Source organism: Leptopilina heterotoma, unplaced genomic scaffold (genome assembly GCF_015476425.1).
Source record: "Leptopilina heterotoma isolate Lh14 unplaced genomic scaffold, ASM1547642v1 Lhet_190, whole genome shotgun sequence".
NCBI lineage: Eukaryota > Metazoa > Arthropoda > Insecta > Hymenoptera > Figitidae > Leptopilina > Leptopilina heterotoma.
The window spans coordinates 706,048-850,226 of record NW_025110909.1 but is presented as its reverse complement, the minus strand read 5'-3'; the positions used below and the strand labels follow the sequence as shown (position 1 = coordinate 850,226).

The window sequence follows — 144,179 nt, the reverse complement described above, 5'->3', positions numbered from 1 at the left end:
ATAATACTGACCGTCGTTAGGAGTGATCAGGTCAGTCTATCCTGTTCTACCTACCCTACTCTTAACACTATTGTGTCACCAATGTCTGCAAGGTTTAACACAAGTCCAGGATTCCAAGTTGCGCACAAAGATGAGAAAGTTGAAAAGTGATTTTTCAAAAATATTTATTATTTATAAAATATTAATATAAATTATCCAAATTAAATTCAATACATTTTCTGTGCTTTTCATTTCATTTTGTGCAGAAACCGCACAAGTCCAAAAGTTAATTTATTTTTTTTATACCTTATATTAATTAAAATATAAATCAATCGTATTGAATTTTTAAACTTATAGGTTAGTTGAATGTAGTCGTAATGTAGACGTTGATGCTTCTAACAAGGTATTATATGTGGAAAAAAATTAATTATTTTAACTGATAATTAGTAACTTTATTTCACTGATTAATTCAGTAAAAAAGGTTAGATTATCAGTTAAAATCTACTGGTCAATCAGTGATATACGACTGATTTATGAATAAGTGATGAAAATCTGCTTATGAATAAGTGGATTTACACTTATTCAAATTTAGAGAGTAGTTTAATTATTTTCAATATATATCATCTTAATAAAAATTATCGGATTTTTTCAGGATGCTTAAGAAATAAAATTGTGAAATAAGGAAAAGGTGAAAGTAAGATTAATAAGTAATTATTTTTCATTTTAATAAAAATTTTAATTGTAAATAATTATTCACTTTCAATCATTTTGGATTATGGATATTTTTGAAAATAAAAATTTAATACTTTACCGGAGATACAACGGGCATTTTATAGAATACCTAGGCAATGTATTAAAAAAGGTTTCATTATATACATTGCCTGAAATATCCAGGCATTCTATATAATGCCTAGGCGTTTTATAAAATGCCTGATTTCATACTTTGCCTGTAACATATATAATTCTTAGCGAGAATTTAGTTATTTTTCTAAATAAAGAAATTCTTTGAAGAAATTTTATTATTATCAAATTTTTTGTTAAAATTCTTTGCTACAATTCGAAGATTTTCAATAGATTAAATTTAAAATTAAAAATATTTTAAAAGAAAAATGATAAGAAAGTTAAAAAAACAAAAAAGCAAACATCAACTAACTTCAAACTGCGAATAGGTTACCGGAACATGTACTTTATTATTATTAATTTATAAATATTATTTTTAACTGAAATGTTTTGACATTTTTTTTAAATAATAAAAATATTAATTTATGAATATTAATGGGTTATTATTATATTATTAATATTGTTAATATTATTATTAAACAATTTATTTATTTACTGTAGTGTATTAGTGTCAATAAATGCTTTATTATTGAATCACCAAAACCAATAACTCAACAAGTCACTGAAAATAAAGCGTCTGTGTTCAGTTAGGTTCCGTATAGCATAGTGGTTAGGGGTGACAGTGTTAAGTACCTTGGAGTCCGTATCGACGACAGGCTAAAATATAGTGTAACGATCCAAATCTTTTTCTTACTTTTCTTTTGTTAGAAGGGTTTCATAAAAAATCAGGTCATTTTAAAAAGAATATAAGGCTGTATAATAATTCTTTTTCTTTTCCACCTTTAAACGCTAATGTAATTAATTTTAATGGCAGAAGAAGAGGACCATTCTGTTACAATATACAAGGTCAAATTTACTATCAAATTAATAGTGCTTTATATCCAGATAAAGGTGCACGGAGAGAAATCTGCTGCTAATATTACTCGAAAGAGCACATTACTTAAATTGCTTAACGTTTCTCTTATATTTTTAGCATCGATTCATATACTTATTGTAAAAATACTTTCAATGCAATAAGCATAAGAGACAGTAGCTAATTTTGCACGAAATCTTTATTATAAATACAAAGAGAACGTGCTATAAAAGTATTAGATTCTTCTTATAAGAATCGCTCGAACTCCGACTGATTTTCAGGCGGACTTTATACAACACAATCTTACTTGTGTATACGCACATATAACTCACACACACATATATTTCTCTGGACAGTTTTGTCGTCCTGTAAAACATTATATATTATATGTAGTATTTAATACTTGTTGCTGTTATAAAAAGATAATATTTATTTAATAGTAAGTATATTATTTATATTCAAAATTATTGCATTTTTATTCGTGTTTGAATATATAAGCAACATGTGAAAATTGTTAGGTTATGTTATTGCAAACGTCACCGCTTTGTACGCGTTCCGTTCCTCGAAACCATCCAGAGAAATATATGTGTGTGAGTTATATGTGCGTACACGCAAGTAAGATTGTGTTGTATAAAGTCCGCCTGAAAATCAGTCGGAGTTCGAGCGATTCTTATAAGAAGAATCTAATACTTTTATAGCACGTTCTCTTTATATTTATAATAAAGATTTCATGCAAAATTAGCAGCTGCTTTTTGTTTTTATTGCATCGAACTCTCCATTACATTAAATAGATGATTTCGTATATAAATTATTATAACCTCAAACTAAAATTCTATTCAGCAGTGACTAATAAAATTTGTAAAGATTCTGCAAGCAATAATAGCAACAGATTTCTCTCCGTGTGAGAATCCATGTTTTGGTCAATTATTTATTTATGACTTTGAGGAATCAATCAGATACAGATTAAAAAGTAACGAAAATTTGGATGAACACGTTTTAAAATCTATAGAAAATATTATGAGAAATTTTAATGCATATAAATATCTTACATGATGATGTCAGAGGTAATTCAAATAGAAGCTGAATTAGCAAGACAAAACAATGAAGAAATTCCTGAGTTAAAATTATTGTTCACGTTGAAAAAAGGCTTTAATAAAAATCGCTTACCCATACATTTGCCAAATGAACAGAATGTTATTAATCGAGAAGAAAAAGATAGTAACGGCATTTCTTTCGATTTAAATAAAAATAAAAAAAGGAGGGATCAAGCATGCAAACACATGTTTTTTCTTTCCTTTCTTCCGTTTGTAATTTTTATTATTAACAACATGTTCTATTTTAAATGTGTCTTTGTTAACAAATTAAGATGTGTTTTTTTAAATTATATATGTATATATATGTATGTTCTTCCGGATATTTTTCGATATATTTCTTTCACTAATAATTGTATGTAATTTTAGTTTAAAATTATCTGAGGATGCCTGTCGTCGACGGGCGAAAACTAATAAATAATTATAAAATTATATGAATGGATTTTTTCAAAAAACAAAATAAGATCTCACTAAAATTACAAATCTAAACAAAATAACATCGTAATAAAAAATAAAAAACTTCTGGATTATTGTAAACTTAACCAACAAGATAGTAATGCTTAAAAGTATTATTATTCAGAAATACCAGAGCATTATACATAAGTAACAAAATTTCTTGAATGGAAACAAAGAATTCGTAAAGAAAAAGTTTTGGAAGAATGTATTCAGTTAATCCACATCAATTGGAGTTATTTCACCTTAGATTATTGTTGCTTACAGTTAAAGGAGCAACTTCTTTTAAAAGTTTGAGAACAGTTAATGGAGTTGTTCATGAATCTTTCACAACTGCTTGATTGGCATTAGGACTTGTAGAAGATGATAGTGAGTGGATTAGGACAATGGAAGAAGCTGCATTATGGATGATGCCTCATTCACTTCGCCAATTATTCACAAGAATTTTAATTCATTGTCATCCTGTACATCCGGATAAACTATGGGAACAATTTAAGGGTCAAATGTCAAAAGATTATTAAAAAATTAACGACATTGAAGCTGAACAAAGGGCTTATAGAAATAATAAAACAATGTTATTTAACGAAGGATATAATTAAACTGACCTTCAGGGATTAATAGGGGACGCATGATTATTCCCCAAATGTCATTTTTCCGAAATGTCATTTTACCGAACTGCACTTTTGCGAATAGTCATTTTTGCGGAAAGCCAATTTTGCGAATTGTCATTTTTTCGAAAAGCTATTTTTGCGAATCGACATTTTTACGAATTGTCAATTTTCCGAATTGTAATTTTCGCGAATCGCCATTTTTACGAATTGTCGATTTGCCGAAAAGTCATTTTTGCGAATTGTCATTTTTACGAATAGCCATTTTTGCGAATTTTCGTTTTTGAGAAATGTCATTTTTGCGAATTGTCATTTTTGCGAATCGCCATTTTTACGAATCGCCATTTGTACGAATTGTCATTTTTGCGAATAGTCATTTTTGCGAAAAGCTATTTTTGCGAATTGTCATTTATGCGAATCGCCATTTTTATGAATTGTCAGGTTTCCGAAAAGTCATTTTTGCGAATTGTCATTTTTGCGAAAATTCCTATAGTAAACTTGTATGCATATATGGATTTACTATAGGAATTTTCGCAAAAATGACACTTCGCAAAAATGACAATTCGTAAAAATGACTTTTCGCAAAAATGACAATTCGCAAAAATGCCAATTCGTAAAAATGACTTTTCGCAAAAATGACATTTTACAAAAATGACATTTCACAAAAATGGCTTTTCGCAAAAATGACAATTCGTAAAAATGACTTTTCGCAAAAATGACTATTCGCAAAAATGACAATTCGCAAAAATGCCAATTCGTAAAAATGACTTTTCGCAAAAATGACATTTCACAAAAATGTCTTTTCGCAAAAATGACACTTCGCAAAAATGACAATTCGCAAAAATGACTTTTCGGAAAATTGACAATTCGTAAAAATGTCGATTCGCAAAAATGACTTTTCGGAAAATTGACAATTCGTAAAACTGGCGATTCGCAAAAATGACAATTCGCAAAAATAGCTTTTTGCAAAAATGACAATTCGCAAAAACGACTATTCGCAAAAGTGCAGTTCGGTAAAATGACATTTCGGAAAAATGACTTTTGGGGAATAAACATGCGTCCCGTTATTAGATATACAAGATGAAATTTTTACTGAACAAGTTAATGATATAAATATTGCAGAACATATTAACATAGGAGAACAGAATTATGCTAAATTAAATGTAAAACAAAAACTTGTAGTTCATTATGTACTTGATGCCCTAAAGGATTCTTCTTTTGATGGTTCTAAGTGCTTATATGTTGATGGTTGTAGAGAATCTGGAAAAACATTTTTATACATTACGCTATGGCATTTGTTAAGAAGTAAAGGAATAAATGTTTGCTACATGGCATTTACAGGTATAGCTGCGACTCTGCTTCCTAATGGAAAAACTGTTCTTAAAGTTTTATGCTTACCCGTTCTATTATACAGTGATTCATCTTCAAACATTAAAGTTCAATCTAAAGAAGGTTTCTTTTTAAAGAATATAGATGTTTTTATTTGGGATGAAGCACCAATGGCTCCGAAATATGCTTTAGAAATTATGGATTATCTATTCAGAGATATAATGAATTCCAACGAACCTTTTGGTGGTAAAATTGTAATTCTAGGCGGAGATTTTCGACAAACTTTACTAATTAAAGAACGGGGTACTAAATCAGAAATAGTAAATTTATCAATAAGAAATAGTAAACTATGGAAATATTTCAAAAAATACACATTAATAGATAATATGAGAGCTTTACCACAAGAAACGGAATTTGTAGATTTTTTACCTAAAGTTGGTAATGGTGAATTAAATGATGCAGATGATAATGTTATATTACCAGAACATATTATTCAAAAAGGGAATAGGTATACAAAATTTAAAACAAAATTTTATCTTTTAAAGACAAATTAGGTATACAAAATTTAAAACAAAATTTAATCCTTTAAAGATAAAATGTTTTTAATAACTATATGTGTATCTTTAGAGTAATATTAGAAACTTATCGGTGTAAAAGCATTTTCATTTTTAATAGCAGAAAGAATGGGGGCGTGCGTAGCGCGCAAAATTAGTGACTAGTTTCTGCAAAATGAGAAAAATAATTTCCACTTGTTCACACAGTTTTTCTGAAATTCACTCATTCATTCACATATTTGGATAATTAATCACACAAACAAAGAACAATTATTGTATCACTTTTCGACGTTTATCAATACTTATGAACTATCCTATAACACACACATATATTCGCGTATAACTTAAATATAAACACACACTTAACACTTAAAAGTACGTATCGAATTGTTCTTATATACCAAATGTCGAAATTTTTCACGACTTGTGAGACATGCTACTTCACTGAAAACTGAGACTTACATAACATTCTGTTTTGTGAGAAACACAAAATAAAAAATATTTTTTTGAAAGTCAATTCTTGAAGACAAATATAAATTACCCAGTAAAAAAAAGTATTGGAAGAGAGCGAATAGCATTGGCGGTGAGTTTCTGCCAATACGTTTTCGCGTGAAAACCGTATTGGGGGCCCAGTAAGAAGTAAGGAATTAATAAGAATTCGAAATTTTTAATTCTTTTGAATTTCGTTTCTGACCAATTCTTTTCATTTTTATTTGGAGAAGTATTTCTGAATTCACAAAAATTAAAAAATTAAAGAAATATTAAAACGGAATTGATTGGGATTCACTTTCAAGAAATCTTCGCCTCAAAAAGGAATACATAGGAATTGGACAGAAACGGAATTTAAAAAAATTGATAATTTAACATTTTCTGTAAAAAGTTAAAAATGTTTAATTCTTCTCAATTCATTACTTCTTACTGGGGGCATTCTTCCAATCCTGCTTTTTCATCGTCAATACTGTCCTCTTGAATCTTTCGATTTCACGTTCATTGACTCGACTTGAGTGTGTACTGTTGATCTATTACCACATGATTTAGGGAGCTTTCGACGTTCGCGCTAGGGGCGCTATGAGTATAAGTCACAGCGCTAATCTAGAAAATACCCTAAATCATATGGTAATAGACCAACAGTTTGTCACATTTCATTTATTTACATTTTTACAAAATTTTATATTTCCTGTTCGTTATCAGCATTTTTACACATTAAATCAATCAGTCTTTTTTATTAAAATGCCAAATCCCCTTTATCCCTTTAGACCCTGGGAGTGGGATTGGTAAGAAATTGAACGCAACTAAAAGGAGAGGGACATTTTAAATGTCTCGAAAGAGATTTTATTAAGTCCACCCGAAGTACATTGAATCTGGGACAGGCCCACAATATATGGTCTAGATCTTCTTCTATATTAGGACAATGTGGGCATAGCCCGACTGGATGTAATTCTTTCTAGCAAGACTCGCGTTCAGGTTGTAGTGGTTAGTTCTCGCGCGGCATATTGAAACGATCCATAATCTGCGAGCTGAAAAGTTCGCAAACCATGGTTTTTTACGCGGTGTGTAATAAAGTTGGGTATAATTAATTTCCTTGTTTTTATCTACATCTTTAAAGAAAGAGTTACAACTGTCGAATAATTGTTTTTTGGCGAGGCAAAAGAAGTCAGAAAAAGGGAGAGTTATGTTAACTAGATCTGGGTTGGCAGTTGCGTCTTTGGCCGCAACGTCCGCTTTTTCATTTCCTTCAATACCTGAATGACCTGGAACCCAAACAAGAGTTGTTGGACGATTCAGATTGTTGAGAATTCTTAATCTATTTCTAATTGCAAAGATTATGTAAGAATTTATTTTGTATGTATTTTTTAAAGCTAAATTGTTAAGGACACTAAGAGAGTCTGAAGAAATAACTGTGTTAGAGAGATGAGAACTTGTTTAAGAATGGTTTGTTTATAGAGAATTTCCAGGATTCGATTTGTGCAATGCACAAAATGCGTCATTAGAATTATAAAAAGGATGGGAAAATAGATAATCACACTGTTTCAAATAACTGATATATTTTGAACACACTTTCAAATATTTAATTAACTATAGTATTTAGAATATAATTATTGTTGGTATAAAAATACCTTTTAACAATAAAATCTGACGTTATGAGAGCGTTTTACACTTGTCGAGAGACATTTTTTATCTATCTGAAAAATGCACACACACGCATTCATCAGCGCCATCCGCCATAATACAATTTTTTATCGAACTATTTGGCGGGAATTTCAATTCAAATTAAAATAAATTATAATCTCAAACAGAACTAATTATATAATCTAAGCACAATAAAATTGCAAATGCTTCTAATGAAAAAATTGACGATTGATCTGAAATTTTAAATTTGGAAGTTAAATTTAGAGAAAGGCAGACAAAGGCGCAACCTGCCAAATGGTCCATATCAGATTTGAAGCCATCAGTGAAGAAAAGGGTGAGACTGGGAAAATTAAAGTTAATTAATTCTTTAATTACGATGGATGGATTACATGAATTTTGCAATGAGTGACCCCAGTTAAGGACAATCTGGGGAGTGAATGAGTAGTCCTCAAAGAGGAACTCAAAGTAAGGGTCGAGGTCCTTACTTCTAATTAATTGGCTGCAAATTTTTGATTTCTCATATGCGATTAAAACGGGGTTGTTAAATTTTACATTTGAATCATTAGTAACGCGAGAAAGCTCTGGAAGTTTATTACTTAATGGATGAGTTGAATTTGAGAAGACTCTGTACAGATATTTTTTAGCAAGAAAGTTAACAACATTCAGCTAACATTACATTAATAGAAGTGCTCTGTCTATAGCCTACGGCTAGTCTCAGAGCTTGATTACGTACTTTTTCTAAACGGGGGAAATTTTTATGAGATTTAAAATTGGAAGCTCGTGAACCATAATCAATAGGACTTCTAAGTAACGAATCATAAATACGGAGGAGCAGATGTGGGTACGCTCCCCACTAAGTGCCTCTAAGAACTTTTAATACATTTAGAATCTTTCTTCCTTTGTCACATAGATAGTTAAAATGAGTATCGGAGGAACCTGATTCATGAAAATATACACCAAATATTTAACTGTGGGAGATGGTTTAATAACTATTTCGTTTAAGGTTAGAAAAAGATTAGGGTCTTATGAATTAATCTTTTTGTTACTGAAGATGATATATTTAGTTTTAGCTGGGCAAACTTCCGGACCCTTATCGGACAAAAATTCGGAAATTATGTTAAGACAATTTTGAAGAGAAGTAACAATTTGATTGAGGTCAGGGGAGCGACAAGTAACGGATAAGTCATCCGCGAATTCGTACAGTTCACAGTCTGCAGTCTGCAGGAATAATGGTGTCGAGGTTTCTGGTGTAAATTAAATAATTAATTGGACTAAGTATGCTACCTTGTGTAAGGCCAACCGTACTGGTTCTCGGGCCTATAACTTCGACGTTAATCTTGACAAACTTGCATTTAATTGAATTATATATAAAACGAGCTATTGACTCAGGAATACCAATTTCTTTAAGATCTTTCATTAAATTGTTTGGAACCACACTAGGAAAAGCCCCCTTTATGTCTAGAAAAAGAGCACCCGTGAATTCGCGTTGTGCTAAACCCGTCCAAATCTCAGTGAAGATCAGAGAAAGGTTATTCTTGCAGGATTTACCTTTTCTGAAACCAAATTGATTTGGACGAGGATCTTATTACGTTCAAAAAGCCAGATAAGTTTGTTCCCTACTAAGAAGGAGTTTACACCGTAAGCCTTAAATATAAGCCTCCGCGAGCATAAACGGATATGCCTCCATGAGGATATACTTGCGTCTGCGCAAAGTGTTTGCCTGCAGCTGTGTTGTGAAAGAGTTTGCCTTGACCACGTGTTCGCGCAGGCGCAAATATATGCTCCTGGAGGTATATCCGTTTATGCGCGCGGAGGCTTATATTTAAGGCTTACGGTGTAAACTCCTTCTAAAAAAATAATGAGGAATCATGACAAAACATCAGAGTTCTGATTATTCGGCAGATTTTCTGATGCTTCTTCTTGACTCTGATGATTTGTCATTTTTCTGATTATTTCTGACAGAATTTTTAGTATGGATTTGATGATTTGTAAGAACTCTATCAGCTTCTCACTTCACTTCACAAACCAGGCTGACCATACTTAAAGCGTATCTTTTAATTTCTTCAAAATGAAGTTTCTTAGAATAAATTTTATATATTTGGAATCATGAAATATCACAGATTTTGAATTTTTAAATTATAAACTTCAATTCGTTAATAAATAGTGAAAATTAACGATCACTCCAAGTCAAGGAAAACAAAAATAAAAGAAATTCAATTCTTTTTACGTTTCCGCAGCACAGCTGTCCTCTTCAGAACAAAAAAAAGAAAATTAGAAAAATTAAAATTATAAATTAAGATAGGTACATCTTTGTCGCTACGATTACAATATGACACTCAATTCGTTAAATTAAACAAATTTCAAGTCATATAATATTTTGTTTAAAAAATCATAAACCTTCAGAACAATGCCTTTTTTGCCCACTCGACTCAACTCAGTCACAATGACCAATTTGATACGCACCTTTCTTTAACAATAGATTTTCCGAATCTATTGTGATGATTTTAAAATAAGAATTTTATAACTTTAAAATTCTGCATTTTAACTAATTCAACTTTGTAACATAAAAATTTAGAATCTATGGTATTTTACGATTCCAAATATCTAAAATTTATTTTAAAAAACAATTGTTAAAATAAATTATAAGGTTTGGGTGATAATTAAAAAAAAGATTTTTAAAATAAATTTTAGATATTTGGAATCGTAAAATACCATAGATTCTAAATTTTTATGTTACAAAGTTGCATTAGTTAAAATGCAGAAGTTTTAAGTTATAAAATTCTTGTTTTAAAATCATCACAATAGACTCGAAAATCTATTGTTAAAGAAAGGTGCGTAGCGAATTGGTCATTGTAACTGAATTGAGTCGAGTGGTCAAAAAAGGCATTGTTCTGAAGGTTTATTATTGTTTAAACAAAAATTTTATTACTTGAAACTTCATCAATTTAACTAATGGAAGTTTATAATTTAAAAATTTAGAATCTGTGATATTTCATGTTTCCAAATATTTAAAATTTATTCTCAAGACCTTCATTTTGAAGAAATTATAAGCTATCTCGTGAACTATAACTGATATGTAAAAACTGATATCATTTTTGAATTTCAAGCCAAGAGAGTATAAGGTATACGTAAAGCAGTCTTCAAAATAATCTGAGTTTATAAACATTACAGTGAGTTCTCGCGAGTCGTTCAACTCACGAGTCGTTCAAACTCGCCAGTCGTTCAACAGCTGATCAGTGTCCGATTCACGAGTCGTTCAATTTCTAGCATGCGCGCGCCGGTGCTCAGTGCTGTGTAATTTAAACGGACCAAAGTCATTGAAATTGTGTCTTTCGGGGCGATAAATATGTTTCACACATCCCTGAAATCGCCTTGGAGGCGTGGCTTATGCGTTGAACGACTCGTGAGTTTTATGATCTTGAAAATTTTCGAGAATTGAACGACTCGCGAGAACTCACTGTAAATATAATGTTGAAATTAACAAAAATGATTTTAAACATTAAAAAATGTATAATGGTTTTTCGATTTTATACCTAAGTTATAAAAGGGGTGACGACCTTTTTACATAAAGGAACAAAAATACATCCCCAAAAAAGATTTTTTGCTATGCTATAAAAAAATTCGGTGGCAGTCATAAAAGTTTTAATGATTCTTGGCAGTATTTTGAAGGGTTCTATGTCTTTTTCATGTTTTTGAGCTGCAATTGTAAGAAAAACTGCTCAAAAACACCAGAAATTCTGATTATTTTTCTGATGTTTTGTCATTATTTTTTTAGTAGGGTTGTATATTAATTTTTCTGAAATTTTAAAAAGGCAGGATGCTAGGGAAATTAGGAGAAATTTACCTGGTGAGGATTTTGGAAGGAAGAAAATGAGGTAATTATTCCAAAAAGAAGGGGAAACGCCATTTGAGATTATTCTGTTGATAATTGATAAAAGAGTTGATAAAGCTATGTCTGGAAAATGTTGGATAATATTGTAATCTATTTTATCAAGGCCCGGGGATGATTTAGTTTTACATGATTGGATAGCTTTTGACAATTCGAAAATAGTAAAAGGGGCTTCTATAAATGAATTTTTGTCAAAATCAACGGGAAAGTCGTCGTGGGAGACAGTAGGTGGATAAAGTTCGTCAATAAGTGAGTGTAGTTTATCTACAGTTACCCTGTCTGCCGAGCATGAAGCAGAGGAGGGCTGTGTGCATCGATTTTTTAAAGATTTAATGACAGACCAAACCTTTGTTAAAGGTGTGTGTCTGTCTAAGGAATCGCAAAATTTTTTAAAAGATTGGCGTCTGGCTTCGCTAAGGGTACGCTTAGCTACAGCTTCAGCCTTTTTATAAGTAAGAAAATTAGGGTAATTTTAGCATTTTTTATAATTTTCTAAGGCTAGTTTTCTGTTTTTTATTGCTTCGTCGCAATTGTCGTCCCACCAAGGTGCAGGAACAAACGGTTTTTTAGAAGAGGGGAAATTTTGTCTTGTGTTAGGTGAAGTTACGCGTTAGGGGCAAATTGTATTAATTGTCGTGTCTACAAGGTGTACAAACTGATCATAGTCAGAAATAGGGCTATCTGTATTTAGGGTGTTTAGATTTGAGTCTATGGATGAATGGAGTTCAGAAGAAAAGAGAGGCCAGTCTATACCTCTCAAATTATATTTATGTGATGTAAATTTGGAAATAGGTATTGTAATGCCTAAAGATGAGAATATAGGAAAATGATCACTGCCTAAAGTGTCAATGTGAAAGTTCCAAGAGGAAGGCGTGAATAAATTGGAGGAGACAAGAGTGAGGTCTAAGACTGAGCCAGGATTTGGTGGGCGTTCTACTAAAGTAGGTGTTTCATTGTTTAAAAGGATAAAATATGTAACATCCAATTCATCATACAGGTTGCGTGCATTCGGACAAACATAGGAGCTACCCCATAGAGTGCTGTGACAGTTAAAATCCCCCTCTATAAAAACCGTTTTGAAGCCCGAGTTTTTAATAGAGTTAAAAAATTTTTTCCAGCAGGAAGGAGGAGTTAATTTACCGGGCACTCTATAAACCAATACTATCAAAAGTTTACCTATGGAGGAGTCAGTTGAAACAACGAGTGTTTCAAGTTCATCCTCGCAAGTAAAAATTGATCCAATTTTTGAAAAAATTAAGTTTTTGCGAATTGCAAAAGCAAGGCCACCGCCTTTGTTTGTTGTTCTATCTGATCTAATAGTGTTAAATTGTTTAAGAATATTGAAATGAACGCGCTTTTCAGGCTTCAAGAAGGTTTCGCAGAGGAGGAGAATGTCGAATTCGTTTGAAAGTTTGTGAACTTCGGGTGTCTTGTTAGAGACACCACGACAGTTACACTGCAGAAGATTTAATTGGGAAAGACTAGCCATTTTTGTGGGCTGGAAGAGCTAACAAAGAATGGAGGCTAGTCGTAATGTTAAAGAGAGTTTCTAAATTTTAGTGAGATCTTATTTTGTTTTTTTGAAAAAATCCATTCATATAATTTTATAATTATTTATTAGCTTTCGCCCGTCGACGACAGGCATCCTCAGATAATTTTAAACAAGAAGGTTTCTTCCCGGAAATTTACTAAATATATAATTCAAAAAAACACATCTTAATTTGTCAACAAAGACACATTTAAAATAGAACATGTTGATAATGTTACACATTAAAAATTAAAATATGGCAACAACGCCTAATTGTTTTTCTAAATTCTTTCCAGCTTAAGACTTGCCACCAAGTAGCAAGCCTTGAAGCTGGATATATGACACCCCGATAAGCCAGACTTGTCAGAAAAAAAGTGCTCACGTTCTTAAGCGTGCACCAGCACTAAACAAAAATAAATATAATAAAATTCTCGATTTTGTCTCCAAAATTATTTTTCTTGCAGAATTGAATTGATGAAATAAAACATCAAAATCACGGAATGTTGCAGCAATGTTGCGAAGCCAAAATGGCGATAACCAGCATTGTAACAACATCAAAATTACACATGTGGTTGGATGGCTATAATGACGCACACGTGCATGAATTTCCCGGCATAGCACATACACTGATGCTCTCACGGACTCCGTTCGTTACAGGACTCACACCTACATACGAACTCTCAGTAGCATAAACCAACACATGCTCCTTGCTCGCCTCCACTCGCTGTTTCCCCCCCATAAAACCTTCCCCTTTTCCCTCAGGCCCACAAGCTACGCTGCAATATAATAACAAACTCACGTGCGTTTTGACAGTCTGACCCTACAACAAGGGTGCTCAACCACTACAATTGGTTGATTTTACGCATCACTAATCGATCAACTTGTGATCGGAAATCACATTCAGCTGAGCAACTCCACCAATTTAATTGGCAATTCACACAATTGTATGATTGTTAATTAATTTAAACAACCATCATAATTGGGAAATTGTTGTATTTAATAAAATGATAAAATTATTTTTTATTAATTATAAGGAGGGTACTTTCAGAAAAATATCAAATGACGGTCGTTACCGTTCACACGAAACTGTCTATGCATTTCAGAATCAGCGAAAATTGCAACGTCCAATGGGCCGCGAATTCTTTCCTACTCCTGAAAATTAAAATTCCCTCGTTTGCAAAATTGTCCCGCTCTGGAGGTAAAGCAAGGACTAGAGGCTAGTCAAAATCTTTTAATCGATGCAGTACAACTTCTAGTTTCTCTCGAGCAACATCTCTCCTGGCTCTAGCTTGGCAAGTGTTGTGAGAAATAAGAACGCCGCGACTTAGTCCGTCTGCGAGTCGGACCCCCGCGTAGAACTTACTAAGTATAATGCGAAAGGCGGACGAAAAATTTAAATTAAATTCTTCTAACCGACGGTTAGAAGACGGTCACGTTGTGTGCCAACAACAACGGAAGTTTGTTTCGCCCGACGGCAGCTGATTGTGACACCACTGTCGCCGGTAGAGTAAGTAATGTATCGTTCTTAATTTTACACCGCAAAAGAATAAACCTCTTTATTTTCTCAAGCTAATTTTCTCTCTTTTACTTACCTTTATTCCTCACACAAACATTCTAAAGAAGCAGTGCGTACCTTTTAAAAGTGGAAAAACGGACCTACAATTCAAACAAATTCCCAAAGGAATTTGGCAGCTTGGTGCCTCACCAAATTTAAAATAAAAGGGCCATCTCAAAAGCCCAAAATAAATATTTTATTTCCGGTTTGTAACAGTTAATAATAAAAAATTACAAACGGAAAAAAGAAGAGGAAAGAAAAACATGTGTTTGCATGCTTGATCTCTCTTGTTCAAATATAATGGTGAAATTTTTTCTAAATTTTGATTCGTAATTTCTGGTGAAGAGTTGGAAGAAATGTGAGTGATATGTATTTTTAGTAAAATCAACTTTTAATATGTGAAGATTTCGTTCATTTAATGAAGGGTTAATTTAACCCTTGTGTCGACTGTTCTGAGCCGAACCCTTATCCTCATTCATTAATTTTTAAAAATATTCAAGTCTCGCGAAGTTCGCCACAATAGAAAACATATATTAGAAGCAATTGAAAAAGCCAAAAAGGCCTTCTTTAATTTAAAAAGTTTATTTTACTCGCGGAAAGTGGACTCCAGGGTCCACATAATCCTTATCCGTCCAATATTGGTCTATGCGTGCCAAATCTGGTATGGAGTCTCTCCTCACACCATGAAAAAGATGTGGGCCTCAAAGGCCTCAAACTTAAAAGCAATTAAAAATACAGAAAATCCGTTTATTGCATTATCTTTTACTACAAATAATAATAATGTAATCTTCTTTATAAATAAGATCAGATATTTGTCTGTATTTTGCATAGAATTTGAAAATTCATGTTTAGTTTTTCTATTCGAGTAGTAAGAATTCCAAAAATGACAATAAAAAAATTATGTATGTATGTCTGTCCGCAATATTTTGTCCGGCCTACATGACCGATTAAAACGAAACTTTACGGTCTCTTAGGTATTAGTCTAACTTAAGGTACTACTATACTTTAGAATTTAAATTTTTTTTATTTTTTTATTGTATTTTTTAACTCTTTATGACTACAGAAAATACCTCCTAAAGTATTCATAACCAATTGTAAAAAATAAAAGTAAATTTTTCAAAAATTTGTCAATAAATATAAAGAGCCATTGACAAATTAAGTAAGTCTTTAATGGGATGGTGGGGTCCAGCTTTTTGTTACGACTAGTAAATAGTTAAGCTACACGGGTTCTGGCCCAGTTACTTACGGTCGGTAAGGTAGATTTCTTAATAGCTTACTTTCAGGTGGGTTAGAAGAGGGTGTTCTACTTTACCGACCGAGTTTTAGTACCGGCTGCCACTGAGAGATGGCGCCACCGGTGAATTCGAACCCCCTTGGCGGAAAATTTAAATTTTTTATTTTTATACTTTTAAGTGGGTTAGAGGGGATAATTTTAAATTTCGCGCCACTAAGTGAAAGTTGGTTGGTGTTCTACTTTACCGACCTTGATGATAATGCTCCTATAAAAATGCCGATAAATTACCGACTGCGGGCAAGTTACCGACCGATGATAAGTAATACCATCAGTCGGTAATGCAGATTTCTTCCACATTTTGGTCGGGTCGGTATGTCAGAGTTCTGCATTACCGACCGATGGCCCACTTGGGTTATGTTAACTTCAAGTTATCCCGGTAGTCGGCGTTTACTACATTGTGGTAGGAGAGTTGCGCGCGCCTGTGGAGTAGTGGAGAGTTGCGCAGTGGGGAGGTGAGTATAGTGAGGACTGGGGTATAAGTTACGGAGCGCGGGCCAACACACTCATTCTTGTTTTCAGCTTCCATCATTTTAGGTAAGTTTCTCTTCCAGGTTTTGTTCTCTCTTTCAGGTCTCTTTCTCCTTAACATTTCTTTTCAGCGTTTTTTCCTTTTCTAAGTTTTAATTTCAGGATTTGTCTAAGTTTTTTCAGCTTTATTTCCAGGTTTTTTTTTGTTTCATTTTTCAGATATATTTTTAAAGACTTTTTTACAGCTATATTTTCTAATTTTTTTTCAGATATATTTTCTAAGTTTTTTTACAGCTATATTTTTAAGTTTCTTTTTTCAGAAATATTTTCTAAGTTTCTTTTACAGCTATATTTTAAAGTTTCTTTTTCAGCTATATTTTCTATGTTACTTTTAAAAACTAATATTTTTTTTATTACAGTTCTTTGTCTTGTTTTTTTTGTTCAAGGTTTTCTTACAGCTTAAAAAAATGGATGTAGAAATAGTCAACTCTGTTGGACGTTTTGAAGGTTACCTGCCGACGAAGCCGCTCGCGGAATTGATGAAAGATGGACTGTACTACGTCTCAAAAATGAAGAAGGTCCAGACTAAATATGGACCTAGGATCATAGTTGAGATTGATGCTGATTTCGTCACATACTTTACCAACAAGATTCATCAAGCTCTTTGAAGATGAATCCACCACCTTGGACATGATGAAAGAAGCTGCGATATCGAAGAAACTTCAAATGAAGTATCTTGGAGGACCGTATAATGTTGTCGAATTTAAATTGTTACAATAAATTGTAAAAAGAAGATGTATATATATTTTAAAAAATTTTGATAAAATAAACACACAAAGTTTTACCTATAAATTGGTTTTAAATTTACTTTCCTTCTCTTAGTATAAGTTATTTTTCAGAATTAGAATAAGTTTTATTTTAAGGAATTATAAAAAAAATATATTTTAATGAAACTTTAAAAGATAGGTTGTTAAAAATAAGAAACATTGTTTTAAATTTTAAATTAATAATATTTATTTTTAAAACTTAATAACTATATTTACAAAAAAGATTCACAATTTTCATAGAAAGATTTTGAAGTAGAGTCAACTTCATCAATTCCATTAGAAATAGCACTTATATATTGGTTTGGAGGTTCCAAAAACCATTTTTGAAGAAGTTTAACATTTTTTGCGGCACAATTTTCGATATTAAGAGTATGATGTTCACAAGTCGTTAACAATAATTTAGTTTCCAGTTTTTCCAACGATAGACCTTTTCATTTAAGGAATCTGTACTGCGCAAGCGCGGAATATATATAGAACTTCCGACAAAGTTTCGAGCACTTTTTGTACAAAATGGACAGGTGCCAATAGTGAAAAGTAATTAACAAATATTACTATTGAATGTAGAAAAAAAATAGCGTGTATTAAAAATGAGCAGTATCCCTGAGAAAAATAATCCACTAAGGAAAAAAATTGATGCACAAAAGAAATGTTGTTTTGGGAATTACAAAAGTGATACTCGTTGCAAGTCTTATTTGACTGAAAATTATTACTTTATTTCTTTCCCAAAACCGTTTAACAGTTAAAAAATGAAATATTAGGAATGAAAATATTCGAAGTAATTGCAAAACTTGTCAAGTAAGTCGAAAATGAGACCTGTTGGTAAGGTTATGTTCATAACATAACATAACCTTATTTACATGTAAACAATATAGACTTTTTTACCCTTCAAACACTGACTTCGTCTTTATAACCATATTTTTAATTGACAGACAGTATTTTTCTCTACCTGTTGAAACATTAATTTTGCTTTGAGAATGTCATTTTCATCGAGTTTTTTATTTGAATTGTTATTAGCACAATATACATTCTGACACAAAGTTGCTTGAAAATTTTGAAATCGCGCCGTTTGTCATGGCGTAGCTCCAACTTCCGGTCTTAAATGAAAAGGTCTATGGACAATTAAAATCTTCTAAATTTTGTACATTTAGTAAGTATTTATCTAGCCAATTTTTCTTTTCTAATCCTTTGACGTAGATCGCACTAGCACCTCGCAGGATTCCTTGTAGAATAGATTGAAGTTCATCGTATGGTACGTCTCCTGCAGTCCAATCAATCCCATGGTAATTATGTGTTAGCCAAAGATATTCACTTTTGTAGCGTCCTCGTAGTGAATTCCAAGGACAAGGAGGTTCAAAAAGGTAGACGAGAGGCTGTGCATCTGGTTGAAGAGGAAGTATTGCCAACTCTTTAAAGACAAACTCGTTGTTGGCTCTTTTAAAACCTGGAACGTCTACGATAAACTCCATTTTTGAAGCAGAAATGAATTTCTATCCGAGAGCAGCTGCTTTTACAGTAATCATCCCCACCACCACCACATTATCCCCACTCCTTTACAATAGTTTCTTAACAACGCCGCTGATTTGCTTATATTGTATGACGCGGTCATGGATGATTTGGCAATAGGCGGTGGTCTCGGCTGGCATGTTGATTCCTGCTTCAAATTCTTACCTCACATCAACTGATGTTTGTTTTAAAAACTCGTTTTGTTTAGAACAATCAATAACAATTAGAGGAAATAAACTTTTAAAAATATCCTTTGTTAAAATAGGTTTTGAATCTTTACCATAATAAGATGATTGAAAATTAGCGTACATTTCATAAAGTAGAGAGTACTGATTTTGATCAAAGTTTAAATTTAAATTTCCGTAAGGATAATATTGTGAATTTAAAAAGAGTTTAACATTTGTAATATTGCAATGGTCAAACTGACAGGCATATTTTTTTCGTTTATCTTTCCTCGCTGTTTGAAATCCAATAATAACACAGTGCAACACATAAAATGTGCACTAAGTTTTGACTTCAGTTTCTGAAAGTACTTATTGAAACTAGCAAAAACCTATTTCAGTTTTGCTATATTAGCTCGGATTTAAATTTTATCGACATTTGAATTTTTTTTGAATTTTCACATTTTTCAGTTTTCTGATACGGGCTGATGGGAACACTGTCTATTAAAAGTTTATTAAAAAAATTCGCAATGGTCAAAATTTGAAAAGCAATAATCCCTCTTTAATTAGAGAAAAAGAAAAAAAATTGGTCGAAAATTGTTCCAGTTACGAATTTTTTTGGCTTTTTTACATTTTTTGGTTTCATGAAACGGGCGGGTGAGAAAGCTGGCTATTAAAGACTATAAAAAAAATTCGCAGTGGTAATCATTTGAAGAGCAATAATTCCTCTTTAATTTCTGACTTTGAAAAAAGAATTTGGTCAAAAATTGTTCGAGTTATGAATTTTTTTTGACTTTTTCACATTTTTCGGTCTTTTGATAAAGCGGGTGGAAACGCTGGCTATTAAAAGTTTATAAAAAAAATTTGCAATGGTCACCATTTGGAGAGCAGTAATTCCTCCCTAGTTTCTGTCATTGAAAAATAATTTGGTCAAAAATTGTTCGAGTTATGAATTTTTTTCGTACTTTTTCAAATTTTTTTTGTTTTTGATCTGGGCGGGTGAGAACGCTGGTTATTAAATTTTTCTTTTTTAAAAACGCAATGGTCACATTTTGCAGAGCAATAATTCCTCTTTAATTTCTGTCAAAGAAAAAAAATTTGGTCAAAAATTGTTCTAATTTTGGTTTTTTTTTACTTTTTCACATTTTTCGGTTTTTTGATACGGGCGGGTGGGAACGCTGGCTATTAGAAATAAATTAAAAAAATTCACAACGGTCAAATTTTAAAATGCAATAATCCTTTTTTAATTTCTGATAAAAGAAAAAAAATTGCTAGAAAATTATTCGTGTTATTCATTTATTTCTGTACATTTGTATACCCGCGGTCCTGTGCAACCGAGAGTTTTGATTTTTTTGACTTCTTTCGAAACCAAATATTTCGAATCAAATATTTTATCTTGGGCAGAAATTAAATAGGGATTATTGCTCTTTAAATTGTGCCCATTACAAATTCTTTTTATAAATTTTTAATATTCAGTATTCCCACTTCCGTTATCAGAAAACCGAAAATTAAAAAAAAGTAAAAAAAATTCATAACTTGAACAATTTTTGACCAAATTTTTTTTCTTGGGCAGAAATTAAAGACGGATTAATGCATTTCAAATTATAACAATTGGGAATTTTGTGTAATAAGCTTTTAATAGATAGCGTTCCCACCCTCTCGTATTAGAAAAACCAAAAAGTTTGAAAAATTACAAAAAAAATTCATAACTCAAATAATTTTCGACCAATTTTTTTTCAATGTCAGAAATTAAAGAGGAATTATTGCTCTTCAAATTGTGACCACTGCGAAATTTTTTTTAATAATCTTTTAATAGTTAGCTTTCTCACCCGCCCTTTTCATAAAACCAAAAAATGTAAAAAAGCCAAAAAAAATTCGTAACTGGAACAATATTCGACTAAATTGTTTTTCTTTCTCTGTAATTAAAGAGGGATTATTGCTTTTCAAATTGTGACCATTGCGAATTTTTTTAATAAACTTTTAATAGCCAGTGTTCCCATCCGCCCGTATCAGAAAACTGAAAAATGTGAAAATTCAAAAAAAATTCAAATGTCGATAAAATTTAAATCCGAGCTAATCTAGCAAAACTGAAATAGGTTTTTGCTAGTTTCGATAAGTACTTTCAGAAACTGAAGTCAAAATTTAGTGCACATTCGATGACCTCAAAAATGTTGCACTGTGTAACATAACGAGGTTTCTCTAATTGCGTTGATGTTTTAATTTGCCACAAAACTTTTGAACTTGTAGGAATTAAAGGATACTCATACATTTACCACGACCTAAAACTTATTGAAATTAATGGATCCTTTTCAATAAATTTTAACAATTTAACTTTGTTATTGTCAGAAGGTAAAACGTATGGAACCATCCATTCAAGTTTATTGATGAAAATTTTGAATTCCTTATCCCCTCCTTGTCCTATTTAAATTACGGCATTCACGTCAGAACATGCTCTTGTTAAAGTAAGTTCATGTTTAGCGTTCATAATGATTTTTTTATAATCTTCAGCAAAACCAAAAACCAGCGTCAGCTGCAATTTTTGAATACCCAGCATTTTCAATAAAATTTAACTGAGTTGGTGTTTTCGAGGTGTAATTTTTCATGATTGTAGTATGTCCAACTAGTGCGATTCGAATTTCATCGCTATTGTTAAAAGATGAAGATGCATACGGTTGATGAGCATGAATTTCATAATGAGCTGTGGACTCATCAAAATTTACTGCTGCTGGAATATTGAGAAGTTCGTCCATTTTTATTGCAACAGCAACCAAAAAATATGTAAATTAATTGTCTTGTTGTCTTATTTTCTTTCCTTGAACTTTTAGACCTAGTTCTTTCAGAAAGAGGCGATTCTGAGGTGTTAACATCTTGTGAGAAAAATTTAGACTGATTGGACTCTTGCATATTGGTTGACTTTTATAGTTTCCACCAACAACAGCTATTTGATTATAAACGATTCCCATTACAAAGACTTTATATGCAATCGAATTGTTATAGTTTCTCCTCTAAAATTTATTAAATCACCGTCCTGATCAAAAATTCGCAGCTGTATATTATGTATTGTCTTGGTGGCAATCGGAAGCTAAATGACGTGTGCAGGCACTTCCACAATCTTATATCCTGGTGGAACGCTGGGAAAGAATTCATGGATAGTGTGAACTTTTTGGTTATTTATATACGCTCCAGATGTTATGTTGCACTCAATTCTAACTGAATTGACCTTTAAAATGGCTACAGGTAAATCAGAAATAATATGTGCTCTATGAGATGAGACCAAGTACATAACTTTTATTTGAATTTAGTTCTATTGGAGGGAAATATTCAGCTTCAAGAACTGAAGAATTTCCTGCTAACGTTAAAGTAAACGAATCACTCATGTTGCTGTCAGATTTTATACTGAAAGCTTACAATAGTTACACACTTTTATAAAGGATAAAACAACTCTTAATATTTAGTTGATTACACAAAAATTTGAGACACAAGTGTCCACATACAAATGTATCAAAATTTTGATATCTTTTATGATTTTATTTTATTAAGCTCACCTAAGTAAATGACAAGATCTGTTGGTGGAGCAAGGTTGCCAAAACTATCAAAATACATTGTTTCATTATTAAATTTTTTTTATATGCTACCCAATTTGTTCCAGCACCTTCTTTACTATCAAGATTAATTATTCTTGATTCACACTTGTGAGGACAACTAACAGGTTTTTTTTTCTTCATGTTTGATTATTAATTCCTTTTCCTTGAATGTAGGGTTTCAAGTGGAGACCAAGTCCTTGTCGATAAGGTTTAAGGTGTAAACCTTTTCCAAGCGATATGGCTTCCATAGTTCTATTGTGACGTTAAGCTTCTGCAAGCTGTTCACTAGCTGTTTTAGCCTTATTAACAGCTCTTGCTATTCCTGAAGCTCCTCCAGCAAGAGCTCCTAAAGCACTAAGTCCAGCAAAAATTGGAACTAGCGGTAAAATTCCACCTACTTTAGTAGGTACAGGAAGAATTCTAGGTGATAAAATTTTGTATTTACCACCAACATTTTTTATTGCTTTTTGGGCACCAATCATAGCTGCTCTTATTGATTCTTCGGCATTATTACTGGGAAACATACTTTTTCGAGCAGCATCAACAATTTTCTTTAGCGCTATTTGCTTCTTCTTACACATTGTTTTACTCTTTTTTTTCTTTATAGCTGATTTCCTTTCCATTCCCATGCCTAATTTTAATTTAGCTTTCATGGTTCCGGATATAGCTAAAGCAGCTGCTCTTTCACTTACACCAAAATCTTTAGCTGTAACACGTTCCCACGCTTTCTTAGCTAATACTTTATCTGCTTCGTTTCTTGCTTCAATATTTTCACGATTTTGCGAATATGCAATGTCGTGTTGTTTACATGCAGCGTCCAGTGGATTAATTCCTTGGTCACCTCGAGACAAACGCTTTGCCAACTTTGTACCAGGTCCACAGAATTGATATCCTGGTAAATGTAACTCAATCTGTAAACTATTGATGATACGATTGATTAAACCTTTTCCTTGATAGCGACCTTTTTTTACCTCCTGATGCAGAATCATACTTCACTCTACAATGGTTGACGTGAAAGTGATAAAATTGACTATAAAAGCTGGGTATTTATAGATTTTAGGCAGTTACTGTCAAGATGCAGTTCACGAAACAACCTATCGCACTGCCAATCTCTAGTATTAATGTTGAAACTAATGAAAAAAAGATTAAACGTCACGGTAGTCTGTTTTCAGACAGCATTAGAGCAGTTTTCTGTGGCCCCTCAAATTGTGGTAAAACGAATGCTCTTCTTACCCTAATAATACATCCAAATGGTCTAAGTTTTGAAAATATTTACCTCTACTCTAAATCTCTACAGCAGCCGAAATATAGGTTTTTTTAGAAAATGTAATCAGTCAGGTAGATGGTGTTGAGTATTTTCCATTTAGTGAACATGAAGAAGTAGTATCTCTAAAAGATGCTAAAGCAAATTCAATATCCGTTTTTCATGACATTGCTTGTGAAAAGCAAGATAATGTTAGAGCATTCTTTTGTATGGGCAGAAATGTAAATGTTGACAGTTTCTATTTATGTCAAACGTATGCTCGTATTCCTAAACATCTAGTTCGAGATAATGTTAATTTATTGGTTCTATTTAGACAAGATAAAAAGAATCTGAAACATGTATATGGATATCATGTTAATACAGATATGAGTTATACTTAATTTCGTGATTTATGTTCAGAATGTTGGAAATTGGACAAATATGGATTTGTTGTTATTGATAAGGACCGTAACTTTAATGAAGGAAGAGGTTGCTTCATTTCACTATAAATACAAGAACAGTATTGAATTTTTCATTAGTATAGTTTATCTTGTTTCGAAAAAAACATGTATCGAAAAGAGCAAGAAACGCTTCGACAAATAGCAAAAGCAAGTGATGCTATTAGGCGGAAACATCGTTTACTCAAAATGGGTAAAGAGGCTGCAGAAATAACATTAAAAGAAACTTTTCAACCAATAGTAACACCCCTGGAAAAGTTGGTGAACATAACTGACATACCTTTCAAAAATATTAAGAAAGAAAAAGTTAAAAAGGAGGAAAATGATTTTTCTTTCTGAACTGCTGTTGATGAGAAAGAGAAATTTGATAAAACACTACACAATGTCACTCTACTTGATAAGAGCAACAACTTTGAAGAAAAAGAAGAAGAAGAACTTAATTATGAAAATTTGACAAATAAATTTATTCAATTATTGAATAAAAACAGGAAAAGTTTTTTTAGGCATGGTTTATGGAGTACATAAGCTTCCTAATGGTTCTTTTATTATTGGTGATACACCAGTTGATTTAGAAGGTCTACATATTCAACTTGCTGGAAAGAAAAAATATTTAAAAACTGCTGGGTTGATTGAACTTTTATTCGAACAAAGACCTAATCATGCATTAATAAGTCCAGATAATTTGGAAAATTATAAAAAAATTCTTGTAGCTACAAATGCACACCGAAAAAATTATAGTTCCAGTGGACTTGTCAACGTAACCAGGAATGCTAAATACACTGATGTCATTGCAAAACTTTTTTAAGGTTAAACCAAAGAAGGGAAGTGGTGTTTTAAAGAAGAATCTTGGAAGGAAATTACCTCAATTTATGATTTCAAAGAAACAATTTGAACCAGACTATATCTATTCGGATGATCCAAATGAACTAGTTGACCGATTACGCCTGCTAGTAGCATCACAGCAAGCTGGTAATCCAACCCATAATAATGAAATTATGTCAATCATCGAAGAACTACGTGAAGCTCGCATTATATATTAGGAGAGTACAAGCAAATAGAGCTTAGTATTAAAATGAGCATTGATGTGTTTGGACATCCCTTGTCACGGCCTCTTGCAAGTCGTGGACTTCCTGGACCTTCTGGAATTGATTTTAAAATTACTCCAAGTAAACAATACGACATTGATAAAAAAAGACTTTGCAACGTTCAAGACGCTGAAGAGCAACAAGACGCTGTAAATTTAAGACTTGCACAGAAAATTATTAAAAACGAGATAAAAACAGTTTTTCAAATTACATCTTCTTTAACATCAGCTATTGATGATTTGAATCTTTATATCCGAATTATCGAGGATAGAGTAAACGAAAAACTTAAAGAAACTGAATCACAGCAAAATTACATTATCCAAGAAGCTAACTTTATTCAACAGTGATGGCTGATCAAAAATTAACAGTTGTAACTGAACTGCATAAATAAGCTATAAGAAATTATCCTCGTCGAAAAGTTCAAATGCGTGGTATAGATGAAACCTGGCAAGCAGATTTGGTTGAAATGATACCTTATTCTTATTCTAATAAAGATTTCAAATACATGCTCACAGTTATAGAAATATTTTTCAAATATGCCTGGGCTGTAGCTGTAAAGAGGAAGAATGGAAAGGATATTTCTTTGGCCATGAAAAATATTCTTAAACAAGGCCGAATTCCAAAAAATTTGCATACTGATAGAGGCAAAGAATTTTACAATTCTGAATTTAAGAGTTTAATGCAAGAATTTAACATTGATCTCTATTCTACCTATAGTAATTTGAAAGCCTCAATTGTTGAAAGATATAACCGCACTCTAAAAAATATGATGTAATATTAATATTAATCTTTTACCAACTCTAATGTCAAAGTACAATAATAAAAAGCATCGTACTATTGGTATGAAACCCAAAGATGTCACCGTAGAAGATACAAGAGAACTGTTGAGACGTATCCGTAAACTACGTAGAATTCCGCTGAAAAGATCAAAATTTAAAGTTGAAGACAGAGTTTGAGTTAGTAAATTTAAAAATATCTTTGAGAAAGGATATACTCCCAACTGGACAACCGACAACGGAAATATTTACTGTGGAAAAAGTTAAATCGACAAAACCAGTTACATATAAGCTGAAAGATTATCAAAATCAACCCATTGAAGGTGGTTTCTATGAAGAAGAATTTCTGAAAATCCAATATACAGATGTTTACCTCGTAGAAAAAGTTCTCAAGACTCGTGGTAATGATGTATACGTGAAATGGCTTGGATTCGATAGCTCACACAATAGTCGGATAAAAAAATCTGATATGTAATATAGTTAAAGTCTAGTTAAAATAAGTTAAAATAAGTTAAAGCAGAGTTACAGAAACGTTTGTTAAAGTAACGTTAAATTAAGTTAAAGTAACGTTGAACTAACGTTAAAGTAAAGTTAAACTAACATTAAAGTAAAGCTAAAGTAACGTTAAAATAAGTTAAAGTATTGTTAAAATAAGTTAAAGTATTGTTAAAATAAGTTGAAGTAACGTTAAAGTAACGTTAAAATAAGTTAAATTAAGTTAAATTAATGTTGTTTGTCGTCATAAGGATTTAAAGCAATCTTTGTTTGCTTTAACGTTTGCACCTTGTGAAGATTCGATCTGATAGTATACTGAGTTCTAGATTGCATTTTAACATTTTGCAGACAATAAACATAATCATCAAAGTCGATATTTTTCTTGACAACTCCTGCTTTGACACCTTTAGCCTTTTTTATAAAATTCTTTATCTTCTACACGGACGCTGTACATGTTGCTCTGCAAGCCAACAAATTTTGTTACAATTTTTCCGCAGCATTCATCCTTTATGACACCTAATATCTTTTTGTTGGCTTGCGGAATATTGTACACGTTATTAACCGGATGATCAGAAGTGTCGAATTTCATAATGTCTTGTTTCATATCGGCGTAAATGTCTGAGCACTTGATTTCATAAATCAGGCTATCGGTGTCGGTGTACAATAATTTCAATGTATTTTCATCATACTTGTTTAACATGTAATCGTAGTGAAAATCATAAATAAGCGTTTTTGACACATCCAAAACAGTCAAGCCAACATACGCCGGCTTGTTCATTAGTACCTCAATTTTCCTAAGTTCCACAGCAACCAAATTCTAATTAAAGATGGCTCTGCTGTGGAAGTTAGGTTTGGAGATTAAGGCTTCAGCTCCATACCTACCCTCCAACTTTGTCACAAGTTTAATTTCAACATGTTTTCGCACGTTCTCCATTGTTTTGACAAATACCGCGTTGTTCATCAATTTAAACAAATTTTTCTCAAATTCATTACTAGCGTTTGTTCTTCGCATGATATTAAAGTCTATGTAACTTTTCAACCATGTGGATTGTTCGAATTTTAAGACGATTCTTCAATTCGAAGAAGATTGACGTGATTCATCTTCTTTTGAGATGAAAGATGAAGAGGTGAAACTGTAAACTTCTCATCTTTTTTAACAAGACCATACAAGTTGATTGAAATGTTGTTTAGGGTTTCAAATTTAGTAATGTCTTTAAGAGAAACAGGAAATTCGATACCACTAAAATTAAGTGTATCTTCATAGGGTCTGTATTTTGAAACTCGATCTGCGTGTTTGTCTGTTGGGTATAGGGCTGACAATATTGCCCATTTAAAACACTGATTATTATCAGCATTTTGGACATTAATGCAGGCATGCTTTCCATTGATAGATGTTGGCAAATGGATATAAGAACTTGCGCGCATAAGATTGTACTTGTTAATGTTAACCTCCAACCTTTCAATAGAATGAAGTCTCCAATTAGAATCTTTCTCTTGGAATTCCTCCATTCTTTCTAAGGTTACTTGTTTAACATAAACATTGTACCAGTCATCTAATGGGGTTGTAACTAAAATTTCACCGGTTTTCGCGATGAATGTCTTTAAATCTGATATTTCTTGGGTTTTACCGTCAATGGAATCTTTAACAAATTTCGCGAACAATACGGTGTAAACTTTTAGCGGACCAAACCTGTTTAAAGCTTTTTCAATGTTAACTTTAAATAAACTAAAGGCATCATCAAGGAATTCATTAATATCCTTGTAATCTAAATTCATTACAGCACTATTTTGTAAACGACCCTCAAACGCTTCTTCAAAACCCACCCACTTCATTCCTTCATTCACTACTTCAACACCTGTACCACGTTTCATTAGACCATTAAAATGGCAGCGCAAGTATTCCATTTTTTGTCTTAAATTTAAGCACCTAGATCTTTGAGATGAAGAAAAATCAGACTTACGTAAAAAGTTTCAGAAAATGTTTATATACCGTTGACACTTCGTCGCTTGGGGGCAGCAACATGCCGACTCAGCTAAACGGTGAAAAAGATGCCGTTTCAAAAAGCAAAGTGAAAAACATGCCATTTCACAAATCCTGTGGAAACTATGCCTCGCCGCGAAAGCGCTGAGAAACATACCTTCTCCAAACGAACGGTGAAGAACATGCCTTTTCAACCGTTAATATTATATTAAAAAGGCTGAAAAGGCATGTTCTTCACCGTTCGTTTGGAGAAGGTATGTTTCTCAGCGCTTTCGCGGCGAGGCATAGTTTCCACAGGATTTGTGAAATGGCATGTTTTTCACTTTGCTTTTTGAAACGGCATCTTTTTCACCGTTTAGCTGAGTCGGCATGTTGCTGCCCCCAAGCGACGACTTGTTCTGACATTCAAATACTGTACCATTTTCTCATCGCTAATCATAGCCATCGTTGAAATAAGCTGACGTTCCGCTATTGTAATGAAGTTGTCAGATTCTTGACACATTTCATTGTAGTCGTCCATGTAAATACGTTGACGAGACTTCTTTGAAGATTTGCACTTTGGCATTTTGATAGCTAAATCTGAAAAAAACTTTTAAAAATACGTCTAAAACTAAGAAAAACCTGAAAAAACTCAAACTAAAAAAAAATCCTGAAAATAAACAACTAAAACTAAAAAAAAACCTGAAATAGAAAAAACACCACCTTAAAACTAATACAAAATAGAACAAAAAAACCCTAAAATAGAAAAAAAAACACCACTAACTTAAAACTAATGCAAACTAGAACACAAAAATTTAAAAAAAAAACCTATAATAAAAAATCAATAACTCCTAAATTCAAAACGAAAAAAAAACTCTGACAATTATCTCTGAAAATTAACTCTGAAAACTCTGTAAAGAAACTCTGGAACCCTGAAAACCTGTAAGTAGACTGCTGCACCATTCAAGATGCAACTGATGTTTGTGCCCCGCGCTCCGTAACTTATACCCCAGTCCCCACTATACTCACCTCCCCACTGCGAAACTCCCCACTACTCCACAGGCGCGCGCAACTCTCATACCACAATGTAGTAAATGCCGACTACCGGCGACATTCACTTAGTGGCGCGAAATTTAAAATTATCCCTTCTAACCCACTTGAAAGTTTAAAAATAAAATATTTAAATTTCCCGTCAAGGGGGTTCGAATTCACAGGTGGCGCCATCTCTCGGTAGCAGCCGGTACTAAAACTCGGTCGGTTAAGTAGAACACCCCTTCTAACCCACCTAAAAGTGAGCTATTAAGAAATCGACCTTACCGACCGTCTATAACTGGGCTAGAACCCGTGTAGCTTAACTACTCCAGTAGAAACATTAGTGCTAATGTATGTAACAGTGTCTGACATAAAAAAGTGGAGGGGTTTCAATTTGCAAAAGAATTTTAGGTAATTTATGGATGACCTTTAACGATACATATAAGGTTTAAACGCGTTTTTCTCAAAATAACGTTTTTTCAAATTGCGGACACTTTATCTCTGAATCTACTAAACCGATTTTAATAAATAATAAGTCATTTTGTTTGTAGCATGTCCTGTGTGTGAATTCACCTGAAAATAGTAAAAAAAATTTAAAAAAAACATTTTTGCAGACTAGAAAAATACTGAAAAACATAGTGTATTTTTAAAAAAATTATTTAAACATCTGCTATTTTTTTATTTTAGTCGATTTTTCATTACCTTTAGTGGATTTCTATGCAAGAAACCTTCCTTTTTAAAAAGCAGTTTGGATTTTTTGTTTCCGATTTGTCAATCTTGAGATAAACTGTCCGCAATTGGACAATTAACTTTTTGGAGTTTCGATATGTATGCTGTCTGCAGATTATATTACATAAAAATTAAAAACAAACCATTATTTTTATTCTCCAAATATGTACTAATATAGGCAAAACAGTTTTTTTTCATATTTATAATAAAAGACCTAAGAAAAAAAAAATTTTAAATTTGGTCTTTTAAGAGCCTTCTAAAGTATAGTAGTACCTTAAATTTCTAGCCATATCCGATTGAAAAATATTGATGCATAGCGGCCACTTTAAAATAATTAAATTCATAATGAGTTCAGTAATTTTGGAGGTTTCATGAAAACCTATGTAGCTTTTTTTACACAGCCTTAAACACTGAAAAATGGATTCATTTTTGAGAAATAAATAACTTCAACAATTTTATTTGTGTCGTATACTCATCACTAGAGCGTATCATCGCTTTGAAAAATAGTTTAAAAGTTTTAGCATTCGTAAAAGATTACAGGAAAAATAAAGCAAACATGATTAGAGTTTATCTTCATAGAGTTTTTCGCGAAAAAATAAAGAATTTTTTGACAATTTTGTCAAAAATGCATGTACCCCCTGGCGCTAACAGTTTTCTTATTCAGAGAGCTAATTTTCCAACCTACATATTTTCGAGGGTAGATCACAAGAAAAATATGTCAAAAATGGGACGCATGAATAATCTCTAGAAATCATTAGTAGAAGTTTTAAATAATTGAATTTCATTTATTAGAATTTCATTTTTTCGAATTTTTGTTTAATCGATTTTAAATTGACCCGAATATTTCCATTAACAGAATTATAAATACTCGAATTTTTATTTATGAAAATTATCATTTAACACAATATTTCCATTAATGATACTTTCTATTAAAATGAATTCTTATATATACGAATTTCTATTTACAAGAACTCTTCTTTTACATTATTTCTACTTGGTCAAATTTTGAAAAGACAGAATTTCCATTTCGGCAAATCTTCATTTGTCCAAATGTTTATTTTCATGAATTATCATTTGACAGAATTCTTAAAAGAACGAATATTCATTTGTGCGAATGCTGCTAAAAGAAAATTCTAATAAATGAAATTCAATCATTTAAAACTTCTAACTAATGATTTCTAGAGATTATTCATGCGTCCCTCAAAAATAATTAGAGTTGATCTTCTTGTTACTTTCATCGAAAAATTCAGATTTTTTTGACAATTTAGTCAATAAAGTGTGTACCCCTCTCTAGCTCTCTTCGATCTAGTCAAGAATTAATTTAACGGGTTACACCACTGTAGACATTTCAAAAAATAAATTTTTTTGATAAGTTTATTTAGACAATTGTTATAAACAATTAAGGGTCGTTTTTGCTTGAGAAATGAGTTTTTTCTTCAAATGCTTACCAGCTATTCTCATCAAAAACGCATTTTAAAGGTTGAACAGGGCCATATAAAAGTTTTGAGGTATGGTCTACTTGCACTAATTTTCATAAGTTCCTTTATGTGCATGAGTTTTTATTTTAAGAAGTAAACATTTTCATTTAGACATTCCAAAAAAAAATTTTTTTTTCTTTTTCGGGCTTTTTCACATTATATTAACTTTTTTATCAGGGCACTTACGGAACACTACTTTCTTACGAATTCTCACGGTACTTCAACGCTCTCTACCCTTCCTTTTCTTTTCACCAAAATTTGTAAACAGTCACAGCAGAGGGATTGACATGAGCAGGACTTCAGTGTATAATGTAAATAATAAGAGTTCAGTACGTTTACGAAACCTTCGATTTTGGATAGAGTTCAACTCACACTTGTCCAATTTTTTAAAATTTTGTTTAGAAGTAGAGAATTCAGGGACTTTAAAAAAATCATCAATTTACACTTTCTGACAGTCATTTTGAATGATCAACTACATTTTCTGAATCATCGGACCTAAAAACATGCTACACGGTGGGCTTGAACCAACTTTAAATAAAAAGTCTTGCGAAATAGAATATTTTTGTGGATCCTAACACTGGAGACCTCCCTGAGTATTTTGCAACAAAAATTAAAATAATCCATCGGGCTGTTTTTGAAAAAAGTAGATTTTAGTATTTCCATCCTGAACTCTGTATACAAGCACTTTAAAAAAAGTACAAAATCAAATTTAATTTCAATTTCATGAGTGTAAAATAGTATTTTGGATCGCATAATCTGAATTTGATGTTGGATTTAAGAATTTCAAAATGTCGAATCCAATATTGCGACCAAAAAGTTTAAAAATTGTTTAGATCTACTTGAACCTCAATACTTGAGGGTTTTCGGGGTCATTAAACCTGAATTCAATGTTAGGTTATGAAAATTAGAAATGGCGGATCTAATATGTCGACCAAAAAGTTTAAAAATTGTTTAGATATACTTGAAACTCAATTCTTGGGGGTTTTTGGGGTCGCTTAATCTGAATGCAATGTCAATTTTTGGAAATTAGAAATGGTGGATCCAATATGGTAAACAAAATTTTTAAAATGGTATGTGGATTAAATGGTCTCCATTGTTGAAATATTTTTTAACCCTTGGGCGGGCAAGCTAAAAAAATTACGTAAGCGGGTAAGCGGGGTCCATTGGACCCCGCTTTAAAAGCGCTTACAAAAACGTAGATCTTTGTATATATTTTGTTTTCTTTTTATTATATTATGAATTTTAATGAATTAAATTTAAAATATAAAAATGATGATTAAGATTTTAAATTTAACGAACTGTTAGATTTGCGAAGTATCCTGGAAAATACACACACTGTTCTGAGTGCAAGGCAGGATTAATTTTTGTAGGCGCAAATTTCTTGAAAAAAACACTATTTTGTACCTTGTATATAGCACAATTAGTACAATTTTTATCATTATGACATTGCGGGGTCCTCTGGACCCCGATTGCCAGTTTGTGCTGGTAAAATGTTTTAATATCCACGTGACATTATTTACAGTTGGAATATGAAAACTGTAAAAATATTCAGATTATTCGGTGATACTTTTAGTCTATTTAAGAGAATTTCTAGGATGAATTCATTTTTTCACACGGATTTGGAGAAATTTGAAAAATAGATACTTGCGGGGTCTAATGAACCCCGCTTTCCCGTCCAAAGATTAATCAAAGCAGTTTTAATTGATTAATTATTACAGTGCTATAATGTGTAAATAAGTGTTAATTTTAATTGTAAGTGATGTCATTATTTATATAATCTTATTTGTCTATTTCCTTTTTTAATAAAAGTAATTCTTTCAAATACAGAATTCGGATTCAAATTCAGCGATACCAAAAGCTCCGAGTAATGAGTATCAAGCAAATCTAAACAATTTTTAAAATTTTTGGTCGCCATATGGGATTCGCCATTTCTAATTTTCAAAACCTAACATTGAATTCAGATTTATCAACCCCGAAACTCATCAAGTATTGAGGTTCAAGTAGATCCAAACAATTTTTAAACTTTTTGGTCGCCATATTGGATTCGCCATTTTAAAATTCTTAAATTCAACATCAAATTCAGATTATGCGATCCAAAATACTATTTTACACTCATGAAATTGAAATTAAATTTGATTTTGTACGTTTTTTTAAAGTGCTTGTATACAAAGTTCACGATAGAAATACTAAAAATTACTTTTTTCAAAAACAGCCCGATGGATTATTTTAATTTTTGTTGCAAAATACTCAGGGAGGTCTCCAGTGTTGGAATCCACAAAAAAATCGCATTTCGGAAGACTTTTTATTTAAAGTTGGTTCAAGCCCACCGTGGCTAAACAGATAAATTAAGAAATAGTATAAAAAGAGGAAGGTTTAGTATATGCGTTGTTTATTTTTTAATTCATTTCAAGACAAGATTGAAAAGGCTTTTTAAACATTTAAACATTCAGTGAATACAATGTTTCTGATCAGTTTTTATAAGTAATAGACTACTTAAGTTATTCTTCTTAAGGACATCTAATGCTTGCTGAACAATCAAAGAAGGCGGATCTGGTTTTCTCGTCAAAATCCAAACAATTTTGAAACTGAAAAAATAGTAATTGTGTATTGTTAAAATTAAATTTAAGAAAAGGAATTTATCATTCGATAGCAATTATATTAAAGGTGGCATGGTGCGCTTGAAAAAAATTAAATCAAAAGTCAAAACACTTAAAATTTTCTTGTGAATTTTAAAAGTGTTATGTTTATAGATTAAGAAAATCAAAGAATCAAAATATTTCATCGAGGGCTATTTGAGAAAAGCGAATTTGAAATTTTTTTTTAATTTGTTTTATTATTTATTTTTTCAGAAATTCGATTCTAATAAATAAAAAATAAGTACAAAAACTAAAGACATATACGGAAAGTTATAATTTATAAATAAATTACACGTTAACTATGTATAGATTAAATTTATTTAAACCTATTCTTAAAAAATTAAATTCAATAGTCAACCTGTGTAGAAATTTGTCGTGGCCTTCCTAGTGTCAGGCTACAGCTAGACAGTTTTTGTCGTGGAATTTTATTCTCAAATAGCTGTCCTTGTCCCGTAAAGTTAATGTACAGTTTTTATACAGTTTTCCGTTCATTTCTCTCGATATGGAGAATGCCTAGTATTTATCGTAATGTTTGTTTCTTTGTTTTGTAATTTATTTGTATTAATAAAGATTTTTTAAATATACATAATATGTATGTTCATTATTATTAACGTATATAAATATTCAACCTTTATAGGAACGGTATATTTTAATATCGTGGATTTGTCCAGAAACGTTCAATTTTAATAGAAAGAGACTAGACAGCCAGCCTGTATATATTCTAGATGTTTCTAGCGTCACATTCCTAGTTCGCTTCTGCCCAGATTTCCCTTCAAGTTCATAGACAGAATCTAGCGCAACTAGGCAGTTTCTCATATACTTCCACGATAAATTTCTACACGGGAAATTCTATTACAAATATCCGTGTAGAAATTTATCGTGGAAGTATATGAGAAACTGCCTAGTTGCGCTAGATTCTGTCTATGAACTTGAAGGGAAATCTGGGCAGAAGCGAACTAGGAATGTGACGCTAGAAACATCTAGAATATATACAGGCTGGCTGTCTAGTCTCTTTCTATTAAAATTGAACGTTTCTGGACAAATCCACGATATTAAAATATACCGTTCCTATAAAGGTTGAATATTTATATACGTTAATAATAATGAACATACATATTATGTATATTTAAAAAATCTTTATTAATACAAATAAATTACAAAACTATTTCTTACATATCCCAATTTTCCATTCCGGTTAGATTATTATATTTCACGTACATGTTATTCTTGTCTAGTTAGTTGATCATCTAAATTTTCAGAGTTGATATTTTTGATACATTTATCAAAAATAACTTTTTCCTCATCTTTCTATTACCCTTCCAATCTTTGGAATTTGTTAATATACTATTAGGCCAGTCGGTGAGTGCAAAAAGTGCACAAAAGTGCAACTTAAAAAGTCTCAATACACTAGAACCTCCAACGATTGTATCTCTATCTATTGCAGTTGCTTACGAAAGTTTGGTGGTCATCCGCTAGGGGGGTGAGAGGGAAGGACACCGCCATATTAATGCGAAGGCAGTATTGTACTAAGTTTAGTGTTCTTTTGCGCCCCGTTTTTTAAAGTTGTATTTTCATATTTCAACATGAGACTAAAAAAGGTCAAAAACGTAAAAGAACGCACTTAGGCATTGAAACTAAACATAATATTTTAAAAAAAATCAAAAATGGCGAGGATAAAAATGACATTTTACGCCAATACAAAATATGTGAGAGTGTACGGCCCTGAGTGTTGACACTTTTATGGAAAGATGGCGCCAAGGTGAAAACCTCCATCTATTGCACACAAGAAGGTCACGCTGCAATCGTTGGAGGTTCTAGTGTAGTTTCTTGTAGTTTGGGGGCCCCATATAAGAGCCCCATGGTTTGCTCTCGATTTCCGGTTGCAAAAAATAGTGTAAACAATCGTCAAAGTTCGAGAAACGTAGTTTTTCGATGACCCTTGCTTCTGGTTAAATTTTAGAGATAAAAGTTGTTATTGAAAGTTGTAGAGCCTAAAAATACCTTTCAAATGATTGGTCATACGTTGAAAAAGGTTAATTAGTTTAGTTGCAAATGAATTTAAACCATTAAAAATAGCACTTTTTTAATTGTTTAATAACTTTGTTAATAATTATTGAATTTGTTTACAACTCACCAGGAATATTCTCCTTGCGAAGCTGAATAAATTAAAAAAAAGTCAACTCGATCGGACAAATAGTTTATGTTTTAATCCATTTGTTAACTAAAAACATGAAATTTTTCAACAGAATTTCCCCACTTTTGGACCTGCGAATTTCGTTTTTTTTTCTTCGAGAGTACAGTTTAGGAGTCAAACTTTGATTCCATTTAAATGGGAAATTGATTTTTCTTATCTAAGTGCATAATAATAGACGTTAAAAAAGGGTATGTTTTTTTGACATAAACAAATGGAATAACTCAGTCAATTTTCACTTTATCGATTTGGTGTAAAGGGAATTAAATTTCATTCGTTTTCACAAAACTTTTCCAAAAAAAAATCCGACCTAGCTTCAAGGAGGGGGGAGTTAGTTTATTTTTTTCAAAAAATTCCTGACTAGTTAATTATCAATATTTTTTATTGCAATTCATACCACTTATAGTTCAATGTATGTATTTTATGAAAAAAATTTGGACATAAGGTTTTGTGCATTTATTTTTAATTTATATCAAGTAAAAGTAAATGTATCCTTTTTTCAACCTCTAAACGTCGGAGTGGGGTGGGGGTACTCGAAGGAGCGTGATTCTCGCCGCCACAACTCAATTCAGCCTTTCAAATTTGCAAAAATGGTCATAACTTCGTTAATTATTTACCGATTTTAATCATTCTTTTTTTAATTTGATGTATTTTTTTACGCTGAATCCAAAAATGATTTTATACTTTTTCAAAATACAATATTTTTAATAATAAAAACGAAAATTTTTTTAACAAAAAATTTTTAATTATTATTTATAACATTTGACAAAAAATTCTTTTTGTACATATAATTCCATTGAATTCAAAAAAATATTATAACAAAAAAAATTCAAATTAATTATATATAAGCTTGTAGCATCGTTGTATTGATAGTTGAACATGCGTGCATATGTCAACCTAATGCTACAAGCTTGTATATAATTAATTTTAATTTTTTTTGTTATAATATTTTTTTGAATTCAATGGAATTATATGTACGAAAAGAATTGTTTGTCAAATGTTATAAATAATAATTAAAAATTTTTCGTTAAAAAATTTTCTGTTTTTATTATTAAAAATATTGTATTGTAAAAAAATATAAAATCATTTTTGGATTCAGCGTAAAACAATACATCAAATAAAAAAAAGAATCATTAAAATCGGTAAATAATTAACGAAGTTATGACCATTTTTGCAAATTTGAAAGGCTGAATTGAGTTGTGGCGGCGAGAATCACGCTCCTTTGAGTACCCCCACTCCGACGTTCACAGGTTGAAAAAAGGATACATTTACTTTTACTTGATATAAATTAAAAATAAATGCACAAAACCTTATGTCCAATTTTTTTCATAAAATACATACATTGAACTATAAGTAGTATGAATTGCAATTAAAAATATTGATAATTGAGGCTCCGGATCTTAAAAGGGCACACGCGCGAACACACGGCAAATAAGTTGGCCCCTGGAGATAAAATTTTGAAGTTGTTCAAAATGAATTTTAAATTATTGTTTCTTGTACAGAATTTCAAGGCGAAACTTTTTTTTTAATAAAAATTTTTTATATAATTTCTCGTTTTCACGTAAATTGAAAAAACGTGATTTTTTGAGTTAAGAAATTTTAATGAATTTTTGACTTCAACTCGTGACTACTTCGTTAAATATTAATATTTTTCCACGAAATTTACACACAATATTCTTCAAACTATTCCAAGAGTGAAACAATATTTGGAAATTTAAAAAAAAATTGTATGTCAAAGTAAATAATTATTTAAATAATTTTGTCGGAAAAATGATTCTCCTATTTTCAATTGAAAAAGTTGAGTGACGAATTTTCGTTTTCGGAAAACTTTCAGCGACAAAAATGTTCATTAATATGTTAGGAAGTTGTTTGGAAAATATCTCGCTATTTGATAATAAATTAAAGACAATAGAGCAATTTTAACATCGTCGCGCTCTGCTGTAAACGTAAACAATGTCTAACTATATATACATTGGTCTTGTAATGGCGGCCATGCTACACGTGTGCCGCCACGCCGCAATTTTCCAGCAGAGCGCGACGATGTTAAAATTGCTCTATTGTCTTTAATTTATTATCAAATGGCGAGATATTTTCCAAACAACTTCCTAACATATTAATGAACATTTTTGTCGCTGAAAGTTTTCCGAAAACGAAAATTCGTCACTCAACTTTTTCAATTGAAAATAGGAGAATCATTTTTCCGACAAAATTATTTAAATAATTATTTACTTTGACATACAATTTTTTTTTAAATTTCCAAATATTGTTTCACTCTTGGAATAGTTTGAAGAATATTGTGTGTAAATTTCGTGGAAAAATATTAATATTTAACGAAGTAGTCACGAGTTGAAGTCAAAAATTCATTAAAATTTCTTAACTTAAAAAATCACGTTTTTTTCAATTTACGTGAAAACGAGAAATTATATAAAAAATTTTTATTAGAAAAAAAGTTTCGCCTTGAAATTCTGTATAAGGAACAATAATTTAAAATTCATTTTGAACAACTTCAAAATTTTATCTCCAGGGGCCAAATTATTTGCCGTGTGTTCGCGCGTGTGCCCTTTTAAGATCCGGAGCCTCAATTAACTAGTCAGGAATTTTTTGAAAAAAATAAACTAACTCCCCCCTCCTTGAAGCTAGGTCGGATTTTTTTTTGGAAAAGTTTTGTGAAAACGAATGAAATTTAATTCCCTTTACACCAAATCGATAAAGTGAAAATTGACTGAGTTATTCCATTTGTTTATGTCAAAAAAACATACCCTTTTTTAACGTCTATTATTATGCACTTAGATAAGAAAAATCAATTTCCCATTTAAATGGAATCAAAGTTTGACTCCTAAACTGTACTCTCGAAGAAAAAAAAACGAAATTCGCAGGTCCAAAAGTGGGGAAATTCTGTTGAAAAATTTCATGTTTTTAGTTAACAAATGGATTAAAACATAAACTATTTGTCCGATCGAGTTGACTTTTTTTTTAATTTATTCAGCTTCGCAAGGAGAATATTCCTGGTGAGTTGTAAACAAATTCAATAATTATTAACAAAGTTATTGAACAATTAAAAAAGTGCTATTTTTAATGGTTTAAATTCATTTGCAACTAAACTAATTAACCTTTTTCAACGTATGACCAATCATTTGAAAGGTATTTTTAGGCTCTACAACTTTCAATAACAACTTTTATCTCTAAAATTTAACCGGAAGCAAGGGTCATCGAAAAACTACGTTTCTCGAACTTTGACGATTGTTTACACTATTTTTTGCAACCGGAAATCGAGAGCAAACCATGGGGCTCTTATATGGGGCCCCCAAACTACAAGAAACTATTGAGACTTTTTAAGTTGCACTTTTGTGCACTTTTTGCACTCACCGACTCTGGCCTATTAGCTTAGTTAGTTAGAATGATTGGTTTATGCGCGTCGATCCCGGGTTCGAATCCCAGTCCCCCCAAATTTGTTTTCAAAATTTTCTGCTTCATGTCTGGTTTCCAAAATAGAGAAGAGCAACAAACTTAACTTTCTAATTTAATATTTATTTATTATATGTGACGCTCCACGAGAAAAGGAACCTTAGCTGCAAAAAAATTAATTTTGAGTTATTTATATCATTCCGTACTTTTTGAGTTGCTCTTTCATATACAAAAGGCAAAAATAATTTCTACTTACAGGTTTTTTTGTTATCAATGTTTAAAAATGAACCTTTTGAGTGTTTACACCCGGTTGTTTAGAAAATCAGCCCCTCTACTTTCTAAAGGCCAACGCAGAATAGATCTGTAACCGGAACCGCAATCGTAAGCGTAACCGTAAGAATAAGTTAAAGAAGGATAGGTATATTGTTTATCCTTCTCTAACTCATTCTTACGCTTACGGTTACGATTGCGGTTCCGGTTACAGATCTATTCTGCGTTGGCCTTAACACAACTACACAGGTTATGTACGTACAACTCTTGCGCTTCGTGTAACATGGATAACTATCAATGTGAAGTGAGTAGTGGGACTGACTTTCAATGAAACGTCTTGACCAATCAGAGTGGTTCCACTTTAAATGCCTGTCCTGCAAAATTCGTCTGTAAGTCATAAGGTCCCTTTTCTCGTGGAGCGTCACATATTATTAATTATTTTGTCAATATTTTCCATAACTGGTAAACTTATCACAACCTTACCTTAAACTTACAACTTATTAATTACCTTACCTGAACCTTGACATATAACCTTACCTCAACCTTAACATGTAACGTTACCTCAACCTTAACGTGTAACGTTACCTCAACCTTAACGTGTAAGGTTATCTCAACCTGAACGTGTAAGGTTACCATAACCTTATCATATATACTTACCACACCCTAACATGTAACCTTACCTCCATGGCGGAAGTTTTTAGTTCACCTTAGGTCTACCACAGCAATATCGTGTAACCTTATATAAGCCTTACGATTAGTATTCAACATAACCTGACCTCATACTATTGTGCTATATGGGCTACCACTGCTACCAACTTATAATATTGTTCAAAAATAGTCATGTTTGTAAGAAAATGTCAAAAATAATAAAATTAATAAAAGCTTAGATTCTTTTTCGAATCTAAAAACAGGTAATCCATATCAACAATTAAAATTTCTTTACTATTACTAGCGCAGTCGACGGCCGCAAGTGGCCGTCTCCTTTGCCGTTCTCTGCCATTTCTCAATTCAGTTCTCTGCCTAATTTTTAATTAATTACAATTTTTCTTTTTTTTGGTGAATTTGATATACAATTAAACTTACACAAACATATAAGCGTAAGGCATATGAAACTGGCGAACGTTAAGCATTAAATAGGGAATTATCTTTAACTGTTCTACGCCATTTCTAAATTTAGTTTGCTACCTAATTTTAATTAATTCTAATAACTTTAATTTCATTACATTTAAATATAAGATTTAAACTCCTACCCTATTATAATTATATTCTTTGTTACTATTATTAATAATTATTTATTATTTTCAATAATATTGATTTCAATTTATTTATTCTAATTTCTATTTAATAAACATAAATTGATAAATATATACCATTTGTCTAGTTTTAATTATCTGATGCTGAATTAGAATGTATGTTCATTGTTATTAATAATATTAAAAAAAGTTTTTTGTTTATTTAATTTTCTTAATTACTTTTAATTAAAAAATGAATAAAAATACAAAGTAAAAAAAGAAGTATTGAGTGGAGCGTTTAGGAATTGAGTGAAGCTCTAAGCCAATACGGATTCGAGTAAAAACCGTATTGGGACGTCTGACTCAATCTTTTTTTCATCCGCCGAATACGGTCTTATTTTAGCATTAAAATTAAAATCACAAGACCAGAGTACACATTATAAATTGAAAGCACAATTGCCCTGGAATGTAAAAATGCCGATTTCGATAAGAAGCAGTGAATATTTGTTAAAAATTGGTAAAAGCAAAGTTTGATAAGCGCGACTGAACTTATCATGTTAATAAATGAAGTGGTAAGTTTAAATGGACGAAATGGACTGAAAGAAATCTACTGTTACCGACAGAAAGTTCCTAGAGAATTGTGGTAAATTCAACAAAACAATGAAATTTCATTGTTTAACAATTCTCTAGGAACTTTCTGTCGGTAACAGTAGTACTTACCAATTCATTTATTCACATGGTAAATTCAGTCGCGCTTATCAAACTTTGCTTTTACCAATTTTTAACAAATATTCACTGTTTCTTATCGAAATCGGCATTTTTACATTCCAGGACAATTGTGCTTTCAATTTATAATGTGTACTCTGGTCATGTGATTTTAATTTTAGTGCTAAAATAAGACAGTATTCGGCGGATGAAAAAAAGATTGAGTCAAACGTCCCAATACGGTTTTTATTCGAATCCGTATTGGGTCAGAGCTTCACTCAATTCTTAAACGCTCTACTCAATACTTCTTTTTTTACTGGGTAAATATTTAATTTTTATCAATTTCAAAAAAAACTATCAACATTTTAAAAATTAGCTCCAACAATTGGACAACCGCAGCTCCATCTGCAACATGCACTTTGCTTATGAATATGCCTTTCTCCAATGCTTTTTTCTTAATCGCGCTGCGAGTTCTCTTCGATATTTTCGATATTCGATCTTGCCCATGCCTTCATGCTTTTTTTGGTAGGATCTCAAAGTCTTGATCTCAATGAGAAAAAATATAATTTTTATAACATTTTTATAACCTATAATCTTTCTCTAAATAAAAGAATAAATTATCCAAATATAGTTCTAAAACCTTTACATTAAATGCAACTTTAATTTTTACAATGATTTATATCCCTACTAAAAATAAAATCAGGAATGGTCAGACAAATGGTCAGGCCGCCTGACCACTTTAATCCAGTTTTCTTACGATTCTGGATGGATCTCGTCAGAAATCTATCACAACTGATCAGGAGGAAGTTTAAAGTGGTCACAAGTTTGCTACTATCCCCTCCTCTTTGTTGACCCCGCCCATAATTGGTGACTATTTGAGACCATTTGTATCTCATTTTTGACCATATTTTTAAGCCACTTCTGTTTTATTTATTTAAACAATATGCAAAAAGTTTACATACGGAACAACTTGAAACTAATTCCCGGAATTAAATTAAAATTTGGACCCTACGGGGATCGAACCCCGACGCATGACCTAACCTAGTGCCTAAACTAACTGCCCTAACGACTGCGACTACCGAACCGACTTACATATTTCTGGATTCAACTGTCTACTATATATAAAGAGCAACTGTAAAATAGTAAAATTCAATTACCAATATTATCAATAAATCAGAATAAACTGTTAAATAATTTTTATTAATTAATTATATTTCAATTTAGTCATAATAGGTTATGTGAATTAATAAAAATTAACATTATTAATTGAATCAATAATAAATTAAGTCTTAACTTTACAATTTGGAATGTTTCATAAACTATAATACGAATACAGATTAATAATAATTATTATTATATCTGCATTTAAAATGAATTTAGTATTTAATATTAATTTAATTTAACATTAATAATTTATAATAATAGTGAATTATTAATGCAATATTGAAATTTTTATAAATTTTAAATTTAAATTATTAATAATCATTATAGTAAGAAATTATTCTATTAATGATTAATAATAATTTAAATATAACTGTATTTCAATTATAATGCAAATACTTCTCATAATAAGTACTGACTGGTATAGTAAATTACTAATATTATGAAACAGAATTTATTATTAATTAACTATATTAAATAATTACAAGTAAATATACATATATCAAATTAATATATTATAAATATACATTAAATAAATATATTAAATAATGTTAAAAGAATGGTCCGAATGTTTTGATTCATTTACCTACTTTTGCTGTATAATTAATTCAATAATTATACCAATTTGAAAAATGAGAACTTTTGTTAAGTTAAAAGAACAATTTTTATAATAGAATAATGTATTCTGAAATGTAAAAAATAAATTTGAAAGATTTTATATGTATATATAAATTTTCATGAGACTTTACGATAAATACTAGGCAGTCTCCATATCGAGAGAAATGAAGGGAAAACTGTATAAAAACTGTACATTAACTTTACGGGACCAGGACAGCTATTTGAGAATAAAATTCCACGACAACAACTGTCTAGCTGTAGGCTAACACTAGGAAGGCCACGACAAATTTCTACACGGGTAGGTTTTATATTTAAAATTGTTTTTTATTTAGTCAAAATACTAACCCCTACCATTAAATAATAATTTAATCAAAATACAAATAACACAGGCCAACAAGTTTTACTTTCCAAGAATCAGACAATACCAAAGTAGCTGTTTGACGTGCGGAATCCGAATCCGGCCTCAGAATTGACCCTACACGTCAGGTTTTCGAGATAAATTTTAATCTAAAAGTGCAAAAACACCTTTTTTAGCTGCACCGAAAAAAATCTCGATGGTATTATTAACTATGACTCTATAGTTAATCTTAATCTAGTAAAAGTAATAAGGATTCCTAATCATTATGGTTAGGATCGCTAGGTTGATTCAACAAATTCAAGCCTGACAAAAACAACCCTGCAAATCCTAGTCAAATTGACTAGGATTTTTAGTAATTTTGACTATTTCCATAATGCGCACGCGTCTGCTTCTGTTCTGACAGTGTTTACCTCTATATCTTTCGCGTCATTTATCGTGATTTCGTAAAACGATTTTTTTTATCATTACTCGCGTCTATTCTTTGTACATAAAATGGAGTTCTTACATACATCAAAATTGCTGGTTTCTCGGAACCTCTGGAAATATAGATAGTCCATGTTTTAGAAAGTAAACTATTTAATTATATTAGTCAATTCTTTCAGACTTTTTTGGTTAGGTTTTAATATAAATCGTCGAAATTTTTACGCACGTGGACAAAATTTTTACTATTTTAATCGCGCAGTGTGTTTGAAAATTTACCTTTGCAATGATTTGTGTATTTAAATTTATTTTCATTTGAATGTCATAAATAATTAAAAATAAATAGTTTTTGACAAGTGTATAAAATTGTGTACTCGAAATGTATAAAACATCACCTGATTAAGTATTGTATTTTGACTCGAAAATGTAGTGTCTATTAAAAAATTAAAATACCAAGTCGTGTTTAGTGTAGTGGTTATACAGTCGGGTCCTCATACTGTTAGATTCCAAACTGTTATGTCCTCAGTAGTGTTATGTTTTTGCATAACCTCCAAATTCAGAAGTGTTAGGTGACGTCACGTTACGTCACTAATTTTCAGGGCCGTATTCTTAAGACAAAGGAAAAGGGTGTATATACTTCTAGGCCAAACTTGAGATGTATATATTTACGTTCCTGAAAGGTGCGCAGTAAAGTCCAACGCACAATAGGTTCGCGAAAGTCGTTCGCGAACGAGACACATGAGATAGACAAGGACACAAATATATCTCTGTCCTTTTCTAACTCATGCTTTGCGTTCGCGAACGACTTTCGCGAACCTATTGTGCTTAGGCCTTAAGCATAATTTGAGCACATAACAGAGCTGAGCCTGGAGAAGTGGGAAATTTCTGAAAATGTAACAGTATGGGGACCCGACTGTAGTTCCGGGTTTCAAAGTGCGTATTCGTTAGGTTCAGGTGTTCGCGTCCCCCCTGCGTCAAATACACAGCCCCACAAAAAAAAAGTGTCGTGCGCGGCAGACCAGAATAGTCATTTTCTATGTATTTTGACGCGCTGAACACGAATCCGAAGTCCGTTTTGCTCCATCACGTCAGGATTTTTTTCTAACCTCAAAAAATCTGTCGGATTTTGAGAGGTAGGCTATTTTTTCTTAAATTAATGGATTTACTTCAAACTTGGTAACTAGGGGTTTTTTGGGTCGCTGATGACAAATTTGAAGTTAGATTTTCAAAATTCAAAATGGCGGCTCCAATATGGCGGACGAATTTTTTAAAAGTTAATGGATTTACTTCAAACTTGGTAACTAGAGGTTTTTTGGGTCGCTGATGACGAATTTGAAGTTAGATTTTCAAAATTCAAAATGGCGGATCCAATATGGCGTACGAATTTTTTAAAAATTGATAGATTTGCTTCAAACTTGGTATCTAGGGGTTTTTTGGGTCGCTGATTACGAATTTGAAGTTAGATTTTCAAAATTTAAAATGTTGGCTCCAATTTTGGGGACGAATTTTTTAACTATTGATGGATTTACTTCGAAGTTGGTATCTAGGGGTTTTTTGGGTCACTCATTACGAATCTATAGTCAGACTTTCACATTTTGAACCCCCTGCACGGAAAAAATGTCCATGCACCGCTTGTCTCACTTCCAGTGCAGTTGATGCAGAGGTTGTTCGATGGAAGTGCGTTTGCTGTCTCTAAAAAGGGCCGTATATGATCCCTTTTCAAAGTGTAAGATTTGTACTGTAATTAAGGACCATTGGTGCACATACAGAGATAAACAGTGCACAGAAATTTTTTCCGTGTGGCTGCTCCGAAAGATTTTTTGGTAGAGTGTTGTGTAGCGGGAACTGTAATTTTTTGTTTTGTAATGAACTACTCTCAAGAACTGACAGTTGGGTCTCATTGCATCATAGAGATCAAGTCGGCAAATGCACAAAACTTTTTTCATTGAGGTAATAATGTGACAATAAGATGTAAAAGTTAAATAATAAATTTTTAAGCAACGAGATAAAAAGGAACTTTAATATCCTTTATCCTTCACTATCTTATTCCTTAAAAATACATTGTTTACCTTGTACGCTTTGCACTTTTATTGTGTTTCAGCACAATACTAATCCTGCTGCTTCGATAAATGTAGTAGGCGATGACAACTGCCCCGAAAGGGGATGTGTAGAATGATTTGCTTCCTGTTTATCGAAGTAACGAAGCCAGCGTAGGCGCGCTGCCCTGCAGGGGGACTTTAGAGTGTGAGGATGATGCCGTAGTGTGTCCGACGACGAGTTGTCTTTGTCCTCGTCAAAGTCGGAAAGCTCTCATACTTAGGCCTGGGGAGGTATGAGGGTTATCACCCCTAGGACGGCGGACTCACCTGCGATCGGTCCAGGATCCCTAACGTGCAGGTTTTTACATAAATCGTGGCTTCTCAAAATCAAAACAATAATAAAACTCCAAAGGCTTCAAAACTTAATTTTGCAGTAACAACGTCGGAACACTTATGCGACAGCAATGCAGATGCATTTTGTTACATATGTGGACAATTCGATGTCCCCAAAAATCGTAAATCAATAAATGAAATTATCAAACAGATCTACAAAGATTATTTTGATCTTGAGATAACCAATCAGGATAAAAATTTTGTTCCACACAAAATTTGCAGTTCCTGTTACACAATGTTAACTCGTTGGAATCATAAAAAAGAGGATAAACTAAAGTTTATAAAGCCAACTTTATGGGAAAAACCATTAAATCAAAAAGATTGTTATTTTTGCAACACCAATGTGCAAGGATATAATAACAAAAATAAAAAGAACATATTGTATGCTAATGTCCCCACTGTAAAAAAACCAGAAATTTCATGCAATCCACCTTCTTCTCCCAAAACCTTGGAAATTGACAGTTCAACTGAAGATGTTCTAGATTTTGAAAATAAAGACATGAGAACCGATGATGAGGACGACTATTACCTTCCGTATGATGAACAGGAGATAAAGATTCGACAAACGTTTAACCAAGAAAAACTTAGCAATCTCATTAGAGATTTAAAATTGCCGAAGGATTGTGCAGAACACCTAGCATCAGTGTTGAAGAAGAAAAACTTGTTATCAAAAGGCACAACAGCTAGCTTTTATCGAGACAGAGAAAAAGAATTCCGACAATATTTTACAAAAGATGAAAATCCGTCGTTGTTATATTGCTCAGATGTTGTCGGACTCATGAATAAATTAAAAACAAATATATACAAAGATGAAAATTGGAGACTATTTATTGACTCTTCGAAAAGAAGTTTAAAAGTAGTACTACTACATAATAGTAATATTTATGCTCCAATTCCAATAGCGCATTCAACGAAAATGAAAGAAAACTATGAATATATGAAACTAAATTTGGATAAAATTAGATACCGAGAACACAACTGGCAAATTTGTGGAGATTTTAAGATTTTAAGCATACTACTTGGACAACAATCAGGTTTTACAAAAACACCATGTTTCCTGTGTTTGTGGGACAGTAGAGATCGAGCAAATCACTACATTAAAAAACAATGGCCAAAAAGAAATTCTTTCGAACCAGGTTCAAAAAATATAATAGAAAATCCCCTAATCGACCCTTCAAAGGTGATAATTCCATCCTTACACACGAAACTAGGAGGAATGAAACAATTTGTCAAAGCCTTAGATAAAGAAGGAAACTGTTTTAAATACCTGGAACAAAAGTTTCCAGAAAAATCTGATGCGAAACTAAAAGAAGGGGTTTTCGACGGACCACAAATTCGCAAATTGTTAAAAGATGAGCAATTTATCACCAAGATAAATAAAAAGGAGAAAGCCGCATGGCTTAGTTTCAAAGCAGTTGTCGAAAATTTTCTGGGTAATCACAAGAGTGAAAATTGGGAGCAAATAGTTAGTGATATGATTAAAATTTTTTGTAAGTTAGGATGCTTAATGAACATAAAGATGCATTACTTAGACTCGCATCGGGATCGATTCCCTGAAAATTTGGGAGATTACAGTGAAGAACAAGGAGAACGATTCCATCAAGATCTTAAAGAATTTGAGCGTCGTTATCAAGGAAGATGGGATGTAAATATGATGTCCGATTACTGTTGGATGCTGAAAAGGGATATTGTACCTGGAGGCACCAATTTAAAACGAAAACCATTACACAGATCCTTTGAGGACAAAACAGTGCGCTACCATAAAAGGACGTGAATACCTTACTTATGTATATAAGAATTTCCATTTCGAGTTTTGAAAATCAAACTTCAAATTCGTCATCAGCGACCCAAAAAACCCCTAGTTACCAAGTTTGAAGTAAATCCATTAACTTTTAAAAAATTCGTCCGCCATATTGGATCCGCCATTTTGAATTTTGAAAATCTAACTTCAAATTCGTCATCAGCGACCCAAAAAACCCCTAGTTACCAAGTTTGAAGTAAATCCATTAATTTAAGAAAAAATAGCCTACCTCTCAAAATCCGACAGATTTTTTGAGGTTAGAAAAAAATCCTGACGTGATGGAGCAAAACGGACTTCGGATTCGTGTTCAGCGCGTCAAAATACATAGGAAATGACTAGTCTGGTCTGCCGCGCACGACACTTTTTTTGTGGGGCTGTGATATTTATTTCATAAGTTTAAATTAATTCTAAGGTATATAAATACAAAGTCAAATATAAATATGTTCAAATACAATAATTAATTTTTTTCTTTACCCCTTTTTTCTTTTAATTAGTTTTTCTCTTTTATTTGATAATAAGAATTTGATTAGCAATTTCAAATAATTATGATACACAGTGTAAATCTAATATTATTCTCCTAGTCAATTTGACTATTTTTTCCTGATTACATCGACTAATTTTCCTGGTTACTTTAACTATGCTTGAATCTTATTACTTTGACCAGGATTCTATAGTTGGCTCCTCTCGTAACTAGGAAACCTAGTCAATTCCTGGTATACGGGTCCTAGGCATTTTTTTCGGTGTGTATTTGACAAAATGCAACATGAAGAGATCATTTTTCGAAAACTGGAGTAGAAACAGACAATCTTCAATAATAAAGAAGAATATAACTTCAAACATCTAAATTTGTTGTCTAAATTTTAAATAGTTCTGCAGATTTTCGGTATAACTGAACAAGAATTCGATGTCAGATATCCAAAATTCACATTAGCGGACAGAATATGGCGGACGATTTAGTTTAGAATTGATTATATTTGCTAAAAGTACGCCACTTTAAATTTTAGAAAACTGACATCGAATTCTTATTCAGTACCCAGCTTAAAATCCCCGTACAGGATCCTTAAAGGATCCTGTAGGGGGATTTTAAGGCGTACTTGCGTTTGCGAAGGCAAAAAATAGGCCCCACTTTAATTAATGTTTTTTTCAGTCATTTTATTTAAAATATTAAAAACGATTTTTGCACCTTAAAGTAGGGGAGAGTGGGGTTGAAAGTACCGGGGTAGGTTGTGCCGTTGCTTATATCTCGAAAACGAAAAAAGATTTTTAAAAAATTGAAATGAGAGATGTATTATTTTACGCTTGCGCACCTTTGGCAGCCATTTCAATTTCATTTACCACGCGAAATAAACAGTTGTTAGTATTTTGGTGCTTCCCTACTAAAAAAATAATGACAAAACATCAGAAAAATAATCCGAATTTCTGGTGTTTTTGAGCAGTTTTTCTTACAATTGCAGCTCAAAAACATGAAAAAGAAATAGAACCCTTCAAAATACTGCCAAGAATCATGAAAACTTTTATGACTGCCACCGAATTTTTTTATAGCACAGCAAAAAATCTTTTTTGAGAATGTATTCTTGTTCCTTTATGTAAAAGGGTCGTCACGTCTTTTAAAACTTAGGTATACCATCGAGAAACCATTATACATTTTTTAATTCAACATTATATTTAATGTTTATAAACTCAGATTATTTTGAAGACTGTTTTACGTATACCTTATACTGTCTTGGATTAAAATTCAAAAATGATATCAGTTTTTACATATCAGTTATAGTTCACGAGATAGCTTATAATTTCTTCAAAATGAAGGTTTTGAGAATAAATTTTAGATATTTGGAAACATGAATTGTCACAGATTCTAAATTTTTAAATTATAAACTTCCATTAGTTAAATTGCTCAAGTTTCAAGTAATAAAATTTTTGTTTAAACAATCATAAACCTTCAGAACAATGCCTTTTTTTGCCCACTCGACACAACTCAGTCACAATGACCAATTCGCTACGCACCTTTCTGTAACAATAGATTTCCGAGTCTTTTGTGATGATTTTAAGACAAGAATTTTATAACTTAAAACTTTTGCATTTTAACTAATGCAACTTTGTAACATAAAAATTTAGAATCTATGGTATTTTACGATTCCAAATATCTAAAATTTATTTTAAAAATCATTTTTTTAATTATCACCCAAACCTTATAATTTATTTTAATAAATGTTTTTTAAAATAAATTTTAGATATTTGGTATCGTAAAATACCATAGATTCTAAATTTTTATGTTACAAAGTTGAATTAGTTAAAATGCAGAATTTTAAAGTTATAAAATTCTTGTTTTAAATCTTCACATTCACATTCGGAAAATCTATTGTTAAAGAAAGGTGCATAGCGAATTGGTCATTGGGACTGAGTTGAGTCGAGTGGGCAAAAAAAGGCATTGTTCTGAAGGTTTATGATTTTTTAAACAAAAATTTTATGACTTGAAATTTGTTTAATTTAACTAATTGAAGTTTATAATTTAAAAATTCAGAATCTGTGATATTTCATGATTCCAAATATCTAAAATTTATTCTAAGAAACTTTATTTTGAAGAAATTAAAAGATACGCTTCAAGTATGGTCAGCTTGGTTTGTGAAGTGAAGTGAGAAGCTGATAGAGTTCTCACAAAACGCATCAAATCCATTCTAAAAATTCTGTCAGAAATAATCTGAAAAATGACAAATCATCAGAGTCAAGAAGAAGCATCAGAAAATCTGACGAATAATCAGAACTCTGATGTTTTGTCATGATTCCTCATTATTTTTTAGTAGGGTTTGGCGCTATGTAAGTATAAATTTTCAGGTGTGCAACTTTTGGTCAATTTTTTAAATGGTTAAAGTTATCAATGCGCTTTTTTCATTAAAATGATTCATTATTTAATTGGGAATCAAATAGTACACTCAGAGAAATAGTTTATTTCACTTAACCAAACTGTTTAATTAACCTATTTTATTTGTCACGATAGAACGATTTTGTTGATTTAAATAAAAATTTGGTTCATTTTAATAAATAAGTAAAATTTGTTTGGTTATTGGAAAGAAATTTTTTATTTGAAGTTGTTTGTTTCATTTAACCAAATTTGTGTTTTGAATAGAGAATATTGTTTAGTTAAATATTGTTTAGTTAAATACAATTTGTTCGACACAACACACAAATTTGTTTGATTCAACCAAATCATTTCATTTGAGTCAAACAAAAATATTTGCTTGTCTCAAAAAGTACATGTGTGAATTTAAAAATGGCGATCTCACTTGTCTACAGTCCGCGTTCGCGTCAAATTTATTAGTTAAATCGGTGAATCAAAGAAACAAAAAATTATAAGTGTCGGTTAGTTAGTTTATTTTGTTTATATATGAAGAAATATACAATATTTTACTTAATTGTTATTTATTTTCCTCTAATAATGTTTGAGTTTTCTAATTTAATATTTTCAAGTATATATATATTATTGGTTAATTTATGATTTATTATATGTAAAATTTTAAAATATCAATAATTGGAAGAAATTATTTGGTTGAATCAAACAAACGTTTGGTTGACTGTATAGCAATGCATTTATTTGGTTGATTCAACCAAAATTTTGTTGTTTCGAACAAATTTTTTTCTGAGTGTATATTATACTTAACACTTAACAGTTTAATCAACTGGTTTTTTCATATTCGATAAAAAGTGAAAAACTGCGCAATGGGGCTGATTGTGCCTTTCGCTCGGGGCTAATTGTGCCGCAGTCAGTGGCAATTTTTTAGAATGAGAACATACAACATGTATGGGAAATTCCACGTGAAACATAGTTATTAGTTGTATCAAATGTAATAAATTAAAAAAAGTAAAAAATGGCATTTAATATCTGCTTTTTGACCTAGGTGCACAATATGCCGCGTGCGAGCGACCTGCACGTGGAGATTAACTATTTTTTAAAATCCATGAAACTTATCAGATTTACTCTAAAATTTTTTGCAAAAACTTCTTAGTATTTTAACCACTTCGGCGGCATGGCGTTCCAATTGGCGTTCCATGAGTAAGTGGCAGAAGCGGCACAAAATGCGAAAATGGCGTTCCTACTTGAACTCGATTTCAAAAGTCTGTAGTCAAGTTAAACTTGCCAAAATTGAATATTCTTATTATTTAAGATAAATGAAGATGAATAGACCAAAAAAAATTATTTTTTGGAGGTGTTAAATGGTTTTATAAAGGTTTTAATGTAGCCAATTTTTAACACTTTTTACGAATGGTGTTCCAATATTCACCCAAAATAGTTCACAATATTGGATCCGCCTATTTGAATTTTTGAAAATCAATTTAAGATTCATAATCTCAAATAATAAAAAACATTTCGACGGTTTAGAGTGCAAACCTGCTAACTCCACTTTTTATCAAATTTGAGATTCTTTTTGAATTTCATAGATAAAGAGGTGATACATCAGCCAAGTAAAACAGTTTGACGAAATTATGTCTCTAAATTGCTAAAAAAGTGTTGTGAGTAAAACAGCTAACTCCATACCTGTCAAATTGCACTGCTATAACTCCACATAATATATTGTATTGTATTGAAATGTGTCTATATTTTGAATGTAAGAGATATCAATTAAAATATATTTCAAAAAGAAGTACTTATTATTATTAAGTAGCATTGTGTTATTCTATTAATAAAACAAATATACTGAAAGTTTTCTTCCATAAGAATATAACCTAAAAATACGTTTGAAAAGTTTTTTGACTCTCCTGAAAAATTTCATAAATGTGAGTTAGCAGGTTTGCACTCTAAACCGTCGATTTGGTTTGGTAAACCTAATTTGTTTACAGAGTTTAGAAATCAAGTTTAAATTGGAACGCCATTTTCGCATTTTTTGCCGCTTCTGTCACCTACTCACGCGACTCCAATTGGAACGCCATGGCGCTGAAGTGGTTAAGGTACATTTTAAACAAAAAATTTTTTTTATCGAATATCTTAAGTTAAAAAAAACTTAATTTCTTTATAAAAAATTGTTATTTTTTTAGTATAAAATGAGAAAATTTTTTTGTTAACATATTATTTAATAGCAGAGAAGAAATCAAAACTATTCTTCTCTTGTCAAAAATTAGAAAGAAACAATATTTTTCGAGTTATCTGATATTAAAAAGTAGGTCAAAAAAACATTCAAAAAACGAAAAATTTTGAAAATTCGTAACTCAAAAATTTTGATTAAAACGTTGCAGATTATTTTAATCTATTCTGGTGTTGATTTACTGTGTATTTGAATGTTTATAATAAATAATATTATTTGCTGTAATTTAAACAAGGTAAAATTCTATGCGGCACAATCTGCCCCAGCGTCGGCACAACCGGCCCCGCAGCGAGAGTCGTTGGGACGCATCGCCGCGCTGCAAAAAATCACATTTTTATTGAAAACTATGAAAAATTGTTAAAAAGTATAAATAAATTTAAAAACTACATAAAATTCAACACCAAATAGTTCATAAATAAAAACAAATAGTTGTTATTTTACTATTGTTTTCTTTCATTTTGGCGAAATCGGCACTTTCAACCCCGCTCTCCCCTACATTATAAAAACTACAAAAAGAAAAAGTTGTTTTGTTTTTTAACCGTTATTTACGATTCGTAGAGGGCCCCAAAAATTGTCGATCTAAAATTTTTAAGAGTTTGCGGTGCCCCCTCTAGAGCCGCTCCTGACAGTCTAAAATCAAAAAAAACAAAATTTATTCTTTAGTATACATTAATATCTAGTGGACTAATGTGATGAAATTAAAAAAAACGAAAATGCGGTAATTTTAAAGTCAAAAATTCAAAAGATCAAAATCATCATTTCTTAAAAATTGACTTTAAAATGACGCCATTTTTGTTTTTTTACTTTTTTTTATTTCATCACATTAGTCCACTATATACAGTAGCGTAACAAGAGAGGCCGGGGCCCTGGGGCGAGTAAAGCCTTGGGGCCCACTAGTAGAAATGAAATTTGATTAACAGTGGGAAATACCAAATACCTTACAGCAATAATAAAATTACTCGTGATTCTCTTTCAAAACATTTATTAAGTTTTTCTAGTTAAGAAATATTTATGGAAGAATGTTGAGACAAAAAAAAAAAAAAAAAAGTAAAGTATAAAAAAAAAAGTAAAAAAAAAGTAAGTAAAAAAAAAAAAAAAAAAAAATTTAGTATAATTTATTATAACAATTTGACAATAGAATGATTACAATATTTATTAAAGTAAAAATTTTATCTTTAGAATTTATTTAAGGGGGCAGTCTGGGTCTTTTGCACGTATTTTGAAGAATTTTTTTTTTCATAGTGAAATTTATTTAAAAACATTTTAAAATTTTTACATATTATTACACATATATTAAACTAAATAAAAAATAATTTTTCTATTTTTTTTGTTCTTAATAGCGAAGAAATGTCGACTTGAAAAAAAAATCTCGAAAATCTGGTTGACATTATATCTTCAGTCAGAACAGACGGAATCAAAAAATTCAAACGGATTTATTAAAATATAGGCAAGTGGTTACAATTATTTTTTTTGTAGTTTTTATAATGTACTTTAAGGTGCAAACATCGTTTTTAATATTTCAAATAAAATGACTGTGAAAAAAAACATTAAAGTGGGGCCTATTTTTTGCCTTCGCAAACGCAAGTACGCCTTAAGCTGGGTAATACCGAAAATCTGCAGAACAATGTCAAATTTAGATGTTTGTAGATATATAATCTTTATTATTGAAGTTTTGTCAGTTTCTACTCATAGTCAGTTTTTTAAGAATTCACCAAACTCAACAAACTGAATAAACAATTACTCAGAGACAAATCAATATTTTTTTAATTTGCAAAATGGATTTCATAGAATAAGAATAACATTTTTAGATGCACGTGAAACACCTACTTTGGTATTGTCCGATTCTTGTAAAGTAAATCTTGTCGGCCTGTGTTATTTGTATTTTGATTAAATTGTTATTTAATAGTAGTAGTTAGTATTTTGACTAAATAAAAAACAATTTTAAACTTGTAGTAGAATTTGACTATTGAATAAAATTTCTTAAGAAAAAGGTTGAATAAATTTAATCTGTACATAGCTAACGTGTATTAAAAATTTATTTAAAAATTATAAACTTCCCGTATATATATGTCTTTGTACTTATTTTTATTTATTAGAATCGAATTTCTAAAAAAATTAATCATAAAACAAATTTAAAAAATTAAAAGAAAATTTTAAGTGTTTTGACTTTTGATTTAATTTTTCTCAAGCTCACCGTGGTGGAAGAAGTTAGCAATCTCTCCGAATCAATTTCTCACTTAAGTATCTTAAACATTTAGCGACAGTACAACTGTCCTTACACAGAAACCTGCTTTTTTGAAAAATATTTTTGAAAAATTAATAATATTTCAAAATTATCAACGAACTTAGAAAAATGTACATGAACTCATGTACTGTCGATATATGAAATTTAAGCAGCTTAAGTGAGAAATTGAATCGAAGGGATTGTTAACTTTTTCCACCTTTAATGAAATGTTTTAAACTTACAAGAATTCTTAAAAATATTAGTTAACACTATGTATTTCATGTTAACTACTTTACTGAAAATTCCTATATATAGGATCCTGTAAGTACATGGAGAGAAATGAAAATTCAGATTTCGGACTGAATATAAAATCATTTGAGTAATTTCCATTATAGTTGGGAGGAATATTAAATTTTAGATTTCAATCCCAAAAATGATTTTCAATTAAAATCAGTTCTAGATATTTTAGCAAACGCTAATATTTTTTTGTGAGAGTACTTTTAGATTCCTTGATTTATTTTAATTTGTAAAGGAATTATTATTAAATAACATTTTATGATGGTGTTCTACCCAATGGGAAATTGCCAATGCTAACCATTGGCTAAATAATGGATCAATATTGGCTGGCAACAGTTTTTTCTTGGTCAAACATTGGCAACTAATATCGGGCTATTATTGCCAGAGTCTTGGGATGATCACGACTTTGCCAAGCATTGGTAGCCAATATTGGATCACTATTGGTTGCCAAGGCAAATGCCGAACTTTCCAAGCCTTGGTTATTCATTGGCAACAAAGATTGGACCAATATTAATAACCAATTATTCACCAATGCTTTAAAATTAAATTAATGCTTGGTTATTTCTTGGTTAGGGAGCGTTCATAAACTACGTAGCATGCTAAGGGGGAGGGGGGGGGGGGGTTCGGCAAAAGTCTACGCTAATCTACGTGGGGGGAGGGGGGAGATCGACTCTTACTACGTAGTTAATACATATAAGCTAAAATTAAATTTGGAAACTTACTACCCGTCGCCATTGTTAAATGTGGCTATATGCCAAGAATAAAATATTTTATTCAGAATATTTGACATTGTTTTTAATTTAATTTTTAATTGTTTTTAATGCGAATATAGTTAAATATGCAGTTTGAAAAAAACTACGTAACACACGGGGGAGGGGGGGGGGTTCAGCAAAAGTCTACGTTAGTCTACGCAGGGGGAGGGAGGGGTCAAAAAATGACAAAAATAGGTCTACGTAGTTTATGAACGCTCCCTTACCAATATTGAACCAACGTTTGAAATCAATATTTTACAAATACCAACACATAGCAAAAATTTTTCAAAAGAAAAAAAATTGAATTACTAATCTAGATAAGGAAAAATAATTAATTTAATTAGAACACTCTGTTAAAAATAGAATGTGATAAAAATCAGACAAAGACAAAATTTGTCTAAGTTTGAGAATGCAAGCGTCTCTTCTTATATAGAACTGGTAACACAACTTGCTAGTGAGTGAAAGAAGCTCTGTCGCACCCTGGTGTTCGATTTTGAAATGTCGCGCGCTGCTTCAAAGTACATGCTCGAAATTACTTTGGATAAGTGCCACCAGGGTGCGCCAAAGTTTCTTCCTCTCGTTAGCAAGTTGTATTACCAGTTCTATATAAGAAAAGACGCTTATGCATTCTCAAACGTAGATAAATATTATCTTTGTCTGATTTTTATCACATTCTGTTTTTAACAGAGTGTTCTAATTTAATTTATTTTTTTTTCTCTTTAGATTAGTAATTTAATTTTTTTTTTTTAATTTCTGCTACATGTTGGTATTTGTAAAATATTGATTTCAAACGTTGGTTCCGTATTGGTAACCAAGAAATAACCAAGCATTCATTTAATGTTAAAGCATTGGTAATTAATTGGTCATTAATATTGGTCCAATCTTTGTTGCCAATGAATATCCAAGGCTTGTAAAGTCCGGCATTTGCCTTGACAGCCAATAGTAATCCAATATTGGCTGCCAATGCTTGGCAAAGTCGTGATCATCCCAAGACTCTGGCAATAGTGGCCCAATATTGGTTGCTATTATTGCACGATCATTGGTACTGCTGGCTCCCAATATAAGACCATTGTTGCGCCAATGGTTAATTTTCCAATGGGTATTGTTCAATGTGATTTTAACTATATTTCGTATTGCCTTATCCCTATTGAAAATACCCACATGGGATCCTACATGGGATCTTACGTGGGTTCTTATACAAAAACCTGTATAAAATCCCAGATCCCACGTAAGAATCCACATGGGATCCACATGGGATACCATGTAATAGCACATGTATATTTGGGACACGATTTGAAGTAGGAATTCATGTGGGAATTTGAGTTTGTGTATCTACATAAAAATCCACATGAATTCCTATGTGAGAATACATAAAGGATTCCATAAAGGATTTCATATGGGATTTCATATGGGTTCTCATGTTTCATATATAAGATTTCACAAAGGATTTCACAAAAGATTTAATATGTGTTTACATTAGGGATCCATTGAGAATTTTCAAAGGATTAAAAATTATTTAATTAAAAATTAAATAATAAATTGTATTATTATTTCAAATCATCAGTAAGGAAAAAAATTCGATAATTTGAAACACTTCTTCTGAGCTATAAACTCTCAGTTATATAGTGTTAAAAAATCATGTTAACAGGGAGAGAAGTCGCTTTCGCCACCTAGCGGTGGAAGTATATGAACTGTGGTATTCTGTTGTAGGGGGCTCGGGGTGGGTTCGGCACCTTCTGGTACCAACTGCATATACATTTGATTCCCTTTCTATATGCACGGAAAAGGGAACATAGCTGAGGCGGGCTGCGCCCGCCTCTGGTTTTTCAGCTTCCTGAGGCCATATTTCATGCTTTTTCCTTTCCTGTTGTAGGGGGCTCGGGGTGGGTTCGGTACCTTCTGGTACCAACTGCATATAAATTTGACTCCCTTTCTATATGCACGGAAAAGGGAACATAGCTGAGGCGGGCTGCGCCCGCCTCTAGTTTTTCAGCTTCCTGAGGCCATATCTTATGCTTTTTCCTTTCCTGTTGTAGGGGGCTCGGGGTGGGTTCAGTACCTTCTGGTACCAACTGCATATAAATTTGACTCCCTTTCTATATGCACGGAAAAGGGAACATAGCTGAGGCGGGCTGCGCCCGCCTCTGGTTTTTCAGCTTCCTGAGGCCACATCTCATGCTTTTTCCTTTCCTGTTGTAGGGGGCTCGGGGTGGGTTCGGTACCTTCTGGTACCAACTGCATATAAATTTTACTCCCTTTCTATATTAAAAGTGTACATAGAATCAATTCGACCCTATTTCTATATTTAAAATGTGCTAAGAAACTAATGATAGCAAAAACCATGATTTTTGCATGGATTTACCTGTGATTGAGAGTTTTTTGTATTTTTTTCGAAAACAATGCGTTTTTGGAGAAAAATGTATAGAACATATAAATGTATTTTGATGAGATCTACAACTTTTGTATAAAGCATTTTTTAAAATTTTTTTACCATAATGAAAAAACGTAAAAAACCATTATTTTGATGGTTTTTTATGGTTTTCACCATGAAGATGAGCTAGTCGCCAATTTTCATTATGATTTTCGTAATCAGGGCACAAAATTACGTAGGGAAACTAAGTTTCAAGTCGATTGGCGGTTCGAGCTATTCGGAAGTGCACCCTTAAATTAATCACCTGAAATTTTATTTATCTTTTACTATATAATAGTTAAAAAATAATACTTTCTGAACTCTACTGATTTCTTACTAAAAATATACATATTTTTTAGATTAGGAAATAATTTTAAAAAATGTAAACTTCTTTTTTACAAATTTTTTAGAAATTAATTAAAAAGTTCAAATTTTTTAATTTAGATTTTTAAATTTCATAAAAAAATTTTAATAATTATCGGCGTCATTATTTTTGCATAGCCAATAAAAATTGTGTACATAAAATTTTTTAATTTATGACAGTAATAAAAAAGTGTCGAAAAACTTTCAATAAAAATCATGAGTTGAGCCCTTTTCGAAGTTTCCCCTTTTTTTGCTTGTACATTAACACATAAAAGAATTTTAAATTCTAACTTTTCTAAATCTTTATTGTTTAAATGTTCGCTCAACGTTTTAGTACGTCCTAACTGGGTAACGTTCGGTTCGTGTTGCGCTCGTGTTGCGCTCGTCTAGTGGATACGCGCCTTAAGAAGGAAGTGGGAATAAGGAACCAGAGCCCCCTCTACGAGTGGGAATATGTCTCAGTCACCAGCGCTTTATTGCCGACCAAATCGCCCCCCCCCTAAGAGAGCAGCTCAGTTACCACTTCACCCCCCTCCTTCCACTTATGTGTCTCTTTTGGAAGGGATTTATGAAGAGAGGCCAGAGCTGACGTCGCGACGAAATCCAACGCGCGTGTATTCTCGGTCCCCACTGCCCATTATTTTTTAGGGTAGAATGTTTTCGGGTTTGGACCCAATCTCGACCGTCCCTTGCATTGACTCTCCTCCGGGAGCATGTCACAATTGCAGTCAGAGATTCGACAATTTACTCGGAAGCTGGCGAAGTTCTGTCGGAACTGTGGAAAGGAGAAATGTGATTCTCACCGATTGCCCTCGTTGCGCCCGGGTCAATCGTTTGATTATGGCTGTTTTCGGCACTCACCCAGGGTTAACCCCGAGTTATATTATCCAATCATCAAAAACATTCTGTTGGTCTAACCAATCACCATTAACCCGGAGTTAACTCGGGGCGAGTGCCGAAAGCAGCATATGGAGGAGCGTTTTTGGAAGGAACAATACGAGGAATTCCGGCGGCAAAGGGAGAAATACTACAAGCTTCTCCTTAAAACGATGCCTAGGGAGACTACTCTTCCTTAGTTATTCAGTCGAGCGTCGTCCCCTGCCCGGTTGTGGAGAGTACGAGTATATCTCCCCCCGATCAGCGTCCATGAGTGTAAAGAGAGACTAGAGAGAGAGAAGGAGACAGCTCGGGAGATGAAACTTCGATTTTGGAAGGAGTTCCAAAATAAGGAAAAATAATTAAGAGAGTAAAATTTGAAGAACAGTGTCGCCCTAGTAAATATAATTTTTTTTATTTTGCTCCTTTTTGAGTTTTTGGTTTAGTTTTTTTTGTTTTTGTAAAAGGCAAGTTAGCTAACGACTAAAATTTTTTTTTTAGTTTTCCTTTTTTGGTTGTGTTGGCGACACTATTGCATTAAACGAAGTTTTGTTTTTGAATAATAGTGATCAATAAACGCAATATACGCTGAAAATTACTTATTTGTTTTGTTATTTTTGTATATTTATTTAATCGGCAATATTACCGGGGTAATATCGGCCTAGGAGGGGAGTTTGTAACGAAGTATGTATATCGTTACTGAATTCTCTTTCGTTCTGATTATTGTGAGACAGTATATTTTGTCATATAGCTGTCTCACTTCGCTGTTGGCGTTTCTCTATCAACGTCGTTAATTTTAAATCTCTATGATCACCGTCGTGTGTAGTCCGTCAAGTTGTTTTGGGAATGATTTGGCGCATGAGCAGAGAGGAAAATAATCACATGGTCAGCAGTCCCACTTTTTGGCGCGCTAACAGGTGTCGCTGAGAGAGGGATGAGAGAGAATGTTTGATTGATGATTAGGAGATTAGACGGAGAAAAAGGGATGCCGTACCGCGACATTTTATCACAGCCGATCCCCCCATGAGTATCTTGTTTGAGAGAGATTGTGGTAAAGAGTAGTCTAAAAATTCAGGAAAACGGTGCAGATTTTATTATTAGAAGTTTTAAATAATTTAATAAAATTTCCCCTTTACAAATTATAGGAACTAAAGAGGTTTATAACATTATAAAAGGAAACCTATATGAGATCTTACGTAAGATTCTATATGAATTCCTATGTGAGAAAACATGTAAGATCTATGTAATAAGATACTGTTCAGAATGAATGAAAATTTTGTAAAGGAATGACTCATTGCGAAATATAGAAAGAGGGAAAAGGTGTGATGGCCTTGATTGACGAGCATTTTCAGAGAGAAATTAGTCTCTCATAAGAGTGAATGATAAGTGGTTGAATTATTACGACGAACAAATTCGAAATTGAACTTGTAATTATTAATATAAATGTGGAGTGCTTTTCATTAATTTAAATCAAATTGTGATAAATAAATTATTTCGAATTTTAATTTAAAGAACTGTGTTTTATTTGTTTAATCAACATTGACAATTAATTTAGTATTTTTTTGAGAAATTTTATTTTGAACTATACGCAACAAGATTTACTATTACAACTACTTGGCTTGTTGCGTATCTAGATACTATATGAATTCCTATGTGACAAAACATAAGATCTTACGTAATAAGATCCTATATGAATTCCTATATGAGAAAACATATGAGATTTTACGTAATAAGATCCTATATGAGACATGGGATCTCATGTTATCTCACATAGGAATTCATATAGAATCTTACGTAAGATCTCATGTGTTTTCCTTTATAATGTTATAGATCTCTTTAGTTCCTATAATTTCACCGCTAGGTGGCGAAAGTGACTTTTCTCGCTGTTCAGATGATCCTGCAACTCTATGTCGCCTTTCATTTCTACTCTGGTCGCCTCGCGTCACGCCGGGTTGCACTGAGTGCAACCGCGACGCGGCGCGCCGCAATTTATTGTTTCAAATTTAATAACTCAAAAACAAAAAGAAGGGCATTCTGCAAATTTACATGCCGATAGGAAAAAACCTCAGCTTTCGTATGCAATAATTTATTTTCAAATAAAAAGGACCGATTTTTGGGAAATTGAAAATTAAATATTAATTATCAAAAAATTGGGTCAATTTTTTAAATATTAAATAGTAAAATTCACCATTGGAAAGAGGACGAAAAAACCTTTCAGAGACATATTCTACAAAAATTTTTCCATGAAAAGTATCCTTTCTTAAAAAAGACATGGAGTGAAAAGGTCGAATATATCGAAAAGTATCGAAGTAAAGAATGGGCAATTAGAATGTAAAATCTTAATAGAAGGGTGTTTTTAAAATGGTTTGTACATGTGAAGGTGGCGCTGCAGTCGTATGTTATTTAAAAAGAGCGCGAATATATAAATTTTATTTTTGTTAAGAGAAAGTACTCATAATAAATCTTATTTTGCATTGTCAAAAAACACGTCAACATTTCAAATATAAATAAGCAAATTATTAACTGAAAAAATTTGAATATTATTATTAATGAAATAATGGACTTGGACAATGGACATATAAAAACTAGCACCGTAGACGGCCGCTTGCGGCCGTCGGAGGAGCTAGTGTTAAAAAAAAATTCACAAAGTAGCCGGTGTTAACAAAATTGGTCAAATTGACCCCCCTCTTCCCCCTTCAAATTTTCGAAAAAATCAAAAATGTTTTTTGGGGCACATTTCTACTTGATAGAACAACAAATTCCCTGAGTTTTAATTTTTTTCAAGATGTTGAAATTTCAAATTGGAACATTTCACGTAAAATGCTTCATATAAGAGCTGAGAAACTGTAGTTCAGAAAACGTGTTGCAAACTATCAAATTTTTTTACTTTCTGATGACTTATAACATTAATACAATTTATTATTTAATTTTTAACTAAATAATTTTTAATCTTTTAAAAATTTCTTCATTGGATCTCTAATAAAATACCATGTCATATCCTACATGGTCTTTTGTGGCATCTCAAATGAAATCCTATGTCAAATCTCATAAAAAATCTTATGCAAAATCTCATATGAAATCCTACGTAAAATTCCAGGTAGGAAATCATGAGAATTAATATGGATTTTCAAGTCCTACAACGAATGCAAACTCCTATATGAATTTCTATAAAAAATCCTGTGCCAATTGCATATGTGATTTGTTATAGGATTCTACATAGATTCCTACCATCATTCTAGGATTTTTTATGTACTTATAGATAAGGTTACTTACAGGATCCTATATGGAATCCTATATAGGAATTTTCAGTAGGGCCTAGAAAACTTAAGTGACAAAAAAACAATTAAAATATCTATGTAGTTTTGCTAATATAATCATAAATTGTTTGATATCTTACTGAAATAATCCTAAATCAGTGCATGAAAAAACAACGGCATAGTTGTCGTAGTCAGTATCCAAAATCCAATAGGGAGCAGAAAATTTTCCTGGTAATGAAGGGAAAACAACTTCAAGCTTTCCTTCTGTTTGATTACTTTTTACTCTTGCTATTCCTTCAATTGTTGATGGTCGTTCTGTTCTACAAAGATGCAAAAAAATTACATAACCGACATTACTTAGACATTTTGAAAACGAACTAAGAAAAAATTGAATAATTTATCCAATTTGTTGGACTTTGGAGAGCGACCTAATAAATTTTTTAATTAAATGTTAATTAAACTCTTTAGTTTAGAGTTACACTGAGAGAAGTCTGGAAACTAATATGTCCCGTGCGAGGCTTGAGTGATAATTTTGAATTATCTTATGTGAACCCTCAATCGGAACGTCTCAAGATGCGATAAAAAACGTGGAACGTCCCGAAGCGGGATTACTTACAACTTTTAGTTTCGGCCACGAGTTGTTCTCTTACACGGAGAAAAAAATCAGGGCTTTTTAGCATGGAGTGGTCTGTACTTTTAGCGCATGGGCGCTTTCTTACGGCGAAAGAACGAATTTGTACGATTGCAGCAAGAGCTCGCCCTATTTTAGTAAGGAGCCTTGCTGCAATCGTACGAGTTCGTTCTTTCGCCGCAAGGAAGCGCCCATGCGCTAAAGGTACAGACCACTCCATGCTACAAAGCCCTGATTTTTTTCTCCGTGTACATGCGGAAACAATGTTTGACGGATTCGGGGGGCGTCTGAGCCCTAGATTCGAAACATCTCAAACGCGACAAGCAGAGTAGCTTATAGCTACGTCTAGCGGGAACTATTACGCCCTGGACTTCTCTCAGTGTAAGTGTTTCTTAAGAAAATTTTATCGATAAATAATTATCAATTTTAATTAATTTTGCTCAGAAAAAATAAGCTGCGTGAACGAATGCACTGTGCATCTGTGAGGACTCGAACCCCAGTTCATACATAACTATTTTATTATTGGATACTATATTCAAGCAAAAAGGTAACCTATCGATTTCAAAGGTAATGCAGCTATACAGTTGGGTAAATTATGTAAGAAATAGTTACAATTAATTATTAATTGTAGCGCGCTCCAGAGTCCAAAGAGTTGGATATATTATCTGACTATTTTTCTGCATGAGAAAAACCTTATATTATGTATATCATTTTTTGTAATAGAAACATTTATTGTATTATGAAAAGTTAATATATTTTCCCCGAACTGATATCCTAATTTAATGATAAATTCTATTCAGAATTGTTAAATTTTTTTTCGAATTTCGGACGCTATTAGGGCTTAGATGTTGTGTATACATGTCCAGAATACGTGTGCAAAATTTGATTGCTGTTCGACGATGCCTTCTTTAATGCGCAGACGCGCATTGCCGATAAAATAAAAAATTTTAGGTAAATTTACAAAAAGTTGGAATTAAAGCAATTTTTTTCTCTACTTATTTCCAAAATTTCGTTATTTATGAATTGCAAATGTGTCTCACTCTTAGTATTTTTTTACAAAATTAAATTTCCCAAATGGAAAAATTATTTTTTTTCGTTGTCAAAGACCTGTTATACAAAACAACTGCTCATATTAAATTTTTTATTAGTAATTTTTTAAAAATAATAAAATACACAAGATGGTTGATGTTTTACAGTTTTCACCGATTTCACACAATAACTGTCGAAGCCAGGAAGCTTTACGCGTTGCAGTTGATGCTGCTTTGTATTCTGTTTCGGTTGTGGAAAGCGGAACCGTCCGCTGTTGTTGACTTGTCCAGGTTACAGGACTTTCTGATATTTGAAACACATACCCTATAGTTGAACGCCTGGTATCCTGGATGTTGGCAAAATCAGTTTTTAAGTCTCTTTTAAGTATTTTAGGATTCTTTTGGCCGCATTATAATGCGCTTGAGTTGAGTTTTCTTGAAATCAGATGATTAATGTTACGGCCGAACTCCGTAACCTTTTATATTAAAAATAATTATTTAAAATACTTCAAAAATCATAATCACAAACAACACTTCACATAACACGAGATTTTGTAGAAAACATTACAAAAATACTTATTAAAAGAACAACCCTTTGTGAATTCACGAAAGGACATTCTTTTCTTTGACATTTTAATCCAATGCGATTGTAAGCTATTTTATTAAATAATGATTTAACTCTAAAATTATAAACAATTCTATTCAATTTATTATTCCTCTGAATTTCACAATTTTGGGGTGAAGAACCTTAAATATATATTACACTGTTTCTCAGCGAATTCCCTTTTATTGGCAAACAGTTTGTTGACTTTCTTGAGAAATCATAGGGAGTTGTCGAAACCAATTCTTTAATATAAGGAGTGGTGCATCCAAGTCATTGAACTCGGATCATACCACTGCCTAAATCTGCAAGGTTGCAGAAATTGACTTGGCAACAGTCGAGTACAATGAACTTTGCTTATGATTTCCCCACTAAACTGTCTTTGAATAAAATCGAAAGACACTGGGAAATCAGGAGTAGTAATTAGTTGCAGGTCGTAGATGCCTGTTGTTTTAAGCCGGCAATCTTTAGCCTGGCAAATTTCCAAGTCCGACCAGTGAGTCGTGTTTTTAAAAAAAAGCGAAAATCTAAAGAGTCAATAAAAGTTTGTGAAATATAAGTGAATTTGTTTGAAAAAAAGGAAATATAAATAGAAAATAAAGAAAAGGTTAAACTAATAGTATATATATATAGATTAAATACAAGATAATAAAAGTGAAAAATTGCGAAATAAATAATTAAAAAAAAAATACAAGAAGTTAAGAAAGAAAAATTGAAAGAAAATAAATAAAACGAATAAATAAGTAATTAAAAAAAAGAGAATAAAAGAAATTTAAGTAAGACAAAATTCATAGAGTCAGCAAGAAGTTAAATTCAATTTAAATCTGATAAATAATAAAGTCTTATTAATTCTAATATACATATATATATATATATTCATTGTGACAACCTTTCCTTACGAGGTTCGGTCTTTAAATTTTGTGCTCTTTCCAAAGGAATAAAAAGGTGAACTAAGAAATATCAATCTAGTGACCCTAGATTTGATATTTCATCAATTTTCGGAAGTTTATACCAGGAAAAACAGAGAGAAGAGACATTCATCAATTTGGATTAACATTTCAAGGTGGAGATTCCAAGTAGTGAGTAGAACGTATCTCATTTAGTAACACATTCTCTTGAACTCATTCACACACATACACACATCTACTCCTACGACTCACTCAACAGTTAGCATATCTGTAATAGGGATTTTTGAGTAAAATATATCTTATCATTGTTCTTAAACTTAATTCTGTTTTTTTAATTTCAAATTAACCTATCTTCTCCAAATTCAAGGGATAGGATTCTCACCCCTTGGTTGAACTAATAACCGAGAAGAAGGAAGAATCCACTACCCTTTACAAATTATTTGTTCGAAGGACACGTTAAGTTAAAGTTTTTTTTAAAAATTGATATTATTAAATTAATTAATTCAATTTTTCAAATTCGGCTCTAACAATTAAATTGACTGCGAACATAATATGTTGAATTTCCTGAGCATACTCTGTATGTAATTTTTTCCATGAATAGAGATTGATTGATTAGTCCTCTTGATTTCCATGCCGATAAAATGAGTTGGTTGACATGATGTGATCTGGAATTCTTGTTGCATTTCTGGGATTATTTTTTTTAAAGTATTTTCATTTTCCGCAAGGATTAGTCCATCGTCGACATATATACACTGAGAGAAATAGATAGTTAGAATTTGATGGTTAAAAAAAGATTGTACGTGGTACCATCGCTATGTTACTGGTTACAATCTACTAAGATTTAAGATTTAAGATTTATTTATTTGTTATAGTTCAAAAAATGAACATACAAAGGAGTATCACAATTTTTCTTTTTCTCGTAGTATACAAATTCACAGGATTAAAAGAATTAATTAATGAATAACGAACAACACACATACCCACACATGAGGTCCGGAGTCAAGATGAAAATAACATTTCTTTTTTTCTGATACTCAGCATTTCAGTTATTATTTTAACATAAATTTTGATTAAGGAGGGATCGTTAGTACTTAGCTTTTCTAACCATAACTTTGATGGATTTTTTGATAATGTGAAAAAATCTTCAGAATATTTATAACGAATTGAGTTATAAAGAGGACAAAGCGCCAACATATGAATCAAATTTTCTGCTTCTAAATTACAGAAGGGACAAAGTTCATTATATGGCACAATAAATCCGTTTCTCTTAGACAAAATTCTAGAGTTATATACCTATGTTTAATAATCTTATTTGGGCCCATACTCGTTTGTAATTCTCTGGAAAATCCTTACTTGGGGGTTTTCGGGGTCGCTGATCACGAATCTGACATTAATTTTTCAAAATTCAAAATGGCAGATCCCATATACCGGATAAAGAAGGTTAAATTTTATTTAATCCTTTTGAAAATGCTTACTCAAGGGTTTTTAAGGACGCTTAATTTGAATTTCTTTAATTATTTTGAACATCTTTAGCCACCAGTTGCTAAACTTATGTTTTCAATTCTCACCGCGTGGAGGTAGATGAACAACGACAATTTTTTTGTATTTGTTAAAATAATAGTAAATTTATATTTCATCGTTCCCTTTTAGCCAAAAACAGTAATACGATACTGTCACACATACACATTTAATATTCTCTACGAAAATATTCTGTTCCTTCTTCTCATTCCTATTTACGTGATTTAGTCTTATCGTAACCACTGTTATTGATACATCATAACTGAAATGTAATCTTAATATAGTTCTTTATATATATAATAAATATAATAATAAATTAGAATGTTGTCTAATTTTATTTAACATGGTAGCAGAGCGTGGTTGTTAAAAACAAAAGACAGTGGTGAAAAGTTAAAGTGAAAAAAGGTTGAATATAAAAGTTTAAAGACACGTGCTACGAGAATAAAGAAAGAAAATGGCGCAGTATATGAAAATTGATGATATCACAATACCCATATTCGATGGGTCAGATTACTCGAATTGGAAGAGAAGAATTTTAAAATTCTTAGAATTTAAAAAATGCATTGACGTAGTACTAACAGCAAAAACTGAAGAAGAACAGAGTGAACAATGGAAAACCGCAGATATAAAGGCAACAAACTATATATACAGTGCCATTACCAATAAACAGCTCGAATATATTGGTGATTTGAATTCTTCATTCAAAATTATGAAAAAATTCGATGAGATGTATCTGAAAGAATCAACAGCATTACAGATTATGTGCCGAAATACCCTGGAGAATATAAAGTTGAAAAACTATTCAGAAGTTACAACCTTTTTTGATGAGTTCGAAAAGGCTATCAATGAACTAAAGGCAGCAGGAGCCAAGGTCACAGAACAGGAAAAACTACGTTACATGATAAAAACATTACCACACACATACAGCTATATTGGTGACTTAATAGATGTCTTGCCAGAAGATCAAAGGACTGTCGAATTTCTAAAAGGAAAAATAAAATTAAAATCAATAGAGGAACAAAACAAGGATGATAAACCTGATGAAAATCCAGTAAAATCAAATGCTTTTGTTACGGAAAGAAAGGACGGATGTTACCACTGCGGCAAACCTGGCCACAAAAAAAGTGAATGCTTCAAGTTATATCCACCAGGACAACAGGGCTATGGTGCAAGTAATCGAGGAAATCATAAAAGAGGGAGCAGAGGAAGATCCAGTCATCGAGGAAATCATCGTGGAAATTATAGAGGTGCCGCAAATATATCATCGTCTTATCAAAATCAACAAAGTGAGTCACGAGTCCAAGGAAATTCTTTCATCGCCGAGGTAAACACATCAGAAGTAAATAGTAAGTTTAAATCAAATCAAATTAATTGGATTCTTGATAGTGGTTGTACTGACCACATTGTTAACGACGATAAATTGTTTCGTGAATATATAGATTTAAAAAATCCTGTTGATGTTCGACTGGGCGACGGAAAAATATTAAAAGCAACAAAGATTGGAAATATAGTAACACAATTTAAAGTTCTAGAGAGTAAATCTGAAATAACTTTATATAATGTATATTATGTTAAAGAAATGAAACAAAATTTAATTAGCTACTCTAAAGTCACAATGAAAAATAAAATAATATCATACGGTAATAATTCAAGAATCTATAATAAAAAAGGAGATTTAATTGCAGTAGCATATAAAAAAAATAATCTGTATCATATGACCAGTTTTATATACAATCAAAATTTCTGTCGCCAATCGAATTCAAGCATTATTAAAATAAATGATCAAAAAATGACACTAAAGGAAAAATGGCATCGAACTTTAGGTCATGTAAACTTTAATTATCTAAACATCTTATGTAAAAATGAACTGTTAGAAGGTATACCCAAACAAATAGAACCTGATTATATGGAATGCTCAATATGTATAGAAAGTAAAATGCACAATTTGCCATTTAAAAATAATAGAAAGCAAGCAAAAGAAATATTAGAAATAGTCCACACAGATTTAAATGGTCCTCACCAAACAGTAGGGTACAAAGGGGAAAAATATTTTTTAACCTTTCCAGACGACTATAGTAAATTAACAAAAGTTTACGTTATAAAATCAAAAACTGAAGTCTATAATTGTTTTGTCGATTATACCAATCTTGTTGAAAATTTAACGGGAAAAACTATAAAAAATTTAAGATGTGATAATGGAAAAGAGTACATAAATCAAAATATTTACAGGTTCATAAGAGAAAAGGGCATTCATTTGAATCCATGTCCACCTTACGTTCACGAGCTTAATGGTACAGCAGAAAGGTATAATCGATCAATTATGGATACTTCCAGATGTCTACTTGCAGAGGCAAAAGTAAATAAAATTTATTGGCCAGAAATAATTCAAACAGCAGCTTATTTAAAAAACAGAACGCTTGCAAACACTATCGAACAAAAAACTCCTTTCGAAATCTTTTTTGGAGAAAAACCAAATGTAAAGTTTTTAAAATTATACGGGAGTAAAGTTTATGTTAGAATGCCAGAGCAACTAAGAAAATCAAAATGGGATAATAAAGCAAATTTAGGAATTTTGTTAGGGTATACCGAAGTAGGTTATCGAGTCTTAATAAACAATAAAGTTATAACGGCAAGACATGTAAAAGTAGTTGAAGATAAAGAAAAATTATAAGTTTTCAAGATAGTGAAAGTATAAAAGATAATTCTAGCGAAGTAAGTGAAAATGAATCATATCAAAGTATAGAATCTGATAAAACAAGCGAAAAAGATTTTGAATCAGAAAATCAAGTTGAGAATAAAATTGAATTAAGACGCTCCCTTAGAAATAGAAAACAAAACAGTCGATATTATAATGATGATTTTGAAACAAATAATGTTTTTGTAAGTTACTGCGATGCGACAATACCAAATACAATTGAAGAAGCGTTAAATAGTAATGAATCAGAAAATTGGCATAAGGCAATGGATAAGGAAATAAACAGTTTAAATAAAAACGAAACTTGGGTATTAGTAAAAAAACCAAAAGATAAAAAAATTATTGAAGTAAAATGGCTTTTTAATAAAAAAAATGAAAACGTGTATAAAGCTAGATTAGACGCTAGGGGTTTCCAACAAAAAGAATGTATAGAAAACCTTTATTCGCCAGTAGCAAAATTATTAACATTGAAACTGTTATTATCTTTCTGTTGCCAAAACAATTTTCTGATTGAACAAATGGATGTAGAAACTGCTTTTTTGAATGGAAAAATAACTACTGAAGTATATGTAAATCAACCCAAAGGCTACGAAGACGGTTCAAATAAAGTTTATAAATTGTTAAGAGCTTTATATAGATTAAGAGAAAGTCCTCGATCATGGTACGAATGTCTTAACGAATTTTTAAATAAATTAAAATTCAAAAGAAGCAATCATGACTATTGTTTATATATAAACTGCGAAAAAGGAGAATTTATTTATATTCTAATATTTGTTGACGATATGTTAATATGTAGTAAAAACAAAAAATTAATCGACGAAATTAAGAAAAAACTATGCGAACGCTTTAAGATGAAAGATATTGGAAAAGTATCTAATTATATTGGAATCGATATTAAAAGTAATAATGAAAAAAATAAACTAACACTAAATCAAACAAAGTACATTGAATCCCTCGCGACTAAATATCGTCTAGAGTATGCAAAAAACTATAACACACCAATGGAAGCAAATTTGAAACTAGAATGCGCAGAAACAGTCAACAAGAATATTAAATATAGAAATTTAATAGGCGAATTATTGTTCATAAGCACCGGTACTAGACCGGACATAGCGTTCAGTGTAAATTACTTAAGCAGGTACCAAAATTGTTATAACGATACTCATTACAAGTATGCACTACGTGTCTTAAAATATTTGTACTCAACAAAAGATTTAAAATTGACATTCAAAAAGGACGAAAACTGTGATCAAATTGATTGTTTTGTCGACGCAGACTGGGCGGGTGACACTGTAGACCGAAAATCTACCTCGGGTTATGTCATTAGATTATTCGGAAATGTCATTTTCTGGAAGTCTCACAAACAGCACTCAGTTGTAAAATCATCAACTTTTGCAGAATACGTTGCATTGTCAGAATCAGTCACAGATTTAAATTTTATTCGAGGAATGTTAAAAGAAGCGTTTAAATTAAATGTAAAATCACCCATAAAATTGTACGAAGACAACTCAGGAGCAATAATCATTTCTAAATTCGGGAATTTCACAAAAAACTCAAAACACATAGAAGTACAATATCACTACGTGAATGAAAATTATGAAAAGGGTTTTATTGATATTGTAAAAGTTGAATCTGAGAACAATGTTGCAGATATATTTACTAAAGCTCTAAGCAGAGCTAAATTTTTTAAATTAAGAGATGTAACGCTAGGGCCAAACCTGATGTCTCTCTGTTACGACTAAACCGGTTTGCACCCCCCACATTTGTATTTTTAGACTACGTGGACCCTTAAGGTCCACGATGCAGGAAAACACCGGAAAATAGAAAGTCAGTATATAACTAAGTCCAGGCTGCGGCAGACTTGTTATATTCCACGGCCAATTTATTGTATGTATTTATTTACGAATAAATAAACTATTATAACAATTTAATTATACAATTAAATTAACGTGTGTTTTATTTTATTAACGAGACCCGTTACAATTTTGGCGATCCTGCCAGGATCCACAGAACGATTCCGCGGATTCAAATACTGTGTGATCTTTGGAGTGAACCTGTGAAGTGTAGTTTCACAAAAGAATTTGAATAACAAACCTTTATTAAGGGACAGTGAAAATTAAGTGCAACACAGGGAAATACGTTTTACTGTGACGCTTAAGTGAAAAAAAAACGAAAGCAAAAATATATAATTTTTGTCAATTATAAAAGTTAGAACATTTAACTCTTGAGAAAATTCAAACAGTGAAATTTAAACAAAAATAAATTGTGATTTAAATTAAAATTGTGAAATTTTTTTAATTTAAGATATTGTATTATATATTTAATACAACACAAAAAAAAATGTTTGTGCGTCAAAATTATTTTTTGGACAGTGAAACCTAAAACGAAGAAAAAGAGAAATTTGGTTTTCTCGTTTGAAAGAAAGGAATTTTCCTAACGGTATTGTGTATGCCGCGCAACAGTGTCTAGCCACGCAGCATTTTCAACTCCAAAGGGGATTGTATATGCCACACAGCAGTGCCTAGCCACGCAGCATTTTCCAACTCGCCAACGTCACCCTGTCAACGTTGCAGAGCCGCCGCCTGTAAGGACCACCAACTGCGTTGAACTTCCATCATATAGAATTTCCATTTTTTTGTAATCAGCGAAGGTATATGTTTATTGTATTGTCAACATAGACGAAAACAAAAAGAATCTTTTTTTTTAAATTAATTAACGGAATTTTGAAATTTTTATTAATTATTTACGTTAAAATATTACATAGTTTCATGTTTTGAAATTATTATTATACAAGAGGGTTGATTCTATTATTGTTACTAGAAGTCACTACAATAATATTAAGCTGGCATTTAAATCATATTTCCGTTATCTCCGCCAAACTCCATCCCCTTGCACTGACAATACCGAGACTGAATTTTCGACTGACACTATTGTAGAAACAAATATTAAAATGGCAACATCATTAGAAAACACAGACGTCAACGCATTACAACAAATTATTGGACAATTAACTTTAGTACTTGGAAAAATAGACGGAGTAGAAAAAAATATCGGCATGTTAAACGAAGAAAACATCAAAAGAGCGGACGAGATAAAAGTATTGGCTCGGCGAGGCGGTCACCTTTTAACAGAAGACGAAGAGACATCCGGGGCAGATAAAGAAGATATGACGTCAGACGAAGAGGATAATGACAATAGGAATTTTGTAGAAACATCAACAGTTAAAGAATCTTTACATGCTAGCAATCTCACTTCTAACGATACCCCACCATCTTCAACACAGCAAGGTGCTCACGCCCTCGCGAACCTTCAACAGAACCACGCGACATGTCTCTCCCCTGCTAAAGATCTCATCAGAACTATAGAAATTCTTAATGGACGGGACGATATGGGTGTACAAGATTTTATTAGAAGTATAAAAAGGGCCCGGCGCGATTGTTTTGAACCTGATTTGTTGTTAAGATTCACAATTGCAGAAAAAATTATTGATCACGCGAAAAGAGCAATAAGATACGCAAATATAGAGAGTTATGAAGACCTTTATGATGCCTTAAAATCAAATCTATCCCCTTCCTGCTCTATTGAATTATGTCGGAGTAGATTGGAAAACTGTCGCCAGGGGAATGACACAGTACAATCTTACAACTTGAAGTACAGACAACTGCTCAACGAGTTAAATTATGCCATCCAAGGAGAGCATACACAACGTATGGAAAGGAGCGTTGCTATAAAAATAGAGGAACGTGTAGCAACCAAAAGATATATAATGAACCTGCGCGATGAAATTAGTATACAGGTACAACCCTTAAGACCTAAATCTTTCCCTGAAGCTCAACAGCTTGCGCTCGAAGCTGAAGCATGGCATCGCGAAAGATTGAGAAATAGTGCTACTGTTAATAATAAATCGATCCCTAGGAATGCTAATCCAATGCCACGTCCTAGTTTTGCAAATTTAAATCAATCTCAAAGATATCCACCTCAGTCAAATTCTTATTCCGGGACCCAAACTAATAGACCACCAACCGTTAACAACGTTCCAAATCACAGCATGCCCTTACAACAAAGGGCTCAGATGACATGTTTTAATTGTAAACAAATTGGTCACATGCAAAATCAATGTCCTAATTCTAGACAGCAACAGGATTTTATCAAAGGTCAAAACATGAAGAGACCTCCCCAAAGAGTATATACAATACAAAACCAAGAAGAAGAAATGGCAAACAACCATCAAATCTACGGTACAATTGGAGAGGATCAAGAGAAAATGATAAATCAGAACGAGTATCCACTATATCCGGAAGAAGATTACAATCAGCAATCATCAGAGGAGACGGATTGGGAGATACAAGACTATTGGTTGACTCAGGATCATCAATAAATATTCTGAAAAACAACAACGTCCCTAATGATTTTGTAAAAATTGAGAAAATCAAACGATTTTGTATGGGTCATGAAGAACATATTTCAACTCATGAAATTACAGTCTATTATTTAGGAATTTCTCATGTATTCCACCTTGTAGACGACAATTTTCCCATACCAGAAGATGGTATACCTTATGATAATAAGATGGGTTACCTTTCTTACATCGATATAAATATACACTTACTAACGACAACCTGCGACTTAATGACGTTCGCCATGTTCTTCTCGATGACGGTATAATTATACCCCCTCATACAATTCAATTAGTAAGTTTTCCTGTTCGATCTAATCACAAAACAGCAGTACTTATGAACAATAAGTATGTGCCTGATTCCATTTATACTATTAGAAATGATACTATAAAAATACCCATCTCTAATCCAACAAAAGAATATAAAACATTTGAAACACATGAATTTGATATTAGACCAACTGGACTGAAACTAGCAGGAATCTCGTTAAAACATCTTAATAGTAAGCAATGGTTTGATAGAAGTAGAAAAGTATTAGGAAATTCTCGATTAGATCATTTAGAGCCAGATATCAAAGAACATATTATAAAGATTATAGCTATGTACCACGATATTTTTACTTTGGACGGAGAACCTCTACCTTCAACTAACCTCACAACACACAAAATTATTCTTAAAGAAGATAAAATTATCAACACCAAAGGATACAGACCGCCGGAACATCACAAAGGCGAAATTCACAATCAAATATCTGAACAACGTACAAAGAACATAATAATCGATTCTGCTTCACCATTCAACTCACCAATTTGGGTGGTACCAAAAAAAATGGATGCCTCAGGAAAAAAGAAATGGAGGATAGTAATCGATTTTCGAAATCTGAACCTATACACTGATCAAGACGCGTACCCTTTACCAGTTATTGATGAGATCATTTCAAGTTTAGGGCAAGCAAAATTCTTTTCAGCTCTTGATTTAAGTTCAGGATTTCATCAGATCCCCATGGATTCCGATAGCCAAAAATACACTGCATTTTCTACACCGGATGGACACTTTGAATTTCAACGAATGCCTTTTGGGTTAAAAAATGCACCAGCCACATTCCAACGGATGATGGACAACGCCTTACGTGGTTTAATTGGCAAAATTTGTTTTGCATACCTCGACGATATAATAGTTTTTGGATCCACACTACAAGAACACAACGCTAACCTTATAACAATTTTCGAAAGACTCCGTCAAACCGGCCTAAAGTTACAACCTGATAAGTGCGAGTACATAAGACCCGAACTCGAATATTTAGGACATATAATAACATCTGAAGGAGTAAAACCTAATGATAAAAAAATCCAAGCAGTACGAGAATTTAAAGTTCCAAAAACCATCACTAATGTGAAAAGTTTTCTGGGCCTATCTGGTTATTATAGAAAATTTATCCACAATTACAGCACCATCGCTAAACCTTTGACCGAATTAACCAAAAACGGAAACCAATATTCTTGGACCCCAGCTTGCCAAAACGCATTCGAAAGGTTGAAACACCTTTTGTGTACAGCTCCTGTTTTAAAATATCCCGATTTTACGAAAGAATTTACTCTCACGACTGACGCTTCCAACGTTGGATTAGGGGCAATATTGTCTCAAGATGGCCACCCCTGCTGCTACATTTCGAGGACACTTAACGGGGCGGAATTGAATTACACTACTTCAGAGAAAGAACTTCTTGCTATAGTATGGGCAGTAAAAAGGCTTAGGCAATACCTATTAGGAAAGAAATTTAAAATCCTTACCGACCATCAAGCATTAAAGTGGTTATTTAATGTTAAAGATCCTTCATCTAAACTTATGAGGTGGAGATTAAGGTTAGAGGAATTTGAATACGAAATAGAATACAAAAAAGGATCAGAAAATCAAGCTGCAGATGCACTATCTCGCGTTTTTCCAATTGAAGACGTAGCATCTGTTGAAATAGATAAACAAATCGCCGACCTCGAGGCCGAACTACCGGAGATAGAAGTGTTGGATAACCATGAAAATAGAGATCTTTTAACACCAGTTCCCAACATGGAAATCCCAGGTACAACACTTCCGCCACTTCCAGAACTTTCTTTCTCACCTTCTTCACCAGAACCCGAGGTTCCCAATAACGAAGCCAGGAAAAGCCTGAACAATGAATACTATAAATGGTTTTCTCAACAAACTGAGAGCAGAGAAATAGAAAAACCTAATGCAATTGGAAAACTGTGGAGACAATTAACAAAACGCGAATCGAGTTCAACAAATATTGTCAGCATGGGAAATTACCTCGAAACTCGATGGTTAAATGCTATTAATACAGTTGCAACGGAAACATTAGAAAGAAAATTAGGAATTCTTCGATTGCATTTCAACGACCCGACCATCACCAACACAGAAAGAATCAAAATAAAAACATTGGTTTCCTTTATGTGTTACAAATACCCGCAATTAAAAATCCATACGTGTTACCGTACAACTACAGAATTAACCATGAGAGAAAAACAACAAATTATTGAAGAAAGCCATGGATCAATAATGGCTCAACATTTTGGAGAGAATAAGTCAATTGCAAGAGCGAGGGAGTTGGGTATTTGGCCCAACATGGAGGATGATATTATCCGATTCGTCAAATCTTGTGAAATTTGTCAAACCGAAAAATTAACAAGGATTAAAAGAAAAGCAGAAGGGATTATTCCTGATACTCCCACAAATCCCAACGACAAAATAGCAATGGATATCTTTGGACCTCTACCGTTGACAAACAAAGGTTACGAGTATATCTTATCAATTCAAGACTTGCTAACTAAGTATCTCGTTTTAATCCCACTAAAAACCACTACCTCTGAATCTATCATTGAAAATTTGTTTGATCACTTCATATACGTTTTCGGAGCACCAAAACATATCCTTACAGACCAGGGACAAAACTTCATATCAGAGTTAGTTCAATGCTTTGAGAATTTATTCAGAATAAAACATATTAAGACCACTGCTTTTCATCCCCAGTCTAATGGAAGTTTAGAAAGAACTCACGCTACGATAAAAGATCTTATCAAAACCGCCATATCTGATTTGCACGTACAATGGGATGACACCCTTAAATTCCTCTGTATGGCTTACAACACTATGGTCCACGAAGGAACAGGGTTTAGTCCTTTTCAGCTTACATTTGGACGAGACGCCAACGTACCTTCAACTCTGGCTACTACACCAAGCCTTAAATATCCTGACTTAGTGCGGCTGTGGCAAGAAAGGCACGAACGGTATATGAATCGAGCAAAGGTTATCATCGAAAGGAATAAAGAAAGATACAAACGACAACAGGACGCACGCATCGCCTTACCTCAAAAGTTGTTTGGACCGGGAGATTTAGTAAAAATATTGAATACGAAAGAACACAAACTTAGTCCAGAATGGAAAGGACCAGCCACAATAGTTAAAGTTTTACCGCATAACAATTACGAAGTATTATTTAATAATCAGCGAACTGTGGTTCATGCAAATCGCATTAAAGAACAATTTTAACTGTCGCAGATGAAAATGTTGGCAGACAATTGACAGACAATTGACTTACACCATACTGATCCCTGTACCTGAACCTGAAACCCTACGTTCTTTGCACCTCATTCCTATACCTGTACGACATGGGAAAACATTTTTAGCAGCAATTCCATCCCATGAATTCATATTAGTTAGTCTGGAAAACACTTTTTATGTTCCAAGTGATAAATCTTTAATTAAAAATTGCAAACATGCTAGGGAAATAAAAATCTGTAAAAGAACCCAACCGAGCTATTTCCTAAGTGAAATACATTCTTGCGAAAGTGAAATGCTTCGAACAAGTGTAAATCTTTTAGACAGTAAAATTTGTCATGTCTCTATTTTTCTTAAAATTATCAAGTACATTGGCATTAAATCGAAATATATATTATAAGAAAAATGTCTCTTTCCCGTTTAACATAACCGAATTACAATTGTTAAATAAAAAATTGCCATTTATACAAGACTCACTGTCTCATGATAAAATTAAAGAATATAGAACAACTCTAGATAATATAGAATCTTCAATTCAAGCTGTAAGAAATGATAAAAGAAAACATTCTTGGATGGAAACTGGTAACGATGTATTGCGTTATGTAGGGTATACCTCAATAGGAATTATATTGTTCTATGCTAGCTATCGTATAGGTGTTTTTAAATGTTTATCTTCATTATTTTCAAAAACTTTGTGTATAAATTTATTCTGTGTAAAAAACTAATGTAAATGCAACTCCGCAAACTTATGTAACTCCAACTGCACCAAATGTTTAAACCGAATACATTCCTATTTCCGAGACCAATATGATCAAACCAAGAAACTTAAGACTTAAAATTAGAGACTAATTTTATTCTAGTAAAGGGGGTGTAACGCTAGGGCCAAACCTGATGTCTCTCTGTTACGACTAAACCGGTTTGCACCCCCCACATTTGTATTTTTAGACTACGTGGACCCTTAAGGTCCACGATGCAGGAAAACACCGGAAAATAGAAAGTCAGTATATAACTAAGTCCAGGCTGCGGCAGACTTGTTATATTCCACGGCCAATTTATTGTATGTATTTATTTACGAATAAATAAACTATTATAACAATTTAATTATACAATTAAATTAACGTGTGTTTTATTTTATTAACGAGACCCGTTACAGAGAACTGTTAAATTTAAAGGAATGAAATATAAATTTAAGAAAGCGTGTTAAAATAATAGTAAATTTATATTTCATCGTTCCCTTTTAGCCAAAAACAGTAATACGATACTGTCACACATACACATTTAATATTCTCTACGAAAATATTCTGTTCCTTCTTCTCATTCCTATTTACGTGATTTAGTCTTATCGTAACCACTGTTATTGATACATCATAACTGAAATGTAATCTTAATATAGTTCTTTATATATATAATAAATATAATAATAAATTAGAATGTTGTCTAATTTTATTTAACAGTATTTTAAATTTATTTTTATTTTATAAATTAATAAATTAGATTCAAATTATATTTGTCCAACTTTTTTATTCTCATTGCTTTTCTATTCTCCGTGTGCCGGTTTAAAACATTATTCACAGAAATATTAAAGACAGGTGCGGCAAAATTTTCGTGTTCTTACACTGAGAGACCTTTGGGTCAGCAGCAGACTTTCGATAGGCTGCTACTGACTATTTTGATGGAAAGCTACAGGACTATACTTTTGGGTTGCTGCGGTACAATTTTGGGCGCGTGACAGTCTAAAAGTTGTTCAGCTGCAAACCTAAGGCGGCATCCCCACTACTTTGGTGAGCTGCCCACCAACATTTTGGACTGTCACGCGCCCAAAATTGTACCGCAGCGCACCAAAACCATAGTGGAGCTGCTGTCACATACGTTGTTCCGCCACAGTCCCAAAGGTCTCTCAGTGTATAGTACATTTAATTGTTCAGCAATATTTTTGTGAGTCGCTTCTTTGCACAACAGCATTTTTGCACTTTTTGTTTATCAAATAACTTCTGCGAAACGAAAAAAATTGAGATAAAAGAGTTTTCTATAACCATTAGCAAAAGTTATCTGATTAACAAAAAGTGCAAAAATCCTGTTGTGGAAAGAAGCGAATCACAAAAATATTGCTCAACAAATAAATGTTCTATAAGAACACGAAAATTTTGCCGCACTTGTCTTTAATATTTCTGTGAAAAATGTTTTAAACAGTCACACGGAGAATAGAGAAGCAATGAGAATAAAAAAGTTTAATAAATAAAATTTGAATCTAATTTATTAATTTATAAAATAAAAATAAATTTAAAATACAAAAAAAAGTTAAAAATTAAAGATGCAAAGAAAAAATTTTTAATAAAAAAAATAAGATTCTTGTTGTCTATCAGGGAGTAAGACTAAGGAGACTGAACTGACTGTGTGAAGTCTCTCAAAAATGAAACCTTTTTCTGTAGGGGAACTATACTCGCAGAATGACAAAACTTATGCTCCGCGCGCATGCGCAGTACATGCGCATATTGCCCTCTCTTTTTATATCGTAAAATATGAGCAAGTGAGAGAACAAAAACATATCAATAGGTTATGGTTATGTTTTGACATATGATTCCTAAAATAAAATTTCAAAATTATGGTTTGTTGCATACCAGGATGCAAAACATCATATTACAATGATCGACAAACGAATAAATTAACTTAATGATAACTTTTATGTGACATTTAAAGCTGTTTATTTATAAAGTATATAATTAAAGTAAATTACAAATTCATAAATATTATTTATTTAGGAATTGTTCAGTTGTTTCCACAAAGAATAAAACACTTTGTAGTTATATACCAAAAAAATTTATTCTGAACATTTATGAATATTTCATTATATTATTAATATATTACTTATCACTGAAAAATATACACTCTTTAGTATATAATATTGTATGCACATATATATTTATTAAATTAATTTTTTTTTCAATTTACTAATAGTTATTATTAATAATATTTCCTAAAACGCACAACATTCACAAACATTAAACATAACCTTCTCAACTTGTAGCTTATCATAATTTTCTCAGTCGCATCTGAGTTACTGAGAAAGACAGAGACAAATATATTGCATGTGCGCATGCGCGAAAACCATAATTTTCAGTCTTACGTATAGTTTCAATGCGACGAATGGTTTCACTTCCATAGCATTAGTTCAGTCTCCTTAGTCTTACTCCCTGTTGTCCATCTACCTCCAGGCGGTAAGAATTGGAAACATCAGTTTAGCAACTGGTGGCTAAAGATGTTCAAAATAATTAAAGAAATTTAAATTAAGCGTCCTTAAAAACCCTTAAGTAAGCATTTTCAAAAGGATTAAATAAAATTTAACCTTCCTTACCCGGTATATGGAATCTGCCATTTTGAATTTTGAAAAAGTAATATCAGATTCGTAATCAGCGACACCGAAAACCCCCAAGTTAGGATTTTGAAGAGAATCCGACTGATTTTAAAAAATATTGGATCCACCATTTTGAATTTTCAAAAAGTAATTTCAGATTCGTAATCAGCGACCCCAAAAACCCCCGAGTAAGGATTTTGAAGAGAATCCGACTGATTTTTAAAATTTTTTTCCGCCATATTGGATCCGCCATTTTGCATTTTCAAAAAGTAATTTCAGATTCGTAATCAGCGACCCCAAAAACCCGAGTTAGCATTTTCAAGCCAAATTTAAAAAAAAAATTACATCGAACAATAAATTTTTAATTTCAAATATTTGAATTTTTAGGCGCCATTTTAAACAAGTTGTTCATTTCATGATCATTAAGCTTCCTCAATATAATATATGGGTGATTCTCCACAAAGTGGTAACTTTTGAATATGTTAAAATTCTTTTTTTTAATTAAATTTTTTGGAAATTTTTTATTTAGATCTTTTTAATAAAGCTTGAGAATGATTATTTTATAGATATTTGAGCTTAATTCTTTCTTTAGTTTTATATACAAACAATTTAAAAATTTGTAATTTAAAGGTTAAATAATTTATTTGAAAAAGTTAATTTTCGACTGTTAATAATTATAAATAGTGTAAATAAGCAAATAATTACTTTAAACTGCTTTAATTAATCAATAAATAATATTTTTACTCATACCTGTTATTGAAATTACATGTTTTGATACAGGTTAATCGAGGTTAATTGTATTCATTCAAAAAAACAAAACACTTACATTACGCGAAACGAAATTAGGAACTGGAGTTTACAGGAACTGGAGTTTACAAATCAAAGAAAAAAATCCATTAAAACCGTAAAAATTCATAAAAATAAACAATTTTTGCAGATTATTAAAGAGATTTGCTTACTCTAAATCACTATTATTTTTATTTTTTTTATACATTTAGAATTCGGTAATTTTGGCGGAACTGGAGTTTACATACCATTAAAATACGCTATAAAATAATAGTAACTTTTGTAGTTTTAAATCTAAAAATTATATTTCTTTTTGCAAATTTAACATAAATACAACTTATTAACTTAATAATATTAATGACAAATAAAATCGCACTAAAAAAGGGAATAAAATTAATGAAAATCAATGAAATTGTAAACTCCATTTCCAAATAAAAAAAAATGGAGAAAATATTAAAAAATTATTTTTACACAGATTTGTTAATGGAAATTAGAAAACGACACACAAAAACTTAGTTTTTGAGATGAACTTTCGAATAGAATAAATAAAAAAACGTTTAAAATAAAGTTTGTGCAAAATAAAACATATTAAACTTCATGATTCATGTGTGGTGAAACGACAAATGTGCGTTTTTTGAACATTTGCAATTGAATTACAACTTTTGTTTTAAAATAAAATTTTTTTTCGATTATGATATTACTAAAAAACATATTCAAGATTAATTATGCAAAAGGTTGAAGTAGATTTGATAACAATTTTTCAAGATATAAAATAGGGAACAGTGGGGAAGCAAAAGTGACCACTGATTGAAGAATCACCCATATACCAATTGTTTAATTTTTTATTTTAGAATAATTATTTTAAAATGTTAAAATAAAATGTCAAAAAATACAAAATTTCAATTTTTTGTGAAAATTTAAAATATTTATTAATTCTATAAATTTTGATAAAATATATACTTTATATACATGAATCGATTCGTTTTTATGTCAGGAATGCAATTTTGACAAGAATTAATAAAAATTTTAATATAGAAAAAAGTTACTTCAAAAAATCCAAAAATTATTTTTTCAAAAATTAAAAAATTGTTCAAAAATTTTTTTTTTTAGATATTTTCGAAAATCCTTTTGTCTGATTTTTGGTATTCGTGACCGTAATACACCTACAAAATTTTATCAAAATCCGTCAAGACGTGTAAGAGAAAATTTGTCCACAAGAATCGGTGACATACACACATACATCCGGACATTTGTTCCTCTCGACGAATTATATATACTACACTTGAAAATTTGTAAAAATAATTGGTTCTAAAAAATTCGGAAATCGACATCACTATAAGGCTTCCTTTATGAGGAAGCAAAAATCAAAAGTTTATTTACAAAAGGGCGATGTATATTTGGAAAGTGTAACAATCGAGTGCACGAGTTATGGAAATGTGAACCGTTAAAAAAATTTATTTGACATTTAAATTTAATAAGATTTAAAAAAAATCATTAAAAAATTGTGTAATTTTTAAATTATATGCAAAAAAAATATTGTTAAACAATTTTGTAATAATTTTTAAACATGATATTCAGGTAGAAAACACTTCAATACATAAAAAAAATTTTGTCCGAAAAGAAAATAGTATGTTTATTAAAAAATAGTTAAGTTTGAAATCCGACTAAAAATTCAGTGCATTCAGGCGTTAATGGGTTAATGTAGACTAAAATGTGATTGAATGTGAAAAGACGATACCAAGGTAATTGAATTATTTTACCACTTCTATCGAGCCATCCTCAAATTTAAAAGCCTTAATGTTATTAGAACTTTTTTGATTTGAAAAAACCATTATTTTTGTTTTTAATATGTTTATTTTTAATTTATTTAATTTACAGTAATTTAATAAAGCTTTATTAGTTTTCGAGAACATTCTAGAGGTGTATCTGCCAAAAGGACAAGATAGTCTGCATAGGCCAATAAGAGTATTTCAATTGTTTTATTGATTATTATGCCTCTACATCCCTCCTTAATCAAGAATTCTTCCAAGTCTCTAATAAACAATATAAATAGCGAAGGACTCAAAATTTCTCCCTGTAAAACACCTCTCGATACATTTACTGATTTTGTGTTTCCCAAACTAGACTCAATATAAACATTTGCGTTACTATACAAATCTTTTAAAATATTTAAAATTTTTGTGCTCAATCCCAAATTGTTTATTTTTTGCCACAATAAATTATGATCGACCGAAGGAAAGGCACTTTTAAAATCAACAAAAATCGCATATAGTTTCGAGTTTTCTCTTAACATATGTATTTGTAACAGGGACATAAGCGTAAACAGATTATCTATACAACCTCTTCCCTGGCGAAAGCCGGTTTGGAATTCCGGCAATAAATTCTTATTCGTTGCCCAGAGCGTTATTCTTTTATTTAAAATTTGAGTAAATATTTTTGTAATTACGTTGACTAGGGTGATTGGTCTATAATTGTAGGGATCGGACGGATCCCCTTTTTTATGAAGCATGAACATTTGTAATCGACTCCACTCTTTGGGAACTTTTCCTAAATTCATAACTTTATTAAAGAACAAACAAAGATACGCTATCCAATCTGGGGGTAGGTTTTTGTAAAATGTTCCCTTTATTCCGTCTGGGTCTGGTGCCGTATCCCCCTTACACTTCAATAAGCTATATATTATTTCTTGTATTGTTATATCGGAGTCCAGTAATGGATCTGTGTGATAATGGCATAAAACGTTTGATCTCGGGGACTGTAAGGGAAAACTATCTAGTAAATATTCATTAGGGTGACCGTTATTTTGCGAAAGTTGGAATTTCTTAGTTCGCCGGGCAGAATTTGCTTTAGAATGTGAAAAAAATGAGCTATGCAAAAAAACAGCCCAATTGATCAATATTAACCCGTGCCACCGAAGGGTTAAAGTTTAAATGGGGTTTAACATAGGATTAGTGCACATTTTTACATTTTGTATGAGACCTTTTTTTTTAATTAATCTTTTGCCTTGTCGACATATATATTTATGGTTTTGGATGTGCTGAACACGAATCCGATGTCAAAAACAAGTTTTGACAGCTTCCAGCTGTCAAAAAAGCTGTCAATCTTTTTAAAATGACAGTTTTTGTGTGAATTTAGACAGTTTTTGTGTTTAGTTTAGTAAATCAAACAAAATTTTGCTCATATAAAAGTATTTTAAGAACAATAAAGTCAAACTAAATAGCAATATGTAATATTGACAGTTGACAGCTGTCAATTAAACTGCCAAACTTTTAAAAACGAGAGTTTTTGACAGTTTTTACATTAACTTAGTCAGATAAAAATGTTTTCAGGGTATTTAGGTAATCCTGAATAGAATTATGTAAATTTGACAGTTGACAACTGTCAATTAAGATGTCAAACTTTTGAAATGGAGACTTTTTATATTAAATTAATACTTGCATACGAGTGTTTTTAAGTACACTGGGGTGAATTATATTAGCGAAATGTATTCTTCACAATTGACAGCTGTCAACTGTCAATATTACATATTGCTATTTAGTTTGACTTTATTGTTTTTAAAATACTTTTATATGAGCAAAATTTTGTTTGATTTACTAAACTAAACACAAAAACTGTCTAAATTCACACAAAAACTTTCATTTTAAAAAGATTGACAGCTTTTTTGACAGCTGGAAGCTATCAAAACTTTTTTTTGACATCGGATTCGTGTTTAGCACATCCAAAACCATATATATATATGTCGAAAAGGCAAAAGATTAATTAAAAAAAAAGTTCTCATACAAAATGTAAAAAAGTGCACTAATCCTATGTTAAACCCCATTTAAACTTTAACCCTTCGGTGGCACGGGTTAATATTGATCAATTGGGCTGTTTTTCTGCATAGCTCATTTTTTTCACATTCTAAAGCAAATTCTGCCCAGCGAACTAAGAAATTCCAACTTTCGCAAAATAACGGTCACCCTAATATTCATACCATACATTTAAATCTAAATTATTTGACGTCCTGTTTTTTATTTTCACTTGATTAATTATTTCCCAAAATGACTTAGAGTCCTTTGTTCTACTTAAAGCTTCCACTCTATTTAATTCAAATTAACTTTTTTTTATAATTAGTTTTTTATATTGCTTTTTGGTTTCGACGTATGACATTTTTAAAATCCTTTGAAATGAATTTTTTTTACATTGTTTTAACAGACTTTTTACTGTAAGCTTTAAGTTTAGGCATTCCTTGTCAAACCAAGGTTTATTTATCGCCATAAATGGTTTATCTTTAATTACTTTTTTCATGTTTAGGGAAGAGACTGCATTATACAATGACGTACACAGAATTTTCTCAAGGTCTTCACAGTCCATAGATACCCATTGTGGGTTAAACATTGATTCCATTAAAAAATAAAATTCCTCTGCTTTGTTTATATCAAAAATTAATTTTTTGGAATCAAATTTATAAAATCAAGTATAACAGGAAAATGATCAGACAACGTGAATAAAGATAAAACACTTAAATCCTTAAACCGATTCAAACCATTCATCGAAATCCATACTAAACCAATGACACTTTCACCATTTGAATTAATAAATGTGAAATCTCCTAAAAAATCGCTTTGCGATCTCCGATTAATTAATAAAAAACCAAAAGACTCTAAAGTATGAACAAGCAGTTTCCCTTTACTATTATAAACTTTATCCCTTGAATATAAAAAACTTATAAACTTTTTATCCCTTTTGAAGCATGAGTCATACAGCAGTTCACTATTAACCAGATTTAAATGAGCAACTCTGCAATTAAAATCTCCTCCAGGTACAAATGGACAGTTAGGAAATTCGAGAGACAAATTTGTTAAATTATTTTTTAGATCATTTAAAAAAGAATAAAAATTTGCCAAAGGGGAACAATAAACTGCTCCAAGAATAAATATAAAATTTTTATAATAAACTTTGGCAAAGACAAATTCATCAGTTCTTAAAAGTTCTTTCATTCTAAAATATTTTTTATTATATAAAATCATAATTCTACCACTAGCTCTACCGAAATGAGAGGTTTTTCTTGCCTGAACATTTATAGAATTAAAGTTTAAAATATTACCTGGAATATAAATCTCCGGAGAAATCAACCAAGTTTCATACAAACAAACTATATCTGAATTCCTCACAACATCAAGAATATCCTTAAAGTTCATAAAACCATTGCAGTTCCAGAAAATGCATCTTCCCTCCACGTAGTTGCTTCTTGATGATGATCTATTATCCAGACTCGATCTCTTCCCATTGAGCTTGCTTTCCATCGATGAAAATTTTGTTGTTTTTTAATATGGCATCAAATTTTCGTTCCTTGAGTAATTGAATTTTTTATTTTAAAATTTTTCTCTCATGCCTCTCTTCTTTAGAGTAATCATTCGTGACTACTAATTTTAAGGATTTAAAGTACTTTATATTGGTAAAGATAAGTTTTAACCATCTCGTGCCTGTGAATTTGATCAAAACTGGACGTATTTGATTTTCTGATTTTTTTCCCAATCTAAATATGTCGTTCACCGCATAGTCTGGAATAGGAATGTTGCCCTTCTTGAAAATATCGAAGATTCTTGCAGATACCGTCAATTCTGTCCTCTTGAATTTTTCGATTTCACGTTTATTGACTCGATTTGAGTGTGTACTGTTGATCTATCTAGGAGAGTACAGAATAGAGTCGAAGTCGGTATGAACGCGCTGATACAACGCGCTCGTCCTATGTATTCCATATGGACGAGCACGTTCATACCGACTTCGACTCTATTCTGGACTCTCCTTTACCACATGATTTAGGGAGCTTTCGACGTTCGCGCTAGGGGCGCAGTGAGTATAAGTCACAGCGCTAATCTAAAAAATACCCTAAATCATATGGTAATAGACCAACAGTTTGTCAAATGTCATTTATTTACATTTTAACAAAATTTTAAATTTCCTGTTCGTTATCAGCATTTTTACACATTAAATCAATCAGTCTTTTTGATTAAAATGCTAAATCGTGTCAATAAACGTGAAATCTAAAGATTCAAGAGGACAGAATTGACGGTAAAAAAGCAGGATTTATAGAATGCCCACAATACGTTTTCACGCGAAAACGTATTGGCAGAAACTCACCGCACAATCCTGCTTTTTTTACAGGGATGCTAACTTTCTGATTGTAGTCACTACTATCAAGTATTGTCGAATTTTTACGTAAGAGCATGCGCTGACTATGATAACACGTTTCAATGCCATTGAAAAAATTCGTTAGTGTTTCCAAATCCATTTAAAATGGAAAATTTTGTAAAAAATATTTTAGTATTGTGGAATATGGAATCTTTGATTCCAACTTTTGTCAGTTAGTTAATTATTTTTGTTATAGTTAATCAAAGACTATAAAATTTATACATGTTTATAACCTCAAAATTTTAAACGATTGAATTTTCTTTTAAAATGACAGGTTAATGCTTGCACAAGTTATTTTAATTTTACAATAAATTGTTTTAAAAGTGTTGGAAAGTCTCTGAAATTTGTAGATTAAATGAGACTTCTGATTATCGCCCAATAGATTGGCACTGACTGCTTTAAAATACCTGAAATAGGTAAACAAACATTTTCCAACAAAGTTTTCTCTGAACACAGACACTTTTTACAAAATCTGCTTACATACACTGAATAAGCGTCTTCTAAATTATAATAACCGAAAAGATTGTTTAAATCCATGCGTAAACGTTATTGTAAAATAAAAAATTGAGAAGTAATTTAATGCAAAGAATATGACAGCTCGGCCATTGTGCTCACTCTGCATACTTCTGCCCTCTTCTGGCGATTGGAACAATCTCTGATGATATAACCCCAACCAACCATTTTTAACATCAAAGATTGTTACCTGTACAATCAAATTTCAATAATCTTCTGGATAGTAAATACTACAATGTAGATAGCTGTCTGCCACCACAGCATCGAAACTCTCCTAAGAATTTATTAAATATTTACTTGCAATATTCGGAATATTTAATTGCAATATGTTTATTGAAAGTTGTGTACAGCTTTAAATGTCCCGATTAAATAAATGTTTAGCGCGAAGCTTTCCTGATCATTTCAATAAAATCTTCGCATAATTATAATTATAATTATGCGAAGATTTTATTTCATGTTCAGAAAAGCTTCGCGCTAAACATTTATTTAATCGGGACATTTAAATCTTTACACAATTTTCACTAAACTTTTCAGTTAAATATGACGAATATTGCAAGTAAATATTTAATAAATTTTTAGGAAAGTTTCGGTGCTGTGGGGACATGTATACGTAGCATTAAAGATGGTCACCCTAACCATCATTATGTTACCCACTATACTATAATAAATTTCTCTCCGTGTGATATGCGACACAATTTCTTTTTCGAACAGTCGTTTGTATACACACTTGTCTGATACGCATTGAATGTAACCAAAATCTTGCAGAAAACTATTAAAATCTTTGTTCTGGCAACGCGATGATTGTTTCAGGCCATAAAGTGAACTTTTCAATCAGCAGACTATTTCACTGTCAACATTTAAGCCGTCAGGTGGAATTTTGCTATTGGGAGTCCTATTGAGAATGTAAGTGGCGACACTAGTTCACCAATTTCTGTTTCCCTTTTTTTGGAGAGGAGAGTTTGTGTTGTTTTCCGTATTGCCATCCTTCAAAAAAGAATTTTGTTTTTTTCATTCCTTTGCTGGTCAAAATTCCTTAACAAAATAGATTTTTCTTTAAGTTATGAATGTACAAAACATTCGTAATAGTCGAACCATACCATTTATTATCTATTAATTTTTTATTTTGACGGTTCCTTTTCCTCTGATTGGTAAAACTTGATCATTTCCAAGCACAACACTGTTATCACAATCAAGTTCTTTGTATTCGTAGAGAAAATCACGTCGCTGGGTCATGTGGGCTGACGCTCCACTATCTATGGTCCATCTGTCATCGCTAGAATCCTTTAGAACAAGTTGCAGGTCGAATTTCTTCACGCTAAATGCGAATTGATTTTCATTTTTCGACGATTCTACTGTAATGATCGTGAATTTAATTGCCAAAAGAATAGCTCGCCGCGCCGGATGGAATTCGGGTATTTAGTTTAGTTAAATTTAGCAATTTAGTCTTAAAATCTTTATCAAAACAGTATTTAAGTTAAGGATTGTTTTATTCTATGATTTAGAGTAAAGGTGTAGTCATTAATAAGGCATTAATTAAACCTTCGTAAGAAAGTATATTTTAGTAATAAACAAAATAACAAAAATATAACTAACTAATCGTTTCACTTATTACGTAATTACCGAGTTTACATTACAATACGTTACTTTACCAACATCTTGGATTTTAACCGACGTAAACGCTTATTTATTCGCGAGCGTAAACTCTAGAAATTACCCCTAGGCAACGGTACGGACGATTACTAGGGTCGTGCACGCTAGGTCGACTTTAATATCGAGATTGCTAGATACCGATTCTCTCTTCGGTATTCATGCCCAATACGAAGCTTAGTGCAAATAGTGAAGGAAGGTTAAAATACAAGCTTCATCTTCCCCCCAGATGTACCTTGGGTCGAAGGGTTGGTTCACAATGGCGTAGACGGAAATTATGCACGAGGTCTTACACGGATGTACCCCTGGCCCGAACAAGTGCATAAGAGCGAGAAAAAAGTGACGGAGTAACGAGGGGTGTTACTACTGCACAGTAGTACCTGTGTCTCGAGTACAGCTCCCTCTAGGAATTTGAACAAGCTAGCAGCCCCAGTTGTACCTGAGATACCGCCTGCTTGCACCAGGTAGAAAGAAAGGAGAGAAAAGAAGGAGAAAGTTGTCGTCGATCTTCCTCGGAGCAAGCCCCGAGTCAGTTCGACGGCGAACTGAGAAAATTGTCCGTGCGAGCAAGGCAAGGCTACTCTCTTCGCGACTAGCAGGCTGAACGTGCTGTAGTATATATAGATATATGTACTGTCTGTACGAAATATAATTTCTCACGTTAGATTTTAAATGCTATCGTTACACTACGTTATTTTGTTTTCTGATTAAATCTGAAAAGCGACAATCTCGTTCATAATGACCTTTTTTCCGCTCTTGTAACGTTATTTTTCGTTAAAATTTTATCAAATTTGTTTTTACAATTCCTTTTATCCTGTTTTTGTGCATTAAGGACGCTGCACGGTGGGAAATATTTAAAAGTACGCATAAGCGTAGCGAGCGATTTCTCCTCACCTTCCACTCTTTTCCCCTCTTTTTATCACTCTTGGTCCAATTTTTTGAATTTGATAATTAATTAAAAAAAATCCAGAATGAAAGTGAAAAAGGGCGATTTAGGGAAAAATAATATTTAATAGAGAATATAAAACAAGCTTTCTTATGACGATTAGATGTTTCTATGGGCGTAAATATCAATCCGCGTTTTACGAAACATATCAAACCGATAGCTCAATATGAGAAGCTGGACATGGCGGACCATAACAGGTTGCTCCGTTTGCGTGGTACAGTAGGAATGAACGTGAGGATCAAAAATATTAAATGTCAATTACTCTTATTGTTTACTATTATATTTATTATTTATTTATTTATTTATTATTGTTATTATATCTATTATTATTTATTATTATACTTGCTTTTTAAAAACAATTTTTTAAACAAAATTATTTCAAATACCAAGATTAATTTTTTTATAGACAATAATATATAATATTGACATATTTAGAAAAATTAAATTTTAATGGATAATTTTTTTCTTTATTCTTTATCAACTATAGTTTATTCCTAAAAAGACTATTTTTAGAAAAAAAATTTGGTTTTTTTATTTCTAATGATTTAAAATTTTATGCTTCTTTTCCCAAATTTTTCACTTTGATATTTTATTTTAAAAAATCCTAAAACATTTTTAAAAAAATTGGTTTTTAGAAATAAACTACAGTCAATAAACATTCTAAGAAAATGTTTTCTTTAATTATTTAATGTTTCTATGACCGTCAATATAAATCCGGGTTTTACAAAGCAATACAAATAAATTGCTGTCTCTATATAGAAAACGTCCTTATATATTTAATTATCACTTTAATGTAAACGATAGTAAACAGACATAGGATAAGTGCGCTAATTATTGCTGCGGATGCTTAAATTTCTGCGCGTTTGTGAAATAAGTCATTATTTATCACTTAAGAAAATATTAATGTTTTAAAAATTATTTTGAACAACTCTTAATACAATTTTCTTTAAAGATATACATTTGAAATAAAAGTACTTTGTTTTAAGTTGCTGCGGACAAAATGATATCTAAATGCATATTATTTTGGCCTCAGAAACTTAAGGCGCTCGCACAGCTCTACTGCCTGCAGGTAGTCATGGTAACAAATAAGAGTAAGAGAGTCAGAAAATTCAAATTAAATGTTTTTTCTCCCTTACTATCATTGCTCCTGCCTGCGCAGGCAGGCAGGCAGGCAGGCAGGCAGGCAGGCAGTAGAGGTGAGAGAGCAGAGCTGGGTAAAATGGTTTTTCATATCTATTTAAAATACAAAACGCCAAATAGGTTCATAAAACCTATTTAAAATGGAAAATGATTTTCTGTTTCTAATTTAAAATGAAAAATGCAAAATGTGTATTTGAAATAGATTAACATAAAATGCAAAATGGTTTTTTTAATTTTTATTTTAAAATCTGTATTTTGTTGACAGTTTCAAAATAAAATACCGTACCACGGTCAAAATTGTAAGTCCATCCATTTTCAAGGAAATAAAAAAAGTTTTTAAAAATAAAATTTATGAAAACTAAAATTTGTTTCGACATATGGTTTGAAAGATGATAAAATTTTAAAAGTTATAAGACCTTACAGAAGTAATTTGGCCAGTATTTTATTTAGATATTTTTAAATAAAATTAGACAAGTACTCACACTGCAATGGTGGGTTCCGTACACAAATATTAAAACAATACTTGCAACATTTATCGGTAATTGGTAGAATTAAAATAAGCAATTAAAAAAATATATTAAAATCATTTGATAAAAAAAATAACTAAAAAAATTAAAGTATTGTATATATCTAATATTGTAAAGAATAATAAGCAGAGAAACAAAATTTTTAAAATTATAGTTCCACTGCTTATTATTATTGTTTACAGTATTAGGATATAAAATACTTTAATTTTTTTTTAGTTATTTTTTTTTATCAAATGATTTTAATATATTTTTTTAATTGTTTACTTTAATTCTACCAATTACCGATAAATGTTGCAAGTATTGTTTTAATATTTGTGTATGCACGGAGAGAAAAATCAAGCGTTTTTAGTATGGAGACTTCCTATGGTAATTTTGTATGAACGCCCTGCTTAAGAGGCGTGTCCTTATACCTCAGTTGCATGACACATATACTAAAATAGCATGGATCTCTTGCTCGTAGTATACTGACGTCCCATGCGTTTAAAGGTAGAACTTTTATGCTGATAACGTAGAAATTGATACAAATACAGCAGTAGTAGTAGTAGTAGTAGTAGTAAGTTTTTATTGGCTCTTATACTGGCTTTTCGCCGTGTATATCCGGCCATGACCTGGTATATATGAGTGGAGCTTAATGTTTAACCTGCGAACAGAGTAAAAGTGTGGGGCGCGCAGGACGCCCTTGCTCCCGCGTATGCGCCAAAGGGTCCAAAGACCCCCTGCGCATCAGCGGGAGCAATTCAAATAAAGGAACGTAGATCTCAGCAACCAATGTAGCGCCAAGTCGGAATGTAGAGAGAGCAATATAATAATTATTTTATTAAATTATTAAAAGTTATTAATTATAAAGATTAATTTAAATTTGAATATTAACTCGTTTTAAAAATCTGAATATGTGAAAAACTATTCTTGGAGAAGGGTTCGTAAGAAATTGAATGCTGCTAAAAGGCAGAGGAGATTTTAAGGCTCTCGAGAGTGCTCTTAAAAGGTCTGGTCAGAACGCGTCAAACCTAGGGCACGCCCAAAGTATGTGATCCAGATCTTCTTCCACTCCGCGATTGCAAGAGCAGTCACTGGAGGAAATGTAATTTTTCCTGTGAAGGCTAGCAGCTAAATTATAATGATTGGAACGCGCGCGACATAATGAAACTATCCAGGATCTGCGGGCGACGAAATCAGCAAACCACGGTTTTCTTCTGGGTTTATAAAAAAGTTGAGTGTAATGGGCACCCTTATTTTTACCTACATCTGTTAAATAAGAATTAAAACTAACATCAAGTTGCTTGCGAGCAACACTATGGAAATCCGAAAAAGGAAGCTGAATATCAAGTGAAGTAGGATTTGTGGATGCTTCTTTTGCTGCTTTATCAGCCGCTTCGTTTCCCTCTATCCCTGAATGACCAGGAACCCAGACCAGTTTCGCTGGACGACCTAAATCAGACAGGACCTTTAGGCGGTTTCTAATCGCAAATATTATATAAGATTTAACTTTATAGATACTTTTGGAGTTTATGTTTTTAAGTACGCTAAGTGAGTCTGAAAATAAGACTGTGTTATTAAGATTGGAATTAATTATAAAATCAAGAGTAAATAAGATCGCAAACGCTTCGAGAGAAAATATTGAAGCGAACTTAGAAATTTTAAATTTTGATACGATATTTAAAGTAGGGCAAACAAAGGCGCAACCCGCTAAAAGGTCTTTGTCCGACTTTGAGCCATCAGTAAAAAAGAAACATGATTAGGAAAGTTGCGATTGGTTAGGTCCCTGAATAAAATTGCTGGATTAAGAGAATTTTGTAATGATTTGCCCAAGTCAAAGTAGATTTGGGGAGTGAATATATGATCCTCATAAAGGAATTCGAAGTAAAGATCTAGATTCTTACTTCTAATGAGTTCGCTGTAATTCTTCGATCTTTCGAAAGCAATTAGAAGAGGGTAATTAAAAAGAGTATTAGAGTCGCGGAGGAGTCGCGAAAGAACTGTAAGTCCGACCGGTAACATTACATTGATCGGGGTGCTATTCCTGTAGCCTACGGCTAGTCGAAGAGCTTGATTTCTGATTTTTTCAAGGCGGGAGAATTTTTTATGGGATTTAAAATTAGAGGAGATGGAACCATAGTTAACGCCACTTATAATTAAGGAATCAAAAATGTGAAGCAATAATTTGGGATCGGCACCCCACCATGTGCCTCTAAGAACCCTTAAAACATTAAGAATTTTTCTGCTTTTGTCACATAAATAGTTGAAGTGGGTATCGGATGAGCCGGATTGGTGGAAGTTAATGCCTAGGTAAATTGCGGAAGGGGAGGGTTTGATAATAACATTATTTAAATTTAAAGAAAGTGAAGGGTCTTCTAAGTTAATCTTCATATTGCTAAATATAACTAACTTCGTCTTTTCCGGACAGACCTCCAGACCTCTGTCTTTAAGATAATCAGACAGTGCGTTTAAACTGTTTTGGAGGGAAGTTATTATTTGGTTTAGACTAGATGAACGGCAGGTGACCGTTAGATCGTCTGCGAATTCATAAATTATGCAATTTGCCGGAATGCATTTATGTAGATTTCTAGTATAGATAGAGTAGTTGATTGGACTAAGGATGCTACCCTGAGGTAGACCGACAGTGCTAGTTCTAGGACCTATTGTTTCACCATTAACTTTAATAAACATATTTTTGCATTTAACTGAGTTATAAATAAATCGGGATATGGATTCAGGAATCCCTATCAAACGTAGGTCCTCAACCAGCACATTCGGGATCACACTCGGAAATGCACCCTTAAGATCAAGAAAGAGAGCACCAGTGAATTAACGCTCGGCTAGACCAGTCCATATTTCTGTCGAAACCAAAGCAAGGTTATCCGCACATGATCTTCCCTTCCTAAACCCAAATTGGAAGGGGCTAAGAATCCCATTGCGTTCGACATACCACAGTAGTCTATTGTAAATAAGTTTCTCAGTTACTTTAAATAGGCAGGAAGCCAAAGAGACAGGACGGAATTTACCAGGAGTGGATTTCGGCAGGAAAATAATGAGAAATTCGTTCCACGAGGAAGGAAAGACATTGTTAGAAATGATTCTATTTAATATTGATAAAAGGGTAATAAGAGCTTCATCTGGAAAATGTTTAATGATATTATAATCTATTTTATCTAGACCTGGAGATGATTTGACTTTACATGAATTAATTGCAATTTTGAGTTCTTCCAGAGAAAAAGACGCTTCCAAAAAAGGATTATGTATGAAATTATTAGGAAAATTATCATGAAAAACTGTAGGTGGGTAAAGCTCATCTACCAGAGAATGGAGCTTGTCTATCATTTCCTTGTCTGCCGAACATGAAGCTGTTGGTGGATGGGTAAAACGATGTTTAAAGCTTTTAACAACCGACCATACTCTTGAAATAGGAGTATGTCTATCTAAAGAATTGCAAAATGTTTTAAAAGATTCTCTTTTAGCTTCATTAACAGTGCGTTTGACTATCGCTTCAGATTTTTTATATTCAAGAAAATTTTGGTAATTAGAAGATTTTTTATAATTTGACAAAGCTAATTTACGATTATTAATAGCCTCATCGCATTTACCATTCCACCAAGATACTGGAATGAAAGGTTTTTTAGATTGTGGCCTGTTACCTAGTGTGTGGTGTGAAGGTTTGTGTTGTGGACAGGCAAATTTGACTGAGCTGTCCACGATGTCTGTGAATAGGTTATAGTCTGCGATGGGATCTGTGGTGTTTAAAAAGTTTGAATTGGATTCTACAGATAAACGGATTTTTTCAGTAAAAAGTGTCCAATTCATTGATTTGAGGTTATATTTGTGAGAAGAAAAAATGGAAATGGGTATAGAGATGCCAAGAGATGAGAATATTGGGAAGTGATCACTGCCCAGTGTGTCATTGTGTATGGTCCATGAAGAGAGAGTGTAAAGGTTTGAGGTAACAAGTGACAAATCCAATGCTGAACCAGGGTTCGGTGGGCGATCTAAGTAAGTAGGGGAGCCGTTGTTTAAAAGAATAAAATCAGAGGTATCCAATTGGTCACATAAATTTTGCCCGTTTATGCAGGTCTGGGAGCTTCCCCAAAAGGTATTATGACTATTAAAGTCACCTCCTATGAAGACAGACCTGAAATCGGAATTTTTAATAGAATCGTAGGGTAAAATTTGTTGCGTGTTATTTTCACCCGAATTCAGGTTAAAACAACACTTTTCATTTCCTGTGATGGAAGTTTGTTTACCCGGTACTCTATAAGCTGAGATCCAACAAAAGCTTACCCAACGATGAGTCAATAGAGACAGCTAGTGTCTCCAAATCGTCTTGTCGGGTATAGATTGTGTTGATTCTTGAAAAAGTTAAGTTTTTACGAATGGCGATGACCAGGCCACCACCTTTATTTACTAATCTATCAAGTCTAATAATATTAAAATTTTTAAGAATATTAACCCTTTGCCGTTGATATGTTACGAAATGTCGTCTAGAGTCCTTTTTGGGGGAACAGCCAATGAGAAGAGGCGTTTATGCTTGTGTTGATAAGTTAGTTATGTGTGAGTATGTAAGTGTCTAAACTTGCAGGATAGTACCTTTTTAAAATTGGAACCCATTAATATTTTACAATAAATTATATTTAATTATACTAATTGATCACTAAAAATACGATTTTTTGTGTAAAGTGCAAATGTATATTTGCAATTTATTACAATTTAAAAATGGTAAATTTGATTAATATAAAATATAAATATCCTATGTAAACATAACCTCAAAATCAAACTAACATCCGGTCCTGATATTGTCCACGTGATTTAACTGTCAAACTGCTTGTTTCTGAGGTAGGGAAAACTTATGTACGGCAAAGAGTTAAGGTTATCGCGTCTATCCGGTTTCAGGAAAGTTTCCCAGAGAAGGAGAATGTCGAACTTGTCTGAAATTTTGTGAATTTCGTGTGTCTTGTTAGAGACACCACGACAATTCCATTGCAGTATGTTTAATTTAGGGAGATTGGCCATGTTTGTCCGTTTAAGGAACGAGTAAAAGGCGGAGAGGTTATCTTTGATGTTGGTGCGAAGAGAATGTCTTTGTTTACCATCATCAGGAGAAGAATTGGGAGAGGAAAGTGACACCTGGTTGTTCAACCAGGAGATGATAAAGGAGAGTGAGTAGGAATCTAGGTTTGGTAAAGAGGAGTGAGAAGATGTAGAAGGTGGTAGAGGTAGAGATGCTTGTGTGGAGTTTGAGAGAGCAAAACCGTTTGGAAGCATGATTTCCGATCTTCCATTGTCCCAATTGGAGGCAAAGAATGAAGAAGCGGAGCTTCTTGAAGGTTTTGTCATGTTTTTAGGGTTCCGTACACCATAGGTGTACTGACGGAACCCTTATGAAATCACTCGTGTGTCCGTCCCAGCTACGCAAAATGGGCTGCCCCCCCCCTTAACTTCTACAAATCTCAACATTATGAGCTAAAATTCGGTAGGGATCTTCAGTTTTAAGTGTAGATTACAGCAAAAATATAGCGAACCTGATTGGCGGAGATATTTGGGAACTAGAAGGGAAAGAAATTGAATTTTTTTGGAAAAATTGCAAAAAATGACCCTGTCCCCCCCCTTAACTTTTACAAATCTCAACCTTATGAGCTAAAATTCGGTAGGGATCTTCAATTTTAAGTGTAGATTACAGGAAAAATATAGCAAACTCGATTGACGGACATATTTGCGAACTAGGAGGGAAAGAAATTCAATTTTTTCGAAAAAATTGCAAAAAATGACCCTGCCCCCCCCCCCTTAACTTTTACAAATCTCAACATTATAAGCTAAAATTCGGTAGGGATCTTAAGTTTCAAGTGTAGATTACAGGAAAAATATAGCGAACCCGATTGACGGACATATTTGCGAACTAGGAGGGAAAGAAAATCAATTTTTTTGAAAAAATTGCAAAAAATGACCCTGTCCCCCCCTTAAACTTTTACAAATCTTAACTTGATTAGCTGAAATTCGGTAGGGATCTTCAGTTTCAATTGCAGATTACAGGAAAAATATAGCGAACTTGATTGACGGACATATTTGCGAACTAGGAGGGAAAGAAATTTAATTTTTACGAAAAAATTGCAAAAAATGACACTTTTCTCTCCCCCTTTTGAACTTTTAGGAATCTTAATTTGATGAGCTGAAATTCGGTAGGCATCTTCATTTTTAAGTGAAGATTAAGGTAAAAAAAATATAGCGAACATGATTGTTTGAGATATTTGCGAAATTTAAGGGCAAGTATTTGAATTTTTTGAAAAAACTACAGTGTCACTAATTTAACTTTTATAAATTTCAATGTGGTGAGTTAAAATTCAGTTTGTATATTTTTTTTAAGTGCAAATTACAGAAAAATAAAGATAATGTGATTGGCGAAGATAAAAATAAAATAAAAATAAAATAAAATAAAATAAAAGGAAAATAAAAAAATAATATAAAATAAAATAATAAAAATATTTATTCCAAATTTAAAAAAATATATTAGCATTTTTTTAATTATTTTTTTATATTTTTAAGAATTGTTGAAATAATTAAAAATAACAAAATTTATTGGAATATGAGCTATAGATAAAAAAAATGAAGATAGATAAAAAAAATATTATTATTATTATTATTATTATAATTAATAATATAAGTATCTTTTGTTAGTTTATATCCAATATATTATTTTAAATATTATCTGTCAGAAAAACATTTGAATGGACCCTAGTTTCCCCCCCATTATTTTTTTTATAGTTGTCGAGTCATTCCTTCACTTTCATATTGTTGGCAACACTGCCAATCGGAACGACGCGACGCTACACTGAACGTTCTCTGAGAATCGTGTTAGCTGAAACCGCGTGTAACTATTTTCTTTGTCCATATATATTTATTGTCGATCTGTGTTCATTTTTGTTTAAATCCTGCAAGTCTATAAATAAACGACTTTAATTCATTTGTGCATTATTTCACTCTGCAGCGCGCCCTGATATTTCCAATAGGTTATGGGCCCAGAATTCGCGTCGAGTGTTTGTCGTGCCGTGAAGTGTTGATCTGTCGTTTCTTTTATCGTGACTCTTGTACTCAAGTGAAGTGTATATTATACAAAGGATTAAAAATGAGTTTGTCGGCAATAGCGCGAATCGAAGCCTTAAATAAGGAGAATTTCGACACATGGCGTATGCACATGGAAGCGCTTTTAATTAAAAATGATTTTTGGCAATACGTTAAAGGTGATTTAGCTAGGCCTGAAGTTGTCGAAAATAACCAGGAATCATTAGAAGCTGCGAAGGCGTGGGACAAGATCGACGCTAAAGCCCGCTCAGACATAATTCTGTCAATCGGTGCTACGGAATTAAAGCAAGTGAAGGGATGTACGACATCGCGAGAAGTTTGGCTAAAACTTGAAGGAATATACGCGTCGAGCGGTCCGGCAAGGAAGGCGACGCTGTTTAAGAGCCTAATGCTCAATCGAATGCAGCCAGGTTCAGATATTCGCGATCATCTTAGGCTTTTCTTCGACACCGCAGACAAATTATCGGAAATGAATGTGAACGTAGACCCGGAATTAATCTCCATAATGCTTTTATACAGCTTGCCTAGTTCATTCGAGAATTTCCGATGTGTGGTAGAGTCGCGTGACACTTTACCGGCACCGGATACATTGCGAGTCAAAATAATTGAGGAAAGCGACGCAAGGAAGCGCAACGCACAGGGAACAACTAGCGCCATGTTTACAAACAAACAAAGTGTCAGTTCGTCGAGTAAGAAGAATTATGAAAAAGTGAATAATTCAAATTCGAACAACGGTTCACAATTTAAATACAAGTGCCATAAATGCAGGAAAGTTGGTCATATAGCGCGGAATTGTCCAGATAAATCCAAAAATCAATCATCTTCAAATAGTGTCACTACCTTTTGTGCCATTGAGGCTTCGTTGGCCGACTCGAAAGTTCCTGTAGGAAAATGGTGCTTAGACAGTGGCGCGAGTTCACATTTTTGTGCCGATGAGAAAAATTTTTCAAAAATTACGCGAGTTAGAAACGATAAATTAAATTTGGCGAGTACAGCATCCACCGAAATCGTGTCAGAAGGTGACATTATTTTTGAAACGCGTGTGAAAAACGAAAACAAAACTATTTCTCTTGAAAGTGTACTGTGTGTTCCTGATCTGCGTACCAACTTAATGTCGGTTGGAAAAATAACCGATCGCGGTTATGAAGTTCGGTTTAACAAAGACGGTGCTTCCGTTATTGATTCGGATGGAAATCTAAAGTTAAGTGCAGGAAGAATTAACGGTCTGTATTACGTGCATGAAACTCAGGACATTTCCCCCGAAAGTGAAGAAACAAATCGCTCTGTTTCTGTGAAAACGACAAGTGCAAGTTGGCATCGTCGGTTCGGTCATTTAAACTTTAAAGATCTACTTAGTGCAAAATGTGAAAATCGAGTTCGCGGTCTAGAAAGTGTCTCTCCTATAGTTCAAAGTGATTGCACAATTTGTATTAGAGGCAAAATGTGTAGAAAGCCTTTCCCTAAGAAATCAAGTAGAGAAAGTGACATTTTGGATTTGATACATAGTGACGTGTGCGGACCAATGCGTGTCGAGTCATTGGGAAGGTCAAAGTACTTCGTTCAATTCATCGACGATTATTCTAGATGGGGAGAAATACGTTTCCTGAGGTCGAAGGATGAAGTTCTCGCTGTGACGAAAGAAGTAATTAATTTTTTCGAAACTCAAACCGGAAAAAGAGTGAAATGCTTCCAGTCGGATAATGGGCGGGAATACATCAACGAGGCAACGGATTCATTTCTAAAAGATCGTGGAATATCCCGTCGTACAACTGTTCCGTATAACCCGGAACAAAACGGGATTTCCGAACGGAGAAACAGAACCATCGTCGAAATGGCCCGCTGTTTACTTCTTCAATCGGGATTGCCTCCTTTTCTATGGGGCGAAGCTGTTAACGCAGCAAATTACCTGCGGAATCGTTGTCCTTCGAAGTCGTTGAACGGGAAAACTCCTTACGAAATGTGGAAGGGTGAGAATCCGGATGTAAGCCACCTTCGTGAATTTGGTTGTCGTGTTCTGATACTAAAAAGAGGAGGAAATCCTGGAAAATTTGATGACAGATGTAAGTCCGGACACTTCGTGGGATATTCTGACGAAACAAAGGGATATCGAATTTGGATTCCGGATGAAGGAAAAGTGATCTTATCAAGGGACGTGAAATTTTTCGAAAGCAGCGATGATCAACCGAAGGAGTTTGTTGACGTATTTCCTGACATGGTTGAAGATCCGACGACGACCAATCCATGCATCGAGAACCACCTGGAATCCATTGATGTTGAACTTGCAGAACGTAGAGATGCCATCGATGAACAAGAATATCTAGATGATTATCGAGCTCCAAATGCACCGGATGAACGAGTTGACAACCCGCCGCAAGGACAAGGTAGAGGACGAGGAAGGCCGAGAATCATAAGAACTGGTCAACGTGGAAGGCCACGTCTCGAGTATCAACCAGCCGTGAATGTGAATGAACCAGCAGTGAATAATGCTGCTGCTGACGAACGTGACCCTGAAATATACCTTGCAGAAATTCCAATGAAGCAGGCCATGTCATCTCCGGAATCAGATGAATGGCGCCTTGCTATGGCTGAGGAGATCAAGTGTATTATTGCAAACGACACTTGGCAGATGGTCGATCGCCCGAGTAATGTGAAAATTTTGGGAAGCAGAATGATACTGCGTAATAAATACAACGCAGATGGATCTGTAGGTCGACGAAAGGCTCGTCTGGTGGCGCAGGGTTTCGGACAATTACCCGGTGTTCATTTCGGGGAAACCTTTGCTCCAGTCGCACGCTTAAGCTCGATTCGTCTAACAGCTGCTCTGGCTGCTCGTGAACGAATGAACGTCAGGCAATATGACGTTACGGCTGCTTACCTGAATGGATTCCTGGACGAGGAAATAATCATGGAACCTCCAAAGGATTTGCTCAACTTATTACGAATTATCGAGAATTCCGGTTGTGAAGCATCAATTAAACAGAAGGTAAAACATATGATTTTTGATATTCAATCTGGGGATAAAGTATGTAAGTTGCAGAAGGCGATCTATGGACTCCGTCAAGCAGGCAGATCTTGGAATAAGCGGTTGAAGGACGTCCTGACAAATCTCGGAGCCATCGCGTCGCAGGCAGACCCTTGTGTGTATTGTTTTGGCGAGGGGGAGAATCTCGCAATCATAACTGTCTACGTGGATGATATATTAGTGTCATCGAAGTGTCTATATGCCATCGAGTTGGTAGAAAAGGAACTTTTTCGTCACTTCGATATCAAGAGCTTAGGTGAAGTCGACTACTGCCTTGGGATTGAGTTTACGCGCGAATGAGATCATATTAAATTAACTCAAGGAGGTTACATCTTAGATTGTCTAAAACGATTTGGAATGATGGAGTGTAATGCAGTAAGTACTCCCTTGGATGTAAATATCAAGTTGTCTCGAGAAGTCATCACTCTAGAAAAGGATCAATCAATGTTTCCGTACCGAGAATTAGTCGGCTGTATTACCTACCTTGCCATGACGACAAGACCTGATATTTGTTTTGCAGCGTCTTGCTTGGGACAATTCAACAATTGTGCAACAGAAGTCCACTGGAAGGCCGCTAAGCGCGTCCTGAGATATTTAAAAGGAACGACGGACGTCGGACTCGTTTATGGACCTGATGGAAGTTCGCTCGTGGGATATGTGGATTCAGACTGGGGAAGCTGTGAGTTGAATAGGAGGTCTCAATCGGGATTCGTGTTTCTGCTTGCTGGTTCGCCTGTCTCTTGGGACTCAAGGAAACAGCGAACGGTGGCTTTGAGTTCTACGGAGGCAGAATATATGTCTCTCACTGAGGGCGTCAAGGAGGCGATATACTTATCAAAATTTCTGGATGAGTTAGGTTTCAAGGATTTCAAGTCGATGACGATGTTTTGTGATAATATGGGCGCAATCAAGCTTGCTGAAAATCCCATTTTCCATAGTCGCAGCAAACACATTGACATCAAACACCACTTTGTTCGTGAAGTCGTGGAGAGTAAATCCATAAATTTGCAACATGTGTCTACCGAACTTATGACAGCTGACTTTCTGACGAAAAGTCTCCCGCGAATTAAGCATCGAAATTGTTTAGAACTCAGCGGAATGTGTGGAAGTTTCTAATTATATTTATGTTTCTTTATCAATATAGTGAACTATGACTCGAGGGGGAGTGTCAGAAAAACATTTGAATGGACCCTAGTTGGACCCTGCAAGTCTATAAATAAACGACTTTAATTCATTTGTGCATTATTTCACTCTGCAGCGCGCCCTGATATTTACAATATTATCTCTAATCAGGTAAAATATATATTTTTTGTTATTTGTAAATAAAACATAAGAATTCAATGTGGATTATAGTTATAGTTTTTTTTAATCTATATGTAATAAAAATACATATGTGTACCGAATTTCAGCTCAATAGGTTTATATATGTTAATATTAATCAATTATATTTCTTATATATATTTTTTTTTATAAAAAATGAGTTTTATTTTGGTGTACGGAACCCTCGATCTTAATGCGAGTGCAACTCGCACTTGCCCGATTTTTTGTGTTTGTGAGTTTTGTTTGTGGAGGATGGATGAATAAAGTTTTGTTGTTGAGCTGTTTGTGAGTATGAACGAGACTGGGATTGTGTTTTTGTAGGCTGAACTGATGACGGCGTTGGACAATCTCCCAGATCTGGAAACTCAGAAAAGTTAAAAGAACTCGAGAGGTTCGAGGTTGTTTTTGGACTGAGGAATTGTCGTGCTTCGCTGAAGGACAATCTGTGCATTGTCGCGTTTTAGCGAATTTCTTTCTGTTCGATGAACTTTGGGCGAGATCAATAAATAAGCACCGAAGACCGGAGAAACGGTAAAAACTTTAACGAGCAAAAGTAACGCGTCTAACCGATACCGCTTACCAAGCGGAAGTCTCACAAATACAGCAGAAATTTTACGCCTATTGCGCATGTGCTTTTTTTTACTAAATAAGGTTAACTGTCCATACTAAAAACGCTTGATTTTTCTCTCCGTGCGGAACCCGCCATTGCAGTGCGAGTACGGGTACAGTCACACGATCTCATGCAAAACTTAGGGTGGAGTCCCATGGCAGCGTTTTGCGTTGCGTTTTGTAACTAGGCCATGAGTGCAAATATAGCAAACATATATTTCCATCTCTCTCACACTCATTGCCTAGTTACAAAACGCAACGCAAAACGCTGCCATGGGACTCCACCCTTATGCATGCAGGTTATGCCATGGTAGCGTTCAAGAGTGAGAGAGATAGGAAATTATTCTATCTCTCTCACTCTTGAACGCTACTATGGCAACCTGCATGCATAAGTTTTGCATGAGAAGGTCTGAACGCTTCCTACAACTCGCACTTGTCCAATTTTTTTTATTATTTTTTTTAGTTAAGAAATTCAAGTCAGAAAATAATCTCTCATTTATTCTCTTAAAATCTTCACTCTTCCTTAAAATATTTAATGCCACGTGTTTAAACTAAAAAAAATTTAAAAAAAAATTTTTTTATTTTTTTTTAAAAAGTTTATTAAATAAATTTTTTGCTGTCAGACTGTAATAATACACTGGGATACACCAGCATGCAAAATTTCAGCTCTCCATGTCGAATAGTTTAGAGTTTAGAAGTTAAGAGGGGGGAATGGTAACTTTTTATGCATTTTTGGCCAAAAATTTTCTTATTTACTTGATAACGTTATGACCTTCACATCCAATCACATGCGCTATATTTTTCCTGTAATCTACGAGTGAAAATACATATCTGGACCAAATTTGAGCTCTTTAGGTCAAATAGTTTAGCTGCTAGGGGGGGCACGATTTGGCTACGGACATAAGAGTCTCACCAATAGGGTTCCGCCGATACACCGTAGGTGTACGGAACCCTTAAATAATAATTTTCAATGTTTTACAAAAATTTGAATAACTTCTAATGTAATGAACGCTATTTAATGATATTAAGCTTATTTTAAAGGTCATTTTTTACAGAATGAGGATTATTTATAGTCATTAACGTATATATTTTTAAATTTTTTTAATTTTTAAAATTCAAACATATTTTTTTATTAAATTTTCTTAAAAAATCTACACCATATCATTGAAAATTAATATTTTTTAAAAATATCTAAATAAAATACTGGCCAAATTACTTTTGTAAGGTCTTATTATTTTCAAAATTTTATCATCTTTCAAACCATATGTCGAAACAAATTTTAGTTTTCATAAATTTTATTTTTAAAAACTTTTTTTATTTCCTTGAAAATGGTTGGACTTACAATTTTGACCGTGGTACGGTATTTTATTTTGAAACTGTCAACATAATACAGATTTTATAATAAAAATTAAAAAAACCATTTTGCGTTTTATGTTAATCTATTTCAAATACACATTTTGCATTTTTCATTTTAAATAAGAAACAGAAAATCATTTTCCATTTTAAATAGGTTTTATGAACCTGTTTGGCGTTTTGTATTTTAAATAGATATGAAAAACCATTTTACCCAGCTCTACTCTCTCACCTCTACTGCCTGCCTGCGCAGGCAGGAGCAATGATAGTAAGGGAGAAAAAACATTTAATTTGAATTTTCTGACTCTCTTACTTTTATTTTTTTTTATTTATTTATTTATTTTTATTTATTTTTTTTATTTTTTTTTATTTATTTTTTTTTATTTTATTTTTTTTCCTTATTTTTTTTTTTTTTTTATTTTTTTTTTATTTTTTTTTTATTTTTTTTATTTTTCTTACTACCTGCAGGCAGTAGAGCTGTGCGAGCGCCTTAAGTTTCTGAGGCCAAAATAATATGCATTTAGATATCATTTTGTCCGCAGCAACTTAAAACAAAGTACTTTTATTTCAAATGTATATCTTTAAAGAAAATTGTATTAAGAGTTGTTCAAAATAATTTTTTCAACATTTTTAAAACATTAATATTTTCTTAAGTGATAAATAATGACTTATTTTACAAACGCGCAGAAATTTAAGCATCCGCAGCAATAATTAGCGCACTTATCCTATGTCTGTTTACTATCGTTTACATTAAAGTGATAATTAAATTTATAAGGACGTTTTCTATATAGAGACAGCAATTTATTTGTATTGCTTTGTAAATTGTTTTTAAAAAGTAAGTATAATAATAAATAATAATAGATATAATAACAATAATAAATAAATAAATAAATAATAAATATAATAGTAAACAATAAGAGTAATTGACATTTAATATTTTTGATCCTCACGTTCATTCCTACTGTACCACGCAAACGGAGCAACCTGTTATTTTCGTTGATAAACGTTGTGGACTTCAACTTCGTATTTTATACAAAAATTAGGGACGCTTGACGATTCCCGACAAAAATCCTGTATAATATTCGATAGACCTTATTTCATTTGTCAAAACTTCTTTTTGATGTAATTTTCTTTTATAAGAATAAGAATGTGTTGCAAATTGTTTATAAACACAAAGTTTTTTCAATTTAATGCTAATGAATGAAAATAATAATTAATATGAAGGTGGAAATAAGAGAATGTTTAAAAACTTGATTTCATAATATATAAATTTTTATTGAACCGAAATAATTTTGAAAAGAAACTTTGTTTTGATAAATTTTTGTTAAATAGAATTATAGTTTAGCAAATATTTTAGGTAATAAATAGTTTATAATGGAAAGTTTACATTTATTAAAACTTGCATATTTCAAAACTTAAATTGCAACAAAATGTCATTTTTCAGAATTTATGTTAAAGCAGCTTTCATTGAATGCAAATTATTAAACAGAAAAATTTATAATTGACTAAATGTTTAGTAAAATGAATTATTAAATGTTAATATTTTATTACAACAAAATTTTCTTTCATGTTATAGTTATTAAATAGATATTAAATTCAGTTGATTGTTTATTTAGATAAATTCTATAATTTTTCAATTAATATATAAACGAATTTTCATATTACAAATTTTTAAAATAATTTAAATGTTATGTGACTGAGTTTACATTAGATCGAATTTTAATTTATCGACATTTTTTTGCTGGAATATCTATTAAACGAAATGTTCATTTAAACGAATTTTCAATAAACAAAAAATTCTATAATGAATTCCTTCTTAACGTACTTATTATTTCATTGAAATATTATTTCACGGAAAGTTAATTTAATCGATTTTTTATGTTTCAGATTCGTTGTCTAATAGAAATTCAATGAACGGAATCTTTGTTTAGTGGAATTTTCATTTTTCTGAATGTTCAAATGCTATGAATTTCATTTGTAGAATTTTATGTGACCGAATTGTCATAAATATTAATTTCTACATTACCGACATTTAAACACACGAAACTTAATATCGCCGAAACTCATTTAAATCATTTAAATCTTTGTTTAGTGGAATTTTCATTTTTCTGAATGTTCAAATGCTATGAATTTCATTTGTAGAATTTTATGTGACCGAATTGTCATAAATATTAATTTCTACATTACCGACATGTAAACACACGAAACTTAATATCGCCGAAACTCATTTAAATCATTTAAATGTCGGTAATGTAGAAATTAATATTTATAACAATTCGGTCACATAAAATTCTACAAATGAAATTCATAGCATTTGAACATTCAGAAAAATGAAAATTCCACTAAACAAAGATTCCGTTTATTGAATTTCTATTAGACAACGAATCTGAAACATATAAAAAATCGATTAAATTAACTTTCCGTGAAATAATATTTCAATGAAATAATAAGTACGTTAAGAAGGAATTCATTATAGAATTTTTTGTTTATTGAAAATTCGTTTAAATGAACATTTCGTTTAATAGATATTCCAGCAAATAAAAATGTCGACAAATTAAAATTCGATCTAATGTAAACTCAGTCACATAACATTTAAATTATTTAAAAAATTTGTAATATGAAAATTCGTTTATATATTAATTGAAAAATTATAGAATTTATCTAAATAAACAAGCAACTGAATTTAATATCTATTTAATAACTATAACATGAAAGAAAATTTTGTTGTAATAAAATATTAACATTTAATAATTCATTTTACTAAACATTTAGTCAATTATAAATTTTTCTGTTTAATAATTTGCATTCAATGAAAGCTGCTTTAACATAAATTCTGAAAAATGACATTTTGTTGCAATTTAAGTTTTGAAATATGCAAGTTTTAATAAATGTAAACTTTCCATTATAAACTATTTATTACCTAAAATATTTGCTAAACTATAATTCTATTTAACAAAAATTTATCAAAACAAAGTTTCTTTTCAAAATTATTTCGGTTCAATAAAAATTTATATATTATGAAATCAAGTTTTTAAACATTCTCTTATTTCCATCTTCATATTAATTATTATTTTCATTCATTAGCATTAATTGAAAAAACATTGTGTTTATAAACAATTTGCAACACATTCTTATTCTTATAAAAGAAAATTACATGAAAAAGAAGTTTTGACAAATGAAATAAGGTGTATCGAATATTATACAGGATTTTTGTCGGGAATCGTCATGCGTCCCAGAAATTAGTAACCTCGATCTCTCCGTGTATAAAGGCAGCCATTTGTTTACGGTGATTTTTAAGGCACGAGTGAAGGTCGAGGGCCCGCGAGACCGGAATGAGTGTCACAAAAATCATCGTTAACAAATGGGGATCCTCATAGCCAAACTTGACCAGTAGAGTGCAGCACTACTATAAGATTTTATGGCGCAAAATTTTAAATGTAATTTGTTGCATAATATTAATTAAACAATATAAATGGTTTTTGTTCATGTGAATGAAGAATAAAATCATTAGATCAGAAATATTGGTTATAATAAAGTACAGAAAACTATTTAAAGATGTTGGGAGATTCAAAATTAAAATGTGTTTACAATATTTTTAATAACAGGCAACATAACCTCAATTTTTTTTATCTATACTTTTACGATACTGTGACTTGCAAAACCGTCTTTTTTCCTGTGACACAAATTCCTCACCCAAGTAATTCAATTTTTAACTTTACACAATTCCAAAAAAAGTATTTATTTACTTCGCCCATTTGTTTGTAAAACAAATATGACTTTTCGCGAAATCAAAAATTAAGCTCTAGACAAATCTTGCTATGGTGCTGCCATCTGAGATTAGCTTTACATATAATGATCCCCATTGGGATGCCTTTATTCCCATGTTACTTACGATATTTTTTATTCCTAATGCACAAAAATGGCGATTTCAAATAGCAGACGACAGAGAATTAAAGTCAGTCACTTGTTCGACTTATATGAAAATGGCGGCCGTTTTCTCCCTTGGGCAAAAATAATGCATAGGATCAGCTGTTACTTTTGCACATGGGATAAAATGGACGCCATTTTCATATGGTCGAACAAATGAGTGACTTTACTCCCTGTCGTCAGCTATCTAAAAGCGTTATTTTTGTGCATGTGGGATAAAAAATATATTTCATATATATAAGTATATACTTAATATATACTTTGTTGTTAAGTATAACTTAACAACCCTTAACCCATAACTGTTGAAATAATTTTACATCCTCTTACATGTAAATAATAATCTATTGTATTAAAATGACACTTCCAGGGCAAAAAATTAGTCAAATTTAACCATAATTTTGATGTATCATAACAAATGATTATTTTGGTCCATAGGTCAACCGTAAAGTTTTTTGATATGTAACGTTCCTTTGGGGACCTTATAGAGCTCCTTAGAGGGCCTACAAAAAAAACCTCACAAGGCCCCCCTCAGGAGTAGTGTTAGTTTACGTCAAAAATTAGGTCGAATTTCACGTATTTTTCAACCTACAGGTCAAAAAGTGTCCTCAAAAGGATCCTCCAAAAGGTTGTTACCCTAGGTCAAAATTCAAGTCAAATGTTACCTATTTTTTAACGTACAGGTAAAAAATGGTCAAATTTGACCTAAATTTAGACATAAGGGCACGAACCCTTGAAGGGCCTTAATGGGGCAGCTTTTTTGAAGTGTAGGTTAAAAAATTGGTCAAATTTGACATAAATTTTGAACTAAGGTAATGTCCCTTTAATGAGTTCTTATGGGACTTTTTTTTACTTGTAGGTAGAAAATAGTTCAAAATTGACCTATATTTTGACCTGGAGCCAAATAACCCTTTGTCTCATTTACCGACAGAGGATTCTTTTACTCCCACTTTAACCCTCTGCTAATGCTAACTTATCCCCACTCTATGGACAATGAACGTAGTCCCCACCAGGCGTCCAGAATGACGATTTTTGACGATAATGGTCGTTACCCAGTAAGAAGTAAAGAATTAATAAGAATTCGAAAGTTTTAATTCTTTTGAATTCCGTTTGTGACCAATTCTTTTCATTTTCATTTGGAGAAGACGAAAAGAAGCTAAGTTTATTCTTTTGAATACCGTTTTAATATTTTAAGCGGAAAAAAAATTTGTCGGTCCGAAGATTTGAACCCTCAAGTTTCATTGTCGGAGACAAACAGCTTGTCCGCTCAGCTGTTTAAACTGTACTATGACTACCGAATTTAAGAAGCACTTATATCTAAAAGTGTTGCAAACTTCAAAGGAATTAAAAGATTACAAAATATTAAAACGGAATAGACAGGAATTGCACGGAGAGAAGAAAGTAGTTAATCTTACTCAGCCCTGAGTCATAGTTACTAAACAATATGGTGACATTTTCGTTCAACAAAACAAAAAGTAAGCTTCACTAAACAGTAGTTTAGTTACCAAGACTACCAATTTGATAAGTAACGTCTACGATATGAACTGTCATATTCACGTTTCAGTTTACAATTTACAAAAATAAAAATTAACCTCTTTTTTAATAAATATGAGAGTTATTAACACTTGCTAAAAATAATTTTGTCAAATATGGTATTAATTAAATAACTAAATATTAATTATTTCCCGAGAATTTTTGTTTTATGGTGATCGCAATGAAAATCAAGAAATATTTTACAAAAAAGAACTGACGGCGATATAAGGTTAAAATACTAAATTAATTTAAAAACTATAATTTTGTTATAATTGTTTAGTTTAATGAAGAAAATTATAAAAGATTTTTTTTATATTTGTGGCATAATTAAATAAACAGTTTAAAATTAATTTTTATAATTATAATAACAATAACCTAATTTAATAGTTATTGTAATAATAAGTATAAATAATAAGTATCATAGCAAATATAAATGTTTTGAAAACTGACATTTTATCAAGATTTCGTTTGATTGTTTTAAAAAGTTTTTTAATTAATTTAAAATTTTAATATATTTTTTATCTAAATTAATAATCTGATTAAAAAATCTAGAATAGAATCAGTTTTGTTTGCTTTACTAAGCAGACATTCATCTTTACTACTATGTTTAGTTCGATAGACAACAAAAAAATTGAACGCTGTTTTGTAACCTTTACCTTATATTCATTTATCGCAACTCAAATTTTCTTACTAAACGCGTAATAGTACAACCCACTATAACTCTTCTCTCCGTGTGAACTTACCGAGAATCACACAGTATTTCGGAATTCACAAAAATTCAAAAATTAAAGAAATATTAAAACGGAATTGATTGGAATTCACTTTCAAAAAATCTTCGCCTCAAAAAGGAATACATAGGAATTGGACAGAAACGGAATTCAAAAAAATTGATAATTTAACATTTTCTGTAAAAAGTTAAAAATGTTCAATTCTTCCCAATTCCTTACTTCTTACTAGGTAGCATCAGCAGACAGTTAACATAGGGCTAGTGTCTAGATCAACTAAAGCTTAAATTTTTTATTTTCTGCTGCGAAATAGAAGTGGGAAGTACGTACTTTCGATCGATGTATAAAAATTTTAGATCCTTTTAAAAGGTTTTTAAAAAAAGAAATTTAATAGTAAAACATTAATTTTCTGCATATATTTAATATTAGAACAGTTAGATATAAAAGTGGAATATATGTTGATTATGTTTTGAATAATGGTTATTTTCACTTAGGAGCCATCCATAAACTACGTTACCAATTTATGTCGAGAGGTGTAAAAATTTATAAAGATGCTTGTAACGCAAAGGTAACGTGGGGGAGGAGTTCTAAAAAGGAATTAGTAACGTAGTTTATGGATGCAGCCCTTGGAGGATCATCTGGTACACACCTTTCTCAAAGTAATATTCAATTTTTAGAAAAGCATACTTACAAAATGTTAATTTGTCTGTTTATAACATTAACTGAACCGTTGGAATTTAAACTGTAGTTAGCAGTAGTGCACTTTCCTCCAAATTCGAAAATGGCAAAATATTTTGTAGCTGCATACCATAGACCCATGTACTAGAAAGTAATATTCATACTTTATTCACTCCTACATATACAAGAAATGTATTAATTACTTGAAATTGAAGCAACATTGCGTATCAATATAACTTAATTTTGAATTATGTGGGCAACAATTATTTGATTTGAATGAATTTGTTTCCAGGATACACTAAGGGGAAGTAACAGAATTTTTATGGAATATATATTAACCTTCCTGCGTACCGTGACGAGTCAGGGTGGCCACATGTCAGTAAAGTCAGGGAAATGTCAGGGAAAAAATTATTTTGTCAGTAAAGTTAGGGAAATGTCAAGAAAACAAATTTTTGTCAGTAAAGTCAGGGAAATGTCAGGAAAAATTTTTTTGTCAGGGCAATGAAAGAAATTAAGACGGTCATGCAATACATTTTTTGCTCTAAACAAAAAAATTTTTGTCAGGGAGGTTTGCTGTTATGTCAGTAAAATGTCAGGGAAATTAATAAAGTCAATCTTGCGGCCACCCTGCGAGTATATTCGCCCAAACCACCCCGGTATGACTATACCCAAAAATTTCAAGTCCTTAGTGATGATACGTACTATGTGCGAGATTTGGCCACGAGATAGAGCTGTCCGCGTCCTGCTGTACGAATACATGTATTTTAAAGGAAAATCCTTTAAAAAATTAAAATATTTATCTTTCTTGTTCGAAATAACAAAAATAAGAAATTTTATATTTATCTTTAATAATAAAATTAATTTTTTAGCAACAAAAAAGTACAGAAGTATGAAGGAGTAAAATTTTAATTTTATTTTATACTTACTCATTAAGTAAACTTTATAAATTAAATAACTTTCTCATAAATAATTTTTTATAAACATTTGCTACAAAAGACAATAATAAAAAAAATGTATGTAATAATTGTTTTAATTATAATTAAAATCTATAATTATTCTTAACAATTATTTCGTAAAGTAAAATTTGCTAACTAAATATATTTATTATTGAATAAAATATATTAATATAAATATATGGGGAAAGCTCACGAAATGGGGACTTTTTGTTGTAAAAATAGTATATTGTGCAACAAGTACAGAAAGAAGCTGTTTTCCGACGAGTGCAAAGTTTGCTGTCCCGAGCGAAGCGAGGGCGGCAATTTGCACGAAGTTGGAAAATCTTCTTTCGTACGTGTTGCACACAGTACTTTGTGCAACACCTTTTGGTTTTGATAAAAAAGCTGTTTGGAAACGCTAGTTGACGCCAACATACGTACTGTTTAGCAGGGTTTGGAACGTATGTTACCGCACGTAATATTCATGGTTTTTTACGCGTATATTACTGTAAAAAACAGGTCTTCTACAAATAGAAAACAAATACCTATGTATATCACCAAAAAAACCCAAAAGTTTAAGAACTTTGCCGCACTAGTGCAGCAAAGTAAGCACTTTGCCGCACTAGTGCAGCAAAATAAGCACTTTGCCGCACTAGTGCAGCAAAGTAAGCACTTTGCCGCACTAGTGCAGCAAAGTACTGTTTTGCGCCTACTTTACAGGCATGCAAAGTATTACTTTCCTTACAGGTGTTGCACAAAATTTATTTTTTAAATTAGTGGCACATTTTTTTTACCATAAATTATTATTCTTCGACCAAACAGAAGTATATTTTAACCGGCGTAATTCATATTTATTAATTGCTACTTTATTTAAACTATTTTTTTCATATTTATGGTTATGAGTGCAGGTAAAACGTATTTATCTTCAAAAATTTATAATATTTTACAACCCTTCAAAAAACATTTTCCTTTATCTACCTAAACTTACATTTATCAAAAATCTACACGCGATATAGTTCAAATATATTTTTTCCTAAAATGGCACTATAGGGTCAATTGGGGTAAATGTAAACGGAATATCTATGTTTCACCAAAAACATTAGTTTTTTTTGTTAAAAGGTAAAACGGACGGATTTCTTTTGCATGAACTTGTTGCTAGTGTTCCCTAGAAAAATTTTATGAGGTACAAAGAAATATTAATGCACCTGAATCGCCTAAAACTGACTGTTTACATTTACCCCGAGATTTTGAAATTTTCCTAAAATTCGGGGTAAATGTAAACACCACTGTAGTTAAGCGAGGTTTAAGAAACAATAAGTTATTTCAAGTATACTACTGTTTTAAGGGATGGAAAAACTGAAAAGAAATTCTTTGTAGATGTAGAGTAAATCAACCAGTTAACTGATAATGTATCATATAAATAAACAATCAACCATTACAAAATTAGTAATGTAAAAACTTGAATAACTTGAACAAATTTTAATAGATTTTCATTCAACTTGGTAAAAAGAAGTTTTTAAGGTTGCTGAATAAGAATCTAAAATCGAATTTTTAAATTTCAAAATGGTGAATCCAATATGGCGGATGAACCTAAAAATAATATTTTTAAAAATTGATTAAATTTGTTTGTATCTGGTTACTAGGGGGTTTTTGAGGTCGCTGAATACGAATTTGAAGTCAAATTTTAAATTTTCAAAATGGCGGATGAACCTAAAAATATTTTTAAAAATTGATCAAATTTTCAAAAAAAAATTTTTGTTTCTTTTTTTTATCAATTTTTTTTTAAAGAGGGCCTAATTTTCTTTTCTATGTAATTTAACATTACCAAATTAATGAAGTTGTGAAATAGAAGCAAATTTATTCAATTATTTTCTTTTAAAATGTAGTTGAAGTTCTGTTTACATTTACCCCGAGTTTTCGAATTCTCGGGGTAAATGTAAACACTTAATTATTTATTAACTAAATTGACGAAAATCAAAAATCAAAGTCAATTTTTGTTAGGGCATTAATAAGGAAGAATTACATATTTTTGTTTGATTTCTAAATATATTTTTATGCAAATGCGAGACAAAATACTGAAACAGTAAAATTTTGATTTTCAATTTTTTTTGCATTGAAAAATAACTTACACTATGGCATTGCCAATTGTCAAAATAAAATATTGGCAATACTCAGAACATCTTGTAGGTGAGCTGAGGTAAAAATATTGACGTCGTACTTATTTTTAAATTTGTAAATTTAGCTGAAACATCTACTGTTTACATTTACCCCTTGTTTACATTTACCCCAAATGACCCTAATTGACTAAGAGCCAGTTACACCAACTTCCGATTAAAAGTTAATCAATGATTAAAGACAGTTTAAAGGCTTCTGATTTGTTAATTGAGGATTTAATCATTGATTAACTTTTAATCGGTGTTGGTGAAATCGGCCCTAAGTAACATTATCTCGTACAAAAATTATTCAATATCAACCACAAATATTATTTTTAGGGGTGAGCATTTTGCACACATATTTATTAACACTAAACCAAGATATTACACGAAGGTGAATACATTTTTTTAAATGTGATTTCTTGTGCTCGTCGAAAAATCATTTTTTGACAACGAGTTACGCACTCGTTGCGCGTTTTCGCAGAACGATTTCGTAGATGTTTTAAGTGGCACAATGTTCTACCACCCATAATTCTTTTTCTGAATACCTAAAAATATAAATAATACACTGAAAAAAAGTTCTGGTTGGAATTACCAGAAAACCTGTTTTTAACTAGAATTTCGTGTTAAATATACCCTAACTAGATTTTTTCTGGTTAGGTTAACCAGAATTCTAGTTAATTTAACCAGAATTCTGGTTGTTTTTAACTAGAATATCGTGTTAAATATACCCTAACCAGAACTTTTTTTTCAGTGTATATGGGCGAATTTTAAATAATGATCGCTCAACAAGTATTATAAGAAAATTAATGATTTTCAAAAAAAGGTGAAAATGCAATTACAGTTATAAACAGCTTATTATCTCGAATATTATAATTGGCACACTTGTCTAATTTACCTTTTTCTACCCTTCACATAGATAAATGACAAAAAATCCCAAACATAAAAAAAATTGCTCAAAAAGTTATCGCTAAATGAAAATTCGATTTTATGCGAGTTACGTCAAAAATTTTTTGTCCTACCTGCACGGAAAGTATGTCATTTCGGGCACTTAAGGCGGGCGCAAAGTAACACATTACGCCCGGGAGTGGGGGAAGCAGGCGGTAAAGTATTTTGCGCCCGCTTCCCCTACCTCCGAGCGGGCGGAAAAGTATTTTGCGCCCGCTTGTTAATTATTCGATTTTCTTCATTAAAATGCGACATTTTCGACTTTCTTTTTAAGTTGACTATAGAACTACAAATATTTTCAACTTGTTTTATTTTACCTTTAAAAATTTGCAATTTTTTTTTATTTTCTCTAAAAAAATTATGAGACATTTAGTTTTGTTCCCATTTCGTTTATCAAAATTGTCAATTTTAAAAGTTCTTGTTTCAGTTTTGTTTAATTATTAATTACTACGTTCTAAATAAATACTATGTTTCCAGAATACATTATTTTTTATTTCTATTTTAAAACTTCTATCATTATAGACTTCATTCGATATAATGTTTATATAGAGCTTAATTTTTAACTAATATGAGCGTTTAATCGTGCGTGCCCTCAATGCCATACTTTCCATGCAGTTAGGATAAAAAATTATGTTCGCATCATGGGCGCAAAGGTGATTACGACTTTGGCGAAATTTTGGGACCTCGGGGACACTTTCGCTCCCTCGGCTTCGCCTCGGGCGCGAAATTGTGTCCCCTCGGTCCCTTCATTTCGCCATCGTCGCAATCACCTATTTTGCGCCCTTGTTACGAAAATAACTATTTCAATTTCTATATAGAGTAAAATATATTTATTATTGACAAGGGTTATATCAGATTATGTTTTATATAACTTACTTTACGTTAAAAAAAGTCTCTCTAAGAGTCAAGATGGACTTTTTAGTATTACTAGCTCCTCCGACGGCCGCAAGCGGCCGTCTACGGTGCTAGTTTTTATATGTCCATTGTCCAAGTCCATTATTTCATTAATAATAATATTCAAATTTTTTCAGTTAATAATTTGCTTATTTATATTTGAAATATTGACGTTTTTTTGACAATGCAAAATAAGATTTGTTATGTGTACATTCTCTTAACAAAAATAAAATTTATATATTCGCGCTCTTTTTAAATAACATACGAGTGCAGCGCCACCTTCACATGTATAAACAATTTTAAAAACACCCTTCTATTAAGATTTTACATTCTCATTGCCCATTCTTTACTTCGATACTTTTCGATACATTCGACCTTTCCACTCCATGTCTTTTTTAAGAAAGGATAATATAGATATAAGTACTTTTGATAAATGTATTATTAAAATTAAAATAATAGTTTATATTCATACAAAATTACAATTAGGCTAACTGTCTAATTTGCATTAAGGTATAACTAAGTATTACTATCAATATCAACAATTCGCGCGCGTCTAACTTCTTACTCAATTTTTAAAATAAAATAAAAAAATAAATAAATAAAGTTGGAGTCAATTAAATGGTATATATGCTTCAAATACTGAAATTATATTGGTTCGAATACCATTTAATTGACTTCAATAAATATTATTTGATTCAAGTAAATATTTAATTGATAATAGTGAATTAATCGGTTATTTGAATCAATTAAATTTTTTTTTCAGTGTATAAAAATAAATATTAATTGGAATATAGTTTTAATATTTTTTTTAACTGTAATAATCATATATTCTGAAGCAGAGAATTCAGGGAAAAGTGAGGAATTTATATTCTGAAAGAAATTAAATTTTTAGAATTCATAAGAAAATTCACAATTTTTGTATCTTCTTTTGTTTGTCTCATAAACTATAAAATTGCCACAAATAAAATTGGAATACAAAACCTTCAAATTTTTCTATTTCTGACAATAATTTTTTTTAAATAACTTAATTCTTAATCAACATAAAAAAATTATTACTTCGAGTTATAAATTATTTAATGAATAATTAATTCCTCGAAAAATGTAAATATTCTTAAAATTTTTATTAAAATTCGTCAAAAGAATTCAATAATTAATTAAAAATTTGTTTATGAAGTTCTTTATAAGAATTAAATTTTAAGAAACATTATAGCGTGAATTTTTAGAAATAAAATATCGTATTATTATTATTATTAAAAAACAGTCTGTTAAATTAATTATGAGTTTTACAAATATTATGTAATTATGTAAAAAAACATGTTGAAAAATGAGCAACATCTGCCGCTCGGCAGACTGTCAATTTCACCATCAGATGCATTCAAAGGAAGGGATAAGTATGATTTTAAGCTTGAGAAAATGACGTGAGTTCATACGTTGCAGGCTCTTCCCAGTGGGCACACTTGTTCAAAAGACGTCCTAAGGATGTCTTTTTGCGGACGTCTTTTGGACTTGTACAAAAAGACGTCTTTAAGACGTCTTAAAGACGTCCTATTCATGTTCTATGTCTTGGCCATTAGATGTCTTTAAGGTGTCTAAAAGACGTCTTTTTCATTCAACATTTGAAAATAGAAAAATTTTCATAAATAGAAAATATTATTTTCTAAGTTCAACTTGGACTTAGAAATTTTTGAATGTGAAATTCATTGGAATTTTTCTAAGTTAAATTCATTTCATTGACAAGTGAGATCGTTAACTTTGTAGAGGTTCATATCTGTCTTGAACGGCTGAGGTGCTTAAAGCACAGTGTTTCAAGCCCAAGGTATCCGAGTTCGATCCCAGCTTCATAGAAATTTTTTCATTATTTCTCCACATTTTAGAAAAAATAAAATTAAACTTAAAATAAATTTAATACAATATTACTGAATTTCAACTTAGAAAATGTTATAAAAGAAATGTTTATTTAAGATCTGAAGGAATGTGAAAAGGACGTCCAAAAGACGTCTTAAAGACGTCTTTTAGACGTCCTTTCTTATGTCTTTTAGACGTCTTTTGGACGTCTTTTGGACCAGACATAGAACGTCTTTTAGACGTCTTTTAGTTGTCTTTTTGATGACTCAGAGACATTGCCATCATTGTCCCCGAATCGACGGGGACAAAAAGGGACGTCTTTAAGACGTCTTTTAGACGTCCCTGTGCCCACTGGGTTAGTCTATTCGTGTAAACTGTCTAAACTCGAACGGCGCGCTGTATTCTGTCTCAACTCTACAGAGCCGCTGTATAATGTAGTAACCGTAAAATGAGCATTTTGCAAACGCGCTTATTAAACATTGCGGAGTGATTAAAAAATCGTTTTCGAACTTCAATATTCTTTAGAATATTGAATATCACGTTTGAATGTGATAATATTTTAATATTGAAATTCGAAAACGATTTTTAAATCACTCCGCAATGTTTAATAAGCGCGTCCTTAAAGTCTATAAAATAAAACATAAAGTTCACTCAATACAATAATTATGAACGCGAGGAATATAATATTCGATGATCCGTTATTCGTTTAATCCTCTGTTATAAACCACAGCTAAATAATGAAAAAAGGATTGCAGAACACATTTCCCAATCCATTATACTCCAATCTTCCCGACGGACATATTTCCGGCAACCAATAATTCCCAAAGAAAGATTTTTTCATTTCTCTAAAAATTATGTATATAATGAATTTAGAAGTGAACTTAGTGACCAACTGCTTTTAAGTATTGTAAGGTTTAATTATTTTCAGAATTAGTCTGTATATTTTTGAACAAGTATAAGGAGTTTTTTTTCCATTTTAAGGCGTAAGTGGCTAGTGCCTTTTTTAATTTTCTGTCCTATTTCCAACTAATCATGGACAAAAAACAAAACACCAAAAGAAACTGTGTTGAACTGTGTGCAACGCTACGGCGTTACGAACGGCGCGCCGTTTGTAAAATTTGAGCAGGAGGAGCTTCTGAACGTTCGGAAACCCTTCATTTTAAAGATGACACTAATTTTTCAGCATTCACTTCCTTATAATTTGCTGCATGATTTTCGTGCTTTCATTTCTCAGGCCCTTTTGTAACATTTATTTCATTTCCGTTCGATTCAGTAATGGCACGACCCGAATATTCCGGATATAGCCAGAATATTCAAAAAATGCGACAATTTTTTTCAGAAAGTTTGTGATAATTATAAAAATCTCTCAACGTGTAAGAAATATCATTTCCCCCTCGTTTTTATTAACTCAGCCATGATTAACTATAAATTTTGAAACTTAATTGAATTTAAATTGAAAAAGACTAGATAATTTTGATGCAGTTTGACAAGACGAAACAAATAAGATTGCCAAGTGTAATATGAAGTTAATTGGAGTCTCGTCAGAACTGTTGACAAATACGGTCGTGTTTGCTTTGTGCTCTCAGTAATGAGTAATGATATAAAATTTGTAACTGTTATTTAATTTTGCATTCGAACAAAGTTTAACATACGGAAAAGGAAAAAAAAGCCTGTTATTTCTTTTTTGTTACTCATCTGTATGTGCAGATCTGTTTTTTATATGTGAAGTTTGTTTTTTCTTTTTTAAACTGTTGATCCGTTTCGTGCTTTATTTTAATTCGGGTCTCTGTGCGATGAGTGACTAGTTTATTGACAGTTTGTTTATATCGATGCTGTGTGTTAGTTCTGGGATAAAATTTTCATAATTTTTTAAAGTGGGTTATGACCTGCAGTTTGTTGATAATTCTCATTTTGTGAGTGTTTATCTATCTGTATTGGGACATCTTAAATAATCACAATGTCTACAAGCGATGAAAAAAGATGGGAGCAGTTGATGACATCAATCAATGATATCTCAGAAAAGTTATCTTCTTCATACACAGACCTATCTAATAAGATTCAAGTGTCGAACAATTACCTCGAAACAATTAGCAAGAAAGTCGATGCTCACGAAGGAAGAATAACTACTATGGAGAACAATGTGACCCTTCAAAACAAAGCATTAAGAGCCAAAAACATTGTTCTCTTTAGGCTTGAAGACACAGATGACATAAATAAACAGTTAATTGCGGTTATTAACGAGATTTTTGCAGAATTGAATTTAGATATTCCGGATCTGGCCATCACGGATGCATTTCGCTTGGGAAAGTTGCAAGGTAACCGCCCAGTCCTAATAAAATTTATCGCTGAAAGATGGGTGAAACTTGCTTTTTCAAAAGTCAAGGAATTTGGGAAATTGAATCTTGCCATAGCAAACGACCGAACTGCGCAGGAAAGAGAAAATCGTCGACAATTATTAAAAGCACGTAACTCTCAAGCAGTCGACAGCAGAGTGAATACAACCAATAATATAGACACTGTCCCCCTCCCAGACAACTCAAACCACAACATTGAAACCCCACAGAGAATTGCACAGAAACGAAAAAATATTTCTAAACAGAATGATCTAACAAAAAAACCCAAAAAGGACGCACTCCAAAACATCAGATGGTGGCCAAGGAGGGAAATGCCTCTACCCCTTTGACAAGGTTTTTAACTAAAATACATTCCATTGATTCCAAAGAAAACACACAATCAAACGAAGCAGATGAGGACGGAAAACAAGAAGAATTTACCTCAGAATAGCAGTTAGAACTTCAGCCGAGCAGTCCGGATTCAGAGGAGAACTTTGTCTTGCCACATACGGGGGAATTAATCAAGAAAAAGATTATTTTCTGGAACGCTTATGGTATCCGAAATATCACGGACATCAAGGACATAAGTGGCTCGGGCGATATTATTTGCATCAGTGAAACGTGGTTTGAGGCGGAAAAAATTAAATTTTTAGAGAACAGCTGCTACAGTTATGTGCAGATTCCAGCTACAAGAGATTTCAATCATGGTAGAGCAAAGGGTGGACTTCTCATGCTGTTTGATCCATCGTTTTATGTTTTGACGGTAATTTTTAAGTGTTATAATCAACTGTTTGTAAAGGTCAGTTCTTTGTTAGATAATATTGTATTTATTCTTGGTCTTATTTATGCTGCTCCGAATGAGGACTTGGATTTATTTCTCGATAAATTTAATTGTACATTAAATAGTATTTTGATAGATTTCGCAAATTTTCCGATTATTGTAGGGGGCGACACAAACGGCAGGGTCGCTGATTTGAACCAGCTGGATCCTGATACTCTCGAAAATTCTAATTATTTGTATTGTCAAAGAAAAACTTGCGATAGCACCCTTAATAGTAGAGGGAAAAAAATTGCAAACAATTTTGAAAATAATGATTTCATACTTTTGAATGGTAGAACGCGAAGTGATTCACCGGCAAAATATACGTTCTGTAGCAAGGTGGGGACAAGCGTGATAGATTTAATGAGACGCATGCATATCCCCTAATCACCAAGTCGTCGAATGATCAAATAGTCGAATGCCAAGTAATCGAATGGACAAAACGTCGAATGCTAAAAACATCGAATGGACAAAACGTCGAATGCTAAAAACATCGAATCGGCATTTAGTCGAATGTTCAAAACGTCGAATGATTAAAACGTCGAATGCTAAAAACGTCGAATCGTCAATACGACGAATGTTCAAAACGTCGAATTATCAATTCGTCGAATGTTAAAAACATCGAATTGTCAATACGTCGAATGTTCAAAACGTCGAATGATAAAAACGTCGAATGCTAAAAACATCGAAGCGTCATGTAGTCGAATGCTAAAAATATCGAATCTTCACTTAATCGAATGCTAAAAACATCGAATTCTCAATTCGTCGAATGTTCAAAACGTCGAATGTTTAAAACGTCGAATGCTAAAAACGTCGAATGTTCAAAATGTCGAATGCTCAAAACATCGAATGATAAAAACGTCGAATGCTAAAAACTTCGAATCGTCATTTAGTCGAATGATAAATACATCGAATCGTCAATACTTCGAATGCTAAAAACATCGAATTGTTAATTCATCGAATGCTTAAATCATCGAATTTTCCATTCGTCGAATGTTCAAAACGTCGAATGATCAAAACGTCGAATGCTAAAAACGTCGAATTCTCAAATCGTCGAATGCTCAAATAATCGAAACGCCATCTGTTCGAAATGTCAAGTAGTAGAATGGTAAAGTAGTCGAATGGTAAAGTAGTCGAAACGCCATCTGTTCGAATTGCCAAGTAGTAGAATGGTAAAGTAGTCGAATGTTCAAAACGTCGAATGATAAAAATGTCGAATGCTCAGAACATCGAACTGTTAATTCATCGAATGCTCAAAACGTCGAATGATAAAAACGTCGAATGCTAAAAACATCGAATCGTCAAAAGTTCGAAAAAGTTCTTTGTCTTCAGTAGACATTAACTTAAAACAAAGAACTTTTTCGAACTTTTGACGATTCGATGTTTTTAGCATTCGACGTTTTTATCATTCGACGTTTTGAGCATTCGACGAATTAACAGTTCGATGTTCTGAGCATTCGACATTTTTATCATTCGACGTTTTGAACATTCGACTACTTTACCATTCTACTGCTTGGCAATTCGAACAGATGGCGTTTCGACTACTTTACCATTCGACTACTTTACCATTCTACTACTTGACATTTCGAACAGGTGGCGTTTCGATTATTTGAGCATTCGACGATTTGAGAATTCGACGTTTTTAGCATTCGACGTTTTGATCATTCGACGTTTTGAACATTCGACGAATGGAAAATTCGATGATTTAAGCATTCGATGAATTAACAATTCGATGTTTTTAGCATTCGAAGTATTGATGATTCGATGTTTTTATCATTCGACTAAATGACGATTCGAAGTTTTTAGCATTCGACGTTTTTATCATTCGACGTTTTGAGCATTCGACATTTTGAACATTCGACGTTTTTAGCATTCGACGTTTTAAACATTCGACGTTTTGAACATTCGACGAATTGAGAATTCGATGTTTTTAGCATTCGATTAACTGAAGATTCGATATTTTTAGCATTCGACTACATGACGATTCGTTGTTTTTAGCATTCGACGTTTTTATCATTCGACGTTTTGAACATTCGACGTATTGACAATTCGATGTTTTTAACATTCGACGAATTGATAATTCGACGTTTTGAACATTCGTCGTATTGACGATTCGACGTTTTTAGCATTCGACGTTTTAATCATTCGACGTTTTGAACATTCGACTAAATGCCGATTCGATGTTTTTATCATTCGACTAAATGACGATTCGATGTTTTTAGCATTCGACGTTTTGTCCATTCGATTACTTGGCATTCGACTATTTGATCATTCGACGACTTGGCGATTAGGGGATATGCATGCGTCTCGATTTAATTTGGTGTTCAGTCGGGGCCCTGCCGCTTGTCACCGACCTGAAAGTAAACCATATAGCTACCTCCTCAGATCATTTCCCGGTCTCTTTATATTTGGAAGGCTCAATTCAAAATAAAAAAAACAACTCTGTCTCTAAATTTCGATTTGACGTAGAGAAAGCCTTAATATTTTTTAACAATATGTCAATGAGAGAGGAGGTGGCTTGGTTAGATAATGATGTAGATAAGCTTAATTCAATAATTATTATGTCAATTAGAGAAGTGGCTGTTGATTTGGGGATGTTGGTATCTCATAACACAAACGGTAATTTAAAGCGGAAACCTTGGATTGATGCAGAGTGTTCGGAGGCGAAAAGACGAGTCTTGGCTACCCTGAGACGTTGCAGGACTGAGGGGTTTTCTCACTTGAATACAAACTACTATTATAAATAAAAGAACCTATATTTAAAATTAATTAAAACAAAAAGAGATAACTTTGAAAAAGCTCGAATAAACGCGGTTAATAACAGTAAAAATTCCACTCAGTTCTGGAAGTCGATTAATGCATGCCGTCCCCGCATTTATCAACAACCAGCCATAGATATTGATACTTGGAGGGAATTCCTTTTGAACTCCTTCCCCGAAATGACTATGGATGTTGATCTTGGAGTGCAACAAATGTATAATAGAAAGGTCACATGCTTGGATGAGTGTATCACGACTGAAGAAATTGTCGAGAGTTTGTCTAATTTAAAAAATGGAAAGGCCCTGGCGGGCGGGTTTCACTGAATATCTACTGAATTCGGTAGACGTTCGGTATACGTTCGGTAATTGGTCGAAAAATTCAATAAAAAAGCATAGAATGTTGAAATAAACTATTGAAAATAATAAATGGAGTATTAAAGTGTAAATTTATCCAATATTTAGGGTAAATTATGTTGTAAATAATTAAATATTAATGTGTAAAGTGTAAAAGTGCTAATGTGACAGTTGAAATAGTGTGTGAAATTTATTAATTTGTAATGAAAATAAGAATAGAATGCTAAAAAAAGCAATCAATATATATTCTTTGATATGTAATGTATTTAATTCATTATATAGTTTTGTTAATTGTTGCATATTAACAATAAAAACATTAATTAAAGTAATAATTTTTTCTACCAATGTAAAGTGTCGATAACATGGAGTGTAGAGAAAGGTAGCCGCGCTCAACACACGCTAGGTGGCAATACTCACGATTTTCTTGTCTGAATCGTCTGAATATTTAATTTACAATTTAATTAAATACACGGAAAAAAATTAATCTCTAAATTAGAGATTAAATCTGAGATTTAGGCATAAACTATCACTGGAATCGGACGTAAGATGTAAGCAGATCACTAAAACTGAAATTTGGTATTATATCTAATCCGAATATTAGTATTGTGAAGAACACGTATTTCTTATGCCTAAAAATGATATTAGGAATCTCAAATTTTATGACATATGGAACATATGTTCTAAACTATCAACTTACTTGAATAAATTCAAATCTAATATATTATTTGAATAAACAGTATTAAAAATTTTAGTCGTATATTTACATAATTCTTATTTTTTTAATAACTCGATGTAATAAGAATTTATAATTTACCACAATTTAGAGTGAGAATTATTCACAAAATATTTATATTGTTTTCCCTGTATGAACTATACATTGACAAGTATAAAAAAGTAGTTGGATATTTTTAAAACACAATACGAATGTTATATATTTTTATTTCATTTTTTTGTTTTAACGGCGTTGGAAGGTCTGTAAAATTTGTAGGTTACAATTATCGCCCGACAAAATACGACACTGACTGATTTAAATGACGTGAAATAGGTAAATAAACATTTTTCAACCACTTTTTCTCTAAACACAGACACTTTTTACAAAATAGGCCAACATACAACGAGTAGGAATCTTCTTAATTACCTAAATTCGAAAGATGGTTTAAATTCATGCAGAAACGCGGTTGTAAAATGTAAAATTGGAAAGTGATGTAATGCTAAGAATATAACAGCTGGACCATTGTGCTCTCTGCATGCTTCTGCCCTCTTCTGGCGACTGGCAGTAATCCGCTTCTTGTTGTCTGTCATTACATTACTTTCCAATCATTTCCAATTTTACATTTTACAACCGCTTGACAACCGCGTTTCTGCATGAATTTAAACAATCTTTTGAATTTAGGTTATTAAGAAGATTCTTACCCATTGTATGTTGGCCTATTTTGTAAAAAGTGTCTGCGTTTAGAGAAAAAGTGGTTGAAAAATGTTTATTTACCTATTTCACGTCATTTAAATCAGTCAGTGCCGTATTTTGTCGGGCGACAATTGTAACCTTAAAATTTCACAGACCTTTCTTCACAGACCTTCGCTTTTATTTGGATATTTGAAAATAAAATTAATACTTGATTAATTAAAATGGTTTAAATCTTTTTTGTCACTGATTAACTTAAAATACAATGTACCTAATTCATATAAAAAAAGTTGTGAAATTAACAAATCTCTAAATCAGAGATGTGAATTTATGGCGTTTTCTGGTATAAAGTTTGACAGAATCGAACACAACTTATCACAGTAATTGTGACTATAATGTTTAATTTAGATACACTTATATTTCATTGGACTTCAAATTAATATTATTTCAAGTTTAGAGATTAATTTTTTTCCGTGTACTATTAAAATAGACCAAATTATCAAGAAAACTAAAGAGTCAATTATAGAAAATATTGATTTAATATTCATGATTAACATTTATGCGCGATTTATTATAAAACTTTTTGAAAACAATTATAATTCTTTGTATATGGGCAATTCCACGTAAAATTTCAGTCGACCTTTAGAATCGGCAAAACATACTTTTTTCTTTTCTATATTGAAAAAAACCGGAGAGGTATTTTTTTCTAGGACAAATTTTTGAGTTATGAATTTTCAAAATTTTCGTTTTTTAAATGCAGATCTATTTTTAATGTCGAATAACTAAAAAATATTGTTTATTTTTATTTTTTGACAAGAGAAAAAAGTTTTGTTCTTCCCTGTACTATTCAATAATGATAACAATATTTTTTTTATGTTTTATTAAAAAAATAAAAATTTTTTATAAACAAATTAGGTTTTTTTTAACTTTGGGTATGACAAATTTTTCTTCTTTAAAAAACATACCTAAAAATGCTGGAAAGTTAACAAATAAGAATATTTGTAGAAAAAATAATGTTTCCTTCTTTTCCATTGCCATGGAAAACAATTCAAAACATATGTAAATTCTCTCAAAAACTTAAAAAACTTATTAGCACAAACAATTACATTTGTTATAAAAAAAATTATTTACTTCTTAAACAAATTAATAATTGCTTATTTCTGAAAAAATTAATATAAAACATTTTTAAAATTCAATTACAGGCAAACCTCTCTAGGGCGGAAAGCAATTTTTAGTGGCCAAAAGTTTTTATTTTCTTTTTAGGGGGTTGAGACTAAATGTTATATTTAAAAAAAAATGAAATATATTCACCATTTTATTTTTTATTAAGGCAACGAATCAAAGAATTGCTTTTTGTAAATAGGAGGAGTTTAAATATTATTTTTAGTGGCCAAAAGTTTTTATTTTCTTTTTAGGGGGTTGAGACTAAATGTTATATTTAAAAAAAAATGAAATATATTCACCATTTTTTTAAATAAGGCAACGAATCAAAGAATTGCTCTTTGTAAATAGGAGGAGTTTAAATATTATTTTTATTGGCCAAAACTTTTTATTTTCTTTTCAGGGGGTTGAGACTAAATGTTATATTTAAAAAAAAATGAAATATATTCACCATTTTATTTTTTATTAAGGCAACGAATCAAAGAATTGCTTTTTGTAAATAGGAGGAGTTTAAATATTATTTTTATTGGCCAAAACTTTTTATTTTCTTTTCAGGGGGTTGAGACTAAAATTAAAATTTTTTAAAAATGAAATATATTCACCATTTTTTTAAATAAGGCAACGAATCAAAGAATTGCTCTTTGTAAATAGGAGGAGTTTAAATATTATTTTTAGTGGCCAGAAATTTTTATTTTCTTTTTAGAAGGTTGAGACTAAATGATAAATTTAAAAAAAATGAAATATATTCACCATTTTTTTATGAAGGCAACGAATCAAAGAATTGCTTTTTGTAAATAGGAGGAGTTTAAATATTATTTAAAAAAATAAAATAATATTTATATAAAAATAATATTTAAACTCCTCCTATTTACAAAAAGCAATTCTTTGATTCGTTGCCTTAATAAAAAATGGTGAATATATTTCATTTTTTAAAAATTTAACATTTAGTCTCAACCCCCTGAAAAGAAAATAAAAAGTTTTGGCCAATAAAAATAATATTTAAACTCCTCCTATTTACAAAGAGCAATTCTTTGATTCGTTGCCTTATTTAAAAAAATGGTGAATATATTTCATTTTTTTTTAAATATAACATTTAGTCTCAACCCCCTAAAAAGAAAATAAAAACTTTTGGCCACTAAAAATAATATTTAAACTCCTCCTATTTACAAAAAGCAATTCTTTGATTCGTTGCCTTAATAAAAAATAAAATGGTGAATATATTTCATTTTTTTTTAAATATAACATTTAGTCTCAACCCCCTGAAAAGAAAATAAAAAGTTTTGGCCAATAAAAATAATATTTAAACTCCTCCTATTTACAAAGAGCAATTCTTTGATTCGTTGCCTTATTTAAAAAAATGGTGAATGGGTCAGAATTCGTGAAATTTTCACAGAAAATAAAAAGTATTTTTTTTAAATCGAAATGTTGAAAAAACATTTCTATTTGGCCTTAAGAATGTGTCCACCAAAAAACAGGAAAAAAAATTATTTTTTATAAAAGTTATTGCAAAATTAATTTTTTAGCAACTTTTTAAACAAAATTTTATTTCTCCTAAATGAATGAACCGATTTAAATGAACCAAGCGGGAATATCAAGGGGATAAAATATACTTTCGTTTAGAATTAGAAAATTTCTAAAAAGTTAATTTTTTAATAATTATTTAATAAATTTTTTATAAACAATTAATTTTTTTTAATGTTCTGCGCCTTTTAAAAATTTGAAAAAAATATTAACATACACTTAAAACTATAAGAAATCAAAATCCGTTGACAAAATTTTGGAGCAACAATTATTTTAAAAGTTATAAACAAATTATATTGAACGAAGATGCGATTTTGATGATTTTCAGAATTAAAACATTATTTTTAACTACGAAATGAAGAAAACACTGTCAAATTAACATTTTTATTCAATTATATAACCATAAAAATTGAAAAAAATGGTCAAAAACTAAGTTCAGCGTTGATGCACAACACCGCGCCAATATAATTTGTTTATAACTTTTAAAATAATTGTCGCTCCAAAATTTTCTCAACGGATTTTGATTTCTTATAGTTTTAAGTGTATGTTAATATTTTTTTCAAATTTTTAAAAGGCGCAGAACATTAAAAAAAATTAATTGTTTATAAAAAATTTATTAAATAATTATTAAAAAATAAACTTTTTAGAAATTTTCTAATTCTAAACGAAAGTATATTTTATCCCCTTGATATTCCCGCTTAGTTCATTTAAATCGGTTCATTCATTTAGGAGAAATAAAATTTTGTTTAAAAAGTTGCTAAAAAATTAATTTTGCAATAACTTTTATAAAAAATAATTTTTTTTCCTGTTTTTTGGTGGACACATTCTTAAGGCCAAATAGAAATGTTTTTTCAACACTTCGATTTAAAAAAAATACTTTTTATTTTCTGTGAAAATTTCACGAATTCTGACCCGAATATATTTCATTTTTTTTTAAATATAACATTTAGTCTCAACCCCCTAAAAAGAAAATAAAAACTTTTGGCCACTAAAAATAATATTTAAACTCCTCCTATTTACAAAAAGCAATTCTTTGATTCGTTGCCTTAATAAAAAATAAAATGGTGAATATATTTCATTTTTTTTTAAATATAACATTTAGTCTCAACCCCCTAAAAAGAAAATAAAAACTTTTGGCCACTAAAAATTGCTTTCCGCCCTAGAGAGGTTTGCCTGTAATTGAATTTTAAAAATGTTTTATATTAATTTTTTCAGAAATAAGCAATTATTAATTTGTTTAAGAAGTAAATAATTTTTTTTATAACAAATGTAATTGTTTGTGCTAATAAGTTTTTTAAGTTTTTGAGAGAATTTACATATGTTTTGAATTGTTTTCCATGGCAATGGAAAAGAAGGAAACATTATTTTTTCTACAAATATTCTTATTTGTTAACTTTCCAGCATTTTTAGGTATGTTTTTTAAAGAAGAAAAATTTGTCATACCCAAAGTTAAAAAAACCTAATTTGTTTATAAAAAATTTTTATTTTTTTAATAAAACATAAAAAAAATATTGTTATCATTATTGAATAGTACAGGGAAGAACAAAACTTTTTTCTCTTGTCAAAAAATAAAAATAAACAATATTTTTTAGTTATTCGACATTAAAAATAGATCTGCATTTAAAAAACGAAAATTTTGAAAATTCATAACTCAAAAATTTGTCCTAGAAAAAAATACCTCTCCGGTTTTTTTCAATATAGAAAAGAAAAAAGTATGTTTTGCCGATTCTAAAGGTCGACTGAAATTTTACGTGGAATTGCCCATATACAAAGAATTATAATTGTTTTCAAAAAGTTTTATAATAAATCGCGCATAAATGTTAATCATGAATATTAAATCAATATTTTCTATAATTGACTCTTTAGTTTTCTTGATAATTTGGTCTATTTTAATAGTATTTAATTAAATTGTAAATTAAATATTCAGACGATTCAGACAAGAAAATCGTGAGTATTGCCACCTAGCGTGTGTTGAGCGCGGCTACCTTTCTCTACACTCCATGTTATCGACACTTTACATTGGTAGAAAAAATTATTACTTTAATTAATGTTTTTATTGTTAATATGCAACAATTAACAAAACTATATAATGAATTAAATACATTACATATCAAAGAATATATATTGATTGCTTTTTTTAGCATTCTATTCTTATTTTCATTACAAATTAATAAATTTCACACACTATTTCAACTGTCACATTAGCACTTTTACACTTTACACATTAATATTTAATTATTTACAACATAATTTACCCTAAATGTTGGATAAATTTACACTTTAATACTCCATTTATTATTTTCAATAGTTTATTTCAACATTCTATGCTTTTTTATTGAATTTTTCGACCAATTACCGAACGTATACCGAACGTCTACCGAATTCAGTAGATATTCAGTGAAACCCGCCCGCCAGGGGGCCCCTGGTTTAGATGGAATTAATAATAATTTTTATAAAAATTTACCACAAAATTGGATTCTGCTTATATACCATCTTTTTAATAAAATTTTATTAGAAGAGAAAGTTCCTAAAGATTGGGGAAATATAACAACTGTAATGTTTCATAAAAAGAAGGGGGATCCCAGGGATCCAGGCACCTACAGACCCATAGCTCTGGTTAATTCTCTACCAAAAATTTTTACACAAATTTTATGTTCACGGATAGTTAAATGGGTTGAATTGCAAAATTTGATTCCAGAATCTCAGGGGGGGTTTAGAAAGGGCAGAGGCTGTCTGGATAACTTGTTTACCCTTTCGTCTGTTATACAAATCCATCTAAGCAATCCGGGCGCGGTAGTTTATGCCGCCTTTATAGATTTTAAGGGGGCTTTTCCATCAGTTCCGCACGATATACTTTGGGAAAAATTGTATTCTCTGGGTCTTAGCTCGAAATGTATCCATGTAATTAAAAATTTCTACGAGAATGCATACACTAGCATAAGAACTAATGAAGGAGTAACGGAAAGTGTGAAGATTACCCTTGGTTTGCTCCAGGGGGATGTGCTAAGTCCCTATTTATTTATCTTGTTTATAGCCGATATGGAAGAATATTTTATAAAACAGGGATGTAGGGGAATATCAATTAATAATAAAACGGAAATACTCATGCAAGGATATGCAGATGACTATGTTCTATTAGCTGACTCCCCTTTAGAAATGTCTAAAAAATTGGATGCACTTTACAAGTATTGTGATTTAAATAAGCTTACGGTTAATATTGACAAAACAAAGATAGTAATTTGCACGAAGTCTGGAAATTCTAAAGCAAAAAAAAATTTCAAATTCTTTAAGTATGGCAATGAAAATATCGAGGTTGTTGATGAATACACGTATTTGGGGGTACCGTTTCATAATTCATGTTCATTTGCCCCTGCTTCCAAGAAATTTATAAACTCTGCGAGTTCCGCGGTTGGCTCGGTCCTGGGAACGATCTATTCAACAAGGGTAAACTCTTGGGATTCGTGTTCTAGACTCTTTGAAAGTTTGGCGGGTAGCGTTCTATTTTACGCATGCCAAATATGGGGAATGAGTAGCTTAGACGATATTGAGAAAGTGAAGCTTTCCTTCTACAAAAAATTATTAAATCTTCCAAATTGCACCCCAAACTACGCAGTAAGATTGGAAACGGCGTCTCCTCACCTGGCCTCAGCGGTACTAAGGCTCGTACTGTCCTGGCTAATTAAAATTTCACAGATGGATATATCACGATATCCCAGACAGTGCGCGTTGGGTCTGTTGAGACGAGCGAGGGGACAGCCCAACAATAAAATTAATTGGTTTAACCAACTTAGAACTATATTTTTTGAGCCCTGTGGAATTGGGGGGCTTTTGGATGATTTGGATTTTGATAACTTTACCTTTAATGATCGCCTTATTTTAGAAACGTATAAGAAATTTATTTATGAACGAGATAAGACTTGTGTTGAATTATCAAGGAGCCTTTTGATCTATCCCAGCCTGGGCCTATCGTGGGATTCGCGTAACTATCTTTTTTTAAATCTACCACTAAGATACAAAAAGATCCTAGCGCAGATTAGACTGCTGAACAAACATATATGCAGAATCGCGTTTGATAAGCAAAAAATAGAATTTCCTACAGAAACCCTTTGCGAATTTTGTCATTTAGATAATGAAAGTTTATTTCACATGTTAATAGACTGCCCAGCATGTGAACACATGCTGGGAGAATTTATGAAAGATAGAAAAAACAGTGACTCTCCGATCGAGTGCTGGCTGGACCTTTTCGCCTCCACGAATAGTAATGAAATTAAAAGACTGATAAATGTACTTGTTAAAATATTTAAAGAAAGAATGAGAGTTTGATTTACTGATGTACGACCGAAGAAATTTTGTATTATATTTTTATATATGCGTCACTCCCTTGTATGCACATTTATGTGTTGTAAACAAGTGTAAAATAAAATAAATAAATAAAATATGAAGTTAATTGGTTGAAAGATTGAAGGTTGTGAAAACAATAGATTGGAAAAAGTAGGAAAATAATAGGTGAGGAAAAGTTGATTATGGGATTGAGGATTTTAACTATTGGGAAAAATGCCTTGGAAATGTGTCCACCAACGTGAATTTAACGTATTATTTATATTTTTAGAAGAAATACCTGGAACATTTACATTAATATTATACGAGCATAACATTTCGTGTCTAATTAGGAACTGTTCGTCTTATCAATCGTCCTTATAATCACAGTCCCCACTTACTCATAAGTCTAAGCACACACACCTATATACAATATCTTACAATCTGTTTAAATTTACCTTGCTTGCATTAAAGTCTTGTATAACCTTTACTTTTGGACAGTTTCCAATTCCAGGAACTTGAGACAAAACTCCTGTGCAGGTTAAAAATATGATACTCAGTAGTAGCATTTTTCCTTCTGAAATGAGTAATAGAATTATGTACATGGAAAAAAGAAAAGGGCTTTATAGCACAGCACTTGTTCGTAGCTTTATCATATAGGCCGTGCGGGTATCGCATGCAGGACCTTGGTGCGTCAATTATATACGCGTCCCGTCCCATTACGGCAAGAGAACCTAACAAAGTAAGGTTTTCTTATTGCAATGAGACGTTCGTACAATCAAAAAACTTTTAACACGGTTTTTAAGTACAGAGGTTACCCAGTAAGAAACGAAAAATTGAAAAGTATTAAAAAGATTCTATTCTTTTGAATGCCATTTCTGTCCAATACTTTTCTATCCAGTGAGAGCAATATGAAAAGTAACGATATCAATCCTCTTGAATACCCAGTAAGAAAGCAAAGATTAAGAAGCATTAAAAAAATTCTATCCTTTTGAATACCATTTCTGCCCTATGCTTCTGAATTCTGCGACAGTAGTATAATAATATAATACTAATATTATTGACATATAGAATGTTCAATTACTTTCAAATAACTGCACTCATGAATTTATTTGCTATTTTAAAAAGGAATAATTATTAAATTATCAGTTAAGAGGGTTAAAAGTGTTTAAAGGTCTCTGAAATTTTTAGGTTATGATTTATTGTCTAACAGAATAACGGCCCTGACTCGTTTAAATGACGTTAAATTGGTAAACAATCAATTTTTCAGCAAGTTTTTCTTTGAACACAAACACTTTTTACAAAATCTGCCACTGTATGTATCTTATAAATTACAAAAATCCAGAAGATTGCTTGAATGCATGCAGAAACGCGGTTCCAATGAAAAATTGAAAAGTGATATAATGACAGGCTGTAATAATTTCGGATGGGATTGGAAAGCATTCAGAAAAAAATTTTGTCTTTGTTAAAAATTACAAAAAGAATTGAATAGCATTCATTTTTAGACGAAACGTGGTCCTATCAGGGTATAGAAAAGAATTGGACAGAAATGGCATTTAAAAGTATTGGAAAATTTCTTCTACACCATACAGAGTTCTATAAATCCAATTCTATAAATTTATAGCCTTGCTATAAACCTTATTTTTTATGCGTGTACCCAGTATGAAATTATTGATATCCGCGTGCAAATAGAAGTATTGGTAAAAGATGAACAAGTATGGGAAAATGTGAAAACAGAGAGCGAATTATGACAATGTATTGCTAATAAGCGTATATCTCATAGTTAAGATTAATGAATCTCATAATGATTGCTGATAGAGCATTGCTGTTCAATTTTTATATCCACGGTTTATATTGATGGATTGACATTACCCGGTAAAAACCGGAGAATTGAAAAAAATTCAAAAGTTGAATTCATTTGAATAAGCAAATTTACTACATAATTTTATTTCCTCACTTCTTACCGGATAGCGGTTATATAGATACCTACAAGAAATCCTATAAGGAATAGGAAACTATATGAATACTTGTAGGTTATCCTTATAGAAATCCTACATAGGAACTTACGCCAGTTCCTATAAAGAATCTTATAAGAATTTATATGTGATACTTATAGGATTCCTTGTAAAAATAACCTATATATGATTTTCCAGTATTACCCGTGTAGAAATTTGTCGTGGCCTTCCTAGAAATAGACTACAGCTAGATAGCATTTATCGTGGGAAATTATTCTGAAAAAGCTGTCCTGGCCCCGAAATGTTAATGTACAGTTTTCCCCTTTATTTTCTTCGCTATGAAGACAGTCTAGAATCTAGCTAAAATTTGTCTAGGATACTGAATTGAAAATTCAGTACAAGTTCGTATAGCAGGTTGTCCAAGAATTAGCTAGGCACTGTCTAGGACGCTGACATAAGAATTTAGTACAAGTTCGTGGAGAAGGTGGCTCTGAGAGTCTACTAAGCTAGCAGACGAAATCAGTTCTTTACGTAGTGCTTGATGAAAAGAAACCAAGAGTCTACAATTGTAACTTATCTTGTTGTGAAGATAAAATCAAATTTATAAATCTAGTGAAAAGTTTTCAGTTTTCCATTTTTTAACAGGGACAGTGTACAAGTTTAAATATATTACAGCGAAAAGAAGATTTATTAGAAAAAGGACATGTGATGTCATCATTCATAGTCTCAGATTGTTTTTCATATTATAATGTTCATAATAAGTAATAAAACTTTGGTAATTTTAAGTGAATTTTTTGTGATTGCAACAATACAATATACAATTCATTTTATTATCGGTAAAGTACGAATCTTTATAGTGAATGTGTTTGTGTTTTAAAGAAAAAATCCAATGTAGCAAAATATGTTACAATTAATTTCAAAAATAATTGTAAGAGGAATTGTAATAATAACAAATACTTTTGTATTACTCTTTTGTTTGTTTAAAAGTTAAAAAAACAAAAGAGTAAAGTTGAAAAATATTGTTTTATTATTTGTAAACCTAACAATTATTCCCAGTATGTAGAAACTGATTATTTTAATATCCAGGAACTGGCTAGGAATGATTTATTTTACTAGACAAGGACTAGACAAAATAACTGTACAAAATCTTGACGTTGCTAGAGTTATATCCCTCGTTCAAGCCTGTCCATTTTTCCCATCTAGTTGCTAGATTAAATCTAGCGCAACTGGACAGTTTCTCATACACTTACACGGTAAATTTCTACACGGGTAGGGTAAACTACGACAGGTTACTGAAGGATTGATAAAACTTTGTTGCATGCACGGAGAGAAAAATCAAGCGTTTGCAGTATGGACATGGTCCATACTACAAACGCTTGTTTTTTTCTCCGTGTAGCAAAGCTATCTGTAGGGCAGCCAGGAAGCGAGGTGTGCCCGAGCCGCTAATTAAGTGGATCGACAGCATGCTTCGCGAAAGGGCCCTTGAAGCGGAGTATGGTGAGGCTAAAGTAACAGGCCTTGTCTCAAAAGGGACCATTCAAGTATTACGTAAGCATTTAAGGGGGAGGGGGGTCTAGCTATTGCTTATTTACATTAGAAAAATAGCGCTAATGCATATAAAAAAATCTTACATGTGGGAGGGGGGGTCTAAAAATCTGAAAAATATGCTTACGTAATACTTGAATGGCCCCAAAGGGTGCCCACAAGGAGGAGTCCTCTCTCCTTTATTGTGGTGCTTAGTGGCAGATGAGTTAATTAGAAACCTCAATAGCCAGGGATATTATACGCAAAGTTATGTGGATGATTTCCTTATAATTATAAGAGGGCACTCAATTGAGACCCTCTTAGAACTTACGGAACGTGCACTTAAGATTGTCAAGGATTGGTGCAATCTAACTGGACTATCTGTAAACCCAGAGAAAACGAATATAGTAGTTTTCACAAGAAAATATAAAGTACCGAGTTTAAAGAAACCGATATTTTATGGAAAAGAAATATCTTTTTCTGAATCGGCTAAGAACCTGGGAATAATCCTGGATAAAAAGCTGATTTGGAGGGAACATTTTGAATATCAGTATGGAAGGTTCTGTACTGCTTTTTGGGCGTGTAGAAGGGCGATAGGGCCTTCGTAGGGACTAAGGCCTAATATGGTCAACTGGCTCTATCAGATGATCTTAAAACCTAGGTTTTTTCACGCGGTGGTTGTTTGGTCGTCTAGGACTCAACTGATAACGGTTAAAGAGAAACTGGACCAACTTCAAGCAATGATTTTCAGGGGTATTACGGGTGCTATAAGGACCATGCCAACAGCTGCGTTGGGATTCATGCTAGCCGAAGTACCTCTGCAAGAGGTGCAAGATAGAATGATCAAGAAGGTGAAATTTAAACCCCGCTTTAAGATTACTACACCTTCCAGAATGGACTGGAAGAAAGGTTTTCCACTTGGGGACGAAGTCTGGTATACAGACGGCTCCAAGATGGACTGCGGTGCAGGCTTCGGAATCTATCGAAGAACTGGCTGCATTAAAGTGGCTGAGTCACTATGTCAATATGCTACGGTCTGGCAGACAGAGGTCTGTGCGATTTTAACTTGCGCCCAAATATCCATTCGAAATGGAACAAAGGGCAAGAGGATTAGTATTTGTGTGGATAATCAGGCGGCCTTAGGGGCTCTGAAAAATCCCACAATAGAATCCAAACTCGTCTGGGAATGCCGTAGCGTACTAGATGAGTTGGGTTCAGCAAATAAACTTTCATTGATTTGGGTACCGAGCCACTCGGAAATCAAGGGTAATGAAAGAGATTTTCTCGGCGAAAATCGTTTCCAAGACGGAATTTATAGGTCCTGAACCAGCAGTGTCAATAATGCCGTGGTTGGTTAAGGGATCCATAGGAAGATGGGGTCAAAAGGAACATGAGAAGTATTGGGCGAACGTTGGGGTGGGAAGGCAAGCGAAAACTCTGTTGGGGCTAGTACTCAACAAGAGGCGAGCGAGCGATCTCCTAAAACTCGACAAGATCAGAGTTAGAACCGTAGTTTGTCTACTTATGGGTCATGGACTATTGAAATACCATCTGCATAAAATAGACAGACAAGTTTCACCTATGTGCAGACTGTGGGGGGAGAGTAACGATACTTCGACTCACATATTATCTGAATGCCCAGCGTTGGCTAGGATCAGGCTATCAAGCAATTATTGACCCTAAGCAGGTGAGCAACCTATCGATAGAAGAGATACTGGACTTCTGGAGAAGAACAGGACTCTAAGGGGTTGTTAAAAACGAGTGAGCTGGAGTCTGGTACAATGGGTTTTATAATCTAGGTGCTTACTTTCCTCTCTTTAGGAAAATCCAGCTCGATTTCGGTTGTTAGATTAGATTAGATTGGTAACCAAGAAATAACCAAGCATTAATTTAATTTTGAAGCATTGGTAAATAATTAGTCATTAATATTGGTCCAATCTTTGTTGCCAATGAATAACCAAGGCTTGGAAAGTCCGGCATTTGCCTTGGCAGCCAATAGTGATCCAATATTGGCTGCCAATGCTTGGCAAAGTCGTGATCATCCCAACACTCTGGCAATAGTGGCCCAATATTGGTTGCTATTATTGCACCATCATTGGTACTACTGGCTCCCAATATAGGACCATTATTGCGCCAATGGTTAATTTCCCATTGGGAACCGCTTATATCTTATAGAGAAAAACCTCAGTTTTCGTTTTAAAAAATCGTATCCTTCCCCCCCAAAGAGTCAAATTATTTTTAATTTTTATTTTTTTAAATAAAAATTTTTTTTTCAAAATACTTACTTCCAATTGAAAGAGCATGAAAAAATCCATCGAAACTGAACCTTGACAAATTTTTTTCTTTAATTGTTTAAGAGTAAAAAATTATCAAAATAAGCATTGTACCGTAAAACCTCAAAAACCCCTGAGTAACCCCTGATGTGGACCAGATCAGGCGCGGCGTTTCAATCCCTAATATGGCCCCAGTAGAAAAATTTCTACACGGGTAGGTGTCAAAAAAACAGTACAACAGAAAGAAAATGTAATTTTCTGAAATTTCTATGCTTGAAAACTTAGTTCTTTCTTAATTTTTTAAAATTCCACCAATTCAGAGTGGTTACATAAATAGAAAAGCTAATTAAATAATTTTCGCGAAAATATTTACATTATACACTTTACGGACTGGGAATTTGGTCTTGAAAGGCCAAAACGATAAAAACGGCTAAAAATTTAAGAAAATCAATTTTTTGATGTAGCGCACATAACGAAGAAGTCTGAAAAAATTCATGAAGATGGGTTTTAGACTTAGTACCTTCTAAAAATAATAAAAATAATTTTTGTGCCCAACTCTAAAAAATTTAAAATTAATTAATTTTAAGGTTTTGGAATCATTTTAAACAAGAAAAACAGAGTGAGACAATTTGGTAGAAAAATTTTTTTTAAGGAAAAAAACATTTTCGAAAAAACATATTTTTGGATCCCTACGGGGTGCAAGGAGGCTTTTTCCTACATAGATCCTAGTTACCTTACACTGTAAAAAAAGGTTCTAAATTACTGATTTTTGTATTAAAATAGAACCAAATTACGATTTAGTACCAAAATGGATACTAAATTAGTACCTTTCTTTTTACAGTGTATTTTAGTACCCTGAAATACCGATAAACTGGGTCAATTCAAAAATCCAGACATAAGGGCTAGTGAAGAATTTGATACTATTTTTCAAAAATTTAAAAACGAAAATGCAAAAATCCCTTCTATTTTTTTAGAATTGTTTTTCTGCGGAGAAATGTAGAGCTATCCAATACGCCCCGGACCGGGCGTGATGCACACCTTCCCGGGGCGTAGTGAATAGTACCTAAAATCATTTTTTATAAGTTCAGATAAATCTAATAACAAAATTACAAAAATTAGAAGTTTTACTTCGTCATTAAGATGCCTCAGAAGTTTTATTGGAGAATATTTTGTATTTCTTATCAATACAGTAAGTGTAAATCAAAAATCTCAAATTGTCCGTTAAAAACAAATTTTTGAAGCTCAAAACGTTATGTCGTTATATGAGTTGTTTCTTTAAGGCTACTTAATATTAAATGTGATATTACCATGAAGTGAATATTTTTATCAGCGTAATATTAATTTATTAAAAATTAATTGTTTCACTAATGAATATAGAAATTTGTGGTTTAAGTTGTCAGACGTTATTTTATTACAGCTATATAGTATCTTAATTTTATTTTTCTTTACTTACTTTTGCAGACAATATTTTAATTGTACATATATTATTATAAAAATTATAAAACTTTTAAACTATCTTTCAAATAAAATTCGTGTCACTAATGCATAAAAACTGGGTTTGCTATACTCATGTAAAAACAATATATTTAAAGTTTTAGATATTTAAAGAAGATAATGTTTGCTTGTATAACTTGTCACTTCAAATAGTTATGCAACTAGCTATAGTTCGTTACAAATGCTCGCAAAACAAGCGTACAGTTTTTTTTGTAAACATAATTAAACACAATAATAAACATATTCTTATCCGTGAGTCATTTCATTACATTTAGACCAAACTTATTGATGTACTAGCGACATATCCTCACTCGCTAACGCTCGCTCGGTTGTATTTATAATTATTTGTTTTTATTTATTTGAGATAAGTAAATGTTTACTGAACATAAATATTTTATTTTATAGCATCAAATAAATAGTTATTTGTACCAAATATGAATTACTTAAGTAAAAATATGCAAT

The 144,179-nt window shown here is 31.9% G+C and overlaps 3 protein-coding genes across 4 annotated transcripts; 1 reads left to right on the top strand and 2 right to left on the bottom strand.

Moving 5' to 3' along the window:
* Positions 1 to 26,235: 26,235 nt before the first annotated feature.
* Positions 26,236 to 26,683, top strand: LOC122500737. The gene is made up of 2 exons (XM_043609810.1): positions 26,236 to 26,315; positions 26,416 to 26,683. The coding sequence occupies exons 1-2, from the start codon at positions 26,236 to 26,238 to the stop codon at positions 26,681 to 26,683; spliced, it is 348 nt and encodes a 115-aa protein (XP_043465745.1).
* A 7,591-nt stretch (positions 26,684 to 34,274) lies between these two features.
* Positions 34,275 to 143,933, bottom strand: LOC122500727 (apolipoprotein D-like). Of its 2 annotated transcripts, none has more exons than XM_043609797.1 (5): positions 143,677 to 143,933; positions 136,930 to 137,048; positions 115,043 to 115,173; positions 64,526 to 64,705; positions 34,275 to 34,487 (listed from the first exon to the last, which is right to left on the bottom strand). In XM_043609797.1, the coding sequence occupies exons 2-5, from the start codon at positions 137,038 to 137,040 to the stop codon at positions 34,349 to 34,351; spliced, it is 561 nt and encodes a 186-aa protein (XP_043465732.1). In that variant the 5' UTR covers positions 137,041 to 137,048; positions 143,677 to 143,933; the 3' UTR covers positions 34,275 to 34,348. The 2 variants fall into 2 exon arrangements, with proteins under 2 accessions (XP_043465732.1, XP_043465733.1); XM_043609798.1 differs by lacking the exon at positions 143,677 to 143,933 and adding an exon at positions 143,531 to 143,549.
* Positions 89,090 to 90,188, bottom strand: LOC122500729. Its single transcript, XM_043609800.1, has 2 exons — positions 89,977 to 90,188; positions 89,090 to 89,396 (listed from the first exon to the last, which is right to left on the bottom strand). Exons 1-2 carry the CDS (start codon positions 90,125 to 90,127, stop codon positions 89,203 to 89,205), a joined length of 345 nt encoding a protein of 114 aa, XP_043465735.1. The 5' UTR covers positions 90,128 to 90,188; the 3' UTR covers positions 89,090 to 89,202.
* Positions 143,934 to 144,179: the final 246 nt, after the last annotated feature.

Bases quoted from the DNA above. Each gene is read 5' to 3' on its own strand.
- LOC122500729 (XM_043609800.1), bottom strand. From the start codon at position 90,127: ATGGATTTGGAAACACTAACGAATTTTTTCAATGGCATTGAAACGTGT. The intron at 89,397-89,976 runs GTGAGTTTCTGC...TTCCTATTCCAG, and splicing joins AAAAAAAGCAGGATTGTGCG to ACTATGCGGTGAACGACATA.
- LOC122500727 (XM_043609797.1), bottom strand. From the start codon at position 137,040: ATGCTACTACTGAGTATCATATTTTTAACCTGCACAGGAGTTTTGTCT. The intron at 64,706-115,042 runs GTAAGTATGCTT...GCATCTTTGTAG, and splicing joins AACAGACAAATTAACATTTT to AACAGAACGACCATCAACAA. The intron at 34,488-64,525 runs GTAAGATATCAA...CTATTTTTTCAG, and splicing joins ACTGATTTAGGATTATTTCA to TTTCAAAATTGTTTGGATTT.
- LOC122500737 (XM_043609810.1), top strand. From the start codon at position 26,236: ATGTCAAAGTACAATAATAAAAAGCATCGTACTATTGGTATGAAACCC. The intron at 26,316-26,415 runs GTTGAGACGTAT...AATATCTTTGAG, and splicing joins GTAGAAGATACAAGAGAACT to AAAGGATATACTCCCAACTG.